The sequence below is a fragment of the Capricornis sumatraensis genome, chromosome 3 (assembly GCF_032405125.1).
Source record: "Capricornis sumatraensis isolate serow.1 chromosome 3, serow.2, whole genome shotgun sequence".
NCBI lineage: Eukaryota > Metazoa > Chordata > Mammalia > Artiodactyla > Bovidae > Capricornis > Capricornis sumatraensis.
Genome location: NC_091071.1, coordinates 146619906 through 146764084, shown reverse-complemented (window position 1 = coordinate 146764084; position 144179 = coordinate 146619906).

Genomic DNA, 144179 nt, shown 5'->3' with positions numbered 1-144179 from the left:
TCAAAATAATATTCCTGTGCAGTAACTTGGCAATTATGGAATAGCATACAGAAACAGAAGTTTATAGGTGGTGTTTGAGGAATATGCATAATTTATAGCTAGAATGTAGATTCAGACAATAGTAGTTCAAGGACATTAGAACATAGAAAAGTAACCAATAATGCCAGGAAAATGAAAAAAATGTCTAGGCATAGTTTAAGGTTTTCGAAAATAGTTAAGAAAATTTAGAGTTAGAAAAAGGTATCTGAAATAAGGAGTCATCTTTTGGCAGAAGAGGCAGAAATAAGACTACTGGAATTTCTAAACATAACTCTTGTTTAGAGTCCAAGGTAAAAATATATGTTGAATACAAAAAAAGATTAAAGTATAATGATAAAATATGCTCCGGCAGTCAACAGTGAAGATCATTATGATAAAAAATAGAATTTCAATATTATTATTTATTGAAAATCAGAACACTGACAGTCATAACAAGGTTTTTGAAATAGCAATAGATTTTCATGTAATTATTTGAATAGTTTTCTAAAAGTTAATTTTTAATTACATTCTTGTAAAGTGTTTTAGTAGCATGAGTTCTCTTATAACAATTGTTCCTTCTTACCAATATTTTAACCTCTGATCATTTTTATCAAATTACAATCTTACTTTGTTTCATATCAGAATCTCAGGTATTATACTTAGTGTCTTAATTTCTCTGAAAACACAGAGAGTAATTTAAAAATCATATGGAAAGTCATTTTAAGTCTGTTTATTTTCAGAACTTCAGCTTATCATTGAAGAAGCCACATGCTGAGTGAACCGAAAATTCTATTAATTAGTTACACACTAGTAAGTAAGCTTTAAATCTCAATGCCAATTAAATCTATTTATAAATGCACTGGGAGCTGCTTAATATAGAACATGCCTCCAATCTTCATACAGATTCTGATCCTTGGTGTTATATATAAAAAAGTAATTTTTAAAATGTATTCAATTAAAATATTTATTTTGATTTTTAAAAAAATAATTTGAAGGCTTTTCTTTATTTCTAATACATATGTGCCTAATTGAGTGGATTCACAAGAAAGCCATTATAGTAAGAAGTTTGTGTGATATACAAAGCATTATGATTAAAATTATATCATCAAACAATTTAGAGATGACTGCCAAAATTCTAAACAGAAACTTCAGAGATATTACTGCTGATCACATTATAATTTCATGTCTTTCTGTTTGATAAGTGACTTTGGGGCAAAAGCTGAGAGACCTGTGCCTTAAGGTGACTGTGAATATTTGAGAACTTCTTCATTCCTGTTCACAGGTTGCCTAGAGGCAGTGAAAATGCTGGATCTCTGCACTGAGATCATGAGTCTGATGAGACAATCTGCAGAGAAGGGCAATGGGAACAGGAAGACACTGTGTCACTGATGACAATGAAAACTCCACACTGCTGGATATTTATTAAAGATAATTTAAAATGGCTTTTCATTGACATTTTCAGAAAATTATTTGCCTATAAATATTAATTATATATAACTGGCAAACTTGATGGTGAGTATTGATATTTAAGTACGAACTTGAAAATAGGAAGTGTATGTACAAATGTTTCTTCTTACATTACACAGTTGTGATAGACTGAAAAAACCCATTGTTTATAATATATTATAGCCTTTTATATGATTCTATATATATCAAGGATATCATAAGACGATTATAATCATCAGTATAGGAGATTAATTTGTGATCCACAATAACATAATTAACATCAGTTCAGTTCAGTTCAGTTCAGTTCAGTCACTCAGTCATGTCCAACTCTTTGGGACCCCATGAACTGCAGCACGCCAGGCCTCCTGGTCCATTACTAACTCCCAGAGTTCACTCAAACTCACGTCCATGGAGTCGGTGATGACATCCAGCCATCTCATCCTCTGTCGTCCCCTTTTCCTCCTGACTCTAATCCTTCCCAGCACCAGAGTCTTTTCCAATGAATCAACACCTCGCATGAGGTGGCCAAAGTACTGGAGTTTCAGCTTCAGCATCATTCCTTCCAAAGAACACCCAGGACTGATCTCCTTCAGAATGGACTGGTTGGATCTCCTTGCAGTCCATGGGACCCTCAAGAGTCTTCTCCAACACCACAGTTCAAAAGCATCAATTCTTTGGCGCTCAGCTTTCTTCACAGTCCAACTCTCACATCCATACCTGACCACTGGAAACACCATAGCCTTGATTGGCGGACCTTTGTTGGCAAAGTAATGTCTCTGCTTTTCAGTGTTATCTAGGTTGGTCATAACTTTTCTTCCAAGGAGTAAGCGTCTTTTAATTTCATGGCTGCAGTCACCATCTGCAGTGATTTTGGAGCCCCCAAAATATGGTTCCATAAAACCATACAGTACCATACAGGCCAGGTTCTGTAGATTTATTTTAGGAACTCTTACTCCAGAGAGAAAATTTTAACCAATAATAAACTATACTTTGAGACTATTTTGCAAATAAATACGGGCAAACTTGTATGTTATAATCAAGTTCTTTTTGTTTATACCTTTAGTCCGTCTCAAGGGGCTACTGAAAAAGATGATGAGCACTTAATATCATAATTTTCTTCCTTGATTATTAATAACACTTAGAATAATGGCCTTCTGGTTCTATTTCTGCAAATGAAAACTAATTTATTACTATAAAGAGACAAGTATTTCAAGACACTGAACCAGGTTTTCAGGCTCTCTTCAATCTCTTCAGTCTTTGAGCACTTAGGTATCACTTTTATAAATTTGTAAGATGCCTTGCAATCTTAGAATTTTATTATACTTGCTTTTACTATGACCCAAAACATTTATCTTTCCAATTATTGATTTCCCAGTCCCAAGCTAACGAGAATTCAGTTTTCTTAATCAGCAAGTCATTCCTGAGGTAAACTTTTATTTCAACAATAAAACAATTGTTGATGAAACAATAAGTGTAGGACTACATCCACCCAAATGATTGCTCATAAGGTGGGAGGGGGATTCAGGATTGGGAGCTTGTATACACCCGTGGTGGATTCATGTCAATGTATGGCAAAACCAATACAGTATTGTAAAGTAAAATAAAGTTAAAAAAAAAAAAGATTATATTAGGCACATTTAGCATTTGAGTAGAAGATGCTAAGTATATGCTGATTTAAGTTATCACATGATTATACTTTTTTATTATAAGAGATTTATATATTTGAATTATAATGACTTTGTGAAATATGGATGTTGCCTATTTTACCCAGTGGGAACTTACTATATTATCTATAATATTAACCAAATTAACCAGTTCATATGCTGCTATTATTTTCCTATAGCCAGCGACTAAGGAGAGTCTATTATTCAAAAATATAAAAAAAAATATATACTGGGGAGAGAAGACAAAATAGCAGAGTAGAAAAGTTTGAGCTTACCTCCTCCCATGAGAATACCAAAATCACAACTAACTGCTGACAATTAACAATAAAAAAGGCTAGAAACTATGAAAAAGTATATTTTACATCCAAAGACAAAGTGGAAATCACAATGACATAGGAGGAGGGGCACACTCATAATGTAATCAAATTCTATATCTTCTAGGTGGGTGACCCCACAAACTGGAGAATAATTATATTACACAAGTTTTCCCATGAGAGTGAGACTGCTGAGCCTCATGTCAGCCTGGGGGCCTGGCATCAGGAGGAAGATCCCTGAGAGCATATGGCTTTAGGACCAGCAGGTCTTGACTGTAGGAGTTCTACAGGACTGGGGGAAAGAGAGACTCCGCTCTAGAGGTGAGCACACAAGGTCCAACACACAGTGGGTCTCAGTGCATAAGTAGTGACTCCATTGGAGCCTGAGCCAAATCTATCTGCAGGTCTTAGAGGGTCTCCAATAGCTAAGACACGGAAGCAACCTAAGTGTCCACTGACAGATCAATGGATAAAGAAGATGTGGTACATACATACAATGCAGTATGAATACTCCATTCATACTCCAGTATGAAATCAGTTCAGTTCAATTGAATGGAATGCAGGCCTCCCTGTCCATCACCAACTCCCAGAGTTTATTCAAACTCATGTCCATTGAGTCAGTAATGGAATATTACTCAGCCATAAAAAAGAATGAACTAATGCCATGTGCAGCAACCTAGATGGATCTAGAGATTATCATACTAAGTAAAGTAAGCTTGACAGAGGAAGACATGCTATAATATTGCTTATATGCGGAATCTAAAAAAAACACATACAAATGAAATCATTTACAAAACAGAACAGATTCACAGACACGGAAATCAAACTTCTGGTTACCAAAGGGAATGACGGAGAGGGATAAATCATGAGTTTAGGATTTGAGCCACCATGGAAGTTCATTAAAATATACACACCATGGAAGTCCATTACAATATACACACTACTATGAATAAAACAGATAATGAATAAGGACCCACTGCATGGCATGGGAACTATATTCACTATCTTGTAATAACTTATAATGGAAGAGAATGTAAAAAAAAGAATACACACACACACACACACACACACACACATATTTTATTTAATCTTCTTACTGTATACCTGAAACATAGCACTGTAAATCAACTATATTTCAATAAATCATTAAAATTATAAAAATAAAGACATTCATCTTTTTATTGATCATTTTTTCAAAACAAAATATTTTGGAAGATTCAGTAAATACAATTGAGAGGATTCTTACTCATCAAGAATAAAGAAATTGGAAAAGAAACACAATTCAAAGTCATTCAGTATAAGTCTGTGAAGGAAAAAACAGAACAATCCTCTAAGGTTCCTTCTCTTTCCTTGATATTAGAGAATCAGAATTTGATAGGTGAATCTTAGCCTTTCTATGTCTTGAGGAAGCAAAAATTGTAATGATTCACCCCTGTTTTTGCATGTATCTTCCTTTGGTACAAATCTAGTCTGTATTGAGAATCTAGAGACTTGTATGGATGAGTGGGTATCTGCCCACTCCAAGAATCTTGTCTTGTGAATGGATGAAAGTTACAACACAATTTTCCAAGGTTAGGAGTAGAATCTATAACCTCGGAAGAAATGGAAGCTAACAGGTTGAAACAAGGACTAGACCTGTGACCTTAAATTCATAAAGTCCTCCTTTTCTCATGGGCTGAGTAGTTCTGCTAAGATCCTGGCCACAGGAAGTTGGACCAGCTTTCCTACTGTTGGCTCTCTAGTTAAGAGAAAGAAGGTTTTATCAGACAATTAATTATTTACATCTTTCTTTAAGATCTCTAAGATACAAAATTCTGAAAGTTTCATTCAGAAATCTACTTCAGTATTACTAATGAATTCTAATATCAGAATGTTTCTTTTATAAAACTAACTCTACAGCAGCTCAAGCCTATTTCCTTTTCATATACTTACGGAAGAAGAAAGGCAGCATGCCCCATAAAACAATGAACCCTATGGTCATTAAACTGTTCTTCTTTCTCTTAACTTTCAGTTTAACTGATACTTTTCCAAAACCTTTCTTAAGTCATTTTAATTTTTAAATTAATTGATTTTATTTCTTAGAGCAATTTAGGTTTATAGAAAAATGGAATAGAAAGTACAGAGGATTACAATAATCAATTTATTTTTATTTAACCAAATAGTAAAAACTACTCTTTTTGAAGATGTTGTCACTAAAGTATTTGAGTCCAACAGGAAAGTCATGCATACTGTGTCAATGTTACAAAAACATAAAAAGATGCTAGAAAAATCAGATGGGCATCTTTGAATAGTAGTATTTAAATAACTAAGCTGTTCTGGCTGACAATATTAAAGTCTATAAAGGTGCAGCTAAAGGTTGGAAAAGATCTAATGACTCCACTAAATTTTCAGAAATATGTAATTATCCATCTCTATGTACAGCTGAAAGAAAATAAATTATCTGTACCTACTGTTATACATATTTCACAGAAAGAGTTGGGACTGTAGATACAATTTCTAATCTATTTGAATATTAAGACAGATATTGGAAGGGAAAGGTTGCCAAATAAAAGTCAGGATATGTATTTTTTTATGATCATGAGCTTTTCAGCATTCATTTACATTTAATTATGCATGTGCTGTGGAATGTATTACTCTTTCATATAAAGTAAATGCTTAGTAGAATTTATATAAATTCTAGGTCTCTATTATACATATTTGATGGTGGCTGTTTTACACTATAAATTCAGATAATTTTATCTGGCACAACTGACCAACTCTAAACAGCATCTGGAGGTCATCATCTGAGGTGTATTGCATAGGTAAATTTTATAAATACTTGGAGAATTTGTGAAGAAATAAAAAGAAGACTACATATTTCTTATTTTAAGACTTCTAGCTTGAATTTACATCTTGAAACATCCTTCTTAAATATTACTTTGGTGGTGGTGTTGACTGGATATGGAACTGGTGCAGTTGAAATAGAAATCAGATAGCTTTTCATACATTCTACATAGAAACCAATTATTTATTCACTTTCTCATCCACCATAAGACAGATACTGAGAAAACCCAAGGGATACAATGATGAATAGGACATAGACCGGCCCTAAAAAATGTATGTGCTCTTCAAGTGTGTCTCTAAAATCAAATGTAAGAACAAAGCCAAATAAAAATTAGCATTTTAACTATTTGGCTTTGGAATTCTTTTTCCATGAAATGAATTAAAGGGAAATTAGAAACAATAATTCAGTCTTCTAAAGGCAGTTTTGTGCTGCTCTAAGATCTGTCAATTGGGGGTGATAGGTAAAGCCTTTCCAACATGGCAAGATGAAAAGAGCACTGAGGGATGAGGGAAATGACCTGATATTAGTCCCAGTCGTTCCCCTCAGTGATAATGTGAGTTTGGGAAGACACTATTTGATTTCTGCTTTTCAGTTTCCTCATCCTTCTTTAACGCCCACTCGACACAGGTACACAGTCCTTAACTGGGTTGGGTACTGGCTGCTTGGTCTGGGTGGCGGATGGTGCACTTTGGGGTGGCTAGTCTTACTATTTTGTTGTTTTTTCTTTCTCTCAATAAGAATTTTATGAATTTTAAACTGTTTTAATCTGTCACAGTAAAGAGAAATACACCTGTGCTTCCCAATTTAAATAGCTAACTTAAGGCTACTGTTAAGTCACTTCAGTCGTGTCCGACTCTGCGTGACCCCAGAGACGGCAGCCCACCAGGCTCCCCCGTCCCTGGGATTCTCCAGGCAAGAACACTGGAGTGGGTTGCCATTTCCTTCTCCAATGCAGGAAAGTGAAAAGTGAAAGTGAAGTCGCTCAGTCGTGTCCGACTCTTAGCGACCCCATGGACTACAGCCGACCAGGCTCCTTCGTCCATGGGATTTTCCAGGCAAGAGTACTGGAGTGGGGTGCCATTGCCTTCTCCAGAAGTTAAGGTACTTAATAATAACTGAACACATTTTATTTCCAATGATAATAACTTTCCTCTCGGAGTTTCTGAGTGGGGGCCTGACACCTTGAATGTCTTCTACCACATCTCCAATGTGACACTACTAGTACTCCCTCTACATTAAAGGGACTGCACAGAAAAAGCAGTGGAGTAATGTCTACCACGGTGCCCTGCAAACTGAAAATAGCTAGATGAATTAAAGGCTGCTCTTATTATGAACACAGCCTTAATACATGTCCAGTAAAGTCAGTGTTTATGTTTACTCAAAGTCAATTTAAATTCCACTTTCATGGAATAAACAGGAAATGATGAAGGAGAGCCTTTCCACATTTAAAAAGGCATGAAAGTGAACATGCATTTGCTCAGTCGTGTCTGACTCTTTGCAACCTCATGGATGGTAGGGGACCAGGCTTCTTCATCCATGGGTGCCGGCGTCCAGCCCCGGTGGATCCAGAGTGATTCGAAGGTGGGGACGGAGTTGGCGTCCTGGAAAAAACTTATTTAATTACAGATATAGAGGGAGATTAGAAACAGCTAGTGTAGTAGGAGAATTAGTGGGGAAAAGAGGCTGAATAACTGGTTTACATGGAATCCCAATCACCATCTACGTAGGCCACAGGCATCTTTCCATTCTCCCAAAGGAGAGGAGGCACTGAGGCCTCCCCGGTCCAATCTCAGAAACCCAGGCAGAATTAGCAGGCTTGGTGAGTACCCACATTTCAGATGGGAATTCAGCCAGGAAAGCAGAGAGAGAGAAAGAAATGACACAGGGGAATCAGTCTTTCCAGAAACTGATCCGATTTCTTTATTTTTCAGGTTTGTTTATATACCTTTTTGTTATACATAGGGATGAATACAGAGTCACGCGGGGGTCAGCAGACCTGACCCTTGTCACAATCAGGTGCTTCATATAAAATTATACAAAGGTCTTATGAATTTCATCATCTTTTAGCCATGAGGTCTGCTGACATTTTATGGCCCTTTCTGATACTGGTCAGTTAACCAGAAAACTTATTTTTCCAGGGGTGATTTTTTCTTAAATCAGGCGCCACCCTCCAAATAAAGTTGCATTCCTATAGGGTGAGGGTGTAGTGAGTTACAATCAAGAAAGGAATTTACTTAACCTAAGGTTTAACATGATTAATCTTAAAGGTTAATACTTATTTCTCCTATATGCTAGTTATATTCATTATAAGGGCAGGAATATGGAGATTTAGCAGCAACTATTGGCTCAACAAATGTAAACCCTTCACCAATGTTCCCCTTAAGATCTATTTTGTCTTAAGATAGTGATAAAGTTACATAGCATAGTGATTTATAGTGATTTATAACAAAGTACAGTGATCTGTAACAAAAGAGAAGATTCATTAACTCAAAAAGTCTAGTATTGCTAACATCAAAAAACTACTATGTTTCCTTTTCTATATTCCAAATACATTGATTAATATATTCCCAGGTGCCTAAGGATATGGAGGCCTGATGGCAATCATTGACTCATCAATGAAAAAAGCCTTATGCTAATACTCCAAACTCTCTGTGCTGTTTATGGCTGAGAGGCTGTCACACAAGCTAGTCTGTCAGCAGAGAGCTTTGACCTGAGACATCCTTGTCACACCCAGGGCAGGGAATCAGCAGTAATTATTGGCAGGATAAATGAAAAAACCCTTCACCAATGTAATTCCTAATCAACCTACTAATACTATACTAATGATCTTCTAACTTCTCAAAAGAGTCTATATTTAGAAAGTTTTAAAACATCCCGTGCCTCTCACAGTTGGGAGGCTGTAAAAAATCACATGCGGCCAGATGAGCCTGATCAGGCAGGACAGAGAACCTCCAGAGTTCGTAAATTGAAACACTCTTATCACGCCCAGGATTTTTTATTAACTGGAGCTGCAAGTTAACTCCTTTTCTGAGAGAAATGGTTATGGGGGAGAGCTCCCCATAAAGTACTCTGGTTTCGGAGGTAGATGCCCGGGAACAGGGGGTTTCCTGAGGCTTGATCACGCCTTTGCGTATGCCAAGCTTCCTTCCTAATGACATTTGCCATGGGCAGAGTTCCTCATGCTGGCTCCCAACACATGGGATTTTCCAGGCAAGAATACTGGAGTGGGTTGCCACTTCCTTCTCCAGGGGATCTTCCCAACTCAGGGATCAAACCCAGGTCTCCCACTTTGCAGGCAGACTCCTTACCCTTACCATCTGAGCCACCAGGAAAGTCCTAGAAAGGCTTAAGTTTTAAAAATGGTGGTTCATTGTTTACTGGGTAAAAACTTTCAACTTTAAAAGATGAAAAAGTTCTAGAGAATTGCTGTGCAACAGTGGGAATACAGGAACACTAAGCTGTATATTCCAAATAGGTTCCAAATAGGAAAAGAAATATAAGTCAAGGCTGTATATTGTCACCCTGCTTATTTAACTTCTATGCAGAGTACATCATGAGAAACGCTGGGCTGGAAAAAGCACAAGCTGGAATCAAGATTGCCGGGAGAAACATCAACAACCTCAGATATGCAGATGACACCACTATTATGGCAGAAAGTGAAGAAGAACTAAAGAGCCTCTTGATGAAAGTGAAAGAGGAGAGTGAAAAAGTTGGCTTAAAGCTCAACATTCAGAAAACGAAGATCATGGCATCTGGCCCCAACACTTCATGGGAAATATATGGGGAAACAGTGGAAACAGTGGCTGACTTTATTTGTTTGGGCTCCAAAATCACTGCAGATGGTGATTGCAGCCATGAAATTAAAAGACGCTTACTCCTTGGAAGAAAAGTTATCACCAACCTAGACAGCATATTAAAAAACAGAGACATTACTTTGCCAACAAAGGTCTATCTAGTCAAGACTATGGTTTTTCCAGTGGTCATGTATGGATGTGACAGTTGGACTGTGAAGAAAGCTGAGCACCGAAGAATTGATGCTTTTGAACTGTGGTGTTGGAGACTCTTGAGAGTTCCTTGGACTGCAAGGAGATCCAACCAGTCCATCCTAAAGGAAAGTAGTCCTGAATATTCATTGGAAAGATCGATGCTTAAGCTGATACTCCAATACTTTGGCCACCTGATGTGAAGAACTGACTCATTTGAAATGACCCTGATGCTGGGAAAGACTGAAGGCAGGATAAGGGGATGACAGAGGATGAGATGGTTGGATGGCATCACCAACTCAATGGACGTGAGTTTGAGTAAACTCTGGGAGTTGGTGACGGACAGGGTGGCCTGGCATGTTGCATTCCATTGGGTTGCAGAGAGTTGGACATGACTGAGCGACTGAACTGAAATGAACTGAACCACAATTAAGATAAATTAATAAAAGGCAGTTCAATGATTTCTACATCAGAGTTATGACTCTAGTAGCCTCAAAGACCTCAAAGCTAAATTTCTAAACTGAGTTTTATGGTCAACATACAGGTATGGCAACTGAATGCCAAGTATCAACAAATAACATCTACTTTTCAGAAATGTCAGCTGAAGATATTTTTATTGTTAGGAATAAAATATTTACATCATGGAAGGTAGTGATTTAAAATGTGCATTTGCCTCATGAGCTAAGTCTTTGTGTCAAGCACATAAAGTCATTAATTTTGTAGGAAGAGGAAACTAGAAAACATGTGAAATTCTAAGTCATCTAAATGCTCTACTATTTATGAGCACATGTGCTCAGCTGTGTCTAACTCTTTGGAACCCCACAGACTGTAGCCTGTTGGGCTCCTCTGTCTACAGGACTTTCCAGGCAAGAATACTGGAGTGGGTTGCCATTTCCTCTTCTAAGGGATCCTCTTGACCCAGGGATAAAATCCACATATTGTGCAAATCTTATACAAATATAAATCATATTTATAATTATTTTATATTTATTTTAAATTTAAGTAAAATTTATAATTTAATTTTTGAGGTATTCAGTTAATAGTGCCTTGTTAAATCAACTATAGCATTAATTTAATAAAATATCTTGAGTATTTACTGAATTAATTTTTCTGGTTAAAATGCAATTAGAATGTTTCCATCTGACCTTAGCACCATTACTGTTAGAACACCTTTTGACAAGAGGAAACCTAATTCTTTTGCCATTGAAAAGGTAACAGTAAGATCATTTGCAATGATGTAGAATAATTGCAAGATGATCCTGAGCATAAAAATAATTCCTGAATAAAAAACAACTTGATTTCAAAGGACTGACAAGACAAGAGGGGTAAATTCTATGGAAATTGGACAGTATGAAATGAACAGTGGTGAAAGAATGATAAGTTAAGAAGATGGAAAGTTAAACATAAAATATCTTATCATCATATCTATTTAGAATATATAGTTCTAACATTAATTACTTGAATTTGAGGTAACTTCAAAAAAAGCGAGAAATAGTATATTTGAATTTGCTAACTCATATGGAAATGTTGCATTTTCTGCAACAAAAACAAATTGTATGATTAACTAGAGGTTGTTAATGCAGTAAGAAATCTACTTGATGTTAATGACAATCTGAATTACAGCAGTTTCTGCAACATGAGCTCTTGTTCATAACGCAAATATTTGTTTCAGAATTAGACACAATGCTCCAATCTTTAAATCTATAGCAAGAAGTTTGACTATTTAGAAGAATGATATTATAGTTTCTAAAATGTGAAAAACATTGAGTCTATAGATTGCTTTGGGTATTATACTTACCCAAAGCAATCTATAGATTCAATGCAATCCCTATCAAGCCACCAACAGAAATTTTCACAGAGCTAGAACAAATAATTTCACAATTGGCATGGAAATACAAAAAACCTTGAATAGCCAAAGCAATCTTGAGAAAGAAGAATGGAAAGGGAGGAATCAACCTTCCTGACTTCAGGCTCTCCTACAAAGCCACAGTCATCAAGACAGTACGGTCCTGGCACAAAGATAGAAATATAGATCAATGGAACAAAATAGAAAGCCCAGAGATAAATCCACACACCTATGGACACCTTATCTTCAACAAAGGAGGCAAGAATATACAATAGAGAAAAAACAATCTCTTTAACAAGTGGTGCTGGGGAAACTAGTCAACCACTTGTAAAAGAATGAAACTAGAACACTTTCTAACACCACACACAAAAATAAACTCAAAATGGATTAAAGATCTAAACGTAAGACCAGAAACTATAAAACTCCTAGAGGAGAACATAGGCAAAACACTCTCCGACATAAATCACAGCAGGATCCTCTATGACCCACCTCCCAGAATATTGGAAATAAAAGCAAAAATAAACAAATGGGATCTAATTAAAATCAAAAGCTTCTGCACAACAAAGGAAACTATAAGCAAGATGAAAAGACAGCCTTCAGAATGGGAAAAAATAATAGCAAATGAAGCAACTGACAAACAACTAATCTGAAAAATATACAAGCAACTTCTGCAGCTCGATTCCAGAAAAATAAACGACCCAATCAAAAAATGGGCCAAAGAACTAGACATTTTTCCAAGGAAGACATACAGATGGCTAACAAACACATGACAAGATGCTCAACATCACTCATTATCAGAGAAATGCAAATCAAAACTGCAATGAGGTGCCATTTCACACCAGTCAGAATGGCTGCTATCCAAAAGTCTACAAGCAATAAATGCTGGAGAGGGTGTGGGGAAAAGGGAACCCTCTTACACTGTTGGTGGGAATGCAAACTAGTACAGCCACTATGGAGAACAGTGTGGAGGTTCCTTAAAAAACTGGAAATAGAGCTGTCTTATGACCCAGCAATCCCACTGCTGGGCATACACACCGAGGAAACCAGAACTGAAAGAGACATATGTACCCCAATGTTCATTGCAGCACTGTTTGTAATAGCCAGGACATGGAAGCAACCTAGATGTCCATCAGCAGATGAATGGATAAGAAAGCAGTAGTACATATACACAATGGAGTATTATTCAGCCATTGAAAAGAATACATTTGAATCAGTTCTAATGAGGTGGATGAAACTGGAGCCTATTATACAGAATGAAGTAAGCCAGAAAGAAAAACACCAATACAGTATACTAATGCATATAAATAGAATTTAGAAAATGATAACGATAACCCTGTATGCGAGACAGCAAAAGAGACACAGATATATAGAACAGACTTTCGGACTCTGTGGGAGAGGGCAAGGGTGGCATGATTTGGGAGAATGGCATTGAAACATGTATAATATCATATATGAAATGAATCTCCAGTCCAGGTTCGATGCATGATACAGGATGCTTGGGGCTGGTGCACTGGGATGACCCAGAGGGATGGTATGGGGAGGGAGGTGGAAGGAGGGGTCAGGATGGGGAACACATGTACACCCATGGCAGATTCATGCTGATATATGACAAAACCAATACAATATTGTAAAGTAATTAGCCTCCAATTAAAATAAATAAATTTAAATTTAAAATTAAAATAGAAAAAAATGTGAAAAACAGTAATTAAAAGTACTGAAACTAAGTTTTAGTCTTCAGGTATAGAAATAAGTCATATTAAATTTCTTCTACATATTCCTTCAAAAACATACTTTCATACTTTTACCCTATACTTGTTGATCTGAAATGTCTTTTCATAGGGGAAAATTAGTTGAAACAAAGGTAATATTGCTCCCAGGAAGGGACTTATAAAATTATAAAATAGAAATTCTATTATGCACTCTACTATTTAGTAGTGGCAAAAATTGAATCAACAAAATATTGGTCCTTAGATTATTGCTGCATTTTAAAATGAAATGAGTTAAGCACAACTTACAACGTATTTTTCTCCATTTTCCAGGAGGATTGTAATTATTAAATATTTAACTACATGTATTATTAGCATTTTAAAGGAAATTCATATTCTACTAATACAGGATTAATTCTGAAAACTCTCAATACCATCCTATAGAAACATTTCCTTGAGAGTAGATTACTAATGATTACATGATAATATTTATCTTATTAATAAAATATCAATACTAACAACAATTAATGAATTAAAATCTGTGTCTTTTTAATGCTTGACAGCCAAGTCATCAAATGCGTTTACTCAAAAATGTAGGTCTATTATGAACCACATGTCAGGATGCTCTTAGGAAATTAATTCTTAATCTTTAAAAATATTTTCTCATATCAAAACAGACCACACATCCAGAGTATAAAGAGAAAAGTAACAATATGGTTGCAAGTGACAAAATCATTTTCCCTTTTTTGTTGACAACATAAGGACACACAATACTCTCCTTAAAAAAAATCCTGCTTTTTTAAAAAAATATATAATCAGAATTAGTTTATTGTTTTAGTTTACATTATTTTTATGGTCTACATACTCCTCCTACCAGCCCCCCAGCTGTGCAGTTTATTTTTATTTATTTTTTCTTTTTACTTTACAATATTGTATCGATTTTGCCATACATTGACATGAATCTGCCACAGCAGTACATGTGTTCCTCATCCTGAAACCCCCCCACTTCCCTCCCTGTACCATCCTTCGGGGTCATCCAGTCCCAAGCATTCTGTATCATGCATCGAACCTGGACTGGCAATTCGTTTCAAATATGATAATATACATGTTTCAATGCCATTCTCCCAAATCATCCCACCCTTGCCCTCTCCCACAGAGTCCAAAAGTCTGTTCTATATATCTGTGTCTCTTTTGCTGTCTCGCATACAGGGTTATCGTTGCCATCTTTCTAAATTCCATATATATGCATTAGTATACTGTATTGGTGTTTTACTTTCTGGCTTACTTCACTCTGTATAATAGGCTCCAGTTTCATCCACCTCATTAGAACTGATTCAGATGTATTCTTTTCAATGGCTGAGTAATACTCCATTGTGTATATGTACCACAGCTTTCTTACCCATTCACCTGCTGATGGACATCTATTGCTTCCATGTCCTGGCTATTAAAAATAAGGTTTCACCTGTCCTTTCACGATGAGGCTCAAGTATCAGAAGTATACATTATGGATATGGAAAGAGGTCACTTTGAGGAGAATAAGTTCCAGGAATAAAAATGGTGGAAATGTAAGGAAAAGAATCCAAAATTGATATCACGCTGTTTTCCAAGGAAGACAGCATATAAGCTCTTTGTCAGTCTGAGCTTAGCCATAAATCTTATGATTATTTCTCATCCCACAGTCACTCTCAGAATGTAGGATATGCTCAGGGGACTCTTTGGAATTCAGTAAATGGCTAAAGCTTCATGATCTAAAAATTTCTATGCGTGATCATCACCTTATTTGGCAAGTCATGATGATAACTGCTGGGCAATCAAGATATAAGAGGTGAATTCAAAAATCATGTTTTTAAAGACTATTCTCATCTACTTTTATTTTAATAGTGATTCATTATAACTACCTACACAATATAATTTTTATTATAATAAATTAAATCCGTATCTCTTACTTAACATCTTAAATACTTATCTCTTACTCCGCTTGGCACACAGAAATTAAATGCTTGTTAAATTTAGCTATAATTGTTACTGAACTTGAATTACAAGCATCAATTTATCAGAGTTAGCAGGGCATCCGGTAGGAATTATTTAATCAATAATATGGTCTGGCATATGGTTAGACTCTAGTTATCAAAATTATAAAATAAATAAGTATATTTACACTCCTACCATATTCCATTAATAGAAGATGAAGAATCTAATGTCCATTTTATTCTTCAGAATAAAAATTTCTGTCCCCCTTCACTTTACACATTGCATTTGCCATGTCCTTAAAATTAGTTCAGAATTTAAAAAGCTAGAACATAGACAAATAAAAATCCTAATTACACTTACAGTGGTAGAACATAATGACCAATTAGGGTGTGTACTGTACTGATGGAGTAGCTCCAGTACATCAAAAAATACAAACACAAAATCTAGCTGTATTTTTGGAAACACACATTGCTATGATCAAAAGAAAGCTAAAGGAAATCTAAGTGGTTTAAACATTGCAAGTTAAATTACTTTGAATAGACATGAGGATGAAATAAAAATAAATTCTTAGTAATTGTTAAAAACTCTGGTGACTGCAGATCATTCTTCTGTTCCACTAGTGGAACGATCTTCAGTGAATAAAAGGGGAGGTGCATGCATGCTCAGTCATGTCCAGCTCTTTGTGACTCATGGGCTGTAGCCTGCCAGGCTCCTCTGCCCCTGGGATTTTCCAGACAAGAATGCTGGAGCAGGCTGTCATTTCCTCCTCCAGGGGATCTTCCTGATTCAGGGATTGAGCCTGCATCTCCTCCATTTCAGGTAGATTTTTACCACTGAAGCACCTGGGAAGCCCATAGAGAGAGGGAAGTAAAGCTTTTTAAAATCCCATTCAACACACATACATTGAATTTATTATATTCAGGGGGCAGGGAGAGATCTTTTAAGTTTTAAATATTTGGTTTAAGATGTTTAAATGCCCAAATATAGTCCAATATTTATTTGGAAAAAGTAGAGTGTAATATCTATTTGAGAAATATTCATGTGAGAATAGTATAATACAATATATATCAGGGAAATATTTTTAAGTCAGTTCAGTTCAGTTCAGTCACTCAGTCGTGTCCAACTCTTTGCGACCCCATGAATCACAGCACGCCAGGCCTCCCTGTCCATCACCATCTCCCGGAGTTCACTCAGACTCACGTCCATCGAGTCAGTGATGCCATCCAGCCATCTCATCCTCTGTCGTCCCCTTCTCCTCCTGCCCCCAATCCCTCCCAGCATCAGAGTCTTTTCCAATGAGTCAACTCTTCTCATGAGGTGTCCAAAGTACTGGAGTTTCAGCTTTAGCATCATTCCTTCCAAAGAAATCCCAGGGCTGATTGAGGGCCTAGAGGAGCTATCCCACGTTGAAGGTCAAAAAGGGCAGCAGTGAGGAGATACCTCTCATCCAAGGTAAGGAGCAGTGGCTGTGCTTTGCTGGAGCAGCCGTGAAGAGATATCCCACACCCAAGGTAAGAGAAGCCCAAGTAAGATGGTAGGTGTTGCAAGAGGGCATCAGAGGGCAGACACACTGAAACCATACTCACGGAAAACTAGTCAATCCAATCACACTAGGACCACAGCCTTGTCTAACTCAATGAAACTAAGCCATGCCCGCAGGGCAACCCAAGATGGGTGGGTCATGGTGGAGAGGTCTGACAGAATGTGGTCCACTGGAGAAGGGAATGGCAAACCACTTCAGTATTCTTGCCTTGAGAACCCATGAACAGTAGGAAAAGGCAAAATGATAGGATACTGAAAGAGGAACTCCCCAGGTCAGTAGGTGCCCAATATGCTACTGGAGATCAGTGGAGAAATAACTCCAGAAAGAATGAAGGGATGGAGCCAAAGAAAAAACAATACCCAGTTGTGGATGTGACTGGTGCTAGAAGCAAGGTCCGATGCTGTAAAGAGCAATATTGCATAGGAACCTGGAATATCAGGTCCATGAATCAAGGCAAATTGGAAGTGGTCAGACAAGAGATGGCAAGAGTGACCATCGACATTCTAGGAATCAGCGAACTAAAATGGACTGGAATGGGTGAATTTAACTCGGATGACCATTACATCTACTACTGCAGGCAGGAATCCCTTAGAAGAAATGGAGTAGCAATCATGGTCAACAAAAGAGTCCAAAATGCAGTACTTGAATGCAATCTCAAAAACAACAGAATGATCTCTGTTCGTTTCCAAGGCAAACCATTTAATATCACGGTAATCCAAGCCTCTGCCCCAACCAGTAACGCTGAAGAAGCTGAAGTTGAACGGTGCTATGAAGACCTACGAGACCTTTTAGAACTAACACCCCCCAAAAATACCCTTTTCATTATAGGGGACTGGAATGCAAAAGTAGGAAGTCAAGAACCACCTGGAGTAACAGACAAATTTGGCCTTGGAATGTGGAATGAAGCAGGGCAAAGACTAATAGAGTTTTGCCAAGAAAATACACTGGTCTTAGCCAACACCCTCTTCCAACAACACAAGAGAAGACTCTACACATGGACATCACCAGATGGCCAACACCGAAATCAGATTGATTATATTCTTTACAGCCAAAGATGGAGAAGCTCTATACAGTCAACAAAAACAAGACCAGGAGCTGACTGTGGCTCAGAGCATGAACTCCTTATTACCACATTCAGACTTATAAGTTGAAGAAAGTAGGGAAAACTGCTAGACCATTCAGGTATGACCTAAATCAAATCCCTTATGATTATACAGTGGAAGTGAGAAATAGATTTAAGGCCTAGATCTGATCGATAGAGTGCCTGATGAACTATGGAATGAGGTTCGTGACATTGTACAGGAGACAGGGATCAAGATCATCCCCATTTTTAAGTCAGAGAAATGTTAATATTATGTAGACCCTTGTCAAATTCCTGTGTTGGACAGATCTGCTGAAGAAGGGTTAGGCCATCCACTCCAGAATTCTTGGGCTTCCCTGGTGGCTCAGCTGCTAAAGAATCTGGCCTGTAATGTGGGAGACCTGAGTTCAACCCCTGGGTTAGGAAGATCCCCTGGAGAAGGGAAGATGACCCTGGAGAAGGGAACATCCTTTCGAGAAGGAAATGGTTTACCCACTGCAGTAGTCTGGCCTGAAGAATTCCATGGACTGTATATTCCATGGGTTCCATGGTGTCAGAGAGTCAGTACAGGACTGAATAACTTTTACTTTCACTTTCTTTCTTGCTTTCTTTCACTCAGCATCTTGTTTTGCTGTGTGCTCATCCATTTCCAAGATAGCAGGCATTCATTTTGAGGATATATTACATTTTATTTATCCATTCTAGTATTGATTGATCTTCAGAATATTTTCTTACTTATCAACTAATGGCCTTAGCTTCTTGTAATATCTATTAAATCAAAAAAAGAGAATACTTCAGATTTTGAAGTGATCCTCCAAAATTACCAACAAGGGAAATGCAGGATAATCCTAAAAATAAGTCATTGAACACACATTAAATTTCATTTGTCAATGTATTTTATATACGTATACATATAAGTAAATGATGTATGCCACATATATATACATATATATATAACCTTCAGTTCAGTCAGTCAGTTCAGTCACTCAGTCGTGTCTGACTCTTTGTGACCCATGAATTGCAGCATGCCAGGCCTGCCTGTCCATCACCAAATCCCGGAGTTATACAAACTCATGTCTATCGAGTCAGTGATGCCATCCAGCCATCTCATCCTCTGTTGTCCGCTTCTCCTTCTACCCCCAATCCCTCCCAGCATCAGAGTCTTTTTCAATGAGTCAACTCTTCACATGAGGTGGCCAAAGTATTGGGAGATTCAGCTTTAGCATCAGTCCTTCCAAAGAATACCCAAGACTGATCTCCTTTAGAATGGACTGGTTGGATCTCCTTTAGAATGGACTGGTTGGATCTCCTTGCAGTCCAAGGGACTCTCAAGAGTCTTCTCCAACACCACAGTTCAAAAGCATCAATTCTTCGGCACTCAGCCTTCTTCACAGTTCAACTTTCACATCCATACACTGGAAAAACCATAGCTTTGACTAGACGGAACTTTGTTGGCAAAGTAATGTCTCTGTTTTTTAATATGCAGTCTAGGTTGGTCATAACTTTCCTCCCAAGGAGTAAGCATCTTTTAATTTCATGGCTGCAATCACCATCTGCAGTGATTTTTGAGCCCCCCCCAAAATAAAGTCTGACACTGTTTCCACTGTTTCCTCATCTATTTCCCATGAAGTGATGGGACCAGATGCCATGATCTTCGTTTTCTGAATGTTGAGCTTTAAGCCAACTTTTTCACTCTCCTCTTTCACTTTCATCAAGAGGCTTTTTGGTTTCTCTTCACTTTGTGCTATATGAGTGGTGTCATCTGCATATCTGAGCTTATTGATATTTCTCCTGGCAATCTTGATTCCAGCTTGTGTTTCTTCCAGCCCAGCGTTTCTCATGATGTACTCTGCATATAAGTTAAATAAGCAGGGTGACAATATACAGCCTTGACGTCCTCCTTTTCCTATTTGGAACCAGTCTGTTGTTCCATGTCCAGTTCTAACTGTTGCTTTCTGACCTGCATATAGGTTTCTCAAGAGGCAGGTCAGGTGGTCTGGTATTCCCATCTCTTTCAGAATTTTCCACAGTTTGTTATGATCCACACAGTCAAAGGCTTTGGCATAATCAATAAAGCAGAAATAGATGTTTTTCTGGAACTCTCTTGCTTCTTTGATGATCTAGCAGATGTTGGCAATTTGATCTCTGCTTCCTCTGTCTTTATAAAACCAGCTTGAACACCTGCAAGTTCACGGTTCACGTACTGCTGAAGCCTGGCTTGGAGAATTTTGAGCATTACTTTACTAGCATGTGAGATGAGTGCAATTGTGGTACTTTGAGCATTCTTAGGCATTGCCTTTCTTTGGGATTGGAATGAAAACTGACCTTTTCCAGACCTGTGGCCACTGCTGAGTTTTCCAAAGTTGCTGGCATATTGAATGCAGCACTTTCACAGCATCATCTTTCAGGATTTGAAATAGCTCAACTGGAATTCCATCACCTCCACTAGCTTTGTTCATGGTGATGCTTTCTAAGGCTCACTTGACTTCACAATCCAGGATGTCTGGCTCTAAGTGAGTGATCACACCATCATGATTATCTTGGTCATGAAGATCTTTTTTGTACAGTTCTGTGTATTCTTGCCACTTCTTCTTAATATGTTCTGCTTCTGTTAGGTCCATACTATTTCTTTCATTTATCAAGCCCATCTTTGCATGAAGTATTCCCTTGGTATCTCTGATTTTCTTAAAGGGATCTCTAGTCTTTCCTATTCTGTTGTTTTCCTCCATTTCTTTGCACTGATTGCTGCAGAAGGCTTTCTTATCTCTCCTTGTTACATATAACCTTAGTGCTATCTAAGGAGTTTTAAAATGATTTAAAAAAACCTGCATGGGGGTCAAGAACTGAGAGCTAGAATCGGTCATGGAATAATTGACTAGCTCAAAACAGGGAAAAGAGTACAACAAGGCTGTATATCGTCACCCTGCTTATTTAACGTATATATAGAGTACAGAAAGTAAAATGCAAGGCTGGAGGAATCACAAGCTGGATTCAAGAATGCCAGGAGAAATATCAAAAACCTCAGATATGCAGATGAATCAAAAACTTCAGATATGCAAATGATATCACTGTAATGGCAGAAGAGAAGAGGAACGAAAGAGCTTCTTGATGAATGTAAAAGAGGAGAGTGGAAAAGTTACCTTAAATCTCAAAATTAAAATTAAACACTAATTTTAATGCCACATCCAGTCACATCACTTCATGGCAAATGGAATGGGAAAAAGTGAAGAAGTGACAGATTTTATTTTCTTGGGTTCTAAAATCACTGTGGATGTTGACTGCAACCATGAAATTAAAAGACACTTGCTCCTTGAAAGAAAAGCTATGACAGATCTAGACAGTGTCTTAAAAAGCAGAGACATTACTTTGCCAACAAAAGTCCATCTAGTCAAAACTATGGGTTTTCCAGTAATCATGTATGGATGTGAGAGTTGGACCCTAAAGAAGGCTGGATGCCAAAGAATAGATGCTTTCAAACTGTGGTGCCAGAGAAGACGCTTGAGAATCCCTGGGACTACAAGATCAAACCAGTCAATGCTAAAGGAAATCAACCCTGAATATTTAGTGGAAGGACTGATAATGAAGCTGAAGACCCAATACTTTGGCCACAGGATAAGAGCTGACTCACTGGAAAAGACCTTTATGTTGGGAAAGACCCTTATGAGAAGGGGTTGACAGAGGATGAGATGGTTAGATGGCATCATCAACTCAAAGGATATGAATCTGAGCAAACTCAGATTTGGAAACCTGAGTCTGACATTTGGCATGCTGTAGTCCATGGGGCCATAAAGAGTCAGACACAACTTAGTGACTGAACAACAGCAACAACAAAGATGATTATTGTTCAAATCTGCATTTAGCACTTCTAGAATAAATTGATCAAATGAAATATAATCAGAAAAGTCCCTTCCCCCAATTCAGATCACCAGTGATTTAGGTAATATTTGAGTGCATCACTCTACTTTACAGTTCTCAATATTAAGACCTAAAATACTGTCAAAAAGTCTTCCATAGTTATTAATTCCTTGACTGACCACTGAAATGGTCAAATGACCATTTGACCACTGAAATGACCACTGAAAACTCAAAATCAAATCCATGTATAATGTTGAGTTGTCAAAAGAGATCATTAAAAAAGAAAACAAAAATAATAAAAGTAAACCTCTGTCAATTCTAGATAAAACAGTGAAATATTCCATACAAATAGACTACATACAAGGCAAAAGATACTATACTCTGAGATAATTGTAGATTTAAATTCTAAATTTTACCTTTCTTATTTCCAGAAAGGAAATCAAATAGCATAAACCATATGTTATTTTTCCTATAACTTCTACCTTAGTTTTGACTACAAGGACAAGAAAGTGTATTTAAAAATGTGTGTAAAAGGAAATATTCATTAGCACAAGCTAGCATATTCTAATAGCAGTCTTCTGTGATATTAAATGTTCCTCTCATTCATATTAAAATATATCAGTTTAATTTTTAAAAATTATGAAATATCAAATATTAAAATATGAAAACTAATTGTATGGTGTGTCTAGTTACATTGCAAACAAATATAAAAAACTATTTTAAAAAAAACCTACATATACTGTTCATTTTTTTTAACAAAATAAACTATGTCAAATTTCACTCTAATTCATTGAAAACAAAACAGCTCATTGAATTTCTTAACTTTTAATTTAACAATCAAATTACATATGTGTACCAGCACACTCTCTGAAAAAAATTAGATAATATTTCCTGATGTAACTTGACCTTATGTTAAGAGTAAAGTAATGTCTCTGGAATCGCAAAAGTGATATATTTTGTTAAGGTTCTCATCCCTCTTTCTCAAGCTCAGTAACTTCCTTCTTCCTTTTCAGGTTCAATATTTTATTAGTATCTCTGGCTACGTGAGTCCCCCTAGCATAAATCATGGATTTTTATAAATTTTAATAGAATAAATCATAATTAAATAGAACCAGTAGTTCAAATAGGAATTTCAAAAGTGAAAACAGAAGAGTACTATGAGTATTATATAATACTTGTAAACTTAAAAACACAAATATTATTTATTTGACCACATCTTTTACAAAAAGATAGTACTTTGCCTTATTTTAAATCATGGATTTCCTTAGTCCATTATGATTTTTCATAAACAATATGACTTTATATCTAAGGTATTTCTTTAAGAAATCACACATCACAATACTGTTGCATTTAAAATATGCCCTTATAAAACTGATTCTGATCATTAATCTCTGTTCTAGATTGATTTGTGTACTTTTTTTAATCATAGGCTGGACTATACTTGAAATAAATTTATCAATAAATAACAGACTATCTCAAGCCCTGACCTAGTCCTGCACTCATTTCTTGCTTCCACTGAGCACTATTCTAGGACATGGCTGGCTGTTCCAACTCTGTTTAGCTCCAATGAGTCAGGAAATGAAGAATTATCACAACATGGAAAACTGTAATGGTGGGGTGGAGCTAATCACTCATAGGAGGCACTTGAACTCTTTGGCTACACTTTCAGTAAGACCTCTTGGATGAATGGAGTTATTCAATAACTCTGTCTACCAATGGCATTGATACCCAAGATGGTAAAGAGACAGCTTGCATCTGCTTAACCCATCTTGCTTTGTAAATATACTATGTACAATTTGGACCACAACAAGTGCCACATCTGCTCTTTCTGAAATGTCTGCTCAATGACTTCCCACTTGACATCTCCACAACAGGGGCCTCCCCCTTGGATATCAGATACCAAATTAGACTTGAGCCATATTTTCCTGCCTCTTTTTAGATCTAGTTTCAGAATCTTGGTGTCCTCTGCAGACTCTCTCACCTATGTTTCATGTCTATTGTACCAGCATGTACAAAGAGGTGTATTTTAATTCCCTTCAGGGAGCAAACTACTAAATTCATAAATACCAATTATTTATTAGCTAATTTTTAAACTATCAAAATATTTCTCCCTGAGAAAATTATTGTTTTTAACATGCAAGTTTAATGCAATAAATGTTTAATATCACTGACACATATTTATTTATATCTCATCTTGTTGCAAGAAAGAATTTGAGACACAGTCAGTCAGAACTGTACCTAGCATTGACATTACTTGACTAATAGCGAAACTAGTATCATATATACTACAACTCAGTATTTTTATGAACTACAAAGGGTTAGGAATATTCTTTGCCATCTTTGTTAGTCTATTAGCTACATGTTTTGATTAATGTAGGATTTAGTCTTAAGTTACAACACTGTCCAGAATCCGGTAACACTAATGCAAAACTATGTAATTTAATACACAAATACTCTAATCACCATGGGTTCACTGTTGTAGAATAACTGCAATGGAGAACTATTGCATATCAAACCTTTATTTTCATTGTCTCACATACTGAAAATTTAGGGAAATCATTCTGATTTAGTTATATTTTACTCTATCTTCTCTGGTATATTAGGTGTTTTCTATTTTTCTACATTTATCATGTGAAATGTTGGAATGTAAAAGAAAACTCAATATGAGTTGTATTCAGCAAAAATGGAATAGTTGAGCATTACTGTGCTGAACTTAGCTGATGTATGTGTGCTTGTGCATGGTGTCACTTCAGCTGTATTGGACTCTTTGCAACCTTATGAACTATAGCATGCCAGACTCCTCTGTCCATGAGATTTTTCAGGCAAGAATACTAGAATGAGTTGCCATGTCCTCCAGGGGATCTTTCTGACCCAGGGATCAAACTCTTGTCACTTACACTCCTGCACTGGCAGGTGAGTTCTAAAGAATTCGCCACGAGTGCCACCTGGGAAACCCCCTACGAAAAGGAAATATATTAATATTGTTAAGTATCCTCAGTAGAGCAGAAGGCGCCATAGATTACACGTCTTTCATTACAGTTCATCTTACAATATGTTCAATGCTGTCTCCACTTTTGCACTATGTAAATATTTTCTGATGGCATCGTCATCTTTTATATCTGCTTTCCCCAAAATATGAAATGATCATTGAACTATTATTTTTATATTTAATATGCTAAATTATAATGTTTTTTAAGCAGAATAAGTGTATATTTAATGTTTATACTGTAAAATATTTAAAATGCTGTATTAAAATTAAAAAAACTCAGTTCAAAACTTTTCTCTCAATTTCAAATATCTCTATGGACAATGATCCTTCGGAATAATGACACTTAAATGGATGCACTTATCTTTAGATGAAAACTGGCAAGAAAATAAGGATTCGTGCTCTTCCCTACTCACGTTGTTAGCTATTTTTATGGATTAAGATATTTTTTCCTCTATTCTACTGTAATAATATTCCAGGAAGTGGCCTTCGAATCACTTGCCAACCCTGCTTTCAAACTTAGAGCCAGAAGAAATGTTTCCCTACAAGCTCATTATGGTACCTTTTTTTTATAAGGTAGCATATTTTGTTTTATATAAAAAATTACTAATTTTTTTTGGCCTTTCTCCTAGTAGACTACAAGATCTTTGAGGGTAAGGACTATGTCTTGCTTATGGTTTTATCTTTCATGCCTAACACAGTTCCTAATATATGATTTATTGAAAGAATGTTCTATGGCAGGACCCCTGTAACTTAATTTTTTGCAGCCTTCCTTCTACCAAGGAAATTCTCTCCTATGGTCTGCTCTCAGTTAACATGGGTATATTGACTGTCCTCCCCCTATTTTCACGGAGACAAGTGTTAATGAAAGTCAAATCAGGTACTGGCTCTGACATCAATTTAGGTGTAGAAATGTGAAGAAGTTAATCTTTCTAAATTTTAGTCTTCTCAATTGTTGATGTGGATAATAATACTCTGATTTTTAAATGCAGATTGTGTACTATAATTGAAATAGTGCCTGAGAAGGATAAACTACTCTACAGGACAGTGGTTGTTCAACTTTAGAATCACTTTGATGTCATTTGAATGACATTATTAAATGATGGCTGAGCACCATGCTTAAGAGTTTCTGATTCAGAAACTCTGGGGTTTGGGAATATGAATTTCTCACAAGCTCTCAGGTGTGACTGATGCTATCAATGCAAAGATCATGCTTTGAGAACCACTGATACAGGGAACTGTTAAACATTTTTGTTTGCTCCTGTATTCATAGTATAATCCTTTAATATTTACATATTTGTTATTTTACTATCCTAGATGGATATGTTATTTTCTATTTCAATACTTAGTAGTTTGCAAACTTCCTTATATTTTGAAAACTTACTTAATAAAAAATGAGGTAAAATATTTTCTACCCATAAATTTTAATATATTAAAATGAAAAATTATTTGATCAGCTCTATAGCAAGATGAAAAAATATATTAAAGAACTTTTGAGAAAATGTTTTAAATGGCATGTATATTGCATTATGATATAAATCCATGGGTCATAAAATACAGTTGAAACTTACAGAAAGTTAATAAAGTTGAATAACAATTAACTAACAATATACTAAATTCTTAACAAAACTAGATTTGGATCTTGAATTTAAACAGTCTGATACATTAATCTACTCAACCCACACTACTAATTGGAATGCATGCTCGCAGCATACTATGCGATAGACTTGGTGAAAGATTATTTCTTTGCCAGGGCATATTCAATATTCAATTATATTCTTGTTAATAATTTATCCTGCATAATAGAGAAAACACAGTAAATAACCATCTGTCTCCAGGAGCAGCTTTTATATTTACAAATAGACACAACATAGAATCTCAGCAAGAGACACGTAGAAAGAAAGAACATTCCAGGTTAACTGCTAAATAAAAGAATTTGCCAGACTTCTATCTTAAACTTGCTGCTATTCTTGGCCCCTAGTTTGGATAAAATAATGCCAACCCAAGATGGGATTACAAGGGGGAGAATATAGTATGTTAGGAAAGCTAAAGGTTTAGGGTGTACAGACACATGTATGTATAAACTTAGTTAACACACAGAACAAATTTTATTAATAACATGAACTCCAAGCTATCTACTGGAAAGTTGGAATTTTCAAAATGGCCACCACCTATGGCAGAAAGAAGGGGACCACTCAGAGGCAGCTACAGCAACTACCATGGGTAACCAAGAAAAGAGGGAACGTTATATCATGACACAGAAAGTAGAACAATGCAAAGTCAATATGTTTGTTTCTGCACGACAGGCACGAACATACTGCAGTCTTGCCTGGGAAAGGAATTAGAACAAGAATGACAGGAGACTAAAACTAAATATTTTAGTATTTAGGAATACTAAAATAGATTATTAATATTGCTGGATTTTTAAACAAATTTTATCCTGAAAAGTATTTTAAGGTTAGGCTTCTCAGGTGGCTCAGTGGTAAAGAATCTGCCTGCCAGTGTAGGAAATGCAGGAGATGCAGGTTTGATACCTGGGTGGGGAAGATCCCCTGGAGAAGGAAATGGCAACCCCCTCCAGTATTCTTGCCTGGGAAATCCCAAGGACAGAGGATCTTGGCAGGCTTCAGTCCATGGGGTCACAAACAGTCAGACACGACTGAGTGACTAAAAACAGCAAACATTTTAAGGGTACTTGGCAGCAAATGCTGAAACAGTTCCTAATACTAAGTTTAGCTTATTAATTTTGACATTACTGAGGCAGCAAATTATTCAGATCACGGTTTATATTCATAAGTTATACAGAAGACATAAGAATCTCTAAAACTTCTGTAGTCACTATTTGACCACAAATTAACTGGAATAATTATCAGGAGGAAAACAATTTAACACATTTTAGGCATGAAGTTTATATGATTTTTATTACTCAATTAAAATAATTGATATATTAAAAGCTCTTTCTGAAAAATATTTTATTGAACTTATTTATATTCTCTGGACTAGTTCTCTAGACTGGTGCACTGCTTTGTCTTTGAGATGTCCTTAAGATTAATCAACTTGAATTATTTTATTCATATTTATTGCTGTTAGCTATTTTCCAGTATCAACAAAGGCAAGTATGAAGTGAAGTGAAAGTCACTCAGTCGTGTCCAACTCTTTGCAACCCCATGCACTATACAATCTGTGGAATTCTCCAGGCCAGAGTACTGGAGTGGGTAGCCTTTCCCTTCTTTAGGGGTTTTTCCCAACCCAGGGATCAAACCCAGCTTTCCTGCTTTGCAGGTGGATTCTTTACCAGCTGAGCCACAGGGAAGCCCCAACAGACAAGTATAAAAGCCTAAAATATAAGAAAGCATAAAGTAAAAGTTTCAAAGGTCTGACTACTGAAATTTTAGGAAACAAACCATATTTTAAAAGCCAGGGAATCATTATTAGCTGCTGCTGCTGCTAAGTCGCTTCAGTCGTGTCCGACTCTGTGCAACCCCATAGACAGCAGCCCACCAGGCTCCTCCGTCCCTGGGATTCTCCAGGCAGGAACACTGGAGTGGGTTGCCATTTCCTTCTCCAGTGCATGAAAGTGAAAAGTGAAAATGAAGTCGCTCAGTCGTGTCCGACTCCCAGCGACCCCATGGACTGCAGCCCACCAGGCTCCTCCATCCATGGGATTTTCCAGGCAAGAGTACTGGAGTGGGGTGCCATTGCCTTCTCCAATTAGCTACAAACTGCCTTTTATTTTCTCAAAGACTGAACTGTTATCTGAATAATCCTTGAGTTTCATGTTTTGCGATTTCTTATTTTTCAACTAATTGCTCAAAATATGACCTTATGAGATTCTATTAATGTGTTTACCAAGGTAAAGTTTGAGAGGAGTGTGTACAAGTGCTTTAAGCAGTCTTTAAATCATGTTACTATTCTGAGCACAGCAAACGAATTTTAGAGAGCAGTAGAGGGTCAAGATCGGGAATAAGGCTTATGTGAAGGCAATTTTCATACACAAGTAAACAGCAATTCAATATTTCATATATTGATATCCCCACCTCTCATGTCTTCAAAATATCCAGAATGCAGCCATTTGTTCCTGCCTCACCTGCTTCCGCTCTGGTCCAAGCCCCCATCCTCTCCCTCCTGGGTTATCACAATAGACTCCTTAGGTACTCATTGTCTACAGTCTAGTCTCAGCAGCAACCAAATTGACTCTTCTAAAATGTCTGACCTTTAAATCGATTTCTGTCTTACTCACAGTAAAACACAAATTCTGAGAAAAGTTGGTGAGGCCCTACACGATTTGGTTCCATCTCCCTCACCCCATGCATTCTCACATTTTATTCACATATCTTGCCATCTATTCTAACATTGGCTAACTCCTTTTCAGTTGTGTTGGGCTTACTTGCCTCTCCTTGAACACTGGGGAACATGTTTCAACCTTAAGTTTTGATCTTGCTCCCCTTTCCATTTGCATGGCTTAAATAATACCTTATTAAGTGAGCACTTTTCTAATCATTCTAGTATAAAAATTGGCAAATTCCTCCTTCTGCCAGTAACCTAGACCCCTTTCCCTGCTTTTTTTCTTTCAACACCATCCATTGATACATGACATATTATGGATTAGTTGATTTTTTTATTGTTTAACTGTCTGCCTGCTTCCATTATGACAAATGCCAGTATAATGTGAGTCCCACGAGGTCAGAGTTGATTCTACTCTGTTTCATTGCTGCATGCTTTGTGCTTAGAACATTGCCTCATCCATACTGGGTACTTGATAATATTTGCTAAACACATGAATGTTCATTTATAATATTCATTTGTTTGCTTTCAAGAAGTAAAATATTTAAAAACTTAAAATTTCCCAGGACTACAAAATGAACCTTAAGACTAAAGTTATTTGTCTTATTAAACAAAGAAGCAAACAAGTAAAGCTCTGTTCTCAGGGTAATTATTTGTACAGCTTTACCTCCAAAGAGTCTTAGTTTTGCAATTCTTTCCTCTATCTTAACTCAAATGTTTTTCATACAGCATATGTATTATTTATGGGTTGAGAAATTGCAAGTCTTTTTGAATGTGTCTGCTATAAAATATGTTTGCATTTGATAAATCTTAGACATTTTAATTTTAGACATATCAAAAATGTAGTGTATATATATATATATATATATATCGGTGAAACCATACACCTCAATCACAATGATCTATCTTTAATAGAAATAACTAGTCTGTACTAATATATATTTTATAGAACACTTACTGTTTTGTATTAATTTTAAATAAATAGAGTAATTGTAAAACATCTGTAATTTAGCAAATTGACTAATATGAAAGAAAAGCTAAAGTATGGCTGTGGGGAGATGGCTTCACATCAGGACAAGGAACGCAGCTAAGAAATGAGAAGTCTTAAATAACTCAAAACTGCACTGTGTGCATAGTGTTTCGTTGACCCCAGGGAGGAAGATCAAAATCCTTAGCATGACGTTCAAGATTTTTCATGGTCCTGGGTCAAAATGATAGCAGACCCACTGACACCTAGTCTTCGCACTTAAGTTCTCGACATATTGAATGGCTTGCCTTTCTACAAAATGCTCTAAGTTTTATTGAGTTGCTTTACTCATTCTGCTCCCTAAGGAAAACTTCTCATCCTTAGAAATCCATTTCAAATGCCTCTTCCTTTGGGCAGTCTTGCTCAGTACCTGGGGTTGAAGCATGCCCTCTACTGATCTTTACACTTTATCAGTGTAAGACTCACTATATTGCAGTTTTTATGCATATGTCTGCATCATCCAGATATGGATAACTATCTGAGAGTGGGAATCATCTCCTATTCATATGTACATATCCTGTACTGTATTAGATAAACAACACAATCACATTTGTAAAGTTGTAAATGGGAATAGATATTTTATTATAATAGAAACATCTTTTCAATAGAAAGATTCTATAGAATATATAAGGAATTCTACAGGGAATATTTAAACTTAGTTATTTTTAAATATTTTTGCCAAAATTATTTTTACTGTTTTGATTTTTGCTAGTGAACAATTACTTCTTAAGTTAATCAAACTTTCCAATAGTTTGCATTTTATTGTTCTGAATGAAAAAGTTGAACATTACTTCTGTTTTTTTTTTTAAATAAAAACCCTTCTCTTGTTCTCTCTTCATTACTACCTATTTGATTTTGTTTATATGCTATATGTATTCAGAAATAAGCTTCAAAGTAAACCTACCACAATAAAATATCACAGTGTGCCCAATGTGGGAAAATTACAACTCTAGGAAAATAAATCTTACAATAAAGTAGCATTCATTATTATAATGGATACTTCAGTGAATACTTCAATTTCAGCTTTTTGCTAATGACCTATATGCCCCAAGCCTTTCTGAAGAGCTTTCAATTTTTGAGTTAAGACTAAACATAGATTACCTCCCAGTGAGATAAAGTTCCCCAGGAAGAGCTGACTGAGCAAAAATAGTGCACAACAATGGAAATCTTTTAAAATATAGATGTTTATGATTATCAAAGGTTTTATCACGTTTCATGTTAAAAATAAAAGGAAAAACACCTGACATTATCCAGCAATGCTAAGTGAACGTCTTCTTGTCAAGGAAATGGTTCTCAACAAAAATGACAAAAACTGAAAACAAGATTCTGAACATTCATTCGGCCCAAATAAGTGGTATTTCACCTTATTTTCACCTTAGAAGTACCTGGGGAGTTTCCAAAAATACAGTTCAAGGTCCCATCTATATAGACTGCTATTTAATTGACATGGGGCTTGTGCACCAGGCATTTTATAGACATTCTAAAGTTCAATAGGTTAGACAAGCCCAGGGTAAATATCTCTGGGGTGAATCTCTTAAAAATGTATGTTTTAGCCAGATTAGTCAGCTTTACTAAAAAAGACAGATGTTTCTGATAATTACATTAATAGCAATAGGTATTCTACATGGTAAACAACTATGTCACGGCAGGCACAACAGAAAAAATAATGTTTATTTTAAACAAAAAACATTGACTTGGTTTCTGTGTTTCACAGATTAGTAATAAAATTCTTATTTTTTCCCCTTAGAGAAAAATGTCAAATTACAATTTGACTGAAAAGGGTTATGAACAAGAGTTTGTGTGGATGGCTAGATTATTTTGGACTTAACACAGGTACTCTTTCCACAGCATGCTACTGGACAGCCAGTGTCTTAGTTCATGCTTCTATAACATAATACCATAGACTGGCTTATGAACAGCTGAACTTTATTTCTCTCAGTCTGGGAGGCTGGAAAGCCCAAGATCAATGCACTGGAAGAATCAGTGTTTGGTGAAGACCTATTCCTGGTTTATAAAACTCACTGTACATCTTCTTACTGTAAACTTTTAGGGCAGAAGTGGAGAGGGAGCTCTCTGGGGTACCTTTTATAAGGGTACTAACCCATTCATGAGAGAACCGTTCTTAGAACCTAATAACCTCCCGAAGGCTAATCTTAAAACCATCAAATTAAAGGTTAAGATTCCAATGTATGAATTTTGGGAGGACATAAGCTTTAGTCCACTGAAGCAAGGGAACTAAATTCTTAACACATACTAAACTTTCAGTTGGCTGGTAAATAATCAAAGCTATTATGCAGAAGACATGGTTGTACCCATCACATCCAGTATCACTGAATATAACTCTGGATATCTGGATATCATGTATATTTTTTTTAATGAATATTCAGATGTGTCCCAATTCTTTTAATGTAATACTGGGTTGGCCAAAAAGTTCATTCAGGTTTTTATGGTACAGAAAAACCTGCACAAACTTTTTGGTCAGCCCAATATTTTACAATCGGTACTTTGCTAATTCTAAAATAATTCTTAAATAGTATTGACTGATTTTTTAAATCACAGTACTACACACAGCAAAAGCAAACCAAGGCAAATGACTTTTTAGAGACAACACCAAAGGTACAACCTGAGAAATAACTGATAAGCTGGACTTCATTAAAATTAAAAACTTCTGCTCTGCAAAAGACAACGTCAAGAGAATGAGAAGACAAGCCACTGAGTGGGATATAGTGCTTGTAAAACACATATCAGGTAAAGGACTGTTACTGAAATTATACAATAAGAAAACAGTCTGATTAAGAAATGGCCAAAGACTTTAACAGATCCCTCACCAAAGATACATAGATGGCAAATAGACTTATGAAAAGATGCTTCACATCATGTATCATCAGGGAAATACAAATTGAAACAATGAGATACCTCTACACATCCACTAGAATTACCAAAATCTAGAATACTGACGATGTTACACAATGGTAAGGGTGTGGAGCTCTCATTCTATGCTGTTAGCAATACCAAATGATGCAGCTACTTTGGAAGATATTTTTGCAGTTTCTCACAAAACTAATCCTACTCTTACCATATAATCCCACAATCATGCTCCTCACTTTCAACGTAAGGGAAAGGAATGCTTATGTCTACACAAACACCTGCCTATGGATATTTATAGCGGTTTTATTCATAACTGCCAAAACTTGGGAGCAACCAAGATGCCCTACAGTAAATGAGTGGAATAATAAACTGGTATATCCAGGCTGTGGAACATTATTCAGTGTAAAAAGAAATGAGCTATCAAGCTATGAAACACAGGGAGGAACCTTCAATTCACATTATTAAATGAAAGGAGACAATCTGAAAGGACTACATACTGTATGATTCTAACTAGATAACATTTTAGAAAAGCCAAAACTATGGAGACAGTGAAAAAGAGTAGGGGTTGCCCAGGTTATTGAGGGGGAGGGAAGAGAGAGAGAGAGACAGGCAGAGGACAAAGTATTTTTTAGGTCAGTGAAATGCTCTGTATTATACTATAATGGTGGATACATGACATTCTGCATTTGTCCAAACCCCGAGAATGTACAGGCCCGAGAGTGAACTCTAAGGTAAGCTAAGTACTTTCGGTGACTGTGATGTGAGAACGTTGGTTCATCAGTTATTGTCAAGGACTGTTTAACAGGAGGATTCCTACGTGCTGTTTCTCATGAATCCTCTGTGCCTTATCAGTTTCTGGCAACAGAAATGAGTGGAATGGCATGCTGCTCCCAGGACTGAGGTCACAAGATGAGACGGGCTTCAATCTCCTTCAGTAAACATTCTCCTTATGACAAAACTGCTTAGTCTCTATCCCCTTTCTTGAGATATGGATTGTCTACTGACCTTGTGACCATTATTAATCCCTTGCTCCCTTGGTAATGGTTGCTGTACGTTCGGTTTTCTGATCTTTATCACTGTCGAAAGAAATTTCTTGTACAACAGCCTATATATACCCAACTTTTTCACTTTCCTCTTTCACTTTCATCAAGAGGCTTTTTAGCTCCTCTTCACTTTCTGCCGTAAGGGCAGTATCACCTGCATATCTGAGGTTATTGATATTTCTCCCAGCAATCTTGATTCCAGCTTGTGTTTCTTCCAGTCCAGCATTTCTCATGATGTACTCTGCATAGAAGTTAAATAAGCAGGGTGACAATATACAGCTTTGACGTACTCCTTTTCCTATTTGGAACCAGTCTGTTGTTCCATGTCCAGTTCTAACTGTTGCTTCCTGGCCTGCATACAGATTTCTCAAGAGGCAGGTCAGGTGGTCAGGAATTCCCATCTCTTTCAGAATTTTCCACAGTTTATTGTGATCCACATAGTCAAAGGCTTTGGCATAGTCAATAAAGCAGAAACAGATTCATTAGGCACAGTGAAATATCTTTCTTTAAACTTAGTGCTTTTTTTTAAAGTGAATACTGTTAAAGTGTTACACAGATGTACCTTTGATTTTCTTTATCTTTATTAAGCAAAAGAGGATGAAAAATAAAATCACTGGAGAAAATAAAGACAAATGACAAGCTGGTCAAAGGGAATGAAGGTGAAAATCCTCACTTATCAAACAGTTAGACAAGTTACAAAGAAAACTTCATCATTCTGTAAGTCTATTTAAAAATAGTCTGGCTTTGCCCAAAATATCTGAAACAGTGTAAAAAAGAAAAAATAAAAACTAGCTCAGGAAGTTAAAAAGTTTCTATAGAATAAGAAGCAAAAAAAAAAAAAAAGCATTACATATACATACAAAGTTTCAGTTAAGAAAGCATTAAAAAATGTGAACTTGATGAGTATTTCTGATGAGGGATTCTAAGATGCAGACACTGATTTAGCCAAGATGCTGTTGAACTTGTTTGACATCCAATTCATGTCAATGTATGGCAAAACCAATACAGTATTGTAAAGTAAATTTTAAAAAATAAATAAATAAGTAAATGTAAAAGAAAAAAAATAAAAAATAGGAAATTAAAAAAAAAAAAAAAGCAAAGTAAAGGAATACATTGGCTTTCATAATTAAAACGTTGGCGGTGGGGAAGAAGTTCCCAAAATCCTAGATAGAAAGACTACCCTGAAGGTATGGAGATGGAATCACTCCCTTTCAACTATATAGAGAAAGAATGGTGTAGGAGTATTCCCTTAAAATATAAAGAATAGCTAGAAAATAAAATCTGTCCATCATATGGCATTTCATTTTTACCATGTTAATTTTATTTTGCTTATAAGTAAAAAGCTGCTTGAAGATTAATTCATTAATCCCTATACTTGTTGAAGGTTTACTGTTTCCCTGACACTACTCTAAGAATTAGAGAGGAAAAAAAAAAAGCCTAACAGATGCCTTTGGATCCCTGAAATTTGCAACCCAGTTTTGACATATTCAACTATGACAAATTCCATTATAGTAGTATCTACAGAACACAGAAGGTATGTTTAATTCTGATTAGATGTGAGAGGTGTGACGGGATTCTGAGTTGGATTTTGCTGAGGGTTGGGATGGTGGCAATATAACTTTCAGGTTATATGACTTTTTCTATTGAGAATGTGGAGAATTTTATTGATTAAAAATTAACAAGCTCAAGTGTCATTAACTTAGTCAAACATTAAGCATTTCATTACCTCAAGCATATGGTAGTTTGATAGCCAGTCCAATATCTGACACCATATTATAATCAGTTGGAAGAATCAAGCAAGTTTTAGATGGCTGTGGACAGGCTGAGAAGCAAAGCTGAGATTTTTGGGGGTAAAGTTTCTATACAGCTTAGATAAAAAGATCATCTGGATCAAAAATTCTTCTTCTCTTTAAGACTACACTATGATTTTATAAAATTTAGTTTAAACTCTATTATCAGTAACTATTTAAACTTCATCTTGTAATAAGAAAGTTTACACATTTTTTGAAAGCCTTGTGCTTCTTTTAGTGGTTTCCCTTGTGGCTCAGATGGTATAGAATCAGGAGACCAGGGTTTGATCCCTGGGTCCTATTAAGTTTATTTTGAAGTTTTTTTTTAAATAAATTTATTTATTTATTTTAATTGGAAGTTAATTATTTACAATATTGCATTGGTTTTGCCATACATCAACATGTATCCGCCACAGGTACACATGTGTTCCCCATCCTGAACCCCCTTCCCACCTCCCTCCCCGTACCATCCCTCTGGGTCATCCCAATGCACCAGCCCCAAGCATCCAGTATCATGTATTGAACCTGGGATGGCAAGTTTATACTCTTTAAGGTGCCTTCATCAGTTAATGGCAAAGAAATAGTTGGTTTAGTTTTTCAGATAGAATAATCATCTGTGAGCTTGCCACATAGAATAATATTAGAAATTCAAGTAAATTACAAAAATACAGAGGGAAGCTAGCAAGATTTTTTTTTTTCCTAAAAATTTGGAGACTTTCATGGAATACAGTGTTGTGCTGGGTAACATACACGTCCAGTTCTCTTCTAGGCTCTCTATCCCCAGTGTCTAAAATAGTAACTTGAACAGAGCAGGTCCTCCATAAATTATCTTATTTTTTCTTGTCATATTTTTTTGTGATTGGAATTTGTAAGAAAGTATAAAAATAGCAAAAACTTACATAGCCCTTTATAAATGCCAAGCACTTGTTCTAAATCTTTCAAATACAGTCCTTCATAGATCATCTTAAGTTACAGATAGCACAGAAAACTGTACATAATCAGAAAAAAATTACACATAATATATAAATAATGCTGGCAATATCCCCATTTGATAAGTTATTTCTGTTTTGCTTTGTCACATGCTAAGTTGCTTCAGTCATGTCTGACTCTGCAACACAATGGACTGTAGCCGGGCAGACTCCTCTGTCCATGGGATTCTCTAGGCAAGAATACTGGAAGTGGGTTGACATTTCCTCCTCCAGGGCTCTTCTTGACCCAGGGATTGAACCTGTGTCTCTTACCTCTCTTGCACTGGCAGGCAGGTTCTTTACCATGAGCGCCACCTGAGAAGCCCTACTTTATAATGGTTTTGTAAATATTACTTAATATAACTAATAATTAATAGTTTTAGTGTCTCCTAAAACTTAGATTTTAACCAAAGATTACAAAAGCACATCAAGTTGAGAATTAAAAACAACACTAATTATTCTAAATTGAATTTAAATATTAATTCCATACAATAGATAATGTTTTTCAAATGCTCAAATTTATGAATACCACAGTTATATCTATTTATCCTCATAAAATGTAATACATTTTAAATTTAAGTGATATCTTTGGATCTTTTATTATTTCATAAATATTAGACTGAAGTGAAATGTGGAGGGGTTTTCTTCATGTTTTTTAAATAAGCACCACACTTTAGATAGTTTCACTTTCTATTTTGTTTCCCTACCAAGGCTGGTAGTTGGCTTTTCAATTCCCCATGGTCATTTTCGCAAAGCAACAAATACTCTCCCAAATCCTAAGACTTCTAAAAGCAGTTGCCCCCAGAAGAGCGGCCACTGGTGAATTCTGCTGGGCTGGTGATGCTGAAGATCCGCTAAGCTCACTTGTCACGTGACTCAGTCACTCTTGCATGCCAGCCTTGATGTCTTTTCCAAACTCATGCCTCAACAAAGCTATGAATGATTACATGCCATGCATCTTCACGACCACTTGTGAAATGGCAAATGTTAAATCTGCTAATTTCAAGGATCGACAGTATTTAGTAATAAAGAAGATTTACCCCCAAAATGGAGTATAGCAGAACTTCCACAGCGTCAGTATGTGAAAATGGCGTCTGTGTGGCCAAGAGGGCACTGAAATGGACCCAGGAGGCCCCTGGGGAAGTGAGGTCTGTGCACATCTCCCTCTGGAAGGAACGTGAACTTTGAACAGCACCAACCTGCAAGACTACAGCATCCTGAAAATTGTTGAGGCTCAGAAGGTAAAGCGTCTGCCTGCAATGCCGGAGACCTGGGTTTGATCCCTGGGTCAGGAAGATCCCCTGGAGAAGGGAATGGCAACCCACTCCAGTACTCTTGCCTGAAAAATTCCATGGACAGAGGAGCATGGTAGCCTGGTAGCCTATTCAAGTCTGATAGGGTTCTTGTATGTATTGCTTTTTTACCATTCACAGGGTCACAAAGAGTCAGACATGACTGAGTGACTTACTTAATAAATTTTCACCTAGTAACAACCATAGCAACCAATTACTTATACTTTCAATCTGCCAGCACCAATCAAGATTCTTGCAGCACAATTTATATAAGCTTCCTCCTTTTCTTTCAAAAACTCCAGCTTTAAAATCTCCTCATTTGGGTTTCTGCCTGAACTTGTGTCTTCTGTACTGCAATTTAACTCCAAAGAAATGTTTTTGTTGCCTTATAGCACTTGTTCTTATTTCTTGGTCAACAAATGTGTCATTACAAAGTAGCTTCTTTCCTCTCTTTCCATCTTCTTTTGTCAAATAAGTGTGGACTAAAGCTCTGATGATCTTGGCAGGAGCAAAGTGTGTGGGGGTTATAACACCACAATGGAGAGCTCACAGGTTAAAGGCAGCTTTAGGGCAAAAGGTAGGTCTTCAGTATCTTCAACTCCTGTTCAAGTTTCCCAGGTATGACTTGAAGCCAGGGCTCTAAATAGTCTGCTCTTCTCCTCTTTATGTCTATTCCCAGAACATCAATTCTCAAAATGTGGTTTCAGGACTTCTTAGGGTCCTCAGGACTTTTTTGGGAAGACCTTGAGGTCTTCCCTTTTCTTACCACAGATCTGTGTAAGCACTCATTTTCTATTCTTCAACCAAAACAACATATTGCAAAACACTGATTGTGGAAGCAGATATTAGAATCTTAGATTTCTTAGGCTAGATGTTAAAGAAGTTTGAGAAATGTAAAACAATGCCAATCTTCTAACTTTTTGTTTTGTTTTGTAAAGATATAGATTTTTGTAAAATGTTTGTTAGGATGTAAAGAGTTAATTATGTTTATTTAAAATAAATTGATAAAGATGTATTTTAAAATTACACATACATTTAAATATTAATTCAAAATATACTATTAAAATATATAATATAAATAAGCAAAAGATTTTTGGGATCCTCAATAATTGTTAAGGGTGTGAAGGGGTTTTAAGAATGAGAAGTTTAAGAACCACTGCCCTAGAAGCAGCTTCAAAGCCACTTCAGAGGTCAAACAAAAAACCATGAATCAACTCTCAGAGAGCCCACTTCATCAGAACACGTTATGAGGCATGTCCTTACATTGCCTTTTCCTTTTTCCTCATAGCTGTTTTATGAAGTAGTTCTCATCACTCACATCTGATGAGAAAATTGAGGAATATAGCCATTAAAAAATTAAGAAACATAACCCCTTAAATGTGTGACCTATTCTTTCACCTTGTGGAAAGTGCGTGTAGCCTAGTGGGGAGTTATTGAAGTCTGATAGGGTTCTTGTAAGTATTGCTCTTTTGTTGTTTAGTTGCTAAGTTGTGTCCGACTCTTCTGTAATCCCATGAACTATAGCCCACCAGACTCCTCTGTCCACGTGATTTCCCAGGCAAGAATACTGGAGAGGGATGCCATTTCCTTCTCCACTTGTATGTACTAAGCACTATTAAAAGTGGTGACATAAACTTTTTTAAAATGTATTTAGTTTGGAAGCAACAGTTTAAAGCCAGTTAGACTGATAGGAATCTGACTTTTGGAGCACAATGGTATTTAAAGCATTAACATAATATAATCAGAGAAGGTCACATACATGCTTTCAAATATGCAGAGCCCTTTCTTTATTTTACAGCTTCTTATTCTTTTCCCTTTGCATTTCCCCAAGCCAATTAAAATGCAAACACAGGAGTCTTGCTAAGAGGCAGCAAGACAAGTGACACAGGGGATAGCAGTAAAATATGACTGCCAAATGTATGCAAAGTAACACGAATAATTGGATTTTTAAAGTCTGAGCTTTGCATGCTTTACCCTTTATCTCCCATTAGATCAATCAATGCTTTACTCTATTTATATCTAAATTGTTAACCTTCTTGAAATTTTAATAACTAAAACTTTATTAACACTTTTATTAAAATGTGCTGCTGCTGCTGCTGCTAAGTCACTTCAGTCGTGCTAAATCTGCCACTTAGTTCTTAAAAATCATTGTTCCATATCTGAAATAATGGATTTTAATGTCTGAAGTTTGTATTTGTTAACCTATAAAATGATTGAAAAAAATGACCCTATAATTTAACAGTGTCTTAATCACATTTTTGTATACCTCATGCTTATTCAGAATGCCTATGCAGAATTGTATTATCCATATCTCTTTAACACAATAACTTCAACTAATGAAAAATAAGTTCAAAACTATTCTTCTTAATGTTCTTGTTTTCCAGTGTTGACTGTATTAAATATTCAAAACATTTAGTGTTAAATATGCCTGTCTGCATCTTACAATTAACATGAAGTTGTACATCTCACTGGAATAAGTCATTTATGACAAACCCATAAATCATAACATCATATTAAAGAGTGAAAAGATGAAAGCATTTTCTCTAAATTTGTAAATGAGACAAGAATAAAGAATATCCACTCTCACCATTTCTATTTGCATAGTGTTAGAAGTCCCAGCCACAGCAATCATGCAAGAAAAAGAACTAAAAGGTATCCAAATTGGAAGGGAAGAAGGAAAACTGCTATTGTTTGCAGATAACATACTTTATATAGGAAATCCTAAATTCTCCACCTGAAAACTATTAGAATAAATGAATTCAGTAAAGTTGTGGGATATAAGATTAACATATAGAAATCTGCTGTTTTTCTATACATTAAAATCAGAAAGAGAAAACAAAAAGTCACATATTTATGTATCAAAAAGAATAAAGCATATAGAAATAAGCTTAATCTTGGACATAAAAGACCTATACTCTGAAAACTATAAAACACTGATGAAAGAAACTGAAAATCATATAAAGAAATGGAAAGTACCCCATGCTCTTGGATTGGACAAGGTAACATTTTTAAAATGGCCATACTACCCAAAGCAATCTTTAGATTTAACACAATTCCTATCAAAATGCCAATGACATTTTTCACAGAACAGGACAAATAACCCTAAAATTTATAGTAAACCACAAAAGACCCCAAATTGCTAACAATCTTGAGAAAAAAGAATGAAACAGAAGGTATAACCACTCTGACCTAAAACCATACTACAAAGCCACAGTAATTAAAACAGTATGTACCAGCATAAGACAATGGAGAAGAATAGAGAAGTCAGACGAAAAAGAAAAAAAGAAACACCCTGCCTTTGTGGTCAATTTATCTACAACAAAGGAGGCAAAAATCTACAATGGATAAAATAGTCTCTTCAATAACTGGTGCTGGGAAAATTGGACAGCCACATGTAAAATCGTGGGATGAGAACATTCCCTCACACCATATATTATAAAAAACTTAAAATGGATTAAAGATCTAAATATAAGACCTGAAATCATGAAACTCATAGAAGAGAACATAGGCAGAACACTCTTTGACATAAATTATAAAAATATTTTCTAAGATCAGTCTGCTAAGGCAAATGAATGGTTTTATGGCAATCAATATCTATCCTTAACATGTTTTTTTTTTTTATAGATCCCTGTAAATAATGATCCTAATCACCTCTCAGTTGTATTATTTATTCAGTCTGTCTTCTATTTTGTTTTGCTTTTCTGCTTTCTAACTTCTTCCTATCTCTATTTAACCTAATATCTTAAACAGTTTTATCATGTCTGTGCCACAGTCAAACGTTTCATTATTTTGGCCTTTCGTATCAAGTTCACTTTTATCTAAATAATGCAATCACCTAAATATACCCAATATTCTCTCATTATTCTACCAATTGTGCTTAGTCACTCAGTCATATCCAACTCTTTGTGATCTCATGGACTGTAGTCTGCCAGGCTCCTCTGTCCATGGGACTTTCCAGGCAAGAATACTGGAGTGGGTTGATATTCCCTTCTCAATTCTATCAATTACACTTCTGCTAATTTTATTGTCATTGGGCATGAATCTTAATTCCTAACTCCAATACTTTATATATCATTATTTGCATCTGGAATAGCTTTTCTCAAACTTTTTGGAATTAGTATCTATTAAGTCTTTCAAAACCTTCTCAATTTTAATTGAAGAAAAGAGGTCAGATCTTGGGAACTAAGCCAGGAAAAAAAAAATCTCTATGGATTAGGATATAGAGTGAGCCATGATGAAGATGAAATTAACCTAAAATGAAGGGAGAGGGCAGAACTGTTTGACAATACTGACAAATGAAGTTTATAGTGACGGCTGATAGATAAGTGGATTGTAGCAGGTAGAACTGTGTCAAAAACCAGAGTCCATCTGGGATCAAGAAGAGAGTAATGGTGTTACCATTGCAGCAGAACAACTGTGAGAAAGGAAGCTAGTTGTTTTAATAGGAGTTCACTTTCCTTCACTTTTTTTTTTTTTAAATTTTCCAGTTATTCCACTTCAAGTGAAAAACAAATCAAGCTATGGTAAGGTGAGGCTATTCAAAGGTCCAGAGAAAAGAGATTTCTTCCAATGCTGGGAAAAGGGACAATTATAACAGAGAGACCTCTGTGACTATAAGAACTTAGAGCTTCTCAAGAGTTATACAAAAGAGATGCCCTTTTATAAAGAAGAGTAAACAAAGCCAAACAGAACCAGGTGTGGGTAAGTGGGATGAAAACCTGGCACAACAGTAGGTCAGAGAATGTTTTTTCCTGAGGTCAGTCTACTCTTAGGAGAAGGTGTATGCTGGCTCAGGCTGAAAGTGAGCTGAAGCTTAGGAGCTTGGAGGGAGGACAGAAACTTAATCAAAGTGTGGTTAATAAACATTTTGTTCTAATTGATTAGTGGGGATAAGAAATTCATCTAGTCATTTCTTAGACAAAGGATGAGACCTGGACAGTCTGTGTTCAGCCTTGTCTTAGGTAAATGAGGCAGGGCAGGGGCATCTGTGAAACTTGTCTAAATTAAACTTGGAAGAAGATTGCTTTCTTGAAGTAAGTCTTTGTTTCTAGAACAAAGAAGGGTGAGGACATATCTTAACCTTCAGGTAAAATTCAATATTGTTACCACTAACATCAGAGAAGGAATGGCAACCCACTACAGTGTTCTTGCCTGGAGAATCCCAGGGATGGGGGAGCCTGGTAGGCTGTCATCTGTGGAGTCGCACAGAGTCAGATATGACTGAAGTGACTTAGCAGCAGCAGCACCACTAACATTTATTAAGTTTCTTCTAAGGGCCGACTGGGGTTTCCCTGGTGGCTCAGTGGTAAGAAATCCATCTGCCAATGAAGAAGATATGGTTTCGATCTCTGGGTCGGGAAGATCCCCTGGAGAAGGAAAGAGCAACCCACTCCAGTATTCTTGCCTGCGAAATCCCATGGACAGAGGAGCCTAGTGGGCTACAGTTCATGGTGTTGCAAAAGAGTTGGATATGACTCAGTGACTAGACAACAACACAACAATATGGACCAACCACTGGGTATTGGAGATTCAGAGATAAATGTTAAGAAGGTAGATTTATTATAAAGGTAATTAACTGTAATATCCAAGTCCCCTTAATTACAAAATATTTTGTGAGATGCTAATAGCCACAGAGCCTGTTAGATGGCAGGGAAAGCCAAGTTGCTATCAGGACATATTTCTATGTAAGTATTTCTGGCAAATTGACTAAAGAGATCTTAAGGGAAAAAGGAACCCAAATCTATACACTTCCAGTTACTTGCTGCAATTTTCCCCTAAATATAGCTAATTGTGCATGTGTGTGTGTTGGGGGGTTGGGGGTGGATGTGTGCATGTGTGTATAAATAATGCATTCCAGGTTCTAAAAGCTTCAGGACCCACAAAATTTATATGAGTTAATAAGATAGAGCCTTCAAGTGTCTCATAGGAGATGGGCAAAAAAAAATCCAACCAACATTTACAGATCAGAAAACCATAAGAGTTGGTGAATTAGAGGAGAGAGGAGCCTGCTAGACTGAAGGGTGGGATGTCAAGGAGAAATAGTAGCTAAGGAGTTTTACAATGTTATAGAAATTATAATGTCAGAGAAAATATGGATGTTTGGGAGGGGTATTTTAATTAGAGGTAATAACATGTACAAATGAAATAGAGATTATCAGAAAGTCCTTTTTTCCCAATGCTGCTGCTGCTAAGTTGCTTCAGTCATGTCTGACTCTGTGCAATCCCATAGACGGTAGACCACCTGGCTCCCCCATCCCTGGGATTCTCCAGGTAAGAACACTGGAGCAGGTTTCCATTTCCTTCTCCAATGCATGAAAGTGAAAATTGAAAGTGAAGTCGCTCAGTCGTGTCCAACTCTTAGTGCTGCAGCCTACGAGGCTCTTCCATCCATGGGATTTTCCAGGCAAGAGTACTGGAGTGGGGTGCCATTGCCTGTTCCATTTTTTGGCTGGCCATAGGATACAGGCTAAGGAATATTGGGAATTCAGGTTTCAGAAGCAAGCCTAAACTCTAGAACCAAAGGCACTGTCAGTGAGAAAGAGTTTAACCTTAACCATGAAAGTAATGAGGCTTCCCAGTTGACTCAGTGGGTAAAGAATCTGTCTGCAATGCAGGAGATGGAGGAGACGTAGATTCGATCCCGAGGTCAGGAAGATCCCTTGGAAAATAAAATGGCAACCCACTCCAGCATTCTTGCCTGGAAAATCCCATGGACAGAGGAGCCTGGCCAGCCACAGTCCATGGGGTCACAAAGAGTCAGACACAACTGAGCGACTAACACTTTTGCTCATGGTACATCCAGAGGTTAATCTGCGAGATGAAAATCTGTGCTGGGTGGAATTCTAGATCACAGTGCTCTAGGCCCGGATTTCTGATTTCTCATGGGTCTCCTCAGGAAATGCCTTGAGTTCCTGAAAATGAATCTTCAGAGGATTATTCTTTAGGGATCTTTCAAGCATTCTTGGGCTTCCCTGGTAGCTCAGATAGTAAAGAATTTGCCTGCAATGTGAGAGACCTGGGTTCAATCCTTGGTTTGGGATGATCCCCTGGAGAAGGAAATGGCAACCCACTCCGGTATTCTTGACAGAAATCATATTCAAAGCAATTAAGCAGAAAGGAGGACTTTTTTGGTTCCCTTAAACTAACAGCTGAAAATGAGGGGGAAGAAAAGCTAGTTGGAACGCCTCTGAGAGCTGAAGCTCTGCCAGTTCTTACCTTGCGCTTCTCCCTCTGCTTTGTTCTTCCCTCTCCTGTCCTTCTGTGGCCTTTCACTGAGTAGTAGGGATCTAATTCAAAGTATATCCAGGCCCTGGGGAAATACTGCAGTAAACTAGACAGAGAAGTTCCCCACTCTTGCGGAACTGCCATTTTAGCAAAAGTCAGAGAAGGTACATATAATAGCCCCTGGGAGGGGCTTCTCAGGTGGCTCAGTGGTAAAAAATCCACCTGCCAGAGGTATGTATACACATTTCTAAGGCTTTTAATATATAATGGTTTCCATCCACCAATGAAAGATTACCTTGAAATACTCAGTAATAGTAGACAAAAATGCGAATATTTTTTGTATGAATGGAGTGCTGTTACTCTAAAAATCTTTCCTAATTGAGATTTAACTTTTTAGTATTAATTGAAGCTTCTGTGTATAAACTGCTTAATTCTCTGTGACCTATTTATTTATTGCCCTGTTTTTCTGTTGTAGTTTTCTTTCTTATCTACTCATAAGGGCTTTTTAAGAATATTTACCTTTTTATATATGGATTGCTGCATATCTGTTCTATGTTACAAATAAACACTTTTTCTCAGAGTTTTTAGTTTTATTTTTATTGTGTTGTTTGAAATACATTATTTTAATTATGTATCAGTTCAGTCGCTCAGTCATGTCAGATTCTTTGCGACCTCATGAATCACAGCACACCAGGGCTCCCTGTCCAGCACCAATTCCCGGAGTTCACTCAGACTCACGTCCATCGAGTCAGTGATGCCATCCAGCCATCTCATCCTCGGTCGTCCCCTTCTCCTCCTGCCCCCAATCCCTCCCAGCATCAGAGTCTTTTCCAATGAGTCAACTCTTCTCATGAGGTGGCCAAAGTACTGGAGTTTCAGCTTTAGCATCAGTCCTTCCAAAGAAATTCCAGGGCTGATCTCCTTCACAATGGACTGGTTGGATCTCCTTGCAGTCCAAGGGACTCTCAAGAAGTCTTCTCCAACACCACAGTTCAAAAGCATCAATTCTTTGGTGCTCAGCCTTCTTCACAGTCCAACTCTCACATCCATATATGACTACTGGAAAAACCATATCCTTGACTAGACGGACCTTAGTCAGCAAAGTAATGTCTCTGCTTTTGAATATACTATCTAGGTTGGTTATAACTTTTCTTCCAAGGAGTAAGCGTCTTTTAATTTCATGGCTGCAGTCACCATCTGCAGTGATTTTGGAGCCCCCAAAAATAAAGTCTGACACTGTTTCCATTGTTTCTCCATCCATTTCCCATGGAGTGATGGGACCAGATGCCATGATCTTTGTTTTCTGAATGTTGAGCTTTAAGCCAACTTTTTCATTCTCCTCTTTCACTTTCATCAAGAGGCTTTTTAGCTCCTCTTCACTTTCTGCCATAAGGGTGGTGTCATCTGCATATCTGAGGTTATTGATATTGCTCCTGGCAATCTGGATTCCAGCTTGTGTTTCTTCCAGTCCAGCGTTTCTCATGATGTACTCTGCATAGAAGCTAAATAAGCAGGGTGACAATATACAGCCTTAACGTCCTCCTTTTCCTATTTGGAACCAGTCGTTGTTCCATGTTCAGTTCTAACTGTTGCTTCCTGGCCTGCATACAGATTTCTCAAGAGGCAGGTTAGGTGGTCTGGTATTCCCATCTCTTTCAGAATTTTCCACAGTTTATTGTGATCCACACAGTCAAAGGCTTTGGCATAGTCAATAAAGTAAAAATAGATGTTTTTCTGGAACTCTCTTGCTTTTTCCATGATCCAGCGGATGTTGGCAATTTAATCTCTGGCTCCTCTGCCTTTTCTAAAACCAGCGTGAACATCAGGGAGTCCACGGTTCACGTATTGCTGAAGCCTGGCTTGGAGAATTTTGAGCATTACTTTACTAGCGTGTGAGATGAATGTAATTGTGTGGTAGTTTGATCATTCTTTGGCATTGCCTTTCTTTGGGATTGGAATGAAAACTGACCTTTTCCAGTCACGTGGCCACTGCTGAGTTTTCCAAATTTGCTGGCATATTGAGTGCAGCACTCTCACAGCATCATCTTTCAGGATTTGAAATAGCTCAACTGGAATTCCATCACCTCCACTAGCTTTGTTCATAGTGATGCTTTCAAGGCCCACTTGACTTCACATTCCAGAATGTCTGGCTCTAGATGAGTGATCACACCATCGTGATTATCTGGGTTGTGAAGATCCTTTTTGTACAGTTCTTCTGTGTATTCTTGCCACCTCTTCTTAATATCTTCTGCTTTTGTTAGGTCTATACCATTTCTGTCCTTTATCCAGCCCATCTTTGCATGAAATGTTCCCTTGGTATCTCTAATTTTCTTGAAGAGATCTCTAGTCTTTCCCATAGGTATGTCTTATTTTTTAATGCATATCCTTCTGGTTTTCTGTTGTTTCAGTTGTTTTGCTTGTTTGTTTTTTAAAGGATAATCAATCTAAGGTGAGATGAGTATTCACCTCATTTCTTCTGACTCTCTCAAGATGTTATTTATTACACTTAGTTCTTAATTCCATTTGTAATTCATTTAATGAGTGACAGAAGGTAGGAATTCATCACGACTACCACAAACATCATCACTACCATACCGAGGTAACTAAATGCCCTCAAATTATTTACTGAATAATTCTTCTTTTTCTAATTATTTTTAATGCTTAGGAGGTGTAACTTTTAGGATGACACTAATATGTTAGCTTATACTCAAACATATTCTTATGTAATGTTCCAGTTAGATCCTAGAAAACATTGTTTAGGATATGTTAAAACAGAGATAGCAGTATCCTATATACCCCAAATGATATCACCAACTATTCAAATCTGTCGTGAAGATCTGAAAACAAATTATTCTATGTATACAAAAAAAGTCTTTCTGCTACTGATTGGAAATATGACCCTTCCCTCTTCTCTGCTATACCTTTGTACCCTATCCTGGAGGTTCAGCTGATACAAATCACATTTACTCAAGTTGACCAAATAGGTCGAGAAAACTGTAGGAGGGAGTATTGATTACAGTTTGTGATCATGTTCAACAGCTGGTATTTGTTGCAAACATTAAAGTCTCCAATTTTAAAATCCAATTTTCTTGATAAGGATAGAGCAAGACTGGGGTTGTAAAGGTCATGTGACAAACACAGTAGACAGACTTTTATAATAACTCCACTGGTGTTTTCTTCATTAAAAAAATAAATACATGTACTTTATTTGAGGATAGCTCTTAGGGTAGCATTAACAAATTATATAATATTACTGACTGCAGAAGTTAGGAAGTTAATAACCCCAATGAGGTTTAATATAAGGCAAAATTGCTACTGTTTCTGGGCAAAGCCAGGACATCACTGCCACCAGCATTAGTATCTGTAACTAACCAAAGGGTGGCATTGATCATATTGGTAAAAATATCTGGAACCAAGAGTTAGGGTCCTCTGCTATAGTGATACCCACTCCAGTACTCTAGCCTGGAAAATCCCATGGATGGAAGAGCCTGGTGGGCTGCAGTCCATGAGGTCGCTAAGAATAGGACACGATGAGCGACTTCACTTTCACTTTTCACTTTCATGGATTGGAGAAGGAAATGGCAACCCACTCCAGTGTTCTTGCCTGGAGAATCCCAGGGATGGGGGAGCCTGGTGGGCTGCCATCTATGGGGTCCCACAGAATCAGACACGACTGAAGCGACTTAGCAACAGCAGCAGCAGCAGCAGCAGCAGCAGCAGATATAGTGATAAGATGAGGTTCACTGCAAAGACAGTCTTTTTATGTGGACTGAATTACTCTTTCAACTTGTTGAAGGGAAAGTAAGGAAAGCAGAGGACATCTCATTGTGACCTATTTCATGAGTGGGTGTACTGTTTGAACAGTCTTCTAGAGTGCTTAAACAGTCCTTAGGTAATGCATGTTTTCAAAAGGGGATAGACAATTAAAATTAATCCTTTGCTGTTTTGGTAAATTCCATATAGAACTGTCTAGTCAAATATTGTTTAAGAACAAGCAAGTGAAATAGGTGGGCCTTATCTGACAATTAGAATCAGGATTTTAGCACTCAGTATAGGCAGACATTGGGCAAATGATACCCTTTACAAAATTTTGATTTGAAGGCAATGTTCTGACAATGGATGCCTCATGATAGATCCAAAAAACAGAATAACTCATATATATAGACAAGCTGAAGTCTAAATGTCATAGAAGTTAATGGGAATACTTTCAAGAAAAATCATCTTTTTGTGATAAGGCCCTCCCTAAACAATTAAGGTATTTTTTAATCAAAAGGCTAAGGGACAAATATATCTTACTTTTGAAAAATAAGGGATAATAAAACAGGTCTGTGTGGATCACAATAAACTGTGGAAAACTCTGCAAGAGATGGGAATACCAGACTACCTGACCTGCCTCTTGAGAAACCTATATGCAGGTCAGGAAGCAATAGTTAGAACTGGACATGGAACAACAGACTGGTTCCAAATAGGAAAAGGAGTATGTCAAGGCTATATATTGTTACCCTGCTTATTTAAATTCTATGCAGAGTACATCATGAGAAATGCTGGACTGGAAGAAGCACAAGCTGGAATCAAGATTGCCAGGAGAAATATCAATAACCTCAGATATGCAGATGACACCACCCTTTTGGCAGAAAGTGAAGAGGAACTAAAAAGCTTCTTGATGAAAGTAAAAGAGGAGAGTGAAAAAGTTAGCTCAAAGCTCAACATACAGAAAACGAAGATCATGGCATCTGGTCCCATCACTTCATGGGAAATAGATGGGGAAACAGTGTCAGACTTTATTTTTTTGGACTCCAAAATCACTGCAGATGGTGATTGCAGCCATGAAATTAAAGGGACTTACATCTTGGAAGGGAAGTTATGACCAACCTAGATAGCAGATTCAAAAGCAGAGATATTACTTTGCCAACAAAGTTCCATCTAGTGAAGGCTATGGTTTTTCCAGTAGTCATGTATGGATATGAGAGTTGGACCATAAAGAAAGCTGAGCACCAAATAATTGATGCTTTTGAACTGTGGTGTTGGAGAAGACTCTTGAGAGTCCCTTGGACTACAAGGGGATCCAACCAGTCCATTCTAAAGGAGATCAGTCCTGGGTGTTCATTGGAAGGACTGATTCTAAAGCTGAAACTCCAATACTTTAGCCACCTGATACAAAGAGTTGACTCATTGGAAAAGACTCTGATGCTGGGAGGGATTGGGGGCAGGAGGAGAAGGGGATGACAGAGGATGAGATAGCTGGATGCCATCACCGACTCAATGTACATGAGTTTGAGTGAGCTCCATGAGTTGGTGATGGACAGGGAGGCCTGGCGTGCTGTGATTCATGGGGTTGCAAAGAGTCGGACATGACCGAGTAACTGAACTGAACTGAATTCTCGAATTTCGTAGGCTAAGTATTCTAACTACCCAGAATGCCTAAGTGTACAGGATAATGACACAAAGTCCTTCAGGCAGAACTGAGTTCCCATTAGAGGCTTAGGTTTTCCACATTTCATGGGAACTAACTTTTCAACATTCTCACATTTTGTTATATTAGAATTCAATGAGGTTGAGATTAAACTTTTGGCAATGGTTTCTCTGATTTTATACATTTTCTGGGACTCACTTTTTAAAAAAAATTAGTTCTCAGAGTTCCCTCAAAAATGGTAATGTACATAATTTCCTTATTTAGGATATTTTAATGTGTGGGTTTTTTGTAGGGATAACAAGTTATTTCATGAATGTAACTTTTGCATCCTTGGCTAAAGTAAAAATGTCCTCAGGTAAGATGTGCCTCCAAAAAAATGTTTATATATAGGTAAGTTGATGGGCAATTGAAGCTTCTGTACTAACTGTATGTTTTAAAGAAATATTTCTATGAATAAAGATACACTTAAAATATGAGATTTATAAGTACAAAAATTAAGATATAATTATGCCTCTCAGTGACTTATGGTTTTTAACTATCATAGTAACAAAAACAGCAGGCATGAAAAGTAATAATGTTATCAACTTCAATTTTTTAAAGAACTACCAGAACCAAAAAATTAAATACAATGCATTATTGAAAATAATATTGGGACATATTTTTAAATTACACATCATCCATTATCTTCAGCATGCTAGTTATCTTCATCATCAATAATCTCACATAGACTTTGACTGAATCACCTTTGTTGGCAATGTAAAAGAATGTTTTTATTTGCTATAGCTAAGAATCTCAACTTGTATTTCTTCTCAGACTTTACCTTATGAGCGATTTAAAAATATAGAAATTTAGGAATTATTTTTAGTACCAAAAGAGAAGATAATTCTCTTAGGTACATTTCCTGGGATTGTATTCTATAGTAGCTTAGCAGATAGAATTAAAAAAAAAAAAAAGTGTGATGTTTTCTGTGGTAGTATCAACAGGAAATTAAAAACAAACAAACAAAAAAAAACAGTATTTGCTTCCTTTGTGCTTCTATTCAAATGTGTTTGAATACTGACACTTTGAACAGATCTGTGTACCCTAAACACCCTTCTGTTTTTTGGCCCTTAAAGGTATAGTTTAGCTAGAGATTAGAAGGATAAGATTTGTCCAACTTTCATGTTTTGAGGAAGTATAATAGTCTTAAAATTAGCTCAAATTTCCCCTGGTGCACTTGGTTTCATGATTATTTCTAACTGGTATTCTCTGGCTCTACAGAATTCCTGTGCTTTAGTCTTTCTCCTTCAAAATCCCTTTACCTCTGCCCTGATGTTGACTAGAGATAAAAAATACCCCCTTTCCATGATTTTTATTAAGCATTTCTCCAAGTTGTTTTTATTAACAGATATCACTTTACTTAAGGCTTTTATATTCTAGAAATGTAGACAAGTTTAACATTAATTATTTATGTTTTCAAAAATACCATGTTGTTCAAACACCTTTCCTTCCCCAAGTACTTTGTCTTTAGCTGATATATAGACATAGAATAAAGCAAATATCAAGTTAAAGAGTTTTTGGACCTAAGAAGTTTTTTAAAGTTATATTTTTTCCCTAAATGACTGCTTTTTTTGGTGTAAATGACTTCCCTAAAAAAAATATTTATTAAAGAAATGGGATATTTTGATATAACAATTCAGGCAAGAAAATATTCATCAGTTTATTTGACCCCAAAATTTCTTATTTGAGAATATCATATGAACTACTCCAGAATTAACTGGTCTTGTGTCAGTAAAATGCAGCTGATCAGACATTATAAAATATATGCTGAAGAGAACTAGTATATGTCCTAAATAGCCTGCTAGCTAATAGTATGGAAATGGATGCTTCTAAGGAACATAAAGTGTGAAAAGTGAAAGTGTTAGTTGCTTAGTTGTGTTAAACTCTCTGTGACCCCACAGGCTACTGTAGTCCACCAGGCTCCTCTGTCCATGGAATTTTCCAGGCAAGAATACTGTAGTGGGTTGCCATTCCCTTTTCCAGGGGATCCTCCCAATTAGGGATCAAATATAAAAAGAACATTAAAACTAAGGAAAAATTTTTATTATTCAAGTATTTTTAACTTAGCAGCTAGACCTTCAAACGGAGAAGGTGATGGCACCGACTCCAGTACTCTTGCCTGGAAAATCCCATGGATGGAGGAGCCTGGTGAGCTGCAGTCCATGGGGTCATGAAGTCGGACACGACTGAGTGACTTCACTTTCACTTCTCACTTTTGTGCATTGGAGAAGGAAATGGCAACCCACTCCAGTGTTGTTGCCTGGAGAATCCCAGGGATGGGGGAGCCTTGTGGGCTGCCGTCTCTGGGGTTGCACAGAGTCAGACATGCCTGAAGCGACTTAGCAGCAGCAGCAGCAGCAGCGGACCTTCAAAAATTAATTAAAAGCATTTAGTACAGAATAGGTATATTAGAATAGCTATTCAGATTTTACTGAATAGATTTAGTTGATACTGAAGCAACAATCTCTGAAGTAACAATTCACTGTATTTCACTGTGGCATGTAGACAACTTTGGCTCCATTTTTAGACAAGATATTTTCAATTATTTTGTTAATTGACCCACAGAATGGTGCCAATCTGCAATTCTGTAATATTAATAACATTTTTTTTAATAACATATTTTTTGTAGATATTTTTCTCTAGGCAAACAAAAGCTGAGTCAATCCAATGGGTCACCTGTTAATTGGCTAGAAGAAAACAGGTTATTCTGTTTTAGACAACATGTTTCTTTATGTTATAACTACCATTTGATTCAAGTATCTTGACTTGTTTCATTTTTTTAAATCCAAAGCTAATGGATACAGCATGGTGACTGCATTATTTATTTGATAAGTAAGAGCTAAAAGTGCTTAATCACTCAGTTGTGTCTGACTCTTTGTGACCCCAAGGACTATAACCTGCCAGGCTCCTCTGTCCATGGGATTTCCCAGTAAGAATACTGGAGAGGGTTGTCATTCTCTTCTCCAGGGCATCTTCCCAACCCAGGGATCGAACCTGGGTCTCCTGCATTGCAGGCAGATTCCTTACCATCTGAGCCAGCAGGGAAGCAGATCTTAAAATTTCTCATCACAAGAAAAGAAACTGTAACTATGTGTGGGGAGGAAGGTTAACTAGACTTACTGTGATTATTTTGCAATACAGACAAATATCAAATCATTATGTTGTATACTTGGAACTAACATATTGTCAACTATTGCTAAACTAAAGAAAATAAAAAATAAAAAGCAAATGGGAGAGGTTTCTGTCAGGATGTTGGAGTAAGAACCACCAAAAATCTGTCTCCTAAAGACAACAATCACATAAGTGGAATCTGTCTGATAAAAATTATCTGAAAGGCTTGCAGAGGCTCACTGAGAGGGTAAATAGAAGGTAATTTTGGTCCATTTCAGCTCTCAGTTCAGCGCAGCTACCTCACCCTCCAGTCCCATGAAAGGCAATATGAATGTATTCCTGAAGCAGCCTGCACACAGCTTCTAAGAACCATGTGGGCAAATACTGGGGATCTGAATTCTGATAGTTGACTGCTGCCTTTGATCACAAAGGCGCAGACAGAGGTGGCAGTAGCGCTCCACTAGTGTTTAAGTCCCTGCTCCTCCAAAGGAATGGACTGCCAGGAAAGCCAAGAGCTGGTACCCATTTCCCTTGCTGTTTCATTTTTCTCTTTGTCCCCTTTTGGGAGAAAAATATTAAAGATTAGTACATTCAAAATAAACTTCATATATGGGAAAATTAGAAAGTTACCATGCATGTCCTGGAAAAGGCATAAGCTTAGAAAAAGACAGAACACCTTAAGTTTGCCCTCAGGGTGATCCTTGCCCAGAGACCCTACAATAATCAAAATAAAACAAAAACAAAGAAGAGCAAATTTTGAAGAACAGGAAAAATCATAGAGAAAGTAGAACAGCGGTTTCCAGGAATGGGAGGAGAGGACAGAGGAGTTATTGTTTAGTACAGAGTTTCAGTTTTGCAAGACAAAAAAATTCTGGAGATGGGTGTGACTGCTGCACAACGTTATGAATATACTTAATATCACTGAACTGTACACTTGTGCATGATTAAGGACGTACATTTTTGTTATGCATTACTTTACCACAATAGATATTGAAAAAAATGCTAATGGGCTGGTGAAGAAAGGCATTTGGAGTCAAATAATATTAACTGTGGATCCATGTTCTACACGTGTTTTAGAAATCTTAGATGTTATTCTGCTTTCTCAAAAGCCCTCAAAAACTTTATATCCTAAAGGAGATCAGTCCTGAGTGTTCATTGAAAGGACTGATGTTGAAGCTGAAGTCCCAGTAATTTGACCACCTGATGTGAAGAACTGACTCTTTTGTAAAGACCCTGATGTTGGGAAAGACTGAAGGCAAGCAGAAAAGGGGACGACAGAGGATGAAATGGTTGGATGGCATCACTGACTCAGTGAACATTTCAACTAACGGCCAAGTAAAACTCAAGGGCAAATGTGGTCCAAATGCTATCTTTTATTGACAAAAGTGAGAATAAATGTGATAGATGATTGTTTTATAGATGTTTGTTTTTTAAAAATCATGGTCTTTATAGATGTTTTATAGATGATTGTTTTTTAAAAATCATGGTCTTTGATATTTTCTTAATCACTTTACCAATTGTCAGTGAGTGAGTGAAAGTCGTGTCCAACTCTTTGCAACCCCATGGACTATACAGTCCATGGAATTCTCTAGGCCAGAATACTGGGGTGGGGTAGCCTTTCCTTTCTCTGGGGGATCTTCCCAACCCAGGGATTGAACCCAGGGATTGAATCTGCATTACAGGCAGGTTCCTTCTCAGCTAAGCCACAAGGGAAGCCCTTACCAATTGATAGGTTAAATCCAAATAGGAGAAACACATAAAAAATCCAGATGACTGTCATATAAACTGATATTTACCACATACAGCTGTCACATCAAAGTCAATAAAAAGTACTAAAGTAGAAATAACAGAAATGGAGCTCTAATGACATAGAAATCTGAAAAAAAAAATTTGTGAACTATGTCACATGGATTACCTAAAACAATTTTATTAATATGACAATGATACTTTATTTGCAATAATAATTATATTTTTAATTTGTCAGTAAAACATGGAGGAGATTTGGGAATACTCACTATAGGGTTTTACTATTTAATCCATTCCTATTATAGAATATGTCCAAAAGAATTATATTTTATTTTAAATAGAACTTTATTTTATTTATATTTTTTAATTTTTATTTTTACTTTATTTTACTTTACAATACTGTATTGGTTTTGCCATACATTGACATGAATCAAAAATTCTGTAGTTCCCAAACAGGGCTAACAACCTTTTAAAGTAACATTAATGTCAAAATATGAATATGAATTCACTAAAGATTTTCCCATTTATTTTGCCTGTATAAATTGCATGTTCAGATTTAAATGAACATTAAATGGTGAATTAGAACTATAAATAATATTGTAAGTCAATTTCTGACCTAAATTATTTTTATAACATTTTTTGTGCTCAGAAATTCAGTGGAATATTGTCAGGTTAATTGTCCTAACTTTATCTGAGTAATGTTCCAAAGCTTTATACTGACAGGTGTACCTGTCTTCTGTTAACTGTATATCCCAGGGCCATTTAAGCCTTTAACTATTATTAATTATGATTGTTAGATTTATACATTATCATATAAAGCTAGTATCAAGCAGTTTTCCCTCAGCTGAGATTTCTCATCACTTATCCTTCTAAGAATATACTCTGAAGTCATTTTTCAATCTAATATAAAGGAAGAAAATTATAAGTTCTGTGTTTTTGATTGATTATGTTGCGCTATATGGCATTATACTATCCTTCAGCTCTCTCCTCCATTATTTTTAGCTCAAGTTTACATTAGTGGTCTGATTTTGATACTTAAATATTCAGTTCAATTCAATTAAGTAATCTGCCTGAATCTGCCTTGAAAATGATGCATTTTGTTTTTATTCAATTCCTAATAATGTAATAGGCATGTAAATTGATCTTATCTTTTCATGTTTCTTCGCCAAGGTTTTTCTATACAATTTCTGAGCATCCTCTGCATTTTACTGGTCTGTTGTGTGTTTTCAGTTGAAATTAAGAGAATATCATAGGGCTGGGTAATAATTTATCACTCTACCATTCTGAATTAGGTAATGATATTTGTCCCTATTTTTCATTTCCCTCATAAATAGTCACCAACAAATAGACTCTGTCCATTCTCTTAGGACAGTTTTCCTTTGGGTCCTACTTCCTAAGTGGAACCTGAACCATCACATAGCTCATGTAGATGTAGAAAAGAAATGACATTAAGATGTCAAATCCTTTATACATAGGTCCTAATGCTAAAGATCCAAGGATCTCAAGATTCCAGGGTCTCAAAAGGAGATGAGGATGGAGGAGTTGAAGGACAAGGAGTTAAAGGAGGAAAGGCTGCAATGGCCTATTGATCTCTGTGTCTTTTGATAGTATTCATTCTCTCTACCCTATATCTCCATCTTCCCTGACTTGTCATTATAACATGCAACATGGGGTTAATATTAGGAACACAGTGAAAATCTTTCTTTCAGAGCCTAAAAATTTTATTATTATTATTAAACAGGGTGATTATGGACCCAGTAACATTCTACACTTATTTTGAAAATTCTTGCAGGAAAACAGGAAAAGATGGTAGAAAGACCATGATGTATTTGTGTTTCTCAGTCTGAGTCCTGGGCATTTTACTACTCTCTCTCTCTGCTATCCTAAATGATACTATTTATTATTTACTTGACTTTAAATAAAATCTTAATGTTGGTAACTTCAAATTCATTATTGCAGCTGGAAACTCCCCTTCAGAATTTAAAAACACACCCCCACCTACTTTTCTACTTGAACCTTCGTTTGTTCTGAGAAGAATCTCAAACTTAGCCAGCATAAACATGAGCTACTCGTTACTCTCCTGGATCTTTCTTCTACATTTCCCTCACCTTCACCTCAGTAAGAGCGAACCACATCACTTAGTCACTGAAACAAATTAGAAACCTAGGGATCAGAAACCTGGAGGTCCAGTCACTTTGCTAACTCACTTCCTCCACACCCATCTACAACCCCCATCACCGTGTTCTATCGGCTTTCCCTCCAAAGTCTGTTCAGATGTACATTTTTCACTTCTCTCCACTCACTGCCTCCTTTGGAGTCCAATCATGTACTTCTATAGTAGCCCACCAGCGGTCTCCCTGCTTTCACTCCTAACCCTTCCAATTCTTATCCTACACAATTGGTAGAGTGATCTTTCTAAAATGTAAATTAGATCATAACAATCTCTCCTTGGAATTAATCAGCCTTCATTTGAACTTGGAATAAAATCCAAACTCTTTAATGTGGTACCTGTCTATACGTCTATCTTTATCTCCCCACTTAACATCCATTACTGGTCACTTTGCTCCTCTTACACTTCATTTCAGTTCTTCCTCAAATTTGCAAGTTTCTTCTGCTCTCAGGGCCTTCCTACAAATCATTCATTGTGAACTATTTACCTGGCTGACTTTTCTTCATATTTTCGGTCTCATTTTAAATGTCGCTTCTTCAAGAGGCCATCCCTACAGGCTCTGCCTATTATTCTGTTCCATTCTCGGTTCTTTCATTTCATGATCTTCAAAATCTGTTACAACATATTTTTCTTATGTTTACTTGCACTGGGTCTGGCTACATTAGACTATCAACGATAAGTTTTAATCATATCTTTTTGACCAGCAAACTCTACTGTGGGATATAAAATCTAAAGTGATAATGTGCATAGATGTATCTTGTTCTACAAGATATATTTGAAGAGTTATTTCTCTGGGGCTGTGAATGGTCACTATGAAAATGTGTGAGTTTATTGTGGGTACCCTTCTGTCTCATTTTCCTGCTTCTAAGTCACCCTAGAGAAGGAAATGGCAACCCACCCTAGCATTCTTGCCTGGAAAATTCCATGGGCAGAGGAGCCTGGTGGGCTACATTTCATGGGGTCTCAAAGAGTTGAAAATGACTAAGCACAAGTCACCTGCAGTTTCAGACACCAGATATCTGAAGTTTTCTCTAATAGTCTGCAGGGTAAGAGTTAATTTCCCTGAATGAGAATGAGGGAGGGGCTAGTAGACACTCTGGTAATCTTTGAGTTCCATTCATACGTGCATTAGTGCATACACTTTTCGACTATCATCCAGGTAGGATTTTCCAGTAGCTGATTTTGAAGATCCAACACATTCAGTTCAGTTCAGTTCAGTCGCTCAGTCGTGTCCGACTCTTTGAGACCCCATGAATTGCAGCACGCCAGGCCTCCTTGTCCATCACCAACTCCCGGAGTTCACTCAAACTCACGTCCATCGAGTTGGTGATGCCATCCAGCCATCTCATCCTCTGTCGCCTCCTCCTCCTGCCCCCAATCCCTCCCAGCATCAGAGTCTTTTCCAATGAGTCAACTCTTCGCATGAGGTGGCCAAAGTACTGGAGTTTCAGCTCTAGCATCATTCCTTCCAAAGAACACCCAGGAGTGATCTCCTTTAGAATGAAATGGTTGGATCTCCTTGCAGTCCAAGGGACTCTCAAGAATCTTCTCCAACACTGCAGTTCAAAAGCATCTATTCTTTGGTGCTCAGCTTTCTTTATGGTCCAAATCTCACGTCCATACATGACCACTGGAAAAACCATAGCCTTGACTAGATGGACCATTGTTGGCAAAGTAATGTCTCTGCTTTTCAATATGCTATATAGGTTGGTCATAACTTTTCTTCCAAGGAGTAAGCATCTTTTAATTTCATGGTTGCAGTCATCATTTGCAGTGATTTTGGAGCCCCCCAAAATAAAGTCTGACATGGTTTCCACTGTATCCCCATCTATTTCCCATGAATATGGGACCAGATGCCATGATCTTCGTTTTCTGAATGTTGAGCTTTAAGCCAACTTTGTCCCTTTTCTCTTTCACTTTCATCAAGAGGCTCTTTAATTCTTCTTCACTTTCTGCCATAAGGGTGGTGTCATCTGCATATCTGAGGTTATTGATATTTCTCCTGGCAATCTGGATTCCAGGTTGTGCTTCATCCAGTCCAGCGTTTCTCATGATGTACTCTGCATAGAAGTTAAATAAGCAGGGTGACAATATACAGCCTGACGTCCTCCTTTTCCTATTTGGAACCAGTCTGTTGTTCCATGTCCAGTTCTAACTGTTGCTTCCTGGCCTGCATACAGGTTTCTCAAGAGGCAGGTCAGGTGGTCTGGTATTCCCATCTCTCTCAGAATTTTCCACAGTTTCTTGTGATCCACCGAGTCAAAGGCTTTTGCATAGTCAATAAAGCAGAAATAGATGTTTTTCTGGAACTCTCTTGCTTTTTCCATCATCCAGCAGATGTTGGCAATTTGATCTCTGGTTCCTCTGCCTTTTCTAAAACCAGCTTGAACATCTGGAAGTTCACAGTTCATGTATTGCTGAAGCCTGGCTTGGAGAATTTTGAGCATTACATTACTAGCGTGTGAGATGAGTGCAATTGTGTGGTAGTTCGAGCATTCTTTGGCATTGCCTTTCTTTGTGACTGGAATGAAAACTGAGCTTTTCCAGTCCTGTGACCACTGCTAAGTGGGAAGATCCACTGGAGAAGAGATAAGCTACCCACTCCACTATTCTTGAGCTTCCCTTGTGGCTCAGCTGGTTAAGAAACTGCCTGCAATGCAGGAGACCTGGGTTCAATTTCTGGGTTGAGAAGATCTCCTGGAGAAGGGAAAGGCTACCCACCCATTGTATTCTGGCCTTGAGAATTGCATGGACTGTTATAGTTCATGTATTTCAAAGAGTTGGACACAACTGAGCAAATTTCACTTTCACTTACAATGTGTCAGTGACTGTTCAAAATATCTTGCTGACCAAGTTGTGTTTACCATTTGCTGACAATATTTAAGTACTGCATAAAGAGTAACTCCCTTTAGAAAGTCCTATAGAATCCCAGCCAATTCTGCTGATGCAATGGTGCGTTTGAATGGTACATTGCTTTATTTACCCCAGTAGCACCTGAGAACTTTATCCTTTAACAGAAAAATATAAAACTAACTGCTTTGATTTTTTATAGAGATGACGCCCAGAGTTGAGCTTTTGTCCAGCTGAGATGACATCTGTACTGACACGGCCGTACGTTCTCACTTGGTCTAGTTTTTGTTTTCAAAGTAAGTGTCTGAGGCCACGAAAAGAGGACAATAAAATAACCTACACTATATATTGATATAAAAAAGAGCCACCTTTAAGTGAGTATTTCTTTCTGGTTAGCAACCGTATACAAATACTCTCACAATAAGCCACAGAAAGGTATTATGACTGCAATTGCAGAAAAAATGAGCTAGATTCAGAAAAGGAAAGGAACTACCTAAGATTATACAGCAAATAAATCATATAAACCTATTATTGACAGAGGACTACTTTTTAACTGAACCACTCTGCCTGACACCTCGGCAGTAACAGCCCTGCTGCTGCTGCTGCTGTTAAGTCGCTTCAGTTGTGTCTGACTATGTGCAACCCCATAGACGGCAGCCCACCAGGCTCCCCCATCCCTGGGATTCTCCAGGCAAGAACACTGGAGTGGGTTGCCATTTCCTTCTCCAATGCATGAAAGTGAAAAGTGAAATAAAGCCATTCAGTCGTGTCCGACTCGCAGCGACCCCAGGGACTGCAGCCCACCAGGCTCCTCCATCCATGGGATTTTCCAGGCAAGAGTGCTGGAGTGGGGTGCAATTGCTTTCTCCCAGTAACAGCCCTAAGATCTACCAAATGAAGCAAATTAACTCTCTCCTTTTCTCTCTCTCTCTCTCACACACTCACACGCATGTACAGAAAAGATCTCACATTGGATTGAATGTTACTGAATTTTGAAAGCTCTTAACAGTTTAACTATAGAAATACACTTGAATGGCTTAGTATCTATAGTAGAGGCTGTTGGGGCATCAGCCATTTCCCATTCTCTAGCCAGTACAGCATCCATCCCCTAGCTGCAAATTGTCCATTGGGGCAATTTTCTTAAAAAAATTATATATATATATATGTATATATATATACATATATATATGTATATATGTGTATATATATATATCTTTTGCTAGATGTCATTTTGCCAGAAAAAAAACCAATGTCTCACTCTCCCCTCGCGTAGCCCCCTGCAGCCAACAACTGACTGATTGTAGAGGCACAAAGCGTGGCTTTTGTCCCTTCCCTTTTCTGCCTCCATCACTCCCTCATGAGTTTCTCCAAAGGGCACTCCCTTACATTAGAATCCCTGTCTTACAGTTCAAGGTCTTCTTCTGGAGGAATCTGATGTAAAACAGAAGCTTATTGCAGTTTCAGTACTTATTTTTAAAAATGCATTATGGTAAAAGAAAAATAATTTTATATAGGTGCAATATGGCAAGCAGAGTATTTTGCTTACTCATGGGTCCCTGTTAAAGGGAAAAAATATCACATGAAGGCAAAATGTAAAGAAAACAAAATTAACCCAAATGGCATAAAATATTAGAACTGTCTCTTTGGAAAAGCTAAAAAGGAAAAAAGATATAAAGGATTGCATGATACTGCCGAATGAAATAAGCAGAACAAAATATAGCACATGACAAAAAGAAAACAACTTTTGGTAGAATATATTACAAAAATATAGCTAAATGTAGCTAAATAAACCATGCAAACAAAATACTATTTTCTCCTTAATTTTTGTCCTGGGGTTTTTAATAGAAGAAATATATCTCCATTTCTCCTTAAGAAATACAAAATGGAGTGCTTTATCAAATTGTAACGTAACTCAGTAGCAAACTTAACATTAGTCATTAATTGACACAGGCATTATTTTCTTAAAGCAATAGGAAAAAAGAAACATTAAAGAAAGTAGAGCAGTGAAAGAGAAAATAACTTCTTTGTTCTGTAGCAATCATTTATGTTTTTCACCTTTACCCTAGCTTTATTTTGTCAAAGACAAGTTCAAAGACTCATTCAGACTCTTGAGTAAGAATATATTGGAACTGAAGCTGAGGAATCTGCACATCAAAAGCATTTTAAAGGCTAAAACTTACACTGTTATATGTCAATTATATCTCAATAAAGCTGGGGGTGGTAGGGCAAAGGTACTTTAAGCAATCATCTTCAAAATCAATCTATATGTTCCCTTGGGAGTCATAAAGAATTCCCTAAGGGCACATGGGCACATAGGCACATAGCCATACAATAATCATTCCTAGAATTCCAGCTTTTACACAAATTCCTTAAAATTGGTTCACGCCATACTGGTTCACAGCATCTGGGCTGTTCCTTTCCAACTTTCTGTTTTTTCAGTCATTTTTTCTTCCCTATTTTACTAAACAGAAGTATGTTACTGCTTTAGGTAAAACCAAGTCACTTGTGCCAAACCAAGGAACAATTAAAGATGGATGGTTCCTAATGAAAGATTTTTTCAGGGAAAACAAAGAGAGCTATTGACAACAGATACTGAAATGGCTATGCCTTTCCCCTGCAAACAAATGACAAGGGTTCATGCTTCAAAGGCAATGGCACCCCACTCCAGTAATCTTGCCTGGAAAATCCCATGGATGGAGGAGCCTGGTAGGCTGCAGTCCATGGGGTCGCTAAGAGTCAGACACGACTGAGTGACTTCACTTTCACTTCTCACTTTCATGCACTGGAGAAGGAAATGGCAAGCCACTCCAGTGTTGTTGCCTGGAGAATCCCAGGGACGGCGGAGCCTGGTGGGCTGCCATCTGTGGGGTTGCACAGAGTCAGACACGACTGAAGTGACTTAGCAGCATGCTTCTTTTATCTCTCTTTCTGTTTTACTGTTTCATTATTTTGTCTTCTTGTCTAGAATTCAGATGAGATGATCTTAAGAATGTATGTGAAATTGCTCAGAAGTGTCTGACTCTCTGCAACCCCATGGACTGTAGCCTGCCAGGCTCTTCCGTCCATGGGACTTTCCAGGCAAGAATACTAGAGTCAGTAGCCATTTCTTTTCCAGGGGATCTTCCCGACCTAGGGATCGAACTTGGTTCTCCCATACTGCAGGCAGACTCGTTATCCTCTGAGCCATAGGGAAGCCCCTAAGAATGTATACCACATTTATATTTGAATTGATAATGAAATAAGCTTGACATGGCTGATTGGTCTGATAATAAGGACTGACTTTTTACCATTCACCATAAACTCAGTAATTAAATGAATAATTGTAGCTCAAGCTACAATATTTTGCAAAAAATATATGCATAGCACAAATATAATAGACAACATGTTGGCAATAACACCTTTTATGACTACATAATTTTATGAAACAATTTTAGATAATAATATCAGGGGAGTTTGTAATTTACTCAGTTCTGTCTCATTGCAGCGAAAATTTGAAGTGACAGATGGACCAGTGTTACAGCCCCATGTAATTTCCTTGGACAGACCAGTGTTATAACCCCATGTAATTTCCTTGGATGGACTAGTGTTACAGCTCCAGTTTTACTTAGAAAGCAAACGAAAATACATCCTTGAGGTAGAGGGTGGGCCAACCCAAAAGATGCTAAGAGAAGAGAAGAGAACCTTCAATCCTTCTAGGCTTCCTCCTTTTATATATTTGTCTGCTCCACACCCCCCCCATGCCCTCCCCCCCCCCCCAGCCCCCAGCCTGCCCTATGTAAATTGGACTATCCAGGAGGGCTGTTTGTTTTACCTGAGGTCCTCACTCTGGTCCTCCGAACTTCCTTTGTTCTATTTTCACAGACTTTTCTCTTCTTTGCCTTTTAGCCACTGCCATTCTGGACTCCTTTTTCCTATTCTAACTACCTCACAACAACTTTGTAAAAGAGTATATATATATTTTTTCAAAATGTTCAGGTGAAAAATTGATGCACACTGCTCTAAAATTTTTAAGCCATCTCTCCAAGATGTATTTCAAAGCAAACAATACAATCTGGCAAATGAGGAAGAGAGGAAGTCTGCAAAGTTCTCAATCATATTTGAATTTTTATCATCTACCTTTAGTCTGAGAGGAGTACCAGAGAGTGTCTGTATTGAGACAGACACAGAAAAAGACCTGGAGAAAATTCCAGGGACACTGTGGGATGAATGTGAGAAAATGACTAGCATCTGACTGCACATGTCTACGTGTACAAATCAAGGTGGAAATGATAATGTAAAACAGGGAAACAGAAAATAATTTCAGGGTAGCGTGGTCATTTTGAAGGTTGGTTCACTCAATTAAAGTTCTTAACCATTCTATTATTTCCAACTAAAAAATCTGAATTTGTAAAAAATTTAAGTGGCATTATCTAGTTCTTTCAGGGAACTATTGGTAGTTTCAATCATTCAAAAGATAAATTATGTTAGCTCACTTTTTGATAGAAAGAGAAGCATGCACATCTACTTTAAATAGCCACATAAATTAATATGCATGTAGAGAAGGAAACTGTATAATTAAGTTGATTTTTAAAAAGAACCTCTTAAAAACTTCTCTCTTCCCTGGAGTATTTTCAATCACTCTATCAAGATAACGTGGAAGAAAAAATGTAAAAAAGATGCTTATGCATTCAATACAGAAAATTCATATTTAGCATTTGCCATTTTTGTGATCACCTCCTAGGATCACATTTCACTATAATCTTAAAAAAATCTCCAATTCAATTATATTATTTAAATATAATTTTAAAATGTGCAAAATGCACAGGTAGGGTTATAGGATTTTATCCAAAGACAAGAAACATTGTTTATGTGACTGGCATTTTAAATGGTTATCAAAAATTTCTCAACATTACTTGCAGCATGAGAATCATGAATGTCCTAGAAAAGACAATGATAACCTTAGATGACATGAAAAATGAGATGGATTCCATGTTTAATGGCTTTTGTGACTTTTTTTTAATGTGAACTGCATGTTTTATAAAAATTCTTTTAGTCTTCTGTTCTCAAAAGCCAGCTATCCTATTATTATTCCACATTAGTTCCATTTGCTGATTTGATGGGTAAAGGCCTAGTGGCCAGATGCAAATTCTGCTTTCTGATGTTAATCTAACAAGCAGAATAGCTGTGAGTCTGTCTTTCTCCTGCCAAAAGCTTGGAGGAGTCAGGAAGAATCATTGTGAGATGCAATGCACACATCTAAGCAATACAAGGTAATTATATGAATTGACTTTTTAGTTCTGAGAGTGAAAATTCATATGACTAAAAGAGAAAAAGCCATGATTTTTTGTAAAGATGTGAGTTCTTTCTTGGTCAAGAGATGTTACTATGTATAAAACACAACTCATTTTCTCCTAAATCTAACCCAGACTTTCAAAATCTGCTTATAAATGAAGCAAACAAAGAAATGAAAAATATCACATATGGATCAATGAGTGATAAACATGAAATTAGTTAGTGACTTTAATATGAGTAGAAACAAAAAAAAAAAACAAGTTAGAAGAGTAGCTTTGTTATTTAAGCAGTGTAGAATTAATTGTATTAACAGATTTTCACATTTGAACAATGCTGACTAATGGGAGTTCAATATTTCTAAAATTAGAATTCAGGACCATAGCAAATAAATTCAAGGCTAAGGAGAGACTTACAGGTAAAGCTATGTTGCTTCTGAAGACTGAACAATTACATTTGCAAAGAGTTTGCACATTTATGTATGTGAAAAAATATTCTATGTGGATTAGGATTATGTGGATTTTGAAATGTTAAGTAAAGAAATCCAGGTATCTAGTTCAAGGATCCATTTGTACTCTCAAATATGGAATTTCAATTGTTTTGATTTGAAGACTCAGAAATAATTAAAATTACTGTATCTAGACTTAATTTTCAGATGTTGCATTATGGCTGTGCCTCAACAAAGACCAAGTACATGGGACATTTTCTTTATTGTATAGAGCTTGGCACACAGTATGTGGTTTATGAAAATGTGTTGAATGACTACAGAATATCTTTGAAAGACTGTATGGGACAAGAGTAAGTCTCCCTATAGATCCTCATTATACTTTCAAATATGCTTAATGTCATGTCTAATTAATGCTTTACTGGCAGTACTTCTCAAATTTTAATTGCAGACTTTCATTCTCCAGCTTTAGTGAACTAATTTCACATGGTCAAATCAGAGGTTGAGCTAGGTGAGAGGCAGATATTCACAGAGAAGTGGAGACACAGACGTGGATGATCTGGGCAGAGAGTGGAGCACATAGATGGGTTTCTTCTGTGTCTCATTGAGATAGAAAATCATTAGGTAGTCAGTGTAGGGTTAAGGCCTTGGTTTCTTTTCCTAAAAATCCAATTCCAACCTCCACCTATTTTCTCAAACAAGTGTCTCTCTCCAGCACTTCAGTAATCTTACAACTGTACTTGCTGTTCAAGTTCCCAGGTATTCAGAAGAATGCCTCCCTGGCTCGGAGGCCATAACACACTCAAGCCCACGACAGGACAACTAGTAACTGCTAGCTATCCAACTTATCAAGGAGAAAAATACCAGGTAGGCCATTAACTTTAAAAATATACACCTGGCTCTTAAACAATGGCCTGAGGTCATGAGAAAAGGTCAGAGGACAGAGACTCAAAGTCTTAGGAAAATCCAAGGACTGGGAAATCAAAGAAAGTCCTACAAATTGACAAGTTGGACATGTTGATTTTTAAACTGATTGGTCAGAGACTACTCACACTGGGACCTCTGACCCGACCTACAACTAACAGGTCGATATTGGTAAACAGATATAATCTGTTGTGATTCCCATGGTTTCGGGACACTTTTCCCCCTCCCCTTGTCTTTGCTGGGAGCCTCATACTTCTAACTTCTATATTTTGAAATAAAATTCTGCCTGTGTGAGTGTCTGTGTGTCTGTGGAGTTCATTCCTCGACTTTGCAACAAAACTTGGATTCCTGTTTCATTATGACTAGAGCTTCTGATGGCTTAGAAGGAGCTGCTAGAATAGAGCCTCAGCTTTCAAAGCTATATGTTCTAAAGGTCTGTCTAACCTGAAACTTGAGAAAAATGCACTTTGATAATAACAAGGAAGACATGGGTATACAGAAAATAGCTCAAAGTATGAAAGCACATCACTCTCATTTTTTTCTCATCACTTTTTTTTTCTCTGTCCAGAAGAAAACTGGGGAGGCTATGAGATATGGAGTCATAAGAGAAATTGGAAAGAAATAGCTAAGATTTGGTTAGGCATATATATCTGACCTCCAATATCACTGTGGATGGTGACTGCAGCCATGAAATTAAAAGATGCTTGCTCCTTGGAAGAAAAGCTATGGCAAACCTCAACAGTATATTAAATAGCAGAGACATGACTTTGCCAACAAAAGTCTGTATGGTCAAAGCTAGGGTTTTTCCAGTAGTCATGTACAGATATAAGAAGTGGATCATAAATAAGGCTGCTAAAACACTTCAGTTGTGTCTGACTCTGTGCAACCCTATGGACTTTAGCCTGCTAGGTTCCTCTGTCCATGGGATTCTCCAGGCAAGAATACTGGAGTGGGTTGCCATTTCCTTCTAAAGGGGAACTTTTCAACTCAAGGATCAAACCCATGTCTTTTATGTCTCCTGCATTGGCAGGTGGGTTCCTTACCACTAGCACCACCTCAGAAGCCCCTAAGAATGCTAAAGAATTGATGCTTTCAAATTGTGGTGCCGAAGAAGACTCTTGAGAGTCCCTTGGACTGCAAGGAAATCAAACCAGTCAATCCTAAAGGAAATCAACCCTGAATATTCATTGGAAAGACTGATGCTGAAACTCCCATGCTTTGGCCACCTGATGTAAAGAGCCAACTTATTAAAAAAGATCCTGATGCTGGGAAAGATTGAAAGTGGAAGGAGAAAGGGGTGACAGGATGAGATGGTTGGATGGCATTACCAACTCAATGGACATGAGTTTGAGCAAACTCTAGGAAATAGTGAAGGACAGAGAAACCTGGTGTACTGCAGTCCATGGGGCCTCAGAGTCTGACACGAGTGAGTAACTGAACAACATCTGTCTAACCTGAAGTTCCTTCTGTCATTTACTGTGCCAGACATTATTGTTCATAGGACAGCTGTCCACACTCTCCTTCCTTGCTGCCTCCTGCTACAGACAATGGAAGACTCATCCCAGTCCCTCTTGTGAGGAGGGGAAGCATATTGTTTATATTGTTTAAATTGCTAGTAAATTATAGAAACATTCTTGCCTTATGATAAAAGGGACAAGCATTTGCTGAATGAATGAGTGTGTGATTTTCATAATTTCAGAAAAAGGGATGTGACAGGATTGCCAAGAGTTTTTCCCCCTATTTTAGAGTGATTTACAACACCAACAGGACAATAGAAAACACTGATAACTTAAGCCATAATACTTAGCTTCGTCAAGGCCAAGGAATAATTGAGAGATGTTATATTTAAAATAAGACAAGAATCTTAAGTATTAACTCAGAAATACACTGGAACCTTGTGGATGTTTGTGAGGATGTATACTGATGCATGCATATTCATTTAAGGTATAACTACTTTATGCTCATATAGTATCCTAGGAGAGTAAACTTTAAAAATCTATCTGTCCCTTCTATTGAAAATATTCACATACTGAATAATTCCTGTATTTAGCTCTTTCCATCTTCTCAGGGAGAACTCCATTTTGACAACTCTTCCCCTCCCCGCCCCCACACTGCTTGTTGTACTGAGTTTTTGTTTGAGTGCTAACTACATAAAGACAACTCGTGCAGACATCAACTACTTCCTTGTATTCTGGCAGAATGCTAAAGCAGTTATTAAAAACATGGTATGGCTGAGAATATTTGCTTTTCACTGAAGTTTTTTTTTTTTTTATTAGTTATTCTTCTTAGGTGTTATAATGGCATTGTTATGATATAGAAGGATGTCTTTGTTCTTTTGTTTGTTTGTTTGTTTGACTGTGCTGGATCTTAGTTGCAGCATGCAGTATCTTGCAACCCTGAACATACTTGATCTCGTCTCGTCATTTTGGCAATTCTTAAAACACTAAGTCCACTTAGCATTCATTAACTCCACCCACATCCACCCCTTCTTTTCCAGGGAGCACATAAGATGCAACATTACCACAACTGGAGGGAATCTGTGTGGTTCCTGACCACTGTTATTCCTCCATGGTAGCATCTACTCACAGAGAAGGAAATGGCAACCCACTCCAGTATTCTTGCCAGGAGAATTCCATGGACAGAGGAGCCTGGAGGGCTCTAGTCCATGGGGTCACAAAGAGTCAGACATGGACTGAGCAGCTAAGTAGACCAGAGCATCTACTCAGTCATCTGAGTCATTCAACTCCCTGTTCACATAATTTGTACCAGTTACTAAATCATTACATAAGCATTGCTCTCACTGGTTTCAATCCTGAGTAACTTTTTTCCTTTCCTTAGACTCTCTTTTTCTCCCCAGTCCATGGATTTTTTTTTTTTTTTTTTTTTTAGCTTAGAGGAAAGAAAATTATCAAACTGTTAGATTCTCATACAACTTTCTCTTTTACTTGGACTGTCAGTTTAAAATTAAAAGGCAAGAGGCTTTATGCTCTGGCTTCAGCGTGAGCTATGACGACTCCTGTGGCAGCTCACTAGGAACAGTTCTCTGGGGAAAAAGAGTGTGGTAAGGTGAAGGTGGCATGAAATTCTGATTAATACCTGACACTGTCACTCTGCAATTTACCTAAGAAATGTTTTAAAAGAATTTTTAAAATTTCAGCTCATACTCATTAATTTATTAATTTAATTTTTATTTTTTGAACACTGACTATTTTATATTTCTGGCTCCGTGGTAAAGAACCCACCTGCCAATGCAGGAAATGCAGGTTTGATAACTGAGTCAGGAAGATCCCCTGGAGAAGGAAATGGCAACCCACTCCAGTATTCTTGCCTAGGAAATCCATGGACAGAGGAGCCTGGGAGGCTACAGTCCCTAAGGTCTCAAAGAGCCGGACAGGACTTAGCGATATATATAGTGCTAATAAGCATATTTAAATAGAGTGCTGAAGAAAACATACAAGGATTCTGCCTTAATAGAATTTACAATGTAGTGGGGAGAGGGACTCTAAATTAAGTTTTTTTAAAAAAGGAATATAAAGTGAATAAATAGAAAAAGGAGAAAGGTAAAATATGATATGAAGAAATAAACAGACTGAAGGGTAACCCTGTTGCTCATGTTTTAAGGTAACTCTAAATATAAAGTATGGTCAGGTTCCCCTGCTCTCTGATTTCCATGTAACTCCACATCCATCTCAGACAGCCCTTCGCTTCTTAGTTCCAGGTTACACAGGCAGTTTTGGTCAGTTCACCACTAATTTGCTCTCCCTTCATCCTGCAAGTTTTGTTTGTTCAGTGAAAACTTCTCAAACTTCTCCAGTTCAGGCAGAGTTCTCCATTCTTTGAAATAAAACATGTGCTCTCTCTGCATCTGTGTGATGTGTAAGGGAAAACCTTGTAAGGTCCCTCCTTGTAAGGTTCCTCTATTATCTCATCTCACTGATCAACATTTTATAAACTCTTTTATCAGAGAGGACCTAAGTTAGAGACTTTAAATATAGTTCTATTTGTTAGTGCTATAGTGTTTTGTTCTTTTTCTTATTTTGTCCCATAGTACTGGGTTGGCCAAAAAGTTCTTTTAGGTTTTTCAATAAAACACAAAGGAAAACCCCAAACAAACATCATTTCCAAACGCAAAGCATGCCCACTCAATAACTAAGAAATAAGCTTTTCTACAATAACCACACTATAGCAGGTGCCTATTATGTAGTGGGAATTGTATTAATTTACAAAAAGCTTCTCATTTTATGCGAGAAGAACCTTATGAAAGAGGCAGATCCTAGCTCAAAAAGGTGATTTTGTTGAACTGTCTATATATGTTGGATTACAATGGAATGTGCTTAAAAAGCAGGGCTGTCTCCACGATGAGCACATTTTCAAGCATTTTTCAGCCTTCACGTAAGTCAATTTTATGTGTGTGAAAATCTACCTTAACTTTCAGTCACCTATGCAGCCTCATTTTTTGATCTTTAAGTATAACTAATTATCAATGTTAACAAGCAATGTGATTCTAAAATGTTCAGCCGGCACATTTTTATATCCCTAGCAATTTTCTAAATGCCAAAGAAAAAAACTAATTTTTTAGGGACTTGAAATCATTATTTGTATTCTGTCATTAAATTACTTAAATTTTTCTGAAGGCTTTTGATTGGAATTAAAGTTCATTTTACAGAAGCCTATCTCCCGAGGAACTCCACAACGAAAAGAGAAAAATTTGAAAGCTTTAGGTTTTCAGTGATTAAAGTGATTTGTTGAATTATATGGCAATAATTGCACTTATAAATCCTACTATGAGATCAGTCAGCCATGTGCTGCCCTTTAAAAGGAACCAAAACTGCTGACAAATGTCTGCCAGCTATCAGGCAATAAGATTTTTATCAAATTATGCCCTTTTGTTTTTGACTCTGAAACTGGTTGCAAATTTACCCTTAAGAAATGTATAAGTAATATTCCACCAATAGCTGGCTTTATAATGTATAGCAGTTCTTCCTGAGAATATTGTGGGGAAAAGAAATGCTTATATATTTGGTGTTCCATAAGGCAGAATAAATGAGTCTTAACATTAATCTGTTATGGGTAAGCCCAGTTATGTCAGTAATATTAATAATAAACTATTAGTGAAGATCAGCAACTACAGAAAGCCCATGTTGAAATAAGTGGCTACCATTATTATTCCCTGATAGCTCTTTTGGTAAAGAATCCATCTGCAATGCAGGAGACCTTGGTTCGATTCCTAGGTTGGGAAGATCTGCTGGAGAAGGGATATGCTACTCACTCCAGTATTCCTGGGCTTCCCTTGTGGCTCAGCTGGTAAAGAATCTGCCTGCAATGCAGGAGACTTAGGTTCAATCCTTGGGTTGGAAAGATCCCCTGAAGAAGGGAAAGGCTACCCACTCCAGTATTCTGCCCTGGAGAATTCCATGGACTGTGTAGTCCATGGGGTCACAAAGAGTCAGACACCACTAATCGACTTTCACTTTCACATTATCAATAAAACTTGAAAAGGTTTCAACTAAATTTATATTTTTGTGACATAAATAGTCCTTGGTAGCTTTTACTATCACATAACTCTGCTCAAATTTTATTTAAATGGCATGCAGTGAATCTTTCATTTTATAATCTAGATAACAGACACATAGGAAGATGTTTATCACGTGTGAAAGTGACATAAAGAGTAGATAGAATGCTAACATATTTATTTTATGTGCTATGTGGTTGGCAAATCAGTGCTATAATATCCATTCTTTGGCTATTACTAACAGCACTTGATTCAGCTTTGGTTCCAGTATATCACAATCACACTTATCCTTACAGCTTATACAATTATGTAGCAGCTGTAAAAAGATTGAAAGTTAAAAAAAAAATAGCCTTTTGAGCTGAAGATTTTTTTCATCCCTATCATGAAATACGTATACATAGTATATATATATAATGCACATGTCTGTCATTTTGTAACACTTACATTGGACAGAAGAAAAAACTGCAAGAAGAAAGGTTTATTATCTTTTAATCTTGGTTGTATAATGCACACATTAGTCTATCCATTTAAATGGCCTGTCTGTTAATTACTCACATCTACTTTAGACCACACTGTTTGAAAAGACTTAGAGCATACTTGTGAATATTCAGTGTACTATCAGTATATTTACTTTTAAAACGAGGAAACTGATTATCTTTAGTCTCAAGAATACAAAGATAATAAAATAAGCAAACTCCTGAAAACTACAAAGTCTATTACTTAGTGTAAAATATATCTGGAATCTCCATTTTTATTTTTCTCCATTATTTTGTTATAGCTTTTTCTTATGCAGTAAAAGGTAGAAAGGAGAAAGAGAAAAACCATTCATTTTACTCCATGATGAATCTTATGGAAAATACACAGCAGATTAAAGACTATGAAACTTCTTAGGTAACATGGGGTTTCAAATCATTCTTACATTCCTGTTCTCAATGAGTTTGCTGGGCATGTTGTGAGTATGGGCTTGTTGGCGGTGGGTGGAATTTAATAGCATGCAGTTGTGATTTTACAGGCCACTTAAAAGAGCAGTTCAAGTTATTATGATGCAAGAAGCTTTCACTCATGATCTTGAGTATATCAAGATCATCTTAGATATTTCCTCTTTTTAATATTTTAATGCAAATTTGAAACCACCGTCTTGACTTCTAGGCAGCTGTCTAGTCTAAAATATGCAGTTATACATGTTATGACGGTGACAATGGCAGACAATTATCAGACCTTTAGTTTTATAAAATTCAAACCTAGATGGGTAGAGCAGGAAGTAAATGTAGAAAAAGGAAAGATGAGACTATGCAGAGTTAAAGCCCTGCTCTAGCAATTTTTGTGTCCTTTGTAGAGAAAGTCTGTGAGTGGAGAATTTTTGCATGCTCCTCCGTCAGGTTTCTTTCCTGTGTTCATACAGCAGTGATTAGCCATGAAGTGATTTAAAAAAAAAAAAAAGAAAAAAAGACTGCTTATAAAACAGTAAGTTATGTTAAAACCTCCCTTGAAGTGAAAGTGAGTCACTCAGTTGTGTCCGACTCATTGTGACCCCATGGACTACAGCCTTCCATGGGATTCGCCAGGCAAGAATACTAGAGTGTGTGGCCATTCCCGTCTCCAGAGGATCTTCTCAACCTAGGGATTGAACCCGGGTCTCATGCATTGCAGGCAGATTCTTTACTATCTGAGCCACCCAGGAAGCACCAAAACCTTCCCTTGGGATCACCTTAATTGAGAAATCACATTATATCTGCTGCCATGTCAAATCAGAAGCCCCTATTTTGCACCATTTCCTAAGGAAAGAGATGTGTTGTAAGCACACAAATTTAAAATCTAAAAACCACATTTATCATTTTAGATATTCCCCTTTGTTACATCTGCTCACATTTATAGCTTTTCCTCCTTCCCAGATGTTCTCCTTGAACCTATATGGTGACTATTGCTAAATTAATCCCTTTCAAACACCATACACATCCTTGTTTTCCTGAAATTATTTCTAAATTCAGTTGGAAAACATAAACTAAAGCTCAATAAGTAAAATTAGCCAGAAGTCATTTTTACTTTTGAATAAAACAGAATACTTGTATCCTTAGTACAACTGTTAACTAAACCAATCAGGGATGACTGCAACTGAGAGAAAACAGATTTTTAAATGAAATCCATTCAAGTCCACAATGGCCCCAGGTAGTTTTGGATTGAGTTTATACTAGGCAAGATCAAATGTCATTTTGCACTGGCATAATATTAGAACTTTCACATTCAGACTGAATTGTTAATTACTCAAGAAATTCTTTAGGCATAGGAAAAGTCTAATTCTGGAAGCATGGGCCCACACTGGAAAGACACCATTTACACTTTATATTGAATACTTTGTTATAGTAATTTGTGGGTAGCTGGCCCTCCTCTGAGTATCCAGACATTCTTCACCTTACTTTTATAATTATTCTATATACTCCAGGGCATGTGGGTTTTCTGAATGCTACCTTGTTCTTACTGCATTAGCTTGTTACTTAGAAAGTGAAAGTGAAAGTGAAACTGAAGTTGCTCAGTCCTGTCCAACTCTTGGTGAACCCATGGACTGTAGCCTACCAGGATCCTCCATCCATGGGATTTTCCAGGCAAGAATACTGGAGTGGGTTGCCATTTCCTTCTCCCTTAGAGGGAGCATGAATACTGACTTTTCAGAAACAATTTGTTGGCAATTAAATTGAAAAGACACTGTAATCTATTTATAACATATTGAAACTTATCCTGGGAATACATGAATCCTGAATGCTATTCCAGGGATTATGACAGGACTACCATCACTCCATGGGAAATAGATGGAGAAACAGTGGAAACAGTGTCAGACTTTATTTTGGTGGGGCTCCAAAATCACTGCAGATGGTGATTCCAGCCATGAAATTAAAAGACGCTTACTCCTTGGAAGAAAAGTTATGACCAACCTAGATAGCATATTCAAAAGCAGAGATATTACTTTGCCGACTAAGGTCTGTCTAGTCAAGGCTATGGTTTTTCCAGCAGTCGTGTATGGATGTGAGAGTTGGACTGTGAAGAAGGCTGAGTGCCAAAGAATTGATGTTTTTGAACTGTGGTGTTGGAGAAGACTCTTGAGGGCCCCTTGGACTGCAAGGAGATCCAACCAGTCCATTCTGAAGGAGATCAACCCTGGGATTTCTTTGGAAGGAATGATGCTAAAGCTGAAACTCCAGTACTTTGGCCACCTCATGTGAAGAGTTGACTCATTAGAAAAGACTTTGATGCTGGGAGGGATTGGGGGCAGGAGGAAAAAGGGACGACCGAGGATGAGATGGCTGGATGGCATCACTGACTCGATGGATGTGAGTCTGAGTGAACTCCAGGAGTTGGTGATGGACAGGGAGGCCTGGCGTGCTGTGATTCATGGTGTCGCAAAGAGTTGGACACGACTGAGCGACTGAACTTAACTGAACTGAACTGAATTCAGTAATTCTGAGTTTTGGGTACCTCTTCTGATCAACTGTTCTTTTAACTGAAATAACTGCATTCATTACTCAGCAACTCACTGCAGACCACTGTGGCATCATATGAGAAAGGAGGATTCTAGCAACAATAAAAAAATCCCACTCTGCTCTGGACAAATTCTCTAAATACTATGAAATATATGTAAATGTCAGGCCTGCTTCATTCTTCCTTCAATGTGTGTATAAAACGTAAAAATGAGTACAATCTCCTGGGTAAATTCTCTATGTCCCTCTGAATTACTCTCCAACTATAGGTGATGTAGCTATGGTAGTTTCTGGTGCTCTTATATGTATCTTCATAATTGGTGAAACTGATGTTAGTTTTTCATGAGATGGGGGAGTGGAGGATGCAGAACACTATTTATCTGTATAACTTTATATACCATCATGCTATTTATTTAGGAGGGGTTTATATAAAATTGATCATCTCTTTATAAGTAGTTGCGAACCCAAAGCGGCTTAGTAATATTTGAATTATTCTAACATTAATTATGTAGTTTTTTGAAAAATAATAATAAACAATTAAATTCTAGGCACATGAAACCATTTTTTGTCCATCAGTGTTGCTTATGAATTCAAATTAAGTTGAGATTGGAATATACCAGTTTTACATGGTTGACATATACCAGTTTCCTCAGCGTTGCTGACAAACTCAGAGTCATGGGTACATGTAATATCTTGTGAGGTTGTCCATGAGAAAGCTTCCTATAGCCATAAATCCAACTAAGCATATTCACAATATACCTATTCTATTGAGGGCATTGTCTATCAGATTCATTTTGTTTTACCTCCTAAGTTAACCAGAGCCACCTTTGCTGGTTCTAAAATAAATAACCCAGGTTCAAGAAGGAATAGAAAGAAGTGACAAGAAGATGAGAGGCCATTTCACAGAGGAAGGTGTTTTGACATCATGGAGCAGTCTTCATGGAAGAGGAACTGCTTCTCTGGGAAAAGAGGTGGCTACAAACAGATGGTCACTACTAAGTAAAACTGACAGGTCTACAGGTAATGAGTTGCTTCTATAAAAGAGGCAGTTTATCCACTGAGGTTTCAGCACTATAGGGCCTAATTATTCCTGACATATTGCCCATTTCGTATGCTCACGATATTATGGCCAAATAGGAAAAAAAAAAAAAATAGACACACTGGTAGCACAAAACTCAAAGGAAACAATGCAGGCTATAAAAACATTACCAGAGAATGGGTTCTTTTTGAATTCAGCTCCATCTGTTCCTTCTAATTTTGCAAATGGTGAAGGCCAAATGCCATTACAAAAAATACCTAGGGACTAGATGATACTTTTTTTTTTTTTTGGCCTTATATATTTAACTTGTTTTAGGAAAAGTTTCCAGAATAAGCAAGAAATTAGAGCTTGGAAATATTTTAATTATTCAGATAATATAGCTATAATATCTTGTGTATCCAGTTTTTTTGTTTGTTTGTTTTGGTGGAAGCTTAAGAAGGAAAACTTAGTAGGTCATCTTAGTTTGTAAAAAAAAAAAAATGTCCATAAGTTAAATGAAATCTTTAGAAGCATTTCACTCTATGACAGACACAGCTCTGCTTTTTTCTATGTTTTACATATAATAAACAGCACTTCTAGAAGAAGGACTTTCAGAAAAATAAATTTCCATAAATTGTTTCCTGTTAATAAAATGGGAAGAATATTTATGTAAGAATGTTTAAGTTTAGATACTGGTCATTAGAAATTAGAAATAATACTAAAAAAAAACTACAAGTGCTACAAAATAGTTGTATATGCACATATTTCATATATATTAGGTATCTGTAAGTAACATATTTTTAAGCATGACTCATATGACTCATTACTTTAAAGACATTGAAAAGCAATGTGGACTTAAAGATTACCTTGAAAACATTTTTTTGATCCAACTCTATTCACGGAAGAAATTCCTTCATATTATTCCTTGTTAGCAAGTTCTGGCTTTGGAATAAAACATACACATCCAGATGTTCCTTTAGCACAAGAGTGCTGAACCAGAGCCATATTATTTTTTGTTCAACCACCTGTGTATTAGCATCTGTTTGCAATTGTATACACTCAGATTTTTATATTGATTACTATCAATTTCATTCTTTCACAAACTATATAATATAGCAACCACAAGATTGTTATATTCCAATTTCCAAGATTAATTATAAAAGTATACCATAATGTTTGCAGAAATCCTACATCTCTTGTCTAAAGAGAGGTAGTGTAGTAGAAAAAAGAATACTTTATTCCAAAAACATCACAATTGGATTAGACTAAAAGATATTTTTTTTCAACAATCAGATTTTTATGATAGATTCAGTTCAGTTCAGTCACCCAATTGTGTCTGGCTCTGTGATCCCATGGACTGCAGCATGGAGCTTACTCCCATAGTGGTTACTCAAACTCACATCCATCCAGCTGGTGATGCCATCCAACCATCTCATCCTCCGTCATCCCCTTCTCCTCCTGCCTTCAATCTTTCACAGCATCAGGGTCTTTTCAAATGAGTCACTTCTTCACATCAGGTGGCCAAAGTATTGGAGTTTCGGCTTCAGCATCAGTCCTTCCAATGAATATTCAGGACTTCTTTCCTTTAGGATGGACTGGTTGGATCCTGCAGTTCAAGGGGCTCTCAAGAGTCTTCAACACCACAGTTCAAAAGCATCAATTCTTTGGCACTCAGCTTTCTTTATAGTCCAACTCTCACATCCATACATGACTACTGGAAAAACCATAGCTTTGACATAGCAAAGTAATGTCTCTGGCTTTTTAATATGCTGTTTAGGTTGGCCATAAGTTTTCTTCCAAGGAGCAAGCGTCTTTTAATTTCATGGCTGCAGTCACCATCTGCAGTGATTTTGGAGCCCCCAAAATTAAAGTCCGTCACTGTTTCCATTGTTTCCCAATCTATTTGCCATGAAGTGATGGGACCAGATGCCATCATCTTAGTTTTTTGAATGTTGAGTTTTAAACTAGCTTTTTCACTTTCCTCTTTCACTTTCATCAAGAGGCTTTTCAGTTCTTCACTTTCTGCGATAAGGGTAGTATCATTTGAATATCTGAGGTTATTGATATTTCTCCCCAAAATCTTGATTCCAGCTTGTGCTTTATATAGCCCAGCATTTCCATGATGTACCCCTCATATAAATTAAATAAAAAGGGTGACAATATAGAGCCTTGACGTACTCCTTTCCTGATTTGGAACCAACCTGTTGTTCCATGTCCAGTTTGAACTGTTGCTTCTTAACCTGCATACAGATTTCTCAGGAGGCAGGTCAGGTGGTCTGGTATTCCCTTGTTTTTAAGAATTTTCCACAGTTTGTTGTGATTCACACAAAGTCTTTGATGTAATCAATAAAGCAGAAGTTGATGTTTTCCTGGAACTTTCTTGCTTTTTCAATGATTCAGCAAATGTTGGCAATTTGATCTCTGGTTCCTCTGCCTTTTCTAAATCCAGCTTGAACATCTGAACACAGTTCAAGTACTGTTTAAGCCTGGCTTAGAGAATTTTGAGCATTACTTTGCTAGCGTTTGAGATGAGTGCAATTGTGCAGTAGTTTGAGCATTCTTCAGCATTGCCTTTCTCTGGGATTGGAACGAACACTGATCTTTTCCAGTCCTGTGGCCACTGCTGAGTTTCCCAAATTGCTGGCATATTGAGTGCAGCACTTTCACAGCATCATCTTTTAGGATTTGAAAGAGTTCAACTGGAATTCCATCACCTCCACTATCTTTGTTCGTAGTGATGCTTCCTAAGGCCCACTTGACTTCACATTCCAGGATGTTTGGCTCTAGGTGAGTGATCACACCATCATAGTTATTTGGGTCAAAAAAATCTTTTTTGTATAGTTCTTCTGTGTATTCTTGCCACCTCTTCTTAATATCTTCCACTTCTGTTAGGTCCTTACCATTTCTGTCCTTTATTGTGCCCACCTTTGCATGTAATGTTCCCTCAGTATCTCAAATTTTCTTAAAGAAATGATTAATTATATGATTAGTAAAAATTAAATATGCTATTATAGAAAATTTAGAACAGACAACCACCTATATTTCCCTAGTTTCTTCTTCTACATGTGGATATGCAACTATGTGTATTGCACATTCACATACATACATACACATAAATGCATACATACATATGGGTTTTCCAAGGTGGTTCAGTTGTAAAGAATTTGCCAGTCAATGCAGGAGACACACAGGATGTGGGTTTGATCTCTGGGTCAGGAAGTTCCTTGGAGAAGGAAATGGCAACCCACTCCAGTATTCTTGCCTAGAAAATCACATGGACAGAGGAGCCTGGTAGGCTGCAGTCCATGGTGTTGCAAAAGTGTCAGACACAACTTAGCCACTAAACCAGAACAACATAAATACATCATTACAAAGCAAATATAACTTTTATAAACAGCTTTTCCTTTTGGACAAAAGATCTTTTTTTCACAAAATTTTTAGCGTGTTTTCAATGATCTGACTTTCTCTTTAAGGCATGCTGAGTGAGGAGATCAGAAGTTTGTTGAAAGCTCAGTGTCTTCATGTCTTAGATTTTGCAATCATGATTATAAACTTTATAGTTTAATTGTTATATGTGAACTTTATGATTACATTCAAATGTCTCAGTCCACTGACAGATCTAGAATTCTTTCTACTCTAACCATATCTATATATCAAGACAAAATAAGCCTCAGAGTAAATCCATAAACATTTATTTATCATTCACAATAAGCCAGGCATAATATCAGATGTGGAACACATAAATAAACAAGTATCCCTTTCTGTGGGAGTTCAGCTCTGCAAGGGAGATGACATGTGAAAACACAAGGTAACTAAACAGCAATAGAGGTTGTACAAAGTGCAGTAAGAATGTGGATGAAGAAGAAACTTATTCTGCCAGAGAGATAGAACTGAGGAGTAGAAGTGAAAGAGTGATACAAGAAAAAGTGCTGAATCAGGGTCTTTTAGCAAGAAAAGGGAAAGATGGCAATCCATAGAGCACAGATGTTGAATCCTGAGTACAGCAATGGCTGGCAGAATAGCAGCTTCCATCAAGGATTTAAAAGAAAGAAACTGCCTTGATCAGGTCAGTCTTTTCAAAGACAAGTCGTGGGGGGAAGTGTTTGTAGCTATTTCTCATGCAAAATAGTACTTGATATTGGTCCACATGTTAAGGAAGATCAGTTTAAAAATTCAGAGGTTTTGAGCTTAGGCGATGCTGCGGATGATGCTCCTTTTTACAGGAAGTGGGATATACATGTCTAGCATACAATGACTTCATATCCTTGGCAAGAAAGATGGTTTTATATCTTATATAAATAAGTTCACATATTAGAAGCTGCCACTTATTGGTAGCATTCAAACATCATCATTAAAATTAGACCATTAATTTTCTAATAACTGTTCCATATTTATGTATATTCTTGGAGTTAGCTCAGCCCTAATTAAAACCAAATAAGAGATATTCCCCAAATAGAAATTAAAAAATAAAAATCCAGCATAAAATTCTACTCCAGTGCTAATAATGTCTAGAAAAACTACTATAACTTCAAGGAAAAAAATACTTTTTATAAAAACATGTATATAAACACACATACATACACAATACATTTCACTAGAGTGTCGTGGGAAAGCAAGCAAGCCCAGGAAGCTTTAAAAAATTTGATTATTACTGTACTTCTATTGTAATGCCAGACAATTGAAGAAATATTCAGGGAAAGATTGTCTTATTGAGCTCCCAAAGGAACAGAATATACAACCGTATATTCTTGGAATCAAAGGGAAAGGAGAAGAATCTTTTTGTTAGGTTACCTTTTGAAAATCCACAAAATTATAGGGTTATTTCACTTTCTTTGTGCATAGATGGAATAGCTATTTGCTGAAATAAATCTTTGAAAGACAACTTAGTAGACTACTTCTGAAAAATACAAGTACAGGGTAGAGAGAAGTGAGAAGAGAGCATAACTAAGCTCTATTTGGAGATTTTTTTTTATTGTAATTTTTGCAATTTTCCATCGGTCTATCCTGTAATTTTCAAAATGTGCATTCATTTTTGGGGATAACTATTTATAGCAATCCTAACTCTAGTAATATTATTTCTTTTTTTACAACTTCCTAATCCTTCAGAAGCAAAAGGCAAAGGAGAAAGGTCCATAGAATAGCAAGAGGTCCATAGAATAGCAAGGAGAGGTAAGAAGCCTTCCTCAATGATCAATGCAAAGAAATAGAGGAAAATAATAGAATAGGAAAGATTAGAGATCTCTTCAAGAAAATTAGAGATACCAAGGGAACATTTCATGCAAAGATGGGCACAATAAAGGAAAGAAATGGTATGGACTTAACAGAAGCACAAGATATTAAGAAGAGGTGGCAAGAATACACAGAAGAACTATACAAAAAAGATCTTCATGACCCAGATAACCATGATGGTGTGATCACTCACCTAAAGCCAGACATCCTGGAATAAGAAGTCAAGTGGGTATTAGGAAGCATCACTACCAACAAAACTAGTGGAGGTAATGGAATTCCAGTTGAGCTATTTCAAATTCTAAAGGATGATGCTGTGAAAGTGCTGCACTCAGTTCATTTCAGTTCAGTTCAGTCACTCAGTTATGTCTGACTCTTTGTGGTCCCATGAATTGCAGCACGCCAGGCCTCCCTGTCCATCACCAACTCCTGGAGTTCACTCAAACTCACGTCCATCCAGTCGGTGATGCCATCCAGCCATCTCATCCTCTGTCATCCTCTTTTCCTCCTGCCCCCTATCCCTCCTAGCACCAGAGTCTTTTCCAATGAGTCAACTCTTTGCATGAGGTGGCCAAAATACTGGAGTTTCAGCTTTAGCATCATTCCTTCCAAAGAACACCCAGGGGTGATCTCCTTTAGAATGGACTGGTTGGATCTCCTTGCACTCAATATGCTAGCAAATTTGGGAAACTCAAACTCAGCAGTGGGCATAGGACTGGAAAAGATCAGTGTTCATTCCAATCCCAGAGAAAGGCAATGATGAAGAATGTTCAAACTACTGCACAATTGCACTCATCTCACACGATAGCAAAGTAATGCTCAAAATTTTCCAAGCCATGCTTCAACCGTACATGAACCATGAACTTCCAGATGTTCAAACTGGGTTTAGAAAAGGCAGAGGAACCATGATCAAATTGCCAACATCTGCTGGATCATGGAAAAAGCAAGAGAGTTCCAGAAAAACATCTGCTGCTACTGCTGCTAAGTCGCTTCAGTCGTGTCTGACCCTGTGAGACCCCATAGATGGCAGCCCACCAGGCTCCCCTGTCCCTGGGATTCTCCAGGCAAGAACACTGGAGTGGGTTGCCATTTCCTTCTCCAATGCATGAAAGTGAAAGGTGAAAGTGAAGTCGCTCAGTTGTGTCCCACTATTCGCGACGCCATGGACTGCAGCCTACCAGGCTCCTCCATCCATGGGATTTTCTAGGCAAGAGTACTGGAGTGGGGTGCCATTGCCTTCTTCTAGAAAAACATCTACTTCTGCTTTATTGACTATGCTAAAGCCTTTGACTCTATATCACAACAAACTGGAAAATTCTTAAAGAGATGGGAATACCAGACCAAGTGACCTGCCTCTTGAGACAACTGTAGCAGGTCAAGAAACAACAATTAGAACTGGACATGGAACAATGGACTGGTTTCAAATAGGAAATGGAGTGTGTCAAGGCTGTATATGGTCATCTTGCTTATTTAACTTCTATGGAGTATATGTCATGCGAAATGCTGGGCTGGATGAAGCACAAGCTGGAATCAAGATTGCCAGGAGAAATATCAATAACCTCAGATATACAGATGACACCACCCTCATGGCAGAAAGTGAAGAAGAACTAAGGAGTCACCTGATGAAAGTAAAAGAGGAGAGTGAAAAAGCTGGCTTAAAATTCAACATTCAAAAATGAAGATCATGGCATCTGGTCACATCACTTCATGGCAAATAGATGGGGAAACAGTGGAAACAGTGACAGACTTTATTGTTTTTTGGCTCCAAAATCACTGCAGATGGTGACTGCAGCCATGAAATTAAAAGGCGCTTGCTCCTTGGAAGAAAAGCTATGACCAACCTAGACAGTATACTAAAAAGTAGAGACATTACTTTGCCAAACAAGTGTCCCTTTAGCCAAAGCTATGGTTTTTCCAGTTTCATGCATGGATGTGAGTTGGACTATAAAGAAAGTTGAGTGCCGAAGAACTGATGCTTTTGCACTGTGATGTTGGAGAAGACTCTTGAGAATCCCTTGGACTGCAAGGAGATCCAACTAGTTCATCTTAAAGTAAATCAGTCCTGAATATTCATTGAAAGGACTGATGCTGAAGCTGAAACTCCAATACTTTGGCCACCTGATTCGAAGAACTGACTCACTGGAAAAGACCCTGATGCTGGGGTAGATTGAAGTCAGGAGGAGAAGGGGATGACAGAAGATGAAATGGTTGGATGGAATCACCAATGTGATGGACAAGTTTGAGCAAGCTCTGAGAGTTGGCAGTGGACAGGGAAACCTGGCATGCTGCAGTCCAAGGGGTCACAAAGAGTTGGACATGACTGAGCCATTGAACTGAATCCTTCAGAATGGGCTTCCTAGGCACTAGGGGTAAAGAACGTGCCTGACAGTGCAGGCGAGGAAAGTGCCACAGGTTCAATCCCTGGGTTGGGAAGATCCCCTGGAGTAGGAAATGGAAACCCACTCTAGTATTCTTGCCTAACGATCCCATGGACAGAGAAGCCTGGCGGGCTGCTCTCCATAGGTTGCAAAGGGTCAGACATGGCTGAAGTGACTTAGCATTTAGCACTAGCAATCCTTCAGAATATTTTAAATTTATCCACTTAGATAGTGTTTATTTTGATCTGTTTTACCTCACAGTTCTCTGGTGGGGTATCTGTGTACACTATTATCCAAAGAAGTCTTTAATAAATGTATCTGTAATCTAGAGCCATGCTAGAAACACAGGTTAAAAATTATATTTCTTGGTTAAATATGAATGAACATTCTAATATCTCCTTGGAAAAATATAAATTTATTTGTAAATGGTAGTCATCTTCTTTATTACAGAACCATGAAATAATTGATGCCTTTGAATTATGGTACTAGAGAAGACTTTATAGCCCCTTGGGCATCAAGGAGATCAAATCAAATCAATCCTAAAGGAAAAACTAGTTGTGTTCAGTCATTCAGTCATGTCTGACTCTTTGCTGCCCCAAGGACTGTAGCCTGCCAAGCTCATCAGTCCATGAAATTTTCCCAAGCAAGAATACTGGAGTGGGTTACCATTCCCTTCTCAAGGGGATCTTCCAGACCCAGGAATCAAATCTGTGTCCCTTGCACTAGCAGGCAGATTCTTTACCACTAGTGCCACCTGGGACCCTCTAAAGGACATCAACCCTGGATATTCAAAATGGAAGGACTAGTGATGGAGCTGAAGGTCCAACACTTTGGCCACCTGATGTGTGGAGCCGATTCACTGGGAAAGACCTTGATGCTAGGAAAGACTGAGGGAAAGAGGAGAAAGGGGTGACAGAGGGTGAGATTGCATGGATAGCATCACTGACTCAGTGGACATGAGTTTGAGCAAACTCAGGGAGACAGTGAAGGACAGGGAAACCTGGCATGCTGCAGTTCATGGGGTCGCAGAGAGTCGGACATGACTTAGCAACTGAACAACAACAAATCCAAGGAATCATAACATACAAAATAACACATACGTCAATTCTCATTGCTGCTACCTCACCACTCCTCAATTTCCATTGATTGTAACTCAAGAAACCCCAAACTCAAACACCACTGCTTCACAGGACAGAAAAGGCCCTCATCTGCACTTTTATAGAGAAAGCAAATTAGCTTTGGAGAGATCCACAAATTTACCTAAGGTCATCAGATTACAACAAAAAGGGAAAAGGATTTTATAACTAATACATAATGCTATCCTTTATTAGACTTTGGATATTGATTATTAATTTCTCTTAGTTACTTGGATCAGAAACTGTTTCTTCCTTTTGAATTTATTAAACATAACTTAGTCTGGAATTTCTGAGTTTTAAAGAGCACACATATTTTCTGATCTGCCTATCCTCTATCACCCTTTCCTCTGACAGTGCCTGTATGTTGTCTTGACTTGTAGGGTCTTCCTGTTACCCACTGGATACAATCTTGGAGGACTGTTAATCCAGATACCTACTCTCTACTAGCCAGTAGGACAGAAAGTGACCAGGCTAATCAGATTTCCTTTCCCTCAAAGATTCTTCCTGAGTCTTAACTGAATTAACACATGTGCTAAAAGTGCCTGGAAACATCTTATCTCACTGACAGTACTCTGAAGATCACGTTCATTAATCCAATTTCTTTTACCCTTACAGCTTCTCTGATGCCAGAATTTTCTGAGACCTGACTGTTAAGTTTAATATCTTTCTTTTGGAGTCTGCACACTTCATCATGTTCTAATTTACTCCTTTCTTAGATGAATTAGCAGAATTGGCTTTTGTTCATTGCAATCCATGAAAAGTAACTCATACAGTGTGGTGGGGACTTTCCAGGTGGTGCTAGTGCTAGAGAAGCCGCCTACCAATGCAGGAGACATAAGAGTCATGGGTTTGCTCACTGGGTCTAGAAGATCCCCTGGAGGAGGGCATGACAACCCACTCCAGTATTCTTGCCTGGAGAATCCCATGGACACAGGAGCTTGGTGGTCTACAGTCCATAGGGTCGCAAAGAGTCAGCCACAACTGAAGCGACTTAGCACAACACAGTGTGGTAGATAGTAGTGGTTCTCTACCAAAGATTCACACTCCCTTCCAGAGTAGAGCTGCTGCTAGACAATGGGTACTATGTCAGGGAACACAATTCTTAGTTTCCCCAGTATCTAAGAAGGGCCATGAGACTAGTTCTTGCCAACTGAGTGAAGTATCAATGTTGATTGAGGGCCTTTGTCCTTGGTAGTAGAAAATATTTCTTTTTGTTTCTTTTTTGGCCATGTTGTGCAGCATGTGGGATCTTAGTTCCCTTGCCAGGGATCATACCAGCACTCCCTGCATTGGAAGCATGAATCTTAACCACTGGATTATCAGGGATGTCCTGAAAAAAGATTTCTTTTGCAGTAATGCAAAGGTAATTAAGGAGCATGTGTGCATGCTAGGTTGCTTCAGTCGTGTCTGACTCTTTGTGACCCCATGGAGTCTAGCCTGCCAGGGTCCTCTGTCCATGGGTTCTCCAGGCAAAAATACTGGAATGGACAGCCATGCCCTCCTCCAGGGGACTTTTCTGACCCAGGGATTGAAGCTGAGTCTCCTGAGGCTCTTGCATTGCACATGGTTTCTTTACCACTGAGCTACCAGGGAATTCATATAATTAAGGAGCAGGCTTCTGTTTCTTCCCTCCTTTCTCTTGTGCACTCACTAGATGTGACTTTTGAAACTGTATGGTAAAAATGGAAAAGGCTTTTCCAGCTTGGACCCTGACTGCACAGAGAAGAGCCTTCTTCACATTTGATTGATGTGAATGAGAAGCCAACATTTTTGGGTAAAGCCATTGATTTTTGCATCTGTGTTTTTCATCACCTCTCAGTCTGATAACTAATACCTGCAGGTAACATTAACTAAACTTTTTCAACATTAATAATTTTTCACTTAAATATATTATATTTATTTGGTATTCTTAGTACCACTTTATATAGTGGTATCAGTTGTAAATCAGTATCTTTAAACCTGATTCTTCGACTAGTAATTTATGGAACCACTGAATCTATTGTTGTTGTTCAGTCACTAACTCATGTCTGACTTTTTGAGAACTGACGGACTGCAGCACGCCAGGCTTCCCTGTCCTTCACCATCTCTGGAGTATGCTCAAACTCATGTCTATTGAGTCAGTGATGCCACCCAACCATCTCATCCTCTGTCACCCCCTTCTCTTTCTGCCCTCAGTCTTTCCCAGAATCAAGGTCTTTTCCAGTGAGTTGAACCTACACATCACGTGGCCAAAGTATTAGAGCTTCAGCTTCAACATCAGTCCTTCCAATGAATAGTCAGGGTTGATTTCCTTTGGGATTGACTGGTTTGACCTCCGTGCTGTCCAACTGAATCTAAGGAATGTGATAAAATCTTTACAGCACAGGGGTAGAGCTAATTTGCCAGTACACTGTTAGTGCAAGGAGCAAAAGTTTTCCTTTAAAAGCAATGAAAATTTGCTGAAAAACTATGTTCAAATTTAAACTTTAGAAGAGTTAATGGGCACTTTTAAGAAATCATATGAAAAGTTCATGAAAAAAGTACTGATAATCACTAGGGTCAAGGCCATCAATAAATGTTTTCTGTGTAGTTATTGTCAACTAAAAAATATAGTCACAACCTGAAAGTAGAGAGTTATTTTATTTGGTGAGAATGTTTAGGACTCTGAGCCCAGGAGATAGCATCTCAGTAGTTCTGACAAAAGCATTGCAAGGAGGCAGGAGGGGAAGTCAGGCTATATACAGGTTTGCAACAAAGGGAGTAGGCAGTCTGAACGTGGAAGATTGGGTACCAAGTTAAGGAATTTAGCATTCTATGTATGGGCATATGCAAGCCACTGGGCTCACAGAATTCATTCCTTCATATGCACCTCAGCTATCTAGGGTCAATCTGTTTCCTTGTTCACCTTGCTTCTTGCATTCTCCCAGCTCCTCAGAAATCACCCTGAGGGGTGGCAGCATCCACAGGATCGCAATTTTGGGAGCTCTCATTCATTTTTGAAATTCACATCAGAAATCACTGATGGCTGTGACATTTCCTGTTTATTAATATGGCCAGGGATATTTTCATATCACATTATCAATCCACAAATATTTACTGAAATGGTGGTATTTGTACAAGGCAAATATAAATAACTCAATGAAGTGCAACAAAAGAACAAAATATATTGTGTAAATTAGAGAAAAGTATACTGAAAAAGCAGCACTTTGACATTCTAAGCAATTCTAAACAACCTATCTCAATGTAAAGAAACCAAACATTGTTCTTTCAAATTTTTACTGTCTTGATTTGCATTTCTCTAATAATGAGTGATGTTGAGCATCTTTTCATGTGTTTGTTAGCCATCTGTATGTCTTCTTTGGAGAAATGTCTATTTAGTTCTTTGGCCCATTTTTTTGATTGGGTCGTTTATTTTTCTGGAATTGAGCTGCATAAGTTGCTTGTATATTTTTGAGATTAGTTGTTTGTCAGTTGCTTCATTTGCTATTATTTTCTCTCATTCAGAAGGCTGTCTTTTCACCTTGCTTATATTTTCTTTTGTTGTGCAGAAGCTTTTAATTTTAATTAGATCCCATTTGTTTATTTTTGCTTTTATTTCCAGAATTCTGGGAGGTGGATCATAGAGGATCCTGCTGTGATTCTACCTTATGACCCAGCAATCCCACTGCTGGGCATACACACCAAGGAAACCAGAACTGAAAGAGACACATGTACCCCAATGTTCATCGCAGCACTGTTTATAATAGCCAGGACATGGAAACAACCTAGATGTCCATCAGCAGATGAATGGATAAGAAAGCTGTGGTACACATACACAATGGAGTATTACTCACCCATTAAAAAGAATTCATTTGAATCAGTTCTGATGAGATGGATGAAACTGGAGCTGATTATACAGAGTGAAGTAAGCCAGAAAGAAAAACACCAATACAGTATACTAACACATATATATGGAATTTAGAAAGATGGCAATGACGACCCTGTATGCAAGACAGCAAAAAAGACACAGATGGGTATAACGGACTTTTGGACTCAGAGGGAGAGGGAGAGGGTGGGATGACTTGGTAGAATGGCATTGTAACAGGTATACTATCATGTAAGAATCTAATCGCCAGTCTATGTCCGACGCAGGATACAGCATGCTTGGGGCTGGTGCACGGTGATGACCCAGAGAGATGTTATGGGGAGGGAGGTCGGAGGGGGGTTCATGTTTGGGAACGCATGTACACCCGTGGTGGAGTCATGTCAATGTATGGCAAAACCAATACAGTATTGTAAAGTAAAATAAAGTAAAAATAAAAATTAAAAAAAATTTTACTGTCATAATTAAGGTCTAACATAACTAAGATGGTATGTGTTAGTCACTCAGTGATGTCTGACTCTTTGTGATGCCTTGGATTGTAGTCCTCCAGGTTCCTCTGTCGATGGGATTTCCCAGGCAGGAATACTGGAGTGGGTCACCATTTCCTACTCCAGGAGGTCTTCCTGACCCAGGGATTAAACCCAGGTTCCCTGCATTGCAGGCAGATTCTTTACTGAAAAGTGACCAGACTTGAAAATTAGAAATGTTTTTACCTTATCTCATTACCTTGAAAGCTGTATTATTACTCTGGAAAAATCTCATTACTCTAGAGTCAAGGGCTAAGGAGTCACAAAATACTAGGATCCTGTGAAGTTCTCCTGGAGATATAGGTGGAATAGTAATTTTCTGATGCTAGACTTCTTCCAGCAAATCCCATATCCATCCCCATTTCTCCATCCCAGTGCCATGTGGGAGCCTGCCCAGGATCTCTGCTGATGATATTGGAACTGTAATTAAGAAGTTCTAGGGATAGAGGTGGTAGGAGTTTTTAATTTCTAAAACTCTGAAGACATGGATAGGGCAATATCACAGGTCCTTTTCTAGTAAACTAGCTCCTAGAGTTTGCACAGGTAGATTATCTCAAGTGCACAGGTAATAAGACCAAAGAAGGTACAGCAAAAATGTCATGTAATCACATTTACTCTTACAAACCACAGGATATAATCAAGAGCTAATAGCATGCCACTTCTATTTCACACATCCCAATTGACCTGAAATTGATCGATACTTGTGATATCCTGAAGATAGGTGGTCTGAATAGCATAAATAGAAGGCTTATTTGATGACAGCCTTGTTCCTTAAATCACAGGTTTTTATTACCTTCTCCAAATGAAAGAAATATTCCTTTTTATGTATCTAAACACAGCTAGAAGCACAGAGGCAACAGAAACTTGCTAAGCTACTGAACTTCAAGGATGCTTTCAGAAAGGGTAGGATATGATGACTTTCAAAAGGTTTCAGTATCTGATTGTTTGTAGGAACAAATTACTCAGTAGATGAAGCTCTTGTATTTAAGCCAGACATGGATAGAACAGCACTAGCGTTAAACACACACTCATATATATTAATACATATATATATGACTGAAGCTCAATTGCTTCAGTCATGTCTCTTTGCTACTCCATGGACCGTGGCCCACTAGGCTTCTCTGTCCATGGGATTTTCCTGGCAAGAATACTGGAGTGGGTTGCCATGCCCTCCTCCAGGGGATCTACTTGATCCAAGGATCGAACCCACATCTCCTGTATCTCCCGCATTACAGGTGGATTCTTTACCTCTTAGCCACCAGGGAAGCAAATACATATAAATAATACACACACATGCACACATATATATCCCTCTCCCACAGGAGACATTTTTAATGGAAGAAAACCCATTCAAATTGAGATTTTTGCTAAGTGAACCTCTCTGAAACAACAATAACATAATGCATGTAGAATCATCTGGCATAAAACTCACATTATTTATATGGCTTCATTGGAATTCTAGCAAAGTGTAACATTTTTAAATCAAAGGGAGATATCTTTGATTGAACTCCCACAGGAGAGAGAAGTCACTGTCCAGCTAAGTCCTACTGGGTGGGCAGATCTCGAAATAGTTTAGTTGTATCTATTTCATTGTATTGCTGGAAGAAATCCCTTTTAGCCCCAGAGTAATTAACTTGTTCATTACCAAGTTGACTGACTTAATACTGTCCAGGCTCTAACCCCTTTAAGGATATTTTTGAGGCAAATCACAAAAAAATTTAACTTTGCAGATTCAGACAAAATTAGCAAGTCAGTGTAATGAGGCTCCCAATCATCTGAGAAAATCTTCTAACACTGCATATATGTCTTTGAGAAGAGAGTATTTAATATCATACTATCTGCTAGACAAAAGCAGTTTCTATTCAATAGCTGTCCATCTTCCTATACTCAGGGGAAAGCAGCATTTCTCTCTGAAAAATGCAGAGAATATCAATGGAGCTAATCTCTTCAAAGCACTTGGAGCTCAAAGCAATTGCCTGGAGTTCTAAAAAGTCCCACCCTCATTATCTTAGTAAAAGAAAATTGACCAAAATGCAAAATACTGCCTGGCTTCAGGGACAGAAATGCTCAAAAAATAGTTAAAATAAACATTCACCAACTCACTTCTAAGCTCAAAATTTTGAAACCTAATTTACTTCCCTAGAAGAAGAGTCAGATTATCAACCTGAATCTTTCTTAACACAAAATGAGGAGTAAAGAAGTACACAATTGAACTATATTGGTCAGTATCAAATAACTAATCTATTGATTTATGTCTCAGATAATATTATAGTCCAGGAAATAATAACTTTTACAATATACTCATAAATGACTGAGAATTACCAAATTATGAGTTACATAATAGAGTAAGCTCTTTCCTAAGCATCTTATTTCAAGTGAGGATTTTCTCAGAATTCTAATCTATAAAAGATAGGTGTCTCTGCTGCTGCTGCTGCTGCTGCTAAGTTGCTTTAGTAATGTCCAACTCTGTGCAATCCCATGGACGGCAGCCCACCAGGCTCCCCTGTCCCTGGGATTCTCCAGGCAAGAACACTGGAGTGGGTTGCCATCTCTAGAAACCATCAATAGGAGAAATTCCAACACATCTTACTAAACCATGATTATTTAGTTTTTAAAATGACATGAAAGGTTTAATTTCTGTATCTCAAAGGCAAAATGGCTCTGATAAAGTAGCTGCAGTTGGGATAATACACTTGCTCAGGCTGCCTTGTCAGTTTCCCACTGCTAAGATTTCCCACCAATAGCAACAGATTCTTTAGCGTTCAATGGGATTAGTTAGAGGGGTGGATGAAGGGAGGTGGGTGTTTGTTTCCCTTTGCTCGCAGGTAATTTCACCCAGCATATCTTTCCTCAGACAGACTCCTCCAAAGGTCACACAGAGTAAATAATAAATAAAGAGGTGAATCAAGCTACCACGCATTATATAAACTTGATACAAAGAATTATGACTACGAGGAGGATAATTATGCACCTTGAAGTGTTTTAGATGCTGGCTTGAGAGACTGAGGAGACCGAGATTTTCCAAACTGCAGTTTGAAATCAATAAGTGGGTCATGAAAGAAATGTAGTGCAGCATTAAAAATGATATAACCCAGAAATTTTCTATTTATATGTTTATACATATTTATAAAAATATAAATATATATTATATATATGTATGCTAAGATCATGTTTTAAGGTTATGATGCAAAATAAATTTCCTGCTGTGGGTTGTCCTTGTAACAAAGTTCTCAAGAAGTCACTGTTTTACTAAAACTCTCCAATGCTTTGGCTTTCTCCTTCCTATTCAAAGTATGACCTATGAGACCCTTTGTGGTCTAACTCTTGTCTATCTCTCCAAAGTCATCTCATGCCAACCTCTGTCTTATTCACTTTGCTCCAGTTAATGTGGATCTTCTCAACCTTATTCTACCTCAAGGTCTATCTACTTGGAATCCTCTTCCTAGAACATTCTTTCCCAAGACCCGTGCATGACTTACATCCTCACTTCATGTCTGCTACCTTTTCTCAGAGATCATCAGTGAAAATCTTATCTGAAATATTAAGTCTCCACCCTTTCAACTCTATACACAGCTTTATTTTTCTTATACCATTTACACATGCCTGTGCATGTGTGTATGTGTGTGTGTATACGTGAGAGAGAGGGAGAAGGGTGGGGGGGGTGGTGAGGGAGAGAAAGAGAAGTACATAAAGGTACATACAGAGATAGACAAACACTTTATTTTGTTTCTCCCATTAGAATGTAAATGCTGGCGGACAGAGACTTAAGCCTTTTTTACCATGTTTATATGAATTATCTCATTAATGCTCTCAAAAAATAATAGGTACTGTGTTTTGTTATCCTCATTTTACAGAGGAGGGAGTTTAGGCATAGGAAGATTAAGGAACATGCTCAAGGTTAGAGAACTAATAAGTGGCAGAATCTGGATTTAAAACCAATCAGCCAATCACTGTAACTCTGGAGGCTGTTGTTCTTAACTGCTCTACTGCTTATGCATGCAATTAGAATGAAAAGAGGCCCAATATAAAGTGTAAAATAACTGTATCATTAGAATACTGTAGGACATATAGTTGAATGTGGTGATCAATAAGATAGAAATACAGTGCAAAACACTATATATATATATATATATATATATATATATGTACAAATATAGAGTATTTTACTATATTTAATATTATAGCAATTCTACATAATTAGGGCTTCCCTGGTAGCTCAGATGGTAAAGAATCTGCCTGCCATGTGAGAGACCCAGATTCAGTCCCTGGGTCTGGAATATCCCCAGGAGAAAGAAGTGGTAGCCCACTCCAGTATTCTTGCCTGGGAAACCCCACAGACAGAAGAGTCTGGTGGGCTACAGTCCATGGGGTCGCAAAAAGTTGGACATAGCTGAGTGACTAACACTTTCATTATCATACATATAATTATATACAGTAATTTTACATGAAGTTTCATGAGAAATAGAAAATTTTTAAACTTTGATTTGTAAGATTTCATATAATTTTCTTTTATATATTTTTCATATTCTCTTTTGAAAATAAAAGTAATAATCATGAAAAAAATTTTAAATGACAAAAATGCACATCTTAAAGAATAATGCTTCCTCTGGGCATATAGAAGGGCTCTGAATGTAATTGTGGTCTACGAGTATCAGTAAAATACCCTTTTCTTTCCACTCCAGTCCAGAACCAGCTGAGGAACAGTCACAGGAATTATAGAGATAAAGATCAAAATAGTACCTTTAATGTAATATGTAGCCTCATAGTATCCTAACAGTTTCTACAACTAACTCTGTCCAGTCAATTATTGACAGAGTTGCAAAAACTCTGGCTTCTGTTACTGGAGAAGCAATGGATGAAAGAACCTGTATAGTCAGAGACTTGGTCAGTTCCTTCTAAGCATTTCAGTTAAGCAACACAGCCCTTGCAGTAAATATGGAAAACTCAGCAGTGGCCACGTGACTGGAAAAGGTCAGTTTTCATTCCAATACCAAAGAAAGGCAATGCCAAAGAATGCTCAAACTACTGCACAATTGCACTCATTTCACACGCTAGTAAAGTAATGCTCAAAACTCTCCAAGCCAGGCTTTAGCAATATGTGAACCGTGAACTTCCAGATGTTCAAGTTAGTTTGAGCAAAGGCAGAGGAACTAGAGATCAAATTGCCAACATCCGCTGGATCATGGAAAAAGCAAGAGAGTTCCAGGAAAACATCTATTTCTGCTTTATTGATTATGCCAAAGCCTTTGACTGTGTGCATCACAATAAACTGTAGAAAATTTTGAAAGAGGTGGGAATACCAGGCCACCTGACCTGCCTCTTGAGAAACCTATATGCAGGTCAGGAAGCAATAGTTATAACTGGACATGGAACCACAGACTGGTTCCAAATAGGAAAAGGAGTATGTCAAAGCTATATATTGTCACTCCGCTTATTTAACTTATATGCAGAGTACATCATGAGAAATGGTGGGCTGGGAGAAGCACAAGCTGGAATCAAGAGTGCCGGGAGAAATATCAATAACCTCAGATATGCAGATGACACCACCCTTATGGCAGAAAGTGAAGAGGAACTAAAAAGCCTCTTGATTAAAGTGAAAGAGGAGAGTGAAAAAGTTGGCTTAAAGCTCAACATTCAGAAATCGAAGATCATGGCATCTGGTCCCATCACTTCATAGCAAATAGATGGGGAAACAGTGGAAATAGTGTCAGACTTTATTTTTCTGGGCTCCAAAATCACTGCAGATGGTGATTGCAGCCATGAAATTAAAAGACACTTACACCTTGGAAGGGAAGTTATGACCAACCTCGACAGCATATTAAAAAGCAGAGACATTACTTTGCCAACAAAGGTCCGTCTAGTCAAGTCTATGGTTTTTCCAGTCATGTATGGATGTGAAAGTTGGATTGTGAAGAAAGCTGAGCACTGAAGAATTGATGCTTTTGAGCTGTGGTGTTGGGAAGACCCTTCGGAATCCCTCAGACTGCAAGGAGACCCAACCAGTCTATTCTAAAGGAGATCAGTCCTGGGTGTTCATTGGAAGGAATGATGCTAAAGCTGAAACTCCAGTACTTTGGCCACCTCATGAGAAGAGTTGACTCACTGGAAAAGACTCTGATGCTGGGAGGAATTAGAGGCAGGAGGAGAAGGGGATGACAGAGGACGAGATAGCTGGATGGCATTACCGACTTGAAGGTTGTGAGTTTGGGTGAACTCCAGGAGTTGGTGATGGACAGGGAGGCCTAGCATGCTGCAATTCATGGGGTTGCAAAAGTTGGACACAACTGACTGACTGAACCGAAATGAATTGAACATAAACACACATTATCCTTCATGACTGGTGTTCACAGATATCCTTTTGAATTGTTTTTGAGGATTATATATAATTAGAATCACTTAACACTTAGAATGAGAATCTCTAATGATTTCATCACATGAGAACATTAATTGACTGAATTATAGCAAATAAAGCTTTGTTAACACTAATTTTACCTTCATTACTGAAAACAGTAGGGCAGTATTTTAATCTTATTGACTGTACTACTGTTACACAATATTCACCACTGATTATAATCAATTGACTGTTTCAAACTCCAAAATTGGGTCAAGGTTTTCTTACAGTAGCTATGTTTATTTGGAAGTACAAGTTCAAGAGGAAAATAAAACAGAAAAAAGTTACAAGATACTTTGAATCTAGGCAGAAGAATGGCTGTAACAAATCCAGAATAATAACCTAGTTCAAGAGAAGGCAATGGCACCCCACTCCAGTACTCTTGCATGGAAAATTCCATGGATGGAGGAGCCTGGTAGGCTGCAGTCCGTGGGGTCGTGAAGAGTCGGACATGACTGAGTGACTTCCCTTTCACTTTTCACTTTCATGCACTGGAGAAGGAAATGGCAACCCACTCCAATGTTCTTGCTTGGAGAATCCCAGGGATGGGGGAATCTGGTGGGCTTTCATCTATGGGGTTGCACAGAGTCGGACACAACTGAAGCGACTTAGCAGCAGCAGCAGCAGCAGCAACTGTCTCAAAACAAACCGAATGTCAACTTGGGCAAACACACACACAATAAAAACCAGTACAGTTCAGTTCAGTCACTCAGTCATGTCAGACTCTTTGTGACCCCATGGACTGCAGCATGCCAGGCTTTCCTGTCCATCACCAACTCCTGGAGCTTGCTCAAACTCATGTCTATTGTGTTGGTGATGGCAACCAACCATCTAATCCTCTGTTGTCCCCTTCTCCTTCTGCCTTCAATCTTTCCCAGCACCAGGGTCTTTTCCAATTGGTCAGTTCTTCACATCAGGTGGCAAAAGAATTGGAATAGAGGAAGAGATGGGGGAGTAGAAGGACGTGTGCTCATCTTCTCCTATGAGAACTCCAAAATTGCAACTTGCTGCTGAACAACCATTGACACAAGAATGTTGGATTCCACCAAAAGACACCCAATGTCCAAGGGTGAAGGAGAGAAGCCCCAGCAAGATAGTAGGGGGGTGAAATAACATCTGGATTTAAACCCCATACCTGCCAGAGATGCTTAAAAAGCTCAAACAAAACCTTGTGCACTCCAGGACAGAGATACCCAACAGAGAGTGGGCCAGAGCTGCCTTTGAGTTGTTTGAGTGTCTCCTCTGGAGGCACCAGTCAGCAGTGGTCTGACATGGGAACAGGGGCTCTGACTGCAGCAGACCTAGGCCGCACAGACTGTGGGAAAAGCCCTCTTGGAGGAGGTCACCATTAGCCCCACCTTAGAGCCACCGAGCAGATGTCCCAGAAACTGCAGAACAATTATACCAAAGAAATTCTCACACTGTTAAGAAAGTTCTAGGACCCACAACATATTTCCCAATGGGATCCAGCAAAAGGACTGAGAACCCCGAGGGAATTTGACTTTGGAGGCCAGTGTGATTTGATTACAGAACTTCCAAGGACGGGGAAAACAGACTCTTGGAGGGCACAAATAAAACCTTGTGTGTGCCAGGAGCCAGGAGAAAGAAGCAGTATCCCCGCAAGAGACTGAGCCAGACCTGCGTGTGAGTGTCCTGGAATCTCTGTTGAAGGCAAGGGTCAACAATGGCCTGTTGCAGGGTGAGGGGCACTGAACACAGTGCATGCACACATCATTTTGAAAGAGGTCGCCATTATCTTCATTATTGCTACCATAGTTTGGTCTCAGGTCAAACAACACAGAGGGAACACAGCCCCACTCATCAACAGAAAGTTGGATTAAAGATTTACTAAGCATGGCCCTGCCCATCAGAAAAAGACCCAGTTTCCCCCACAGTCAGCCTCTCTCATCAGGAAGCTTTCATAAGCCTCTTATCCTTATCCATCAGAGGGCAGAGAGAATGAAAACCACAATCACAGAAAACTAACCAAACTGATCACAAGGATCACAAACTTGTCTAACTCAATGAAACTATGAGCTATGCCATGTAGGGCCACCCAAGATGGAGAGGTCATGGTGGAGAGTTCTGACAAAATGTGGTCCAATGGAGAAGGGAATGGCAAACCACTTCAGTATTCTTGCCTTGAGAACCCCATGAACAGTATGAAAAAAAACAAAAAACAAAAAAACAAACAAACAAAAAAAAAACAGTACAAAAGAGGTTAAAAGAGAAGTCAGTTTTGATAAGGAAAACCTCACAGGACTAAGTGGTAGAAATACACTGCTGAAATGAGTGGTATTAAAATTGATAAAGCTTTATACAGATACAGGATATTATTACTGCAGGCCTCCTATGTGTAGACAAGCACTCTTTTTCTATTGCTTTACCATTATAGAATGCACAGCAAAATATTCCCAAATTCTCACTGATATCATTTTTTCTTTAAATGGAAACACCTACTTCATGTAAACTTCATTTCAGTTCAATTCAGTTCAGTCACTCAGTCATGTCCGACTCTTTGCAGTCCCATGAATTGCAGCCAGGCCTCCCTGTCCATCACCAACACCCAGAGTTCACCCATACTCATGTCCATCGAGTCGGTGATGCCATCCAGCTATCTTGTACTCTGTCGTCCTCTTCTCCTCCTGCCCCCAATCCCTCCCAGCATCAGAGTCTTTTCCAATGAGTCAACATTTAACATCAGGTGGCCAAAGTATTGGAGTTTCAGCTTTAGCATCAGTCCTTCCAATGAACATCTAGGGCTGATCTGCTTTAGAATGGACTGGTTGGATCTCCTTGCAGTCCAAGGGACTCTCAAGAGTCTTCTCCAACACCGCAGTTCAAAAGCATCAATTCTTTGGTGCTCAGCTTTCTTCACAGTCCAGCTCTAGCATCCATACATGACCACGGGAAAAACCATAGCCTTGACTAGATGGATCTTTGTTGGCAAAGTAATGTCTCTGGTTTTTAATATGCTATCTAGGTTGGTCATAATTTTCCTTCAAAGGAGTAAGCATCTTTTAATTTCATGGCTGCAATCACCATCTGCAGTGATTTTGGAGGCCCCCAAAATGAAGTCTGACACTGTTACCACTGTTTCCCCATCTATTTCCCATGAATGATGGGACCAGATGCCATGATCTTAGTTTTCTGAATGTTGAGCTTTAAGCCAACTTTTTCACTCTCCTCTTTCACTTTCATCAAGAGGCTTTTTAGTTCCTCTTCACTTTCTGCCATAAGGGTGGTGTCATCTGCATATCTGAGGTTATTGATATTTCTCCCGGCACTCTTGATTCCAGCTTGTGTATCTCCCAGCCTAGCGTTTTTCACGATGTACTCTGCATAGAAGTTAAATAAGCAGGGTGACAATATACAGCCTTGACATACTACTTTCCCTATTTGGAACCAGTCTGTTGTTCCATGTGCAGTTCTAACCGGTGCTTCCTGACCTGCATACAGGTATCTCAAGAGGCAGGTAAACTTAAACATAGGCAAATCACTTCAAGAAGATTCTTGAAAACAAATCAGACTAATTTGGTTTTGAAACATGACTGTCAGGTTTACAGTAAAGTTTAGGTACTTCTAAATGTTACCAATATCAAGCTTTCTCTGCATAAGTTTCCATAGTGGTAGTGAGCAGTAAATTATCTATTGATGTGAAAAAGGAGAGTAGCAAATCCATGAACTATCTCCTCCTCAACAGAGCATGCAGCAATATTCATATACATAAATATCTTGTCAGCTTATTAAAGAAGAAAGTGCTGCAAAGGTAATTACAGTTCCTAAAATTGCTTATTATTATGATATCAATTTGGAGAAGGCAGTGGCACCCCACTCCAGTACTCTTGCCTGGAAAATCCCATGGATGGAGGAGCCTGGTAGGCTGCAGTCCATGCTAAGGGTCGGACACGACTGAGCGACTTCCCTTTCATTTTTCACTTTCATGCATTGGAGAAGGAAATGGCAACCCACTCCAGTGTTCTTGCCTGGAGAATCCCAGGGACGGGGGAGCCTGGTGGGCTACCGTCTATGGGGTCGCACAGAGTTGGACACGACTGAAGTGACTTAGCATGGTATCAATTGCTGTCTATTTGTGTCTGATGTGTTTCAGTTCAATTCAGTTTAGTCACTGAGTCATGTCTGACTCTTTGCAACCCCATGAACCGCAGCATGCTAGGCATCCCTCTTCATCACCAACTCCCAGAGTCTACCCAAACCTATGTCCATTGAGTCCATGATGCCATCAAACCATCTCACCCTCTGTTGTCCCCTTCTCCTCCTGCCTTCAATCTTTCCCAGCATTAAGGTCTTTTCAAATGAATCAGCTCTTCACATCAGGTGGCCAAAGTATTGGAGTTTCAGCTTCAAAATCAATTCTTTCAATGAACACCCAGGCTTGATCTTCTTTAGGATGGACTGATTGGATCTCCTTGTAGTCCAAGGGACTCTCAAGAGTCTTCTCCAACACCACAGTTCAAAAGCATCAGTTCTTTGGTGTTCAACTTTCTTTATGGCCCAACTCTCACATCCATATATGACTACTGGAAAAACCATAGCCTTGACTAGACGGACCTTTGTTGACAAAAGTAATGTCTCTGCTTTTTAATATGCTATCTAGGTTGGTCATAAGTTTCCTTCCAAGGAGTAAGCCTCTTTTAATTTCATGGCTGATGTGTTTATATTTCTGTATTTCATGTAGTTGAGACTGTAACTTAAGTCCTATCATGTCTTTAAATGTAAATGAGAATAACAATGTTTGCTGTGATTTGATCACCCTTGATCTTCTCAGGTGGCTCAGAACTCAAAGTGTCTATCTGGAATGAGGGAGACCTGGGTTTGATCCCTGGGTTGGGAAGATCCCCTGGAGAGGAAATTGCAACCCACTCCAGTACTCTTTCCTGAAGAATCCCATGAGGGAGGAGCCCAGTAGCCTAAAGTCCATGGGGTCGCAGAGTCGAACACAATGGAGCGACTTCACTTTCACTTTCATGTTCTCTTTCTTTACTGACTATTCTTTGCCTTGATCAAATATATTGGCTCTCTTTTAAGTTTCATGTGTTATTCCCTTTTGGCAAGACTAATTTACCTATACCCTAATGAATGTGCATGCATTTTAAAAAGTAAGCTAATTTATTATAACAGTCCTCTTAAAAATAAAGACCAGAGTTTGTACCAAAGCCAATCAGACCATCTCTGATCTGGCCCTTTGATAACATTTTGACTTATTCTTCTTAATTCTCCTCATCTAACTTTAAACACGCACACACAAAAATACAGTTTCATCTTACAGACTTTGTACTGCTACTATTGCTGCCTAGAATACTCTCTCTTCTGATAATCACTCAACCTATCCCTCTACTTCCTTCAAGTCTCTGTCACATATATCACTTTATTGAGACATTATCTCTGAACATCCTCCATAAAGTAATATTCAATCTCACTACATTCCATTCTCTTGTCTTATTTTTTATAGCACTTACCTTCAATTATTAATATTGATTCCATTAATTATTTATCACCTAACTTCCTCTGATCCTTCTCCTCTAAGTAAAATGTAGGTTCCATGAGAATAGAAATATTCACTATGTATATACTGCTCTATCCTTACTATCTAGAATAGGAAAAAATAAATATTTCCTGAAAGAATTAAAATCATCAAAGAAAGACAAGAGCCAGGAAGGTATTGTTGCAGTTAATTTTATGTGTCCACTTGGCTAGGCCATGGTACCCATGGTATCCTGCTTTGAACAGACACCAGTATAAATGTTGCTCTGAAGGTATTTTTGTATGACTAGGTTTTAAGTCAAAAGACTTTGAATAAAGCAGATTAGCCTCTATAAGGTGAGCATGCCTCATCCAATCAGATGAAGGTCCTAAAAATTATAGAATGAAGTCTCTGAGAATAAAGCTGTTCTGCCTTCATATTGCCTTTGGATTCAAACTATACATACGTACACACACACAAACACGTACTATATGTCTTGTCTCTTTGGAGTATCCTAACTAGTACAAACAATTTTTATACAAGGATATTAATGTAGAAAAAATCCATCTTTCAAAAGCTATGAATATTCAATTGAAGAGAAAAGAAGCAAAATTAAAAACATAAAAATAAAAAGTCCCAAAACCAAACGTGAAAGTAAAAGCAAAGAAAGAAAGATTACCAGCAAAATATGACTTCAAAGAAAACAGGGTACCAATTCATAATATAAGACCAAATAGAACTTAAGGCAAAATCATCATGAAGGTGATGTTACAGGTTGATAAAAGGGAGAAAAGTTGAAGAATATGTAATGGTTATGACTATATCTATCTAAAAACATAGCCTCAAAATATATGCAGCAAAAAATTGATAAAATTATAAGAATAACTTTTCACTTGTGGTTAAGGATTTTTCACTATATCCAAGTCAGAAATGGAGAGCTCAAGGAGTCAAAATAAATATTATAAATAACGTGAATATCTTGTAAATAATCTCAAAGTAAATTCTAGAAAAATGCTTGATCTAATAAGGGGTCCATACATATGCATTCTTTTTGATTACACAAGAAACAGTGAACAAATTGTCTATATTAGAGGTCACAGGGGACCAGCTTAATGCAGTTCATGTTCTCTGACATAATGAAAAACAACTTAAAATTTTTAAAAAGAGTAAAGATTCCAGGAGATAAGAAACTTAATAGATACTTTTGGAAAAGAAGAGCAAAGAGTGGCTTCACATTCATATGTGAAGTAATACTAGAACATCCAGTAATACAAACAGAACTATGCCAACTCAGAAAAAAAAATGTTACCAAAAGATTAGAAAAATGAATTCAGGAAAGACTCCATTTCTCTATATGAGGTTGATAGAAGTGGCATCCAGATCAGTAAGGTAAGGTTTAATTGTATAATTGATATTGTCAAGAAAGAAGCCTCAATAGGTAGGAAAATAAAATTGGACCTCCCACTATAGTCACTGAATTATTTTTCCCAACTTTGTGTTTCTTTCTTATAACAAGGTTAAAAATCCCTAGGCATAATCCAGGACATGTCCTTGTAATCTGTAATAACAGTATATACCTCTATTTAAGTGGCTTTGGATTTGGCTTATAACTTGCTATGAACATGCTTTGGAAACAGATATCAAACAGACAATACTTGTCACGTTGGAAAGAAGACACAAATGTGATTGCACTGCTTCTTTTCCCTCCAGCTATACTTACTGCAGGAGGTTAACATGTCCCACGTGTAGACCCTGGGGTCCAGGATAAGAAGACACATGGAGTTCTGCTGGAGCTTATGAAACTGCAAGAGGCCTGAAGAGACATGCAGCTTTCTCGTAAGAGAACAAGGAACAAATGCTCCAATAAGTTAGGAAGATTCTGGGTTAGTTATTGGAGGAAACACTCACTGATAACAACCTCTTGTACCTTGAATCAAAGTCCTAAAATGTTAAAGGTAACAACATAAAGCTAAAAAAGGAAGATTTGGAAAAATGATTCTGTGGTCTAATAATATGGATAATATTCTCAAGCAATGCCCGCTCCCCAAATATTAAGATAAAAATACAATAGTTTTTATTCTGTGAAATTGCCTGGAGAACTATATGGACAGAGGAGCCTGGAGGGCTACAGTTCATAGAGTTGCAGACAGTTGGGCACGACTGAAGTGACTTAGCAGGCACACCATAGATAAGATCAGTAAATGTTTCTCTTTGGAATAAATATACATTCAAGATTATTGCGTCTGAGTCTTTTCGACCCTATGGACTGTAGTCTGCCAGGCTCCTCTGTCTGTGGAAATTTCTAGGCAAGAATACTGTAGTGGGCTGCCATTTCCTACTCCAGGGGATCTCCCCAACCCAGGGATCAAACCCTTGTCTTCCACATCTCCTGCACTGAAAGCAAATTCTTTACCACTGTGACACCTGGGAAGCCACAAGGCTGACTGTATATATATAATTAAATCTGTAAGTCCCAAAAGAAAGGAAACCCAGTATAAAAATATTGGCAAAGGCAATTAATTCACAGGTGAGAAAGCCTGAAAGACTGATGAGTGAAAAGATGCTCAACAGCATTAGTAATTAGGGAAATGCAATGTGTGTAGTGCCCGCTATACCGGCAGAATTATAAAGTCAAATACTACCTGTATCAGTCTACTTGGGCTGCCATACCACTGGGTGCCTCTAAAAGCATAAATTTATTTTCTCACAGTTCTGGAGGCTTGAAGTCCCAGATCAGGATGCTGGCATGGTAAGGTTCTGTGAAGGCTCTCTTCCTGGCTTGCAGACTATGGCTTTCCAGCTGTGAGCCCTCATAATCTCGTGCTTACAGGTGACTCTTCTTAAATAACCCCGAATCCAATTGGATTAGGACATCACCCTTAGGATCTCATTTAAATTTCACTGCTTCCTAAAAGGGCTTTCTCCAAATACAGTCACAGGGGGAGCTAAGGTTTCAACACATGGATCTTAAGGGGAATACAATTTAGTCCACAGCTCTACCAGATGTTGAAAACGAGATTCCTGAAGGGTTGTAATTAGAACAGTGATTGTGAAGAACCATGTGACAATGCTTAGTTGAATTTAATAATATACATTCTGTGGCATGGCAAGTCCTCCCCTTTCCAGGACGAGGTGGTATATACCACAGAGAAACTCTCACAGTCACTCATAATGGAGATATATATGAGGATGTTCGGGGCTTCCCCAGTGGCTCAGGGGTAAAGAATATACCTGTAATGCAGGACATACAGGTTTCAATCTCTGGGTTGGGAAGATTCCCTTGGAGGAGGGCATGGCAACCCCCTCCAGTATCCTTGCCAGGAAAATCCCAAGGACAGAGGAGCCTAGCAGGCTATGGTCCGTGGGGTCACAAAGAGTCAGACATGACAAGCACACACACTTCAGTTCAGTTCAGTCGCTCAGTTGTGTCTGACTCTTTGCAACCCTATGGACTGCAGCATGCCAGCCCTCCCTGTCCATCACCAATTCCCAGAGTTATTCAAACTCATGTCCATTGAGTCAGTGATGATGCCATCCAACCACCTCATCCTCTGTCGTCCCCTTCTCCTCTCGCTTTCAATCTTTGCCAGCATCAGGGTCTTTTCAAGTGAGTCAGTTCTTCACATCAGGTGGCCAAAGTATGGGAGTTTCAGCTTCAGCATCAGTACTTAAAATGAATATTCAGGTCTGATTTCCTTCAGGATGGACTGGTTGGATCTCCTTGAAGTCCAAGGGACTCTCAAGAGTCTTCTCCAACATCACAGTTCAAAAGCATCAATTCTTTGGCGTTCAGCTTTGTTTATACTCCAACTCTCACATCCATACACGACTACTGGAAAAACCATAGCTTTAACTAGATGGACATTTGTTGGTAAAGTAATGTCTCTGCTTTTTAGTATGTTATCTAGGTTGGTCATAACTTTTCTTCCAAGGAGTAAGCATCTTTCAATTTCATGGCTGCAGTCACCATCTGCAGTGATTTTGGAGCCCAGAAAAATAAAGTCTGACACTGTTTCTACTGTTTCCCCATCTATTTCCCATGAAGTGATGGGACCAGATGCCATGACCTTCGTTTTCTGAATGTTGAGTTTTAAGCCAGCTTTTTCCCTCTCCTCTTCCACTTTCATCAAGAGGCTCTTTAGTTCTTCTTCACTTTCTGACATAAGGGTGGTATTATCTGCATATCTGAGGTTACAGAAGTAGCAGGGACTTATAGGGGGATTAGGTTCTATGGTGCCTTACACTAGTGCAATAAAGAAATAAAATGATAAAGTGGATAAAATTAGAATAGTATCCAGTAGATGAATTGATAAACCTGATAGACATGCGTTAATAATGGATAAAAAGGATAGAATTAAAAGGCAAGAAATTGAATGAAATTTGTGACAAAATAGAGTTTTTAAAGAAAATTAGATACATTCATGTATAAAATAGCTATATTCTTCAAAGATACTTGCAAATCTAAGGAAATATATCAAGGACATTTAAAGACTTCCATACAGGGTTGGAGGGAATGAGAGTAGGGATGGAACATGAAAGGAAAAAAGTAATAAAATCTACAAATAATTGTCTATTACATATTGAGAATTATGGTTAACTCAGCTCTTTGTATTTGAGGGAGAATAAGAGAAAGAAGGGAGAGAAGCTAGATGAACAGAAGGAACCTAAGGAGGAAGGAGGAGCAGGAAAGAAGTAGAAGAAGGAGAAAGAGAAGCTAAAGGAGAAGCAACAGATAACATTTATTGTTACAAATAAATTTTTATAAGGATAAATGGTTCCAAGCGCTGCATAGGAAAAGGAAGAAGTCAAACATTAGGAAAGACATAGTGAAAGGATAATAGAAGAGCAAAACTTCAAAGTAAACTGAGTCCATAAGAAGAGAAATGGTAATGTTGTCATTTACATTATAGAAGTGCCCATCTTTTTTCTCCAGCTCCATAAACAGCTACACTACTCTTTACAAATCACACTCTGATGGCACCTACAGCATATTATATGTGGGGCAGTTTAACTTAGAGTTTTTAACACTCCCAGTCTATGATTTGCACATTCATGACTATTGCTTCAATTTACTTTGTAAACAGAATCTTACCTGTCTCTTCATAGCTAAATCCCAGAATTTAGAATAGTACCTGGCAGATAACAGGCTTACGCTAAATATTCGTCAACTGAATGAATATAATTTCTACTTTTAGACAAACAAAAATACAGGAGAGAAAATAATAAAATTCTTGGCTAGAAGGCATGACCTGAAATGCATATATATATTATGCCAAATGCATATTCGTTATTCCACTTATCAAACTCACTATTTCAAAACATTTACAAAGTACTGATTTTTATAATATCAATAATATACTGTTATATTGCTTTTCCAATTTTTCTTTCTTTTTGTTGTAGGCTGCATGTAGGGGATGCTGCATGAATATGATTTTAAATAATTTTTGATATTCACTCCTGTTATATTACAAGTAAGATACTCTGAGATCAACCAGATTTGAGAAAATCATATGTGAATATTGTTTGAAATTCAATTTTAGATAACTATAACTGAGTGTTATCATATGTGCCAACGGGGCCAGCTCCCTCTCCAGGAGAGTACACTATTTGCTCTGGATTGATTTGCACTTCTGTTGAACTGCAACTTCTCGCAAAGGATTATCCTATTAAGAAGTATCAGCTTGGCTGATTAAAGATAATTATCTATTCAGTTTTGTATACATAATCTACTAAAAAGACAGATTCTTGTGCTACTTGACTTTGGGCTATGAAGTATGTGTAGACTACAGATTTCAACTGTAGTATTTTTAAATTTAGTAACCATCATATGCTACTACATTAAAATAGTACATTCCTCTTAATTACATAACTGTGTACCCCTAGGAAAAATTCAAAGGTAAGACTGTATTTTAATTCTTTATATAAATGCATTTTTCTTGATTACTATATGTGTAAAAATAGTCATATTTCATAATGACCTATGCAAACATGCATGTGTTCTTTTTATAGTATTTGTAATCATATGGTCAGTTAACATTTTATTAACTATTTTATTATTTTTATTTTTTTATTTATTTTTATTTATTATTTTATTGCCTACGTAATATTAAGATATAGCCAATCATGAAATTAATTCCTCATACTTGTTACATAGATACAAAGTGTTTTTAATTTCTTAAATGTGGTGACAATAACTTGGCATTAGCATAGTAATTGTTACATGAAAATCACTGCTATAAATGTATTTGAAAACTATTTCTTATATGACTACTGCAAAATTAATCCTCATTAAATATGATGACAGTAATTTAGAATTTGTCATTTTTTGGATATGAGCTGTATTTACAAAGTTTGTATATAATTAGGCACATAAGCTCTGTAATGAACTTCCAAGAAGGAAGTTTATGTACATAGGAAAACATTTCCAAGAATCTTGATCATCTAGGCCTAATATTTCTATGCAATTCAACTACAACAGAGAATTAAGCAAGGAGAAAATACTATATAAACCAAGGATCTAACAACATAAGTGTGACTTCTTTGTATCATCCAGGCAATTAAAGCTATATTAGCTGACTGTATCTGAATAATGCTCTAATTTATAAGATTAATAAGTTATTTTCTGCTCTGATTAAATCAGAATAGGTCAGATTTTTACTATCTCATAAAGCCCTATAAGAAGAATTTGTTTGAGTTATTGATTTATTAAAATGCTGAAACTTATGCATATTGTTTGCTAAAATTCCACTCCTACAGAGAATGAACATATTGTTAGGTTTGTAAGAATAAAAGTTTTATATTGCTGAGCAACACAGCTGTCATTTCAATTTGAGGCTCAGTTTCTAAATAATCTTGATTTTTATATCAAATTGTATTTCCATTTTGGAACTAGGAAAAGTGGAGTGTTTTACTTACAGTTTCATATTTTATTTGTAAATGTTAAATAGTATAAAAGAGTATTTAAGTGTTTATTTTAAAATATTATTTTTATCCCAGAATACCATGCTCCAATGAAGAGTGGACAAGGCAGTACTAAGCTGTATAAAACTTAGGTTGGAAACATAACTGATGAAGTCACTTAATCCAAATCCCATGTTTTTAAGATCAAGTTGAAGTCAACAGAGACTGTGTCCTGCTCAATGTCATATTACGAATCACAGATGGATAACAATATTCTTTAGAGCCTTGCCTCGTGCTTAACTTCTGATGTATGGTATGTGAATTATTTCTATATGTTTCTTTCTACAAATTCAATCCAGACTCAGATAAGACATTTGATTGTATTGGAGATATGAAATAATCATCTCTAAAACTATGAAGACAGTTGCAAAAGTGGAGCCTTATAGTTTGTACAATGATGTTATTAGATTAAGTACACACCCTTTCAAGCATAGTATCGGAAAGGAACAAGAGTTACATGCATTAATTCTGTATTTTGAAAAAGCCAGTAATTTCATTTATATTCGGTTCAGTTCAGTCTCTCTGTCGTGTCCGATTCTTTGCAACTCCATCAATCGCAGCACGCCAGGCCTCCATGTCCATCACCAACTCCTGGAGTTCACTAAGACTCATGTCCATCGAGTCAGTGATGCCATCCAGCCATCTCATCCTCTGTCATTCCTTTCTCCTCCTGCCCCCAATCCCTCCCAGCATCAGAGTCTTTTCCAATGAGTCAACTCTTCACATAAGGTGGCCAAAGTACTGGAGTTTCAGCTCTAGCATCATTCCTTCCAAAGAAATCCCAGGGCTGATCTCCTTCAGAATGGACTGGTTGGATCTCCTTGCAGTCCAAGGGACTCTCCAGAGTCTTCTCCAACACCAGAGTTCAAACGCATCAATTCTTCGGTGCTCAGATTTCTTCACGGTCCAACTCTCACATCCATACATACCACAGGAAAAAGCATAGCCTTGACTAGCTGGACCTTAATCTGCAAAGTAATATCTCTGCTTTTGAATATGCTATCTAGGTTGGTCATAACTTTTCTTCCAAGGAGTAAGTGTCTTTTAATTTCGTGGCTGCAATCACCATCTGCCGTGATTTTGGAGCCCCCAAAAATAAAGTCTGCCACTGTTTCCACTGTTTCCCCGTCTATTTCCCATGATGATGAGACCAGATGCCATGATCTTCGTTTTCTGAATGTTGAGCTTTAAGCCAACTTTTTCACTCTCCTCTTTCACTTTCATCAAGAGGCTTTTTAGTTCCTCTTCACTTTCTGCCATAAGGGTGGTGTCATCTGCATATCTGAGCTTATTGATAATTATGTTAAATATTGATATTTATATTAAACCTTCACAATTGGTGTAATTCAAATGCACTTCAGTTTTCAGAATGTATGATACATTATTAGGATGATAGTCTAAATACATAAAAATTAATATGGCATCACCAAACAATTGGGCTTCCCTTGTGGCTCAGCTGGTACAAAACCCGCTTGCAATGTGGGGGACTTGAGTTCGATCCCTGGGTTAGGAAGATCCCCTGGAGAAGGGAAAGGCTACCCACTGCTGTATTCTGGCTTGGAGAATTCCATGGACTCTATAGTCCGTGGGGTCGCAAAGAGTTGGACATGGCCGAGTGACTTTCACTTTCACTAACCAGTCAGAATGGACAACAGATCAAACAAAATAGGTCCACGGTCAATAGTCATAACATTTTTTACAACTGCAAGTATTATTTCTGAGGTAATATATCTTCAAGCAATACACCTTTAATTAAAGTTTTCATGACATGCCCATTATTATTAGCATGTTATCTTCTATACTTGCTATCAGGTGAATAAAAATGCTCCTAAAACATGGAATAGCATGACAAAAAACAAAGAGAAAGAACACTTTTTTATTTTACAGGTAAAGTGTAAAACCAGTTCCTATGAATCTCCAGAATTTTTTCTTTACAATTTCCTAGAGCTAAGGATGAAATGAAATGGAATTCAGGGTCTCATATGTACAAATACATATATTTGTTAATATACATGCATAATTAAAGCTCTCAAAACTTCTTAAAATGGGAGAAATGGAACCAAACCCCTAGTTCTGTGCTAAGTATAAAACAAACAAAGGATACCTTGTCCAGTTCCTAGAGCATAGTATACTTCATTGCAGGTATTATTCACACATTTGAGTCTGCAAGGGAGATACATAATCTTATTTTTTTCAGTTCCTTTCTCCAGTAGTAGAGAGGCCCATATTTTACTCAAAAACAAAATGGATTTGCATACAAACAGGGGACAGAATAGCGGGGTTATAAATAACTGAGCAGAGTCTTCTGGTCTCCGTTTCTCTTGTTTTTTATCCACTCTCCCTGTTACTCTTTTCCAGGAAATCAAAGTAGAATGGTCTTGTTCTTAGGAGGAGCTATTTAGCTTGTCTCTGCCTTATGCCTTAGAGATAACAGAAGTTAGCTTGCTTTCAGCTCAGTTCAGTTCAGTTCAGTCACTCAGTTGTGTCCGACTCTTTGCAACTCCAACAATCGCAGCACGCCAGGCCTCCCTGTCCATCACCAACTCCCGGAATTCACTAAGACTCATGTCCATCGAGTCCGTGATGCCATCCAGCCATCTCATCCTCTGTCATTCCTTTCTCCTCCTGCCCCCAATCCCTCCCAGCATCAGAATCTTTTCCAATGAGTCAACTCTTCGCATGAGGTGGCCAAAGTACTGGAGTTTCAGCTCTAGCATCATTCCTTCCAAAGAAATCCCAGGGCTGATCTCCTTCAGAATGGACTGGTTGGATCTCCTTGCAGTCCAAGGGACTCTCAAGAGTCTTCTCCAACACCACAGTTCAAACGCATCAATTCTTCGGTGCTCAGCTTTCTTCACAGTCCAACTCTCACATCCATACATACCACAGGAAAAAGCATAGCCTTGACTAGCTGGACCTTAATCTGCAAAGTAATATCTCTGCTTTTGAATATGCTATCTAGGTTGGTCATAACCTTTCTTCCAAGGAGTAAGCGTCTTTTAATTTCATGGCTGCAATCACCATCTGCAGTGATTTTCGAGCCCCCCAAAATAAAGTCTGACACTGTTTCCACTGTTTCTCCATCTATTTCCCATGGAGTGATGGGACTAGATGTCATGATCTTCGTTTTCTGAATGTTGAGCTTTAAGCCAACTTTTTCACTCTCCTCTTTTACTTTCATCAAGAGGCTCTTTAGTTCCTCTTCACCATCTGCAGTGATTTTGGAGCCCCCCAAAATAAACTCTGACACTGTTTCCACTGTTTCCCCATCTATTTCCCATGAAGTGATGGGACCGTTTTCTGAATGTTGAGCTTTAAGCCAACTTTTTCACTCTCCTCTTTCACTTTTATCAAGAGGCTTTTTAGTTCCTCTTCACTTTCTGCCATAAGGGTGGTGTCATCTGCATATCTGAGGTTATTGATATTTCTCCTGGCAATCTTGATTTACTCCTTTCCTATTTCAGTTTCTAATCAGGCCAGGACTTAAATAAATGACAAAAAGTGCCTGTAAGCATTCACCTATTCCATCCAGATTAGTCTGATAAGAATCTACCATGAGGTGTAGAGCTGGAGTTTCAGTTCCCTTTAGGAACATATTTAAGGTTCCCCATTGTTAAAATCCACCTGCAATGTAGGAGAACTGGATTTGATCCCTGGGTCAGGAAGATCCCCTGGAGAAGGGAATGGCAACCCACTCCACTATCCTTGCTTGGAGAATTCCATAGACAGAGGAGCCTGGAGGGCTATCGTCCATCAGGTCACAAAGTCCATTGGGTCAATGACTGAGTGACTAACTCTTTCACTTTTCTTTTTCTCTTGTTATAAGACATCAAAAACCTGGCAGATAACACTAAGGAAATCATCTTTTCCTTTTTTTTTCCCCCTTTATCTTGTCTTCCTTTTCAGATACAACTAGTTGACAAATAATGACAGGATGTTGTCTTAATCAGTGTTGAGTCAAACACTGCCAAGTGGTCATTAATTAGATTATTTCAATATTCATAGCAAATGAATTATTTCTCTGAACAGGTGTCATATATCAACAGGAAACTGAATACTATTATTACAGTGAGAAGCAGAATGATAAAAAGTCTAAATTCTAGTCTCTGGAATTAGACTCTCTGAATTTGAATTCTGACTCCGTATTTGATCAGATAGGTATCATTGGGTTTGTTGTTAACTTCCTGTCCTAGTTTCCTCATCTGTAAAAAGGAGACAATAGTGAAACAGAAGAGAAGGGGACAGGGCACAACCTTTAAGAGAATGACAGCCTGAGAACACAACATAAACTGATTAGAACCAAATAGGCCCAAGATGGCAAACGAGTCGACTTCCATTAGGCTCGACCTGAGCTTCAGCATATGGTCACTGTAACACATCAGCAAGCTAAATGACACACTCACAGGGACTCATGACAGTCCCAAGTGTGTTAGTCTCTCAGTCATGTCTGGACTGTAGGGGTCCTCTAACCATGGAATTCTTCAGGCAAGAATACAGGAGTGAGTTGTCATTTCCTTCTCCAGGGGATCTTGCCTACCCAGGGATCCAACCCAGGTATCCTGCATTATAGGCAGATTCTTTACCATCTGAGCTACCAGGGAAGCCCCAAGGCCAATCATCAAAGACCAAAAAGTGAGTGGCAGCCTAATTCCTGGAACACTCTGCCCCATCTACAAAATTGTTGGAATAATCTTCCTATTCTGTACCCTATGCAATTACCCAGCCCATGAAAGCTACTTTCACACCACTTTCTGAGGTTGCACTCACCCTCACCAATGGCCCACAATCTTGTCTATGGATTGTGTTTCTCCCAAGGCCACTTGTGACTTCTGAGATGGCTCACACTCTGTCTGTGGAGTGTGTTTCCCTCTAAATAAATCTGTTACTGAGTCACAGTATTCCAAATCTATGCCCCAACGAGTAATGCTGAAGAAGCTGAAGTTGAGGAATTCTATGAAGAAACACAAGACCTTCTAGAACTAACACCAAAAAAAAAAAAAAAAAAAAAAGATGTCCTTTTCATCATAGGGGACTGGAAGGCAAAATTAGGGAGTCAAGAGATACCTGGAGTAACAGGCAATTTTGGCCTTGGAGTATAAAATGAAGTAAGGCAAAGGCTAACAGAGTTTTGCTAAGAGAATGCACTGCTCATACCAAACACCCTCATCCAACAATACAAAAGATGACTCTACACATGAACATAACCAGATGGTCAATACTGAAATCAGACTGATTATATTCTTTGCAGCTAAAGATGGAGAAGCTCTATACAGTCAGCAAAAACAAGACCAGGAAGCTGACTATGGCTCAGATCATGAACTCCTTATTGCCAAGTTTAAATTTAAATTGCCAAATGTAAATTGAAGAAAGTAGGGAAAACCACTAGGCCATTTAGATATGACCTAAATCAAATTCCTTATGATTATACAATAGAAGAAACAAATAGATTCAAGGGATTAGATCTGATAGACAGACGGCCTGCAGAATTAAGGCTGGAGGTTCATAACACTATAGGAGGCAGTGTTATGAACCTATAGAAAACCATCCACAAGAAAAAGAAATTCAAGAAGACAAAGCGGTTGTCTGTGGAGGCCTTACAAAGAGCTGAGAAAAGAAGAGAAGTGAAAGGCAAAGGAATAAAAGAAAGATATACCCATCTAAATTGGGTACCAAAGAATAGCAAGGAGAGACAAGAAAGTCTTCCTATGTGATCAGCGCAAATAAGTAGAGGAAAATAATAGAATGGGAAATGTTAGAGATCTCTTCATGAAAATTAAGAGATAATAAGTGAAAATTTCATGCAAAGGTGGGTACAGAAATGATATGGACCTAATAGAATTAGGAGATATTAAGAAGAGGTGGCAAGAATACACAGAAAGACGATCCAATAAAGGTCTTGGACCTGGACAAGGACAATGGTGTGGGTCACTCACATAGAGCCAGACATCCTAGAGTGTGTAGTCAAGTGGGTTTTAAGAAGCATCGCTATGAACAAAGCTGGTTGAGGTGATAGAATCTAGGTATTTCAAATTCTAAAAGATGATACTGTTAAAGTGCTCCACTCAATATGCCAGCACATTTGGAAAATGGAGCAGTGGCCACAGGGCATGAAAAGGTCAGTTTTCATCCCAAAGAAGGTCAATGGCAAAGAATGTTCAAACTACCACACAACTGCACTCATTTCACATGATAGCAAGGTCAGTTCAATCAGTTCAGTTGCTCAGTCGTGTCTGACCCTTTGCGACCCCATGAATCACAGCACGCCAGGCCTTCCTGTCTATCACCAGCTCCCAGAGTTCACTCAGACTCACATCCATTGAGTCAGTGATGCCATGCAGCCATCTCATCCTGGGTCATCCCCTTCTCCTCCTGACCCCAATCCCTCCCAGCATCAGAGTCTTTTCCAATGAGTCAACTCTTCGCGTGAGGTGGCCAAAGTACTGAAGTCTCACCTTTAGCATCATTCCTTCTAAAGCAAGGTAATGCTCATAATTCTTCAAGCAAGGCTTTGACAGTACATGAACCGAGAACTTCCAGCTGTACAAGCTGGATTTAGAAAAGGTAGGGGAACCAGATATCAAATTGTCAACACCACTGAATAATAGAAAAAACAACGCAAGTCCTGAAAAACATCTACTTCTGCTTCATTGACTACAATAAAGCATCTGTGTGAACACAATAAACTGTGTTCTTAAAATTCTAAAATAGATGGAAATACCAAACCACCTTACCTGCCTCCTGAGAAACCTGTATGCAGGTCAAGAAGCAACAGTTAGAGCCGGACATGGAACAAAGGACTAGTTTAAAATTGGGAAAGGAGTACACCACAGCTGTATATTGTCACCCTGCTTATTTCACATATATGTAGAGTACATCATGTGAAATGACAGGTTGGATGATTCACAAGCTGGAATCAAGTTGCTGGGAGAAATATCAACAACCTCAGATATGCAGATGACACACCCTAATGGTATAGAGTGAAGAGGAACTAAAGAGCCTCTTGATGAAGGTGAAAGAGCTTGTTTAAAACTGAACATTCAAAAAACTAAGATTATGGTATCTGGTCCCATCACTTCATGGGAAATAGATGGGGCAAAAATGGAAACAGTGACAGACTTTATCTTTTGTGGGGCTCCAAAATCACTGCAGATGGTGATTGCAGCCATGAAATTAAAAGATACTTGCTTCTAGGAAGAAAAGTTATGACAAACCTAAACAGTGTATTTAAAAGCAGAGACATCACTTTGCCAACAAAGTTCGATATAGTCAAAGCTATGGTTATTCCTGGCATCATGTATGGATGTGAGAGTTGGACCATAAAGAAGGCTAAGCAGCAAAGAACTGATGCTTTTGAACTGTTGGAAAAGACTCTTAAAGGAATTCAGTCCTGAATATTCATTGGAAAGACTGATGCTGAAGCTCCAATACTTTGGCCACTTGATGCAAAGAGCTGATTCACTGGGAAAGACTCTCATGCTGGGAAAGATTGAGGGCAGGAGCAAGAGGGGGTTACAGAGGATGAGATGATTGGATGGCATCACTGACTCAATAGACATGAGTTTATGCAAACTCGAGGAGTTAGTGATGGACAGGGATGCCTGGTGTGCTGCAGTACATGGGGTTGCAAAGAATTGGACATCACTGAGAGACTGAACAACACAACCTAGTCAAATCTTGCTCTGCTCACTGCAAGATAAGTCAGTAAATCTGAGATAAGGTACTTGGCTCAGGGACAGACTTTATTTGTGAGCCTGCTGACAGAGAAGATGGCAGGCTAGACCCTCAAAATGACCATCTTGCTGGGGCCTGGATGTCAGACTCTTTTATGGATCAGAGATGGATGGGATACAAAGTAAAAAGGCCATTTAATTCTTGCAAATCTCCTAAAATGACAAGCCTCAAGTAGTGGGATGTATTAATTTCACGTCTTCCTTACAGTCATTACATGGGCAATGTGAAATGCAGTATCTCCTGTCATATCAACAAACAAAGATGTCACATCTATCTGTGATCCCAGACTCCCCAAATGTGAATTTTTCGTCACAAAATGTGCTTGGTGCTATACCATTTGCCACACAGAGAATCACAGGCATTCACAGGTGGACGGGGTGTGGTTATCTCCTTGAGGCAGGCCGTTATATACGTTTAAAGTAAAAAATGGGTTAAAGTCACGGAAGCAGACACAGTGTAAATTTAAAATCAACTCTTCCAGGATACAAATCCACTTCTTTCCTATCACTTTGTCTTTCACTGAACCTTTCTGCAATGAGAAATCAAGAATCTGAGTTTCATTAGGTCCTGAAACTATGTGTGGGATCTCAGCTGGAAAACCATGGGTTTGGGCTGAGTTCAAGCCCTAGCACATGGATTGAAGTCCCAATCTGAGGTGAATGATTTCAGTAGTAACAACCTCATTAAGTTGTGGTCAAGGATAAACAAGATTTTTATATGAGCTGACTCAGTTGGTTCCATTGGTAAAGGGACTAGACCCAGAAGTGTGGACTGATATTGCCTCACTATCGAGGCAATAACATTCTGAGCCCTCTCCCTGGGTTACGTTTTCTGCAAAGAGCCAGACAATAAATATTTGAGCCTTCACAAGCCATATAGTTTCCACTGTGATTATTCAACTCTGCTGTTGTAGTATAAAAGCAGCCTTAGATAATGCATAAATTAATGGGTATGGTTGCATACCATTAAAATTACAGATAAATACAGGTCAAGCTGGCCTATAGGCAGTACTTTGACAAGCCCTGTTCTAGGTACTATCCTTTTGAATTGCAAGGTTTTACCATCCTGGTTGATGGGAGCACAAACTATTCCTAGGCTATTATGATCCTCAGGGATTTTTCTTGTTAACTCTTCAGACAGATTTTTCTAAGGCTTTAGGCTGTCATGTATTGATCCATATTCAGCTAAAGATTGGAAGGGATCTTTTGCAAATCTCCAGAGCTCCCTCTTTGTGTTGCTGTCTCCTGTCCTGTCCTCTACTTGCAAACTCTAGCTGCCTTGGCCTCATTGGAATGCCCATTCCATCTCCCTAACTCTGGGAGTTTGCTGAGCTTCCTCAAGTTTTTAGTTCATTTCTGAGATGCAATCTAGAGATTTCCTCCAGACAGCATTCTGGGCAGCCATAGAGCTCATCTTATTTACCCACCTCTCAGTACTGTCTTCCACTGCCCAATATTCAATTTCTGAAAACCATTGTTGCATATATTTTGTCTGTTTTTTCCTTCATTTTAGGTAGGAGGGTAAACCTGGTCCCTATTTGGCTGGAAGTGGAAGTCGTGATAGGTTTTTAGCATTCCACAGACAAGGAAATTAAGACTCAGAAATGTTCAGAAATTTCACCAAGATCATTCAGCTAGTTAGTAATAGAGACAGAATTCAAAACCAAGGCTTCTAAATTCTGAGTTATACTAATTTCCAGGTGCTCCATTATACTACACTGCTTCCAACAGAAGGGATTAACCACAACCTGTGTTTTAACTATGCTGCTCCTGCTGCTAAATTGCTGTAGTCGTGTCTGACTCTCTGTGACACTATGGACTGTAACCCGCCAGGCTTCTCTGTCCATGGGATTCTCCAGGCAAGAGTACTGGAGTGTGTTGCCATCTCCTTCAGCAGGTGATCTTCCTGACCCAGGGATTGAACCTATGTCTCCTGCATTGCACACAGATTACCACTGAGCCACCGAGGAAGCCCGTCTTTTAAATATAATATGAAACAGTGAACTGAAGCCTTCACTAACAGAAACTAATAAAACAAAAATGAAGATTATCTTATTATTTTTTGAACAATTTTAGAAGGGTCTGATAGTTGTCATATTTTATAATGGGGTAATTATTTTTTCTTATAGCTTAGTATCTCTATTGTCATTCTGCTTGTGGGAAATATCTACAATTATTTCCAAATGGTGGGAAACCTTGCCTGTTTTAATGGTCTAAGACTGATAAGCTTTCTATTGGAAAGTTCCCATCTGGCTCAAGCTTCAGCTTCTGCATTTTCTAAGGATGTGACTTCTTTGCAAATGTATTGGAATTACCTTTTACAAAGGAGTGAAAAATAGTTCTAAACTACATAAACGATGAAATGAGAAATGTGGGAAAGTGTATGTATAAATTCTCACAGTTCATTTTGATTACTTTCACTACAAAATTCCATTTAACATTTTTCTGAAAGAATAATAAATTTTTGAGTGGTAAAACATATGGCATTTGCATATGCCAAGTGAGAGATATTTAGATAATGAATATTTGTATGTGTAGCACTGTACTACCAGGAGGTTCTCTGTTTAATGAGAAAGAACACATCATTTTACAAATACATGAATAATATATACTGATACATGTATATATCTATAAACATAGGTAATCTGTATTTGTTGTAAACAGTGTATTTGCAAATAAAACATTATGTAAATAATACTATGCCACATGCAACTCCTCTTTTAAATGTGTGAGAAGCTGATTTCTTACAGCAACAGTAAAGCTAAGCCCTAGATGATGATTCACACTTCTTTAAATCTTTTGATTTTAATTATATATGCATATATAATGTTAAATATAGTTTTACCTGCTAGTTAATCATTTAAATTATTTTTAATATTAGAGGAAAACAAGACTATATCAGGATTTCCTCATTATAGAATGCAATTAACCCATGAAACAAATTAGAATATAGTAAGACAAATATCTCTTCTATTATTTACATGAAAAAGCTTAGTTCAGGAAGATCAAATAACTTGCTTAAAATCTAAAAGGTGAGGAAGAGCTAAGGGTTTAAATCTTAGTCTACATTCTGTTCCCACACCGTTGGTTTGAAATATTTTTATCAAAGATAACATTTCAAAAATTGATACACCGCATTTTGTTGTTTAGTTTCTAAGTTGTGTCCGACTCTTTGAACCCCATGGACTGTAGCCTGCTGGGCTCCTCTGATCATGGGTTTTTCTAGGTAAGAATACTGATGTGGATTGCCATTTCCTTCTCCAAGGGAGGAAGTCCCTGATACACCATGAGGAATCTCAATTTTAAAACAGAATAAGTACTATTTCATTAGTATATAATTTACTCTTATAAATTTAAAATAAAAATATAAAATTAAAATAAAAATATTTATGAGATAATTAATGAAGACATTTTAATAAATATTTGAAATCAAATGTTATGAACCACAGTTTCAGTCTTTAATGACCTATACTCAAATATCCTGTGTATCCTGTGTTGGATTTACAGTGAAGAAATCCCTTATTTATAAAGACAAGCTATTGTGTATGGAGACAGCTCTGTTTAAGCAGCACACCTCAAAATTTCAAGATGCCCTTCAGTTAAACTGATCTAGAGACATGGAATATGATGAGAAAATTTTTGTTTCTGTGTTATTTAGTATATGTGAAAACTACTTGCACATTCCTTATATTAAATTTCTCAAACAAAATACTATCAATACTTCCCCATATGTTATATGATATTATGATGATAAGGCATGTGTATTATCAATGACCTTTTCTCAGGTCCAAGGAGGTAAGCTTGCATTGGCTTGCCACTGGGAATAAATAAATGTATGTCCAATGAATGTGTATTCTGAGCTTATTATGTTATATTTGATATTATTTTCATAGTCCTTATATCCCCATGACACCTTTTTTATACTTTTAAAATCATCTTTTCCTGAATAAATGCAGATGAGAAGAGATCTACATGTTCCTGTCCTTATTTCAATTTTGTTTTGCTCTTGACTTCACTTTTCTTTACTCTTGAAATGAACATAATTTCTGGTATTTAACTTTGTGATTTTCATCTCTCTGTTCAGATCCTCATTAGACCTTGTCTTTGCTCTTCCCAATTCCTTCAACTCTTAATATATTTCATACTTTTAAAATGATGAGTGACTTAAGACTTCTTCTCCACCAAAGCACACATTTCTCATTTGAGAAAAAGACATTAATTCTCAAACACATAGAATTAAAATTAATTATATCATGTTCCTTGAAGAAATGGTCAAAAGAATGGAAAGGTCAAGTTGAAATTCTATTTCTTCAAACTGATGAAGTGTTTTCATTAATAGGGTCCCTGGTTTACACTCTTTATCTTTTATGTTTCTCATTTTTCCATCTTTAATTTTGACAGTTTTGTTAATATTAGTGTACTATCAAATATATAGCTGTTATGGAGAGAAAGAATAGATTTGTTGTACCAGGGGCTTCAAGACTTGCATGACAGTAAGATAGAACTGACATTTATTTAAAATAAGGTTTGCCTGACAATGTATAAAAAATAAATTTGAGGATGGATGATAAGGATAGCAAAAGGCAGTGAAGACATATTTAATAGTTATGACAGTAAAATATATATCTAGTATTAGTTGTATAGCTTTTCAAAACATCTGTTATTCTATTATTAGAAAGTACAGACAAAAGCTTTGAAATTTCAGAATTCAAAACTCAAGGACCTGAATACTTGGATGCTAATTCAATATAATAAAGGAGATTTATTGATGTGAAAATGTTTATAAAAACAAGTTAAAACTTCTTTATATTTATGATGTCAATGTATATTCTATATATCATAAACTATAAATTATAATACAAATGAGTGTTCACATTAAAAAATTAAATTCTCATAGTTACGGTCTTTTACCCTGTACAGTGTTTTCTGTTTCAATTCTAGCAGAGTATAAAAGTCTTAATGTCAAGAACATTACTAAAATATTTTTAAGGAAGTCATTGTTATTAGTGTGGCTCATATACCAGTCTACAATGTGAACACAACTAAAGATTTGTTAAGAAGACAAACTTACTGAATTCTGAATTTCAGATATGTGATGGCAATATCATGAAATCAGTTACATGGAACACACAATTATCTTATGGCTCTAGAATTGCTGAGTATATTCATATATTCTGGACTGTTTTTAAATAGATTATTTCCATTATATATATTCAATCTTTATTTCTTCATCTAAAATCACTATCTCTACCACTTTGAGTGACTGCCAATAAATAACAAAAGTTTTAACATCTCAAAACTTAAAAAAGTTTATAACATGTATTATAATAGCAAAGGTAAGCTATATTAATCAATAACAGATATACACTATTTAGCACAGGATATCATTAAAGATAGATTTGTAATTGTAATTTTAACATTTTAAATGTACAAGTGGAATCATTCTGTGATTGTTAACATCAGTTACTACACTATTGATCATCAGCAAGGATAAAATATTTTCTTACTGATAATATTCATCTTATTGCAGAAAAATGCTAAACACGATAATATACTATAATTATTACCAGTTAAAACAATTATTTTTGGACATAATTGCAGCAAAATGAATATATATTTAAATTTAATTGTAAAATCTAGAGAATATGAGGTATTACAAATTTACTATAAACTAAAATATTATGTAAAATGTTTTAATTTTACTCTTGTCAAAGTTTTGTTCTTCTCTACTTTTAGCCATTTTCCTTTAAAATACTTCATTTTCTTGCATTGGATGGTGATTCCAAGGCATGCAGACTCCAAATTTTGCATGATGCTACTAGGAACTTAAGTAATCTAAATAAGCACACACTTACCTTCTCTATTATCCTTTTCTTTATGCATGTGATAAATGCAATGCTTTCATTATACATGTGATATGATATATAATATGATGATTATAACAGCGTAATATATTTTAGTATAATATTAAGAACAGAAATTTATATAGAAGGAAATGCAAAAAATTAAAATGGCAATAGAAAATACTTTCAAGACAAATATTAAAGTTGTCAACTTGGTCAAAATGTTAAACAAAGAGATCCTACCTGATGAATCAAAGGTCACCTCATTGCCCGGGCTTGGACCTACATCAATGGACACCATGGGTAAGAGCTTCCGAAAATCCCACAGCTTTGTAACTCCACAGGCATCACAGGATGCTATCATGTGACCCTTTAAAGTATTAAAAAAGAAGTTATATATATATATGCACACACATGATGCTTCTCTAAAAATATATATAGAAACTCAGACCAAAAGAAAAGATTTTCTATTACCATTTTATTAAATCCACACGAATACATTCCTCTAAACTAAAAAGTATTCATTATACCTTTGTCTTTGACATAAAAGCATTATAAAATGAAAATTTATATATATAAAATCCTATATCAAATTTTGGAAGATGATTCTCAGGAAATCATTTTGATGATTTTAATTATATTAGAAGATGTAATAAAACAGAACTACACACATGCACGTTCATGCAATTTGTCTATATATACACATATCTCATATATGACATGTGATTTACATATAAAAACTACCTATACATGTAAAAAAAATTGCACTAAATGCACACTCCCTTCACATGTTTGTAACCAGTTAGTGCTGACAATTTCTATCTCAGAGTAAAAATAAAAACAGAGGTAGGAAAACAACTGGACAGGAAAGAATAATTTTTATCATAGTGGGTAGATCACTGTAACCATGTAAAATTGATGGCAAGGAAGCTGTGCCTATTGTGGTCTGTTCGGAGAAGGCGATGGCACCTGACTCCAGTACTCTTGCCTGGAAAATCCCATGGACGGAGGAGCCTGGTAGGCTGCAGTCCACAGGGTCGCGAAGAGTCGGACACGACTGAGCGACTTCACTTTCACTTTTTCCTTTCATGCACTGGAGAAGGAAATGGCAACTCACTACAGTGTTCCTGCCTGGAGAATCCCAGGGACAGGGGAGCCTGGTGGGCTTCCGTCTATGGGGTCGCACAGAGTCAGACACAACTGAAGCGACTTAGCAGCAGTAGCAGCAGCAGAAAAAATTATTAGAAATAATTTTTTAATACCTAGTCAAAAATAATTCCTTCATTATTTTCTCTCTAGATATTCTAAAATGTTAAATAACTTGATCAATATATAATTTTTCTCATTATTTTGAACTAGCTCACATACTTATTCCTCGTTTACTCCTTGATTTCTACCCTTTCTGTAAAAAATGTGCATACTGTATTAGAATCCAAGTCAGAGGTGTTCCCTAAACATTTCAGTAATGTAACAAATACCATTAGTTTTAAAATTCTGTAACTGTCATCACTCACAATGCAATATAACAATCTTTTACCCTCAATCTAATAAATGGAATATTTAATCCTTTTTGTGACTTAAAAAGAACACAAATAACTTGGGATGTTTTTGAATATCTAAACATGTAAGAACTGTGAAGAATCAATGAATTTAATTTTTAGAAAAGAATAGTTATCAGGATTACATGGAATATTAAATGTTAAAAATTATAAAGAACTCTTTCCAGATATAAAGGCTTTCAAACGCCTTTTAGAAATCACAGAATGGAATTTTTTTTTTTTTCGACTTTGAGTACAGAATAAATTTTAATCAGAATTTAATTTGGAGGAACTTCTTCTCAAAGTCAGGTTATAGACTTCATGACCTTTCCTTCTCTAGATTTTATGACACAAAGAAAATCATAAAATGTGCCTTATACCATTGAACATTAAAATTTTAGAAACTATACTAAATATAAAAACTAAATTATTTAAATGGTTTTAGTATTTTCATATTTCATTTTTACTGCTGTCAATACATTTATAACATTTTGATAAAATTAAAATAATAGTCAATACTTATTAAGGGTTTTTAATGAACTAAATTCTGTGCTAAATAATTTATTGATAAAAATAGATTCATTATTTTAAACAATTTTGAATAACATCATTTAGTCAAACTTTTCCATTTCTGAAGGGACTTAAAATTCATGACAAAATATGCATTATGAAAAAACAGAATAACTTGTAAAGTGTTACAAGTTTGCATTCAGATTTGATAACCAGGAGACACTTGGTAACTACACTTTCAGTTAGAAGAGAGGTAATGTAGTGCCATTCTGAGTGCCTGGAGCATAGCAAAAATTAAAAAAAAAATTTAACCCAATAGATGACAAATGCCTCATGGGTGTTTACCCAGAAGTTTTAAAGTACTTTCACACTGTTCACGAGGTTCTTGAGGCCAAGAATCCTGGAGTCATTTGCCATTCTCTTCTCCAGCGCATCATGTTTTGTCAGAGGATTGCAGGCCGGAGGAGAAATGGGCAACAGAGCATGAGATGGTTGGATGGCATCACTGACTCAATGGACATGAGTTAAACTCCAGGAGACAGTGAAGGACAGGGAAGGCTGGTGTGCTATAGTCCATGGGACTGCGGAGAGTCAGACACGACTTTGTGACTGAACTTTCACACCAGTCTTAAGGTAATATTGCTTCTAACCTTAATAGTTCTGAATCAGCTAGACAAAAGGAAGAGATAAAAGATGCAGAGAATCCTGAACAAAAAAAGTTGGAATATCGAGATTTTGTATTCCTTCTCACGCAATCTCAGGTGAACTGGAATCATCTGCCTTTCTCCTTCTATAGGTCAAAAGAAGACATGAAATTATTACTAATCAAAATCACACACTGTGAGTTTTGAGGGAAATGAAGATAGGGAGTGTGGAAAAAGGTTTAGTTGACAACCTAGTGAAAAAACAAATATTTTATCTATAATTTATGTCAAGTAATAAAACAAAGACTAGCTACAGTTAGGCAATTAACCTAACTAAGAAATAAAGATTTCAAAGAATATATTTTTTGTTCAGGGAGGTAGGGATTATGACCATCCTAAAGAAAGTATAAACTCAAAGAATTTTGGAAAATTCTCTAAAATGTAATTCTGGTTATGTCACTGGTACCAGTACTGATACTGAGAAGGAAAGGTATAGTAAAGATGGCTGCATTGAAAACTCTCAAAGAAGGTCAGATTCAGGCAGATGGTTATTTATATGACACTGAATCTCCAGCACTTGGTTTAATTCCTGTGACATTTGGGATTTGATTTTGATTTATAGAATAAGTGAATATAAGTGGAATAGTGTTGACCATGTGAAACTTTAACGGACTTTTGTTTCTCAAAATATGGTAAATGAGCAGAAGCTCATAAAAATACAATAGTGTTTTAGCTTTTTTTTTTTTTTGGTGTGTGTATATATTAGTTTTGGGATTATAGACTCAAATAGTAAAATGAAACAAGTAAAATTTAGAAAATGGACAAAGGATACAGTTGAGATTAAAATGAATAGTCATGGCTCCTAAATGCCCCTATTAAGATTTGTCAACTCCAGCTTAAAGATCCTAGTGAGAAAATCCATATAGATATGAAGTTAATAAGTTAGAGTATAACAGTATAAAATCAAACTAGCTTTACCTAGGCTGCTGGAAATATACTGGAGAAATATTTAGCTGTACATATCAAGAATCACAAAGGTGTTCATACTTTTGAAACTTGTAAGGTTACTTATTAAAAAATGGAAACGTGAAATTTGCAATACTCTAATTTGGAAGAAATAAATCTTGTGCTGTTGTGGATCCTGAAAACTGCTAGAGGCACCTTTTATGCAAACTTTTTACCAACAATGACAGGAAGAAAAGCAGACTGAATAGCTATCTCTCAGCACAGATGGCTTTAAATATATTTATATATTGTAAAACAAAGAAAAAGCAAAAATTAGCTAACAAAGTAATTTATAATTTAAATGAATAACTAGACTACGTTCATAAATCTATAGTATTTCTTCACATAAACATATCTTATGGCTTTATATAATTTTCAAAAATAGATCTTACAAGTTTGAGCATTACTGTAAGTTTGGGTTAGGAGGACATTTTTCAGGTAGTATAAGAAATGCCATAGAGTAATAAACTATTCTATATGAAATTGCTTATACATTTATATTATATTAAGAAGAAAAACATAGATTCTTAATCTATTACAGAAAACAACGGTCCAATTTGATTGCACTTTGAACCTCCTTTTTGATAAATCAGCTAAATCAGATTAAGAATTCTGTTGGTTCAACTCACTATTTCTATATATATATTCACATATAAATGTATATATAATACATGTATATATATCTTTATTTTTACCATCTTTATTTGGAGTGAATGTCAGAACATCTAAAGAAGGAAAATATTTTTAGGTCTATGACATTACTTCTTTTGCAAGTTTCTTCAAGGCTGAGTAACACAATATATGTAATTGTTCTCTTCTGAGAGTTATGCAAAATAATAGAAAATTAAATTAATAATTATGTATCACCTATGTACACATGAGAGTGTTATAATCTCCTTAAGAATACGTACTTTGGCTTGACGATACATTCCCATGATCTTGAATAGCATCTAGTAAATGTTTTGCAAATAACTGCAGATGTATAAATAAATAAGAGAGATGAATTACTGTGGTGTAGTGTGCTTAGTTGCTCAGTTTTATCTGACTCTGTGACCCCATGGACTGTAGCTCGCCAGGCTCCTCTGTCTATGGGGATTCTCCAGGCAAGAATACTGGAGTGGGTTGCCATCCCCTCCTCCTGGGGATTTTCCTGACCCAGGGTTCGAACCCAGGTCTCCATCATTGCAGGCAGATTGTACCATCTGATCCACAAAATAGCAATTACAGAAACAATGTAAGTTTAGGCTAAACTGTCATTAAACTGCTTGAAAGTATACAACAGATATGGTACAGTGATTGAATAGGGAGATATATTTATAAAAAGTTGCCCTATATATTTCTTAAGACTTTATTTTTTAAAGGTAGTTTTGGCTCATAGCAAAATTAAAGGGAAAATAGAGAAATTTTTATTTATCTCCTGCCTCCACACACACATAGCCTCCCCCATTTACAACTTCTCCACTGGAGAGGCACATTTGTTACATTTGATGAACCAATATTGACACATTAAAATCACCTCAAATTCCTACTTTTACATTACAATTCACTCCTAGTGTTGCACATTCTATGAGTTTAGACAACTCTACAATTGCATATACCCTTCACAATGGTATCATCAGAGTATTTTTCCTAAGTATCCTTTGTACTCATCCATCCATCCAAACCCCAGGCAACCACCCATCATTTTGCCTCTCTAGACGGCAGCCAGAATGAAAACCACAATTACAGGAAACTAACAAAACTAACCACATGGATCACAGCCTTATCTAACTCAATGAAACTATGAGCCATGCCATGTAGAGCTATCCAAGACGGATGGGTCATGGTGGAGAGTTCTGACAAAATGTGGTCCATCGGAGAAGGGAATGGCAAACCACTTCAGCATTCTTGCCTTGAGAACACCGTGAAGAGTGTGACCTCATGGACTATACAGTCCATGGAATTCTCCAGATCAGAATATTGGAGTGGATAGGCTTTCCCCTCTCCAGGGGATCTTCCTAACCCAAGAATTGAACCCAGGTCTCCCACACTGCATGCAGATTCTTTACCAACTGAGCCACAAGGGAAGCCCAAGAATACTGGAGTGGGTAGCCTATTCATTCTGCAGCAAATCTTCCCAACCCAGGAATTGAACTGGGGTCTCCAGCACTGCAGGTGGACCGTTTATCAACTGAGCTATCAGGGAAGCCCCCCCATGAAGAGTATGAAAAGGCAAAATGATATGACACTGAAATATGAACTCCCCAGTTCAGTAGGTGCCCAGTATGCTATGGGAGAAGAGTGGAAAAATAGCTCCAGAAGGAATGAAGAGGCTGAGCCAAAGTGGAAACACACCCAGTTGTGGATGTGGTGGTTATAAAAATAAAGTCCGATGCTATAAAGAGCAGTATTGGATGGGAAGCTGGAATGTTAGTCCATGAATCAAGGTAAATTGGAAGTGGTCAAACAAGAGATGGCAAGAGGGAACATTGACATTTTAGGAATCAGTAAACTAAAATGGACCAGAATGGGCGAATTTAATTCAGATGACCATTATATCTACTATGCAGACAAGAATACCACAGAAGAAATGGAGCAGCCATCACAGTCAACAAAAGAGTCTGAAATGCAGTACTTTGGTGCAAGCTCAAAAATGACAGAATGAACTCTGTTCAATTTCCAAGGCAAAACATTCAATATCACAGTAATCTAAGTCTATGCCCCAAGCACTAATGGTAAAAAAGCTAAGCTGAAGAGTTCTATGAAGACCTACAAGACCTTCTAGAACTAACACCAAAAAAAGATGTTCTTTTCATCATAGGGGACTGGAATGCAAAAGTAGGAAGTCAAGAGAAACCTGGAGTAATAGGCAATATTGGCCTTGGAGTACAAAATGAAACAGGGCAAAGGCTAACAGAGTTTTGCCAAGAGAAGGCACTGGTTGCAAACACCCTCTTCCAACAACACAAGAGATGACTCTACACATGGACATCATCAGATGGTCAATACCAAAATCAGATTGATTATATTCTTTGCACCCAAAGCAGGAAAACTCTATATAGTCAGCAAAAAGAAGACCAGGAAGCTGACTGTGGCTCAGATCATGAACTCCTTATTGCCAAATTCAGACCTAAATTGAAGAAATCAGGGAAAACCACTAGACCATTCAGATATGACTTAAATCAAAACCCTTATGATTATAGTGGAAGTGATAAATAGATCCAAAGGATTAGATCTGATAGAAAGAGCGCCGGAAAAAACATAGATGGAAGTTTCTGACACTGTACAGGAGGCGGTGGTCAAAATATCTCTAAGAAAAAGAAATGCAAAAAGGCAAAATGGTTGTCTGAGGAGGCGTTACAAATAGCTGAAAAAAGAAGAGACGTGAAAGGCAAAGGAGAAAGGGAAAGATATACCCAACTGAATGAAGAGTTCCAAAGAATAGCAAAGAGATATAAGAAAGCCTTCTTAAGTGAACAATGCAAAGAAATAGAGGAAAACAACAGAATGGGAAAGACTAGAGATATCTTCAAGAAAATTAGACATACAAAGGAGACACTTCATGCAAAGATGGGTACAATAATGGATAGAAATGGTATGGACCTAACAGAAGCAGAAGATATTAAGGAGAGGTGACAAGAATATACAGAGGAACTATACAAAAAATATCTTAATGACCAAAATAACCATGACGATGTCATCACTCACCTAGAGCCAAACATTTTAGAGGGTGATGTCAAGCGGTCCTTAGGAAGCATTACTATGAACAAAGCTAATGAAGTTGATAGAATTCCAGCTGCTACTGCTGCTAAGTTGCTTTCAGTCATGTCTCACTCTGTGTGACCCCATACACAGCAGCCCACCAGGCTCCCCCATCCCTGGGACACTCCAGGCAAGAACAGTGGAGTGGGTTGGCATTTCCTTCCCCAACGCATGAAAGTGAAAAGTGAAAGTGAAGTCTCTCAGTCGTGTCTGACTCTTAGAGACCCCGTGGACTGCAGCCCACCAGGCTCCTCCGTCCATGGGATTTTCCAGGCAAGAGTACTGGAGTGGGGTGCCATTGCCTTCTCCAGAATTTCAGCTGAATTATTTCAAATCCTAAAAGATGATGCTATGAAAGTGCTGCATTGAATACGCCAGCAAATTTAGAAAACTCAGCAGTGGCCACAGGACTGGAAAAGGTCAGGTTTCATTCCAATCCCAAAGTAGTTCAGTGCAAAGAATGTTCAAACTACTGCACAATTGCACTCATTTCATATGCTAGTAAGATAATGCTGAAAATTTTCAAAGTTAGGCTTTAACAGTATGTGAACCTAGAACTTCCAGATGTTCAAGCTGGATTTAGAAAAGGCAGAGGAACCAAAGATCAAATTGCCAATGTCTGTTGGATCACAGAAAAAGCACGAGAGTTCCAGAAAAACATCTACTTCTGCTTCACTGACTATGCTAAAGCTTTGACTGTGAGTATCACAACAAACTGGAAAACTTTTCAAGAGATGGAAATACCAGACCACCTTGTCTGCCTCCTGGGAAACCTATATGCAGGTCAAGAAACAACAATTAGAACCAGACACAGAACAATGAACTGGTTCCAAATTGGAAAAGGACTACATCAGTGTTGTTTATTGTCACCCTGCTTATTTCACTTATATGCAGAGTATAAGTGAATATCATTTCACTTAGATGAGAATGAATATCATATATCATTTCACTTATATGAGAAATGCCAGACTGGATGAAGGACAAGCTGGAATCAAGATTGCTGGGAGAAATACCAATAACCTTAGATATGCAGATGACACCACCCTTAAGGCAGAAAGTTAAGAGGAACTTAAAAGCCTCTTGATGAAGGTGAAAGAGGAGAGTGAAAAAGGAGGCTTAAAAGTCAACATTTAAAAACTAAGATCATGGCATGTGGTCCCTTCACTTCATGCCAAATAGATGGGGAAAAATGGAAACAGTGATGGACTTTATTTTCTTGGGCTCCAAATCACTGCAGATGGTGATGGCAGCCATGAAGTGAAAAGATGCTTGTTCCTTGGAAGAAAATCAATGACAAACCTAGACAGCACAGTTGAAAAAAAGGAGAGAGAGAGACATCACTTTGCCAACAATGGTCTGTATAAGTCAAAGCCATGGTTTTTCCAGTATTCAGGTTATGGTGTGAGAGTTGGCCCATAAAGAAGGCTAGGCAATAAAGAATTGATGCTTTTGAAATGTGCTGTTGGAGAAGACTCTTGAGAGTACTCTGAACTGTAAGGAGATCAAACCAGTTAATTATAAAGGAAATCAACCCTGAATATTCACTGAAAGTACTGATGCTGAAGCTAAAGTTCCAATACTTTGGCCACCTGATAAGAAGAGCTAACTCTTTAGGAAAGACCCTGATTCTGGGAAAGACTGAAGGCAGGAGGAACAGGGGGCAACAGAGGATGAGATGGTTGGATGGTATCATCTACTCAGTGGACATGAGTCTGAGGAAGCTCTGGGAAATGGTGAAGGACAGGGAAGCCTGGTGTTCTGCAGTCCATGTGTTCACAAAGAGTCAGACACAACTGAGCAACTGAACAATATACTGAAACTATATGTAATTTTGTTCTGTAATTTTTAAGTCTCCTAAAAATGTGTTATCCACACTTTCATAATTTAATAAATAGAAAAGAAGAAAAAGAAAGGAAATAGACTAGAACAAATAAATAAAAAGAAAGTTTCATAAAGTTGGATATGTACAAGATCTCAAAGAATGATAATATATTAAAAGGATACACATTACAGAAAAATAGAATAGTAACACAGAGTCTAGGAATAAAAGCACAGGCTTCTGGGCTATGGGTTTAGGAACAGCCCTAGTTATTTCACTTCTGTAGGGTATCAGAGACTACACAAACTTTGTGTCAGATGGGTGACAAAAGTGTATATATTTTTAAAACCATTGACAGTGTAGTCCAGTCGCTCAGTCATGTCCAACTCTTTGCAACACCATGAACTGCAGCACACCAGGCTTCCTTGTCCATCACCAAATCCTGGATCTTGCTCAAACTCATGTCCATCGAGTTGTTGACACCATCCAACCATTCGATCCTCTGTCTTCCCCTTCTCCTCCTGCCTTCATCTTCCCCAGCATCAGGGTCTTTTCCAATGAGCCAGTTCTTTTCTTGAAAATATGAAGCTGACAAAAGTTGCTTGCAAGTGCTGCCTGAAGCTGCAATCTACATGAAGGTATACATTTATAGAAAACAAAGTCTCACAACTTGGACTTAAAGTTGTGAGAGTAACACAATTCCAGTTAATGAAAAATGAATACTCATTAAAGAAAAATAAGTGAAAAAAAAACAATCTAAAAGGACTTGAAAAAACAACAACAAGAAATTGAAATGTTAAGTATTGAAAACAAAAGATTCATTAGATGGCAAATACCTTAGACAAGACAAACCTGAAAAGAGAGTTAGTGAATTCAAGGACTGGGAAAATCAGCGAGATGGCAGATATACAGATAAAATCATGACAGTACGTAGATCATTGAGATGAGGGAAAGTATGGAGCTGGGTATTCCAGTATATTACATAAAGAGAATGTATAGTCAGAAAGAAGAGCAGTATTGGAAGGTATAATAATTGAAACTTTTCCACTGAAGGAAGCTATATGTTAAAGATAAAAGTAAAATCCAAGGACTGAGCATGGTATGTAAAACACACTGAGAAACAAGCAATAAAAAGTTATAGAGCATTATGAATTTAAAAAATTATAAGAGAAAAAGCAAAGATTATATATAAAAGAAAAACAATTAGATTATTTTATTTTTTGTTTTTTAAATTTTTATTTTTACTTTACTTTACTTTACAATACTGTATTGGTTTTGCCATACATTGACTTGAATCCACCACGGGTGTACATGCGTTCTCAAACATGAACATCCCTCCCACCTCCCTCCCCATAACATCTCTCTGGGTCATCCCAGTGCACCAGCCCCAAGCATCCTGTATCCTGCATCAGACAGAGACTGGAGACTCGTTTCTTACATGATAGTATACATGTTTCAATGCCATTCTCTCAAATCATCCCACCCTCTCACTCTCCCTCTGAGTCCAAAAGTCCACTCTACACATCTGTGTCTCTTTTGCTGTCTCGCATACAGGGTCATCATTGCCATCTTTCTAAATTCCATATATATGTGTTAGTATACTGTATTGGTGTTTTCCTTTCTGGCTTACTTCAATCTGTATAATTGGCTCCAGTTTCATCCATCTCATTAGAACTGATTCAAATGTATCCTTTTTAACGGCTGAGTAATACTCCATTGTGTATATGTACCACAGCTTTCTTATCCATTCATCTGCTGATGGACATCTAGGTTGCTTCCATGTCCTGGCTATTATAAACAGTGCTGTGATGAACATAGGGGTACATGTGTCTCTTCCTAATCTGGTTTCCTCAGTGTTTGTGCCCAGCAGTGGGATTGCTGAGTCATAAGGTAGTTCTATTTCTGTTTTTTTAAGGAATCTCCACACTGTTCTCCATAGTGGCTGTACTAGTTTGCATTCCCACCAACAGTGTAGGAGGGTTCCCTTTTCTCCACACCCTCTCCAGCATTTATTGCTTGCAGACTTTTGGATCGCAGACATTCTGACTGGTGTGAAGTGGTACCTCATTGTGGTTTTGATTTGCATTTCTCTAATAATGAGTGATGTTGAGCATCGTTTCATGTGTTTGTTAGCCATCCGTATGTCTTCTTTGGAGAAATGTTTATTTAGTTCTTTGGCCCATTTTTTGATTGGGTCGTTTATTTTTCTGGAATTGAGCTGCATAAGTTGCTTGTCTATTTTTGAGATTAGTTGTTTGTCAGTTGCTTCATTTGCTATTATTTTCTCCCATTCTGAAAGCTGTCTTTTCACCTTGCTTATATTTTCCTTTGTTGTGCAAAAGCTTTTAATTTTAATTAGATCCCATTTGTTTATTTTTGCTTTTATTTCCAGAATTCTGGGGGGTGGATCATAGAGGATCCTGCTGTGATTTATGTCGGAGAGTGTTTTGCCTATGTTCTCCTCTAGGAGTTTTATAGTTTCTGGTCTTATGTTTAGATCTTTAATCCATTTTGAGGTTATTTTTGTGTGTGGTGTTAGAAAGTGATCTAGTTTCATTCTTTTACAAGTGGTTGACCAGTTTTCCCAGCACCACTTGTTAAAGAGTTGTCTTTACTCCATTGTATATTCTTGCCTCCTTTGTCAAAGATAAGGTGTCCATATGTGTGTGGATTTATCTCTGGGCTTTCTATTTTGTTCCATTGATCTATATTTCTGTCTTTGTGCCAATACCGTACTGTCTTGATGACTGTGGCTTTGTAGTAGAGCCTGAAGTCAGGCAAGCTGATTCCTCCAGTTCCATTCTTCTTTCTCAAGATTGCTTTGGCTATTCGAGGTTTTTTGTATTTCCATACAAATCTTAAAGTTATTTGTTCTAGTTCTGTGAAAAATATCGCTGGTAGCTTGGTAGGGATTGCATTGAATTTGTAGATTGCTTTGGATAGTTTACTCTTTTTCACTATATTGATTCTTCCAAAAAACTAGCTGTTAGCACTAGTGAAATAATGTCCACAGGGTGGGGGAAAATAATATTCAATCTATATTTGTTTCAGTTCAGTTGCTCAGTCATGTCAAACTCTTGCAATCCCATGGACTGCAGCATGCCAGGCCTCCCTGTTCATTATCAACTCCCAGAGCCTACCCAAACTCATGTCTGTTGTGTCAGTGATGTCATCCAACCATCTCATCCTCTTTCGTCCCCTTCTCCTACCGCCTTAAATCTTTCCCAGCATCAGGGTCTTTTCAAATGAGTCAACTCTTGACATCAGGTGGCTAAACTATTGGAGTTTCAGCTTCAACATTAGTCCTTCCAATGAACACTCAGGACTGATCTCCTTTAGGATGGACTTGTTGGATCTGCTTGCAGTCCAAGGAACTCTAAAAATTCTTCTTCAACACCACAGTTCAAAAGCATCAATTCTTTGGCACTCAGCTTTCTTTATAGTCCAACTCTCACATCCATACATGACCAATGGAAAAACCATAGCCTTGACTAGATGGACCTTTGTTGGCAAAGCAATGTCTCTGCTTTTTAATATGCTGTCTAGGTTAGTAATAGCTTTTCTTCCAAGGAGCAAGTGTCTTCTTTAATTTCACGGTTGCAGTCACCATCTGCAGTGATATTGGAGCCCCTCAAAATAAAATCTGCCACTGTTTCCACTGTTGCCCCATCTATTTGTCATGAAGTGATGGAACCAGATGACATGATCTTAATTTTCTGAATGCTGAGTTTTAAACCAAAATTTCCCCTCTCCTCTTTCACTTTCATCAAGAGGCTCTTTAGTTCTTCTTCACCTTCTGCCATAAGGTTGGTTTCATCTGCATATCTGAGGTTACTGATATTTCTTCCATCAATCTTGAGTCCAGCTTGTTCTTCTTCCAGCCCAGTGTTTCTCATGATGTACTCTGCATATAAGTTAAATAAGCAAGGTGATAATATACAGCCTTGACATACTCCTTTTCCTATTTGGAACCAGTCTGTTGGTCCATGTCCAGTTCTAACTCTTGCTTCCTGACCTGCATACAGATTTCACAAAAGGCAGGTCAGGTGGTCTGGAATTCCCATCTCTTTCAGAATTTTCCACAGTTTATTGTGATCCACACAGTCAAAGGCTTTGACATAGTCAATAAAGCAGAAATAGATGCTTTTCTGAAACTCTTTTGCTTTTTCAATGATCCAGCGGATGTTGGCAATTTGATCTCTGTTTCCTCTGCCTTTGCTCAAACCAGCTTGAACATCTAGAAGTTCATGGTTCATGTATTGTTGAAGCCTAGCTTGGAGAATTTTGAGCATTACTTTACTAGTGTGTGAGATGAGTGCAGTTGTGCAGTAGTTTGAACATTCTTTGGCATTGCCTTTCTTTGGGATTGGAATGAAAACTGACCTTTTCCAGTCCTGTGATAACTGCTGAGTTTTCCAAATTTGCTGGCATACAGAGCTAATTATGACTCTGGATTAAATGTATTTTAAACTTTCAGACTATAAAAGTTTAACTTGAAACATCTGATGCAGAGAACTATTAATAATTATATTTTACCACAATTATAGTTACATTGTCAGGTGATATAATGGTCAGTACACATACTGTAAAATCAAGGAATTTTAATCAGGGTTAGTTGACTCTTCACTATAAAAAAGAAATGCCCAAACCATACCCTAACTAACTGTAACTTTGCTGCCATTGTGACTGCTAAGTTGCTTCAGTTGTGTCTGACTCTGTGCGACCCCGTAGATGGCCTCCTACCAGGCTCCTCTGTCCCTGGGATTCTCCAGGCAAGAACAATGGAGTGGGTTGCCATTTCCTTCTCTAATGCATGAAAGTGAAAAGTGAAAGTGAAGTCGCTCAGTCATGTCCAACTCCTAACAACCCCATGGACTGCAGCCTACCAGGCTCCTCCATCCATGGGATTTTCCAGGCAAGAGTACTGGAGTAGGGTGCCATTGCCTTCTCTGGTAACTATGTTAATCCAACCTTAATTTTAGTCTTAATGAAAACAAAACAAACAAAAAACAAGAAGTTCACTAAGAAGTATATAAAAGAATAACAGAAAACACAGTAAGTTGTGATAGTAATAACAATGAGTATACAAATAATTATACAGATAACCACATAAGTAGGCTACACATAACAATTAAAATAAACAACAAAAATGTTTAGAATAAAATGAAATACAGTCTTTTGCAGGTTACAAAAGAAACATTAAAACAAGTACGGGGCAAAATAAATAAAATATTAAAAAGAGTGAAATTATTAAAAATGATTAGATATTAATTAATAGGAAGCAGGTAAAGCAGTATCAGTATTAGAAAAAAGACAGTTAAATGAAAAAATTATTACTAGAACTAAGGGAGGTCAAGTGATTTTACTAACATTATCTAGGTAGAATGAATTGGAATGAGGATTCAAGCGTAGGTCTCACTGACTTCAGTGTCTAAGATTTTTAACAATATACATAATATAGTATAACATGTCATAATGTTTAAATATATTGAATATATTTTTCCCATTAGAATTCATTTAAATGAGTCAATAACTCAGGTCAGTATCTGTCACAAAGATGTTCCTCATGATATTATTTATAAGGTGGGGCAGTAGAAATATAAGAAATTAATTAATATACAGATAGATACACAGATGTACATATATATAGATAGATACAACAATTAACATATAATTATATAACTAAACTATTATAAGGAAAAGCATTTCCAAAAATTATTAATGCAAGGGAAAACACATATGTAATGCAATGAAAGAAGTAGCAAAGAGTTATTTACACTTATACACACGTAAAGACAAGTGTTGAAAATAAGATTGGAAGGACTAAATCAGCAATGATTATCTTTAGGTGATAGGCTGACTCATTCTTATTTGTTCCTTTTCACATTTTCAAAATTCAAATTTCAAGGAATTACCATCTACTAATTATTATAATCAGAAATATATTTTTGAATAAATAATGAAATCAAACCACCATACACAATATCTCTCAAGTGATCTAATTTTCATTTTCTGACTATCTACTATGTAAAATGGGAAAGAAGAGGAGTCATCAAGCAAATGATAGACACATTAGGCACTAGAAACATCAGCTGCTTTCAATATGTGAAGGTAATGACGTGCAACTTGGAATTAAGGTATAACTATAATAAAATGTTTAGGCTCATTAAGAGGAAAATTAGTATTTCAAATATTTTTAGTATTGATATACATTAGTGTGTCTCTTAGGACAGGCTTATGCAGTATTAAGCATTAGTTCATTACATTATTTCCTCAGTACCTCAATGGCACAAATAACCTAAAGAAATTATGGAATTAGAATGGAAAGAGAAGGTAAGTTTGGGGAATGTTCAAAGATTGTGAGGCTAAATAAGGAAGGAATATAAAGCACTGGGAAGATGTCAAGAAGATTGCTGTTGGCAGTACATACCTCATCACCATAGCATTGTCAATCAGTCAGGTATTAATAACCTGGATCACCAATCATGCCCTGGGGACATGGGAGCTGGATATCTCAAACAATTACTTAGCATCTAGAGTACAAAACATCGGACTATGATTTGTTCAAAGTGGTTTCTATTTATCTCATTTCATCCTTCATTTCTGTGTTTAGGTGATGTGTGTGCATGCTCAGTCATGTCCAACTCTTTGGGATCTCATGAACTGTAGCTCACCAGGCTCCTCTGTCCATGGAATTTCCAGGCAAGAATACTGGAGTGGGTTGTCATTTCCTACTCCAGGGGATCTTCCTTACCCAGAGATCGAACTTGTGTGTCTTGTGTCTACTGCATTGGCAGGCAGATTGTTTACCACTGTGCCACCTAGGTTATACCACCAGCTTATTCAGATAAGGAAATCAAGACTTATAATAAAATACTATACAACTTGCCTAATAGCATTTTGTTAGTAAAATATAGACCTAGGATTCAAATCCAGACACTCTGACCCAAGTGTCCCAGCTCTTAAATGTTCAAAAAGGAAATTTTTTGCCTGCCTTGATTTTTGGGTGCTTTTTGGAACGGAAGACCATAAAGTCCCAATTAGGTGCTTAAAGAGTATAGTCTATTATGGAGGTTGAATGTCCTCAAAGAGCTAACAGTATTGTAATAGAATAACAACAAATATGCATTGTGTGTATGTTAGTTGCTCAATCGTGTCTGACTCTTTGCAACCACATGAACTGTAACCTGCCAGGCTCCTCTGCCCATGGAATTCTCCAGGCAAGAATACTGGAGGGGGTTGCCCTTCCCTTCTCCAGTGGATCTTCCCAACCCAGTGATCACACCCAGGACTCCCTCATTGCAGGCAGATTCTTTTACTGCCTGAGCCACTGGGAAAACATTTGCAAAGAACAAATTGAGAAAGCAGGTGTTAACTTACAAAGCAAAAGAATAATTAGATAGATGAAGATATTAGTGTATATAAAGGAACAAATATTTACTGAGCTATCCTATGTCCCTGACATGGGGACATGACCTAGAGATATAACAGATACAAGCTCAAAGGGGGCTTAAGGCTAGTCATTGAAGAAAGGAGTAATCAAGCATGTGATCAGTTCAGTTCAGTTCAGTTGCATCCAGCTCTTTGTGACCCCCATGGACTGAAGCATGCCAGGCTTCCTTGTCCATCACCAACTCCTGAAGCTTACTCAAACTTATGTCCATTGTGTCGGTGATGCCATCCAATCATCTCATCCTCTGTCATCCCCTTCTCTTCCCATCTTCAATCTTTCCCAGCATCAGGGTCTTTTCCAGTGAGTCAGTTCTTTGCATCAGGTGACCAAAGTATTGGAGTTTCAGCCTCAGCCTCAGTCTGTCCAACGAATATTCAGGACTGATTTCCTTTCAGATAGACTGGTTGGACCTCGTTGTAGCCCAAGGTACCCTCAAGAGTCTTCTCCAACACCACAGTTCAAAAGCATCAGTTCTTCGGTGCTCAGCTTTCTTTATGGTCCATCTCTCACATCCATACATGACTACTGGAAAAACCATAGCTTTGACTAGAGGGACATTTGTTGGCAAAGTAATGTTTCTGCTTTTTAATATACTATCTAGGTTTACTATCTAGATTTTATTTCAAGGAACAAGTGTCTTTTAATTTCATGGCTTTTATTTTCAAACATGTATATTACAAAGTTAAATGCCAGAAGCAGGTAAAGGGTTGTTTATTGTTCAAATTGAACATCTAATCCAAGACTGTGGGATCAGAGATTTCTTAACTTTCTAGAGACAGCAACATTTTAAATAGGTGAAGATTATAAAGAGATATTAGTGGAGAGGAAGCAGGAGGGCATCGTTAGTACTGAAAATGGTACAATGTCACAGCGCAAAGCAGAAATTAACATATTTCACAAGGGGCAATATGGTGAATTTATGATGAGATCAATAATGTGTAAAAATTCGAAAGAGTTTTTGGAGCTCACACTGAGAAAGCTTAATTCTATATATGATGTAAAAAAGTTATGTGTTTTGAACATAAATACTGGTATGTTTAAAAAATGAAGGCCAATAGTCTGAGTTAAGCAGGTACTAAGTACAAAATTGTGTTTCTGAAACCCTGAAAAACAAGTAAACATGACTTTCCTGTGTTTTTCTAGTTTGTGCCATAAGTGTTACCAAGAATTTGGCTGAACTCAGGCAAATTTGTCTGGGTCATAGGAAACTTCATTCATCAAAGAAATATTGATTGAGCCCCTTAGGTATCAGGCACTGATTTAAGTGATAGATAAACAGACTGAACAAGACAGAAGTCCTAGACTTACAGAATTTGTATGCTTCTGAAGAGAATCACACAATAAATAAATCAGTAAAATAAGTTCTGCATTAAATGTTAATAGGATTTATGAAAATAATTTTAAAAATTGTAGACAAGGAGTATTTGGCAGAAAGAGTATTAAAATAGAAATATCCAGGTCAGTAATGGTCTCACTAGGAATATGATCTTTAAGTCATGACCACTGAGTTAGGAAGAGTGATCCAGAAAGAGGAAATTACCTGGTCCCTAATATTAATAAAGTCATGATTGAAAAATTAGCCCCTCCTTGACCTGCTTCCTCCCTGCCTCTGGTCTCCCACAACTTCTTTACACATTACTCTGCTTTCTACTCCTCAAACACATGATGCCCTCACCATCTTCTTGCTATTTCTACTGACTAGGATGCTTAGTGGAGAAGGAAATGGCAACCCATTCCAGTACTCTTGCCTAGAGAATTCTGTGGACAGAGGAGCCTGGTGGGCTGCTGTCTATGGGGTTGCACAGAGTCGGATACAACTAAAGAGACTTAGCAGTAGCAGCAGGATGCTTATTCGCTATTTCTTTCTGTTAAGTGTATTTAAAACTTGGCTCTAACACAACTTCTAAATTATTCTAAGGAACATAAGGTATTCCTTATCTTGCACCTGAAGAACCATGTCATAAAACTTACACAACTATTTTTTTTTTTTTTAACACATGCTTGTCTCTTCCTTCTAGATCTATATTGGGCAATTCATGTGGCTGCTGAGTACTTGAAATGTTAACTTCTGCAACTGAGTAACTAACATTTTAAATTTAATTGTATGTAAAACTGAAAATTTCTCATTTAGCTAGTCACGATCATATTGGACATTTTAAACAAAGAACAGTTCCATCATTATAGAAAGTCTGTTTAGACAGTACTGCTATACATCTTTTGTACTCAGTTTGGGCTTATACACTTAGTAAATATTTAAATAAATGAGTTAATGAATCATTCTTTCCACAGCTGAATCATTACAGCAAAACTTTTCCTAATGGTTATAATTAGAACCATTGGAACCACCATTGGTTATAATTCTCAAGAATTATGTTAGATATTCCCATTGATTTTTAACTTGCCATTTTTGGCTTTTGTCATTTGTTGCATTACATTAATAGACAGCTATCAACTTGGATGTAGATTTTGATTCTTTAATTATATTCTAGTTCATCAAGGAGCAGGACTAAATACTTGAATGAATCTACCACAAAACCTAGCATAATGCTAGAATTCAGCTGAAAGCACAGTTCTGGTAGAACTGAGGACAGATTAATCCAACGTCCTGTCTGCTAGATATGATGTAAAATAAGTGGATTTCTGAAGGTAAAGAAGGGAAGAAGCTTTAATAAATCACTGAGAGTCTTTCTACTCTAAGCACAATTTTTGAAACTAACATTTTATTCAAGGAGAAATGGAAATTCTTAACATGACATATAAAATTAATGAATTCTGCCTCTGGCAATGAGTCTCTTCTAAAAGCACTAGAGATAAATTTTCTGACTCTCATGTGAGTTTACTTCATTGTCAGTGTCATTATTGGCGTTATTTCAGGTATTCGTGAATGAGATCTTCGTCTTGTAGGCTCTTAGTGCTTTCTTTTGATGTGGCTTGTCACACCACATGTCTTTCATGACATATTTACAGAGTTCCATACTGACAGTAATTGCCAGAGTAGGGTAAGAGGATTTTTGGAATATGAAGGAATAAACCAAAGATATATGAAGTAAAAACACTGAAGCTTAGTATTTAATATCTGAAGAGAGAACAATGTTAACTGATTTCAGTTTGGCATCACTGTGCACATTAAATTAAAAAGATTTCAGTTTTGCTGTTGGGCTTGCTAATAAGCATGTAGTCATAAAAGAACATTCAAATTTCAGAAAGACCAGATGGTGAAAACACATTCTTCTTTCCCTTAAAAGCTTTCTAACTGATACATTCAAATTCAATAGATTTTCTCAATTTCTAAAGAAAGCATTTGTGATTATAGACACATTTCTGAAAGAGAATTAAAAAGGCTGTCCAAATCAAAATCTCCCACAGATCAGAAAAGGGAAAGCTTGAGAAATTTCCTCCAGTTTGGGTTCATCTTATTTGGGGCCCTTAGTGCATCTTTTACCTAAGTATCTGTTCAGCCATCATTTCTTCAAATACAATTTTGATCTCCTTCCATCTTCCCCCTCTAAAGCCCCTATTACACCTAGGCTGTCATATTTATATTATCCCATTGCTTTTTTTTTTTTTTTGGTCTTTTTGTTTGCTGTTGTGATTGATTTCCATTATTCTATCTTCCAGATCACTCACTCATTCTTCTGTGTTATTTAGTCTGCTACTCATTGCTTCTAGATTACTTTTTATCTTGGCAATCAGATTGTCTAATTTGGATTGGTTCCTCTTTATAGTTTCCAGCTCCTTGTTACAGTGACCTGGATTTCTATTGATAATTTTTCTTAATTCTGTTAGCATTTTTATTACTTCCTATTTGAACTCAGTTTCTAGCATACTGGTGAAGTCTGTTTCATTACTGGTTCTTTCAATTCCTTTGCTTTTTTCATGTTACTTAACTTTGTCTCTATAAATTTAGGTGAAATAGTTACCTACTGTGGTCTTGTAGAGGTTCTTATGTGGGAGCAACCTGTGTAGACTGTAAGTCCAATATTTTTGGTGTGAGGGCTGTTTTTAGTAAAGATGCCAGTGATACCTTTCCTCAGTGTGTGATAGGCATTAGCCCTGTGAAATGGGTGTGACTGGTATTGCAGCGTCCAGAGCCTATACTGGATGTTGGGTGGGGCCTCTTCTTTATTCCCAGGCTGTCATAGCCCTGTTGGGGGCCGAGGTCTGCTTCCCATTTTCTTCTGAAGAAGCCATGAGTGTGGGTCCAATAAGGCTCTACTGGCCTTAAGTGTATGCTCTGTCCCAGAGGAGGTGTG